The 144,179-nt window shown below is 47.5% G+C and overlaps 1 protein-coding gene across 4 annotated transcripts; it reads right to left on the reverse strand.

Annotated features, from left to right (window-relative positions):
• Positions 1-37,653: 37,653 nt before the first annotated feature.
• LOC147100423 (uncharacterized) lies at positions 37,654-116,281 on the reverse strand. Of its 4 annotated transcripts, XM_085968111.1 has the most exons (10): positions 116,029-116,274; positions 72,891-72,977; positions 64,179-64,226; positions 63,553-63,590; positions 62,970-63,014; positions 51,933-51,977; positions 49,646-49,717; positions 45,163-45,225; positions 43,408-43,437; positions 37,654-43,301 (listed from the first exon to the last, which is right to left on the reverse strand). In XM_085968111.1, the coding sequence occupies exons 2-10, from the start codon at positions 72,951-72,953 to the stop codon at positions 43,187-43,189; spliced, it is 519 nt and encodes a 172-aa protein (XP_085824237.1). In that variant the 5' UTR covers positions 72,954-72,977; positions 116,029-116,274; the 3' UTR covers positions 37,654-43,186. The 4 variants fall into 4 exon arrangements, with proteins under 4 accessions (XP_085824237.1, XP_085824241.1, XP_085824240.1 ...); XM_085968115.1 differs by lacking the exon at positions 45,163-45,225 and having other exon boundaries at positions 116,029-116,277; XM_085968114.1 differs by lacking the exon at positions 64,179-64,226 and having other exon boundaries at positions 116,029-116,275.
• Between the last annotated feature and the right edge of the window lie 27,898 nt (positions 116,282-144,179).

The raw sequence follows: 144,179 nt of genomic DNA on the forward strand, positions 1-144,179 counted from the left end.
CGATTGTTTTGTTGTTTATAGTGAACCTGGGTGAGGGATAAATATTGGCCGGGACACTGGGGAGAACTCCCCTGCACTTCTTCGAAATAGTGCCATGTGACTGTTTACAAGCACCCGAGAGAGCAGACGGAGCCTCGGATTAATGTCTCGTCCAAAAGACGGCACCTCCGACGGTGCAGCACTCCCTCAGTACTGCACTGGAGTGTCAGCCTAGATAATGGGCTCAAGTCTTTGGAGTGGGACTTGAACCCATGACCAGATTTCACAGGTGGCCTACAGTAGTCCTGCCGCTCGATGTGCTTTGCATCCAGATAACGTGGAACAAACTAACTTTTCATTTAAATCCTTTTGTTTTGTTGTCTACTTTTGCCCCTTAGGAGTTTGTGGACAGGCCAATGAAATCTGGATTGGCCCAATCAAAAACCAGACGACTGTGGGAGGGAAAAAAACCTGATTTATAAAAAAAAAATTAAGCCGATAGGTTTGCGTCCTAATCGATCTTAGAGCGGCCCTCAAGCAAGGCCTTGCCCAGGTTTCTGGTCCTCAACAAAAAACGAGTGTTTTTTTTATTCGTTCATGGGATGTGGGTGTCGCTGGCAGGGTCAGCATTTATTGCCCTGACTTAAAAATATGGGTAGTTGAAGCCCCTAAAAATAAATGAATGAACGCTGGGAGCTCCGTACTGGGGCAGTGTTGCCTGTTGGTCGGCAGTAAGTTGCCAGAAGGCCCGAATTTCCTTTCAGAAATAGAATCATTGAATTGAACAACGGGGCTAACTGATGAGGTCAAATCAAACGAGATCGTCTGCCCCCTACTCCAAAAAAAAGGCACGTGCCCCCCCGCGCGCTTAGAAGGACCAAGTCAGCCAGGCTGCCAACTCCTGAGCAGGGCCCAGTGACCCACTGCTGGAGAGTGCTCGTATATTGTCATTGGCTGAGGACAGTCGGCTGGCTGCTGGCACTCGATGGCTCTCTCCTCCCCTTCCTCTGATTCAAGCTGCACTGTGGTTTTTGCTGTCACACCCTGACCGCTGCTCGCTGACACTTTTAAAAACATAGAAACAATAGGAGCAGGAGTCGGCCATTCGGCCCTTCGAGCCTGCTCCGCCATTCAATATGAACATGGCTGATCCTCTATCTCAATACCATATTCCCGCTCGCTCCCCATACACCGCGATGCCTTTTGCGTCTAGAAATCTATCTATCGCCTTCTTCAATATATTCAGTAACTTGGCCTCCACAGTCTTCTGTGGTAGAGAATTCCACAGGTTCACCACCCTCTAAGTGAAGAAATTTCTCCTCATCTCAGTCCTAAAAGTCCTACCCCGTATCCTGAGACTCTGACCCCTCGTTCTAGACCCCCAGCCAGGGGAAACATCCTCCCTGCATCCAGTCTGTCTAGCCCTGTCAGAATTTTATACGTTTCAATGAGATCCCCTCTCATTCTTCTAAACCCTAGTGAATACAGGCCTAGTCGACCCAATCTCTCCTCATACGACAGTCCTGCCTTCCCAGGAATCAGTCTGGTGAACCTTCGCTGCACTCCCTCTATGGCAAGTATATCCTTTCTTAGGGAAGGAGACCAAAACTGCTCACAGTGCTCCAGGTGTGGTCTCACCAAGGCCCTGTATAACTGTAGTAAGACATCCTTGCTCCTGTACTTTTCACCAGGATTTTAAGACCCACGGGGGGAGATGAAAGTGGTCCACACCAGTAGCAGGAGACGGGCTCATAGCGAATAGGCCGTCTGTTTTACACCACGCCCGATTGTAAGTTGTGCCCAGATTTCTTTTCCACTGAAGTTGACGGGGCTGCGATTTGCTTTGAGTCCTTTACACGTTCCTGGCTGTGTTGCTGCTCCTTTGTAAAGTAGTCGAGGCCATGTGTTTGTTGAGTATCCACGTTTTATTGACAATGCCAGTTACAGAACAGGAGTTGCAGGAGCCAGTAACCAACAGCCTAGACACGTGTGAGACACGTGACGCTGACACAAATGTTATGCATGTTTTAAATAAAAGCGCTTCGTGTCACACTGGCGTAGACCAATTTTACCTCCCACATGTTGGAATGTTTAGGCTCTATCCCACTTGGCAGATTGTTCCAAACATGTCTCACTTTCTGAGTAAAGAATTCTCTCCTAATAGGTCTACTTTAAATTTACTTTTCAGTAATTTAAATTAGGCCCGCTTTCCTCTCTGAAAGAAAGACAGAATTTGCATTTATATAGTGTAGGAATTGACGAATTCCTAACGAATAACTGAGGTCGACTCAGGAGATCAATCAAACAGGTCTTTAATGTAAGACTAAACGAGTTCAAACAGTTTGATGAGATCGATACAGGAGAGCCACGAAAACAGGTCTTAACAAGATGGAGATTCCATGAGGACTGACTGGGCAGTCACATGGTTTGCGACGTGACGTCATCGCGTTTGCCCGTGTTTTCCCGCGCTCTTAAAGGGGCCACGCCCCGTGCATACAAACACTATATACAAAACAAAGTAATGTCTAACACAATGGTACCGGCTTAGGCTGGTGTTAGAACATCGTTAAAGGGAATTATATACAGTTGCCCAGAGTCATTCAGTGGCTCCGCCACAATAGCGCCTTTTATACTGTTTTTAAGATTCTAAGGGAACTAGATAATATCGACCATGACAAGCTGTTTCTCAGTGTCAGCTGTGGTTCAGTGGGCAGCACTCTCACCTCTGAGTCAGAAGGTTGTGGGTTCAAGTGCCCGCTCCAGGGAATTGAGCACAAAAAGCTAGGCTGACACTCCAGTGCAGTGCTGAGGGTGCTGTTTTTCGGATGAGACGTTAAACCGAGGCTCCTGTCTGCTCGCAGGTGGAGGTAAAAGACCCCATGGCACTATTTTGAAGAAGAGCAGGGGAGTTCTCCCCAGTGTCCTGGCCAATATTTATCCTTCAATCAACGTAACAACAGATTATCTGGTCATTATCACATTGCTGTTTGTGGGAGCTTGCTGTGCGCAAATTGGCTGCCGCGTTTCCCACATTACAACAGTGACAACACTTCTTTCTTCTTTCTCGTCCAGAACATTAGAACCAGAGGACACAGCCTGTGCTAGAGGGAGGGTAAATTCAAAACTAATCTTCAGATACATTGGCCTTGATATTAAACCCTGGGTGGTGGGGGGGGGGGGGGGGAGTGGCATGATGGGTAGGAGGAGGTCAGGGGGCAGGAGGTTAAACCCTAAAACAAGGGAAACGCGTCCCCAACCCGCCGTATTTGCGCTCGTTGCTGTTTCATTATCACATTTAAATCAGGTTCCCACAGTGCAATTGGGAGCCTGATTTAAATTTAACTGTTGCCGGTCAGGTTTCCCAGGGCTCAGGAAACCCGGCAGCCAAAGTGAGGCGGGAGCTGCCGGCTCCAGAAGGTAAGTGGTTTTTACAGCACTCCTCGTGGGCCAGGAGGAGCAGGAGTGCTCCCCCCCTCTCCGGCCCTTGAAGCTAAACTTCGGGCCTCCCTTCTGCCAATCGCGGCCTCTCTCTAGCTCCTGCTCCATGATCGGTGATTTCCCCCCCCCACCCACAGAACACCGATTTGAAGCCTGACCCCGTGATCGCGATTGCCGGGCACCGTCCCCAAGGGTTCCCAGCTGCGGCCTCCAGCCGCTGGTTTTCTCTCTCGCCCAGCAGCTGGCCAGCCTGGCAATCTGTCCGACTGCCAGGTGGAAAATGGTAGAAAAAAATGATAATGCGGTCCTGCCGTTAAATTCAGCAGGAATTCCGGCCTTGATGGGTTTCACCCGCACTCCCCCGCACCCTCGCTGTAGATATCGAGGTGATTATTTCAGTGAGCGTGTGGTAAATCTATAGAAGAAGCTCCCTAGGGAGACGGTGGAAGCAGAAAGTGTTGACGAATTCAAATGCAAATTAGATAGATTTAATTCAGAAAATAATACTTTGAGATTCCGTATATGAATAACATGAGACATGACGTGTGGTAGGTCGGGCAATGATTGGAAGGAAAAAGTGACCTATCATTCTCAAAGCTCTCCACCACTGGGGTTTCCCTCGCCTCCTGTTTGGGTCTGTTGTACACTAATTGATAGAGATTGATCGCCATCATTAGTCAGCAATTCCATTATTATTGTACCATGCGATTATCAGGATGGGTAGAAGGCGAACTAGATGGACCGTGTTCTTGACTCGTCGAGAAATTCTTATGGGACATCCGAAATTCCTTCACAGTCAATCAATTATTTTGAAGTGCACTCATTGTTGTTATGTCAGCAAATGCAGCAGCCAATTTGCGCACAGCAAGATCCCACCAACATCAAATGAGATAGAGAATCAACGAATCTATTTTCGGTGGTATTGGTCAAGGGACAAATGTTGGCGAGGACACTGGAAGAACTCTGCTGTACTTCTGCAAAGTGTGCCATGGGATCTTTTACATTGAGCAGGTCAAGTAGACGGGGCCTCGGTTTAACATCTCTTTTTTTTATTCGTTTGTGGGATGTAGGCGTCGCTGGCAAGGCCAGCATTTATTGCCCATCCCTAATTGCCCTTGAGAAGGTGGTGGTGAGCCACCTTCTTGAACCGCTGCAGTCCGTGTGGTGATGGTACTACCACAGTGCTGTTAGGTAGGGAGTTCCAGGATTTTGACCCAGCGACGATGAAGGATCGGTCGATATATTTCCAAGTCAGGATGGTGTGTGAGTTGGAGGGGAACTTGGAGGTTGTGGTGTTCCCATGAACCTGCTGCCCTTGTCCTTCTAGGTGGAAGAGGTCGCAGGTTTGGCAGGTGTTGCAAAAGAAGCCTTGGCGAGTTGCTGCAGTGCATCTTGTAGATGGTACACACTGCAGCCACGGTACGCCGGTGGTGGAGGGAGTGAGTGTTTAAGGTGCTAGAGGGGGTGCCAATCAAGCGGGCTGCTTTGTCCTGGATGGTGTCGAGCTTCTTGAGTATTATTGGAGCTGCACTCATCCAGGCAAGAGGAGAGTACTCCATCACACTCCTGACTTGTGCCTTGTAGATGGTGGAAAGGCTTTGGGGAGTCAGGAGGTGAGACACTTGCCACAGAATACCCAGCCTCTGACCTGCTCTTGTTGCCACAATATTTATGTGGCTGGTTCAGTTAAGTTTCTGGTCAATGGTGACCCCTAGGATATTGATGGTGGGGGATACAGCGATGGTAATGCTGTTGAATGTCAAGGGGCGGTGGTTAGACTCTCGCTTGTTGGAGATAGTCATTGCCTAGCACTTCTGTGGCGCGAATGTTACCTGACGCTTATCAGCCCAAGCCTGAACGTCATCCAGGTCTTGTTGCATGCGGGCATGGACTGCTTCATTACCTGAGGAGTTGTGAATGGCACTGAACACTGTGCAGTCATCAGCGAACATCCCCATTTCTGACCTTATGTTGCAGGGAAGGTCATTGATGAAGCAGCTGAAGATGTTTGGGCCTAGGACACTGCCCTGAGGAACTCCAACAGCGATGTCCTGGGGCTGTGATGATTGACTTTCAACCACTACAACCATCTTCCTTTGTGCTAGGTATGACTCCAGCCAGTGAAGAGTTCCCCCCCGATTCCCATTGACTTTCAGTTTTACTAGTGCTCCTTGATGCCACACTCGGTCAAATGCTGCCTTGATGTCAAGGGCTGTCACTCTCACCTCACCTCTGGATTTCAGCTCCTTAGTCCATGTTTGGACCAAGGCTGTAATGATGTCGGGAGCCGAGTGGTCTTGTCAGAACCCAAACTGGGCATCAGTGAGCAGGTTATTGGTGAGTAAGTGCCGCTTGATAGCGCTGTTGATGTGATCTTCCATCATTTTACTGATGATTGAGAGTAGACTGAAGGATGGTGCATCTGACAATATTTCAGCCCCTCAGTACTGCACTGATATGGCAGTCTAGGTTTTATGCTCAGGTAGCTGGAGTGAGGCTTTAGCCCGCAACCTTGTACCTCAGAAAGGAGCATTCTACTACTGAACCAAGCTGACACTTATTTTGAAGTAATATTCTGTGTATATAATTTAATATTTGAATTGGGCGAATGCCTAAACTCCCAACATGTGTTCCCAATTCACAAATCTCTGCTCCTGGAGTGCTAAGGGTGAAAATTTACCCTCACAGCTGACGTACTGGGTTTTGTACTTCGTTCTCAGGATGTGAGTGCAGTTATTGCCCATCCCTAGTTCTGAGAACAAGGGCGAAAAATTGAGTCGCGCCCCCTTCGTGGTGCTAACTTCGCCGGGGCGCTACTTTTAGCGCCTTGGAAAAATTTGCACCCCCACGACCGACATTGAGTGGTAGCGCCCCAAGAGGGAAGCGGGGTGCTACTGGAAGTGCCCCACCTCCCTCTCGGAGCGCTGGCACTGCGGCACGTCGCGCCACAGTATTGCAGGCCTTCCTCCCTTTCTTAAAGGGGAGGGGCCTTGCGCAGTGCGACCCGAGGCCCAGCTAGGCCCCCGGGGATTGGGAGTGCCGACAAAAGAGCGCGGCACTCAAGAGAAGTGCCGGGTTCATGGAGCACAGCCGGCACTCTGTGGGGGGCGGGTATGGGGGCCGGGGACTTGAGCGGAGGCGGGTGCTGGCAGGTGGCCAGCAACAAAAATGGTCGCCTGGCACCTCGCCTTTAAATAGCGCCGTCCCGGCCGCAGGTAGGCCCCCCTGATCCCGTCGGACATAGTGTCTGGCGGTAAGTCAATGGGCGCTACCAAAGATCGCGGCCAAGGCGCGAGTGGGGCGCTGCACATGGCGATGACGTTTAGCGCCACCGTTAACCTCCCGCTGAATTTCGCGGGAGGCGTTGGCAGCGCCGCGCCCGGGCGTGAGTTGCTTTGCGCCTCGTTAGCACCCTCTTAGGACACTAACGGGAGGCACAAAGCAGCCGAATTTTTCCCTCCACTTGCCTTATGGAACTGCTATTTATAATAGTTTATCAGAGGTTATTAACAGTCAGCCTTAGACTGCAGAGAATAATGTCTCAGACAGAATACCTGGAGAGGGGCGGGGCGGGGCGGGGGGGCGAGGTTTAAAATGTCGGGATTGAACAAATTGACCCCAACCTGACCCGTATTCCCGGCTGTTTTAATGAATAGAAACCCAAATCAGGCCATTGATGAGACTCTCGCAAAAGGCAGGCGGGGGCCTAATTAACATCCAAAAGTCACGGCCATCATCATCAGCGCCACGACTTAATCCTAACCACATGACCAGCGGAGGCCCGAGCTGTGTGCTTCCCAGCAGCAGACCCGAGGCGGGAGGAGCCGATTGCCGAAGATAAATACAAGAGTTTCTCCTTTCTAGCACTCCTTGTGGGCTGGGAGGAGCCGGACTGCTGCCCCCACCCCCACAGGCCGCACAAGGAAACCTTCGGCCTTCACCCAGCCTCGATCGCGGCCCCAATCGCTCAGCCTTCCGCCCCCACCAACCCCCCCCCCCCCACACCTCCCACCACCAGCCCTGATTGCGGCAAAGAGCTTCTGCCTCCCTACTGACTGCTAGGGACCGTCCCCATGGGTCCCCATCCGCGGCCTCTTGTCGCTACTTACCGCACCCGCCTGCCGAATAGGCAGTCGGTCTGGCCGGCAATCTGGCCGAATTTGTCCCAAAATTATTCAAATAATGTCCTGACGTTGGGCCTCCATGTCCCCAGCCTTGCCAAATTATTTGCCCGCTACCGGGCTCCCCTGCGCCCTCCCCCGCCTCCCCGCTAATATTGGGGTCTTCTTCACACAAGGGCTTGTAGAGATCTGGAATTCTCTCCCCCAAATGGCTGTGGATGCTGGGCATTGGCGCTTTCAAGACTGGGATCAACAGATTTTTGTTGGATAAGGGAATCAAGCGATATGGAGCCACGGCAGGTGAATGGAGCTGAGGTGCAGATCAGCCATGATCTCATTGAATGGCGGAGCAGGCCCGAGGGGCCTGAATGGCCTCCTCCTGCTCCCGAGCAGTATTTTGACTGTGGTTTAACAGACAACCACATCATGTGAGACTGGAGTCAGGTGTAGACTAAGCCAGGTAGGGGCGGCAGGTTTCCTTCCCTGAAGGATATTAGTGAACCAGTTGGGTTTTTAAAACAATACCACAACTTTTATGGCCAATTTTATCTCGGGTGCCAACCCGCAAATGACCAGACTTATTAAATGGATAGTTTATAATGTACATTGGTAAGATTTGAATTTAAAACCACTGGTTTGTTAGACGGATACCATAATCAGTGCAGTCCCACACACCATTCCAATTGGGTTGCCAACTCTGGTTGGATGTATTCCTGGAGATTTCATCACATAACCGCTTGCCTCCGACCTCCCCACCCCCACACTTCCACCATTGGCCGCCCAACACGTCCATCCTTGCGACGCACAGCCTTCCCGTACCAAGTGTGAAGTATACAGACTCAATGACCTAGAAATTCGAGTAGGCCGGAAACCTGCCGGTGTCGGCGCGGGCCAAGGCTCATTGCTGTCAGCAAAGAAAGCACCAGCGGCAGCGGTGTTTGGGCGCTGCCGGCTAATTTACAGGAGCGGAGCGGAGAATCTGCGGTGCAAAGTGCTCGTTCTGGCGCTCACCTCAGCAGGAGGCCGAAGTTGCGTCTGAAGGATCAGTGCGGCGTTCTTGGGCAACGTGCTGTGTTGGTGCATTTGATGACGGCACCTGGGTTTCGCTATTGAGTCCGTTGATGGTCCTTGTAGGGTTGGAGCATCGTGTGTTGTGGCATTTGTTTGTCTCCTCATACTTCCGCGGAGAAGAAGGAAGAAGCACTGAGAGTAGCAAGGCACCATTACCATCAAGCCAGGGGACCAACCCTGGTTCAATAAGGAGTGTAGAAGAGCATGCCAGGAGCAGCACCAGGTGTACCTAAAAATGAGGTGCCAACCTGGGGAAGCTGCAACACAGGACTACATGCATGTTAAACTGCGGAAGCAACAATCAACGGATCAGATCAATGCTCTGCAGTCCTGCCACATCCAGTCGTGAATGGTGGTGAACCATTAAACAACTAACGGGAGGAGGAGGCTCCATGAATATCCCCATCATCAATGATGGTGGAGCCCAGCACGTGAGTGCAAAAGACAAGGCTGAAGCATTTGTAAACATCTTCAGCCAGAAGTGCCGAGTGGATGATCCATATCAGCCTCCTCCTGAGATCCCCACCATCACAGAAGCCAGACTTCAGCCAATTCGATTCACTCCACATGATATTAAGAAACGGCTGAGCGCAGTGGATACAGCAAAGGCTATGGGCCCCGACAACATCCCGGCTATTGTGCTGAAGACTTGTGCTCCAGAACTAGCCGTGCCTCCAGCCAAACTGTTCCAGTACAGCTACAACACTGGCATCTACCCGACCCAGGACATCACTGCAGGAGTTCCTCAGGGCAGTGTCCTAGGCCCAATCATCTTCAGCTGCTTCATCAATGACCTTCCCTCCAACATAAGGTCAGACTTGGGGATGTTCGCTGATGATTGCAGTGTTCAGTTCCATTCGCAACTCCTCAGATAATGAAGCAGTCCGTGCCCGCATGCAGCAAGACCTGGACAACATTCAAGCTTGGGCCGAAGATGGCAGCCGCCACAGGACCTGCCGGAAGCAGGTGGAAGTGAGGCGGCCTCCATTTTTTCAACAAAACAGGCCTTAACGGCCAGCGCAAAAACCTTCAATTTTAAGGCCTTTGTTTCGCGATTGGATGATTCTTGACTTGTCAGTGAAACAGTCCATTTTCCCCATCTCCAATATTTTTACAACCAAAAAGTGCTCAAAGGAAATGAAAACAACACACAATTCTTTTTAACGCCCCTTGGATTTTACTCCTGGGTTGTTCGTGCCACACAAGTGCCAGGCAATGACTATCTCCTACAAGAGAGATTCTAACCACCACCCCTTGACATTCAACGACATTACCAACAAGCTTGGCAGCCCGCCCCCATCCCACCTGAGTGAAAGGTGAAAGTGGGCGGGCTGTGATCAGGGTTCACATTTTTTCTACTTTCACTTTCCTCCCACGTCTCCAACCCATCCGTTCTTACCTCAGAAAATTCTGACCATAGTCTGAGCTCTCTATAGCTAACAGTTATCCCAGCAGTTTTTTACTGTGTGGGTTCTAGCTCACTGCGGCTTTCTCCTGCCTCTCTGCGCTGTCAACGGCTGCACGCACGGGCGTTCTTTGGCGAGTGCGGTGAGAGGAGCGGCGAGCTCCAAAATGGACAAGCACGCATCAATTTGGTGTGGCACGCTGATTGACGTTACACTCCTGCTAATTAAAATACCTGCCGCGAGCGCAGGCATCAGCAGCGCTGCCGACCTGCCGAAAATGGCGGCCGCCACAGGACCTGCTGGAAGCAGGTGCAAGTGAGGCGGCCTCCATTTTTTCAACAAAACAGGCCTTAACGGCCAGCGGAAAAACCTCCAATTTCAAGGCCTTTGTTTCGCGATTGGATGATTCTTGACTTGTCAGTGAGTCCATTTTTCCCCATCTCCAATATTTTTACAACCAAAAAGTGCTCAAAGAAAATGAAAACAACACACAATTCTTTTTAATGCCCCTTGGATTTTACTCCTGGGTTGTTCGCAGCAGGGTCCTGGAGATGAATCTTTAATCCCTAGAGACCCAGGTCAATCCTAAAGGGTTGGTAACTCTGGATTCCACAGCAGAGGGATTGCCATTTAGCTTGGGATGACTCTACACATTGACGATCCTACATTCATTTTCACAATGGTTCGAATAGGGGAGTCAGATTACATATTTGCCAACATTTCTAACTGAATATTCAGTCTTTCCCCCTCTCTAGTCCAGCTGGCCTTCGACTTGCTCCAGAGTAGGGGGCGGTCTGTTCATTCTTAGGATTGAAATACAGCGGCGAGACTTGGGTAAGGCCTAACATAGAAACATAGAAGATAGGAGCAGGAGTAGGCCATTCGGCCCCTCGAGCCTGCTCCGCCATTCAATGCGATCATGGCTGATCATCCAAATTCAGTACTCGGTCCCTGCTTTCTCCCCATACCCCTCGATCCCTTTAGCCTTAAGAAATATATCCAACTCCTTCTTGAATATATTTAATGAATTGGCCTCTACTGCCTTCTGTGGTAGAGAATTCCACAGGTTCACCACTCTCTGGGTGAAGAAATTCCTCCTCATTTCTGTCCTAAATGGCTTACCCCTTATCCTTAGACTGTGACCCCTGGTTCTGAAATGCCCGAGCATCGGTAACATCCTTCCTGCATCTAGTCTGTCCAGTCCTGTCAGAATGTTATAAGTTTCAATGAGATCCCCTCTCATTCTTCTAAACTCCAGCGAGTACATACCCAATCGACCCAATCTCTCCTCATACGTCATTCCTGCCATCCCAGGTATCAGCCTGGTGAATCTTCGCTGAACTCCTTCCATGGAAAGAATATCCTTCCTCAGATAAGGCGACCAAAACTGCACACAATACTCAAGATGTGGTCTCACCAAGGCCCTGTACAACTGCAGCAACATAAGAACATAAGAACATAAGAAATAGGAGCAGGAGTAGGCCAATCAGCCCCTCAAGCCTGCTCCGCCATTCAATAAGATCACGGCTGATCTGATCCTAAATGCCAATCCACTATCACAGAACCATCTCCTGAATCTAACAGAATTAGACACACGAAATAGGAGCAGGATCAGGCTACACGGCCCCTGGGCCCGCTCCGCTACCCACAGGGCCATGACCATTCCAAACCTAGACTCATGTCCAAATTCCTGCCCGCTCCCCGTAACCCTTAATTCCCTTTACTTCTAGGAAACTGTCTATTTCTGTTTTAAATTTATGTAATGATGTAGCTTCTACAGCTTTTTGGGGCAGCATATTCCATGGAGCTACCACCCTCTGAGTGAAGTAGTTCCTCCTCATCTCAGTTTTGAAAGAGCAGCCCCTTATTCTAAGACTATGCCCCCTAGTTCTAGTTTCACCCATCATCGGGAACATCTTCCCCGCATCCACCCGATCCAACCCCTTCACAATCTTATATGTTTCAATAAGATCGCCTCTCATTCTTCTGAACTCCAATGAGTAGAGTCCCAATCTACTCAACCTCTCCTCATATGTCCATCCCCTCATCCCCGGGATTAACCGAGTGAACCTTCTTTGTACTGACTCGAGAGCAAGTATGTCCTTTCTTAAGTATGGACACCAAAACTGTACGCAGTATTCCAGGTGCGGTCTCACCAATACCTTGTACAACTGAAGCAATACCTCCCTATTTTTATATTCTATCCCCCTAGCAATGAAAGCCTTGCTGTACTCCTTGTTGCTGTACTCAAACCCTCTCGCTACGAAGGCCAACATATCATTTGCCTTCTTAACCGCCTGCTGCACCTGCATGCTTACCTTCAGCGACTGGTGCACAAGGACACCCAGGTCTCGTTGCACTTCCCCTTCTCCCAATCTATTGCCATTCAGATAATAATCTGCCTTCCTGTTTTTGACACCAAAGTGGATAACCTCACATTTATCCACATTATATTGCATCTGCCATGCTTCTGCCTAATCACCCAACCTGTCCAAATCATACTGGAGTTTCTCGGCATCCTCCTCACAGCACACACGCCCACCCAGCTTTGTGTCGTCTGCAAATTTGGAGATATTACATCTAGTTCCCTTGTCTAGATCATTAATATATATTGTGAATAGCTGGTGTCCAAGGACCGATCCCTGCGGTGCCCCACTAGTCACTGCCTGCCACTCGGAAAAATACCCGTTTATTCCAACTCTTTGCTTTCTGTCTGCCAGCCAGTTCTCTATCCAAGTCAATACCTTGCCCCCAATCCCATGTGCCTTAACTTTACACGCTAATCTCTTATGCGGGACCTTATCGAAAGCCTTCTGAAAGTCCAAATACACCACATCCACTGGTTCTCCCTTATCTATTTTACCAGTTACAGCCTCAAAAAATTCCAGTAGATTAGTCAAGCACGATTTACCTTTTGTAAATCCATGTTGACTTTGTCCGATCCTGTCACTGTTTTCCAAGTGCTCTGCTATTACACCTTTTATAATGGACTCTAGCATTTTCCCCACTACCGATGTCAGGCTTACTGGTCTGTAATTCCCCGTTTTTGCTATACCACCTTTTTTGAATAGTGGGGTTACATTAGCTACTCTCCAATCCATGGGTACTGTTCCAGATTCCATCGAATGTTGGAAGATGATCAGCAATGCATCTGCTAATTCTAGGGCCACTTCCTTAAGTACCCTAGGATGTAGATTATCAGACACTGGGGATTTATCGGCCTTCAATCCCATCAATTTCCCGAACACCATTTCCTTACAAATACTGATTTCTTTCAGTTCCTCCCTTTCATCAGACCCTATGTTCTGGGAGGTTATTTGTGTCCTCCTTTGTGAAGACAGAACCAAAATATGTATTTAATTGGTCTGCCATTTCCTTGTTCCCCATTATAAATTTCCCTGATTCTGACTGCAAGGGACCTACGCTTGACTTCACCAATCTTTTTCTCTTCACATATCTATAAAAGCTTTTACAGTCAGTTTTTATGTTCCCTGCAAGCTTACTCTCATATTTAGAAGTGGTTGCAGTTTGTTGGATTTGATCTGGTCCCCCTGTAAGTTAAGGCCCCTGAAGGTCTGCGGCTTCTGCCGGTCTCCTGCTGAGTTATGGCAGGAGAACCGTCATGGAATTTCAAGGCCTAGGTGCTGTAAGGGGTTTTCTCCGACACCGGTCCCCCGTTACACACAGTTCTTGGACGTCAGATTTATAAGAACAAAATACACACGGCCCAGGGTTTTGGCTCAACCTTTGATTCGTTCGTTTATTGAACACACACACACAATTACTTCCCCAGTATAAATCACTACGATTTATATCAGGCTAACAACCCCAAAATACAAACCCCTACACAAGGGTCATTTGCATCGACAGAATATCGACACAGTTAATCCCGTCCGCAATTTGACTGTTACATATAAACTTACTCAGACTCAATCACAAAGCCCCCTGTATGATTTGACTGAAACATACAATCACCACTCCCAATCGGCCGTCTCCTGGAGTTGATTGTAGGCCTGAATCTTTCTGCTCGCTGTTCTTGCGTTAGCTCCCCACACCGACTCTCTTCGAAGTGACTCTTCCTTTAAACCAAACCAACTTGTGATCCCGAAACACATTTCCTGCTCATGATGGCCGTATGAAAATGTGTGAATGTCTCTAGCAGAGAACTCTTGATGGTTAATTGTCCCTCGTATTGTCCATTGATTACTTGGGCACCGACTGACTTGTAATTGAGGTCCTTTCTGACAATGCAACCTTCCCAAGGTGACTGCATATTCTAATTGTTAGTTTCTGTGAGCATTCGTATTCAAATGGTTCAGGGCCCGGCCCATTGTCTAGGCCTGCACTGATACTAGTTATTCTGGGGCCATGGTCTTCTTTAACCCCTTAAGGTAATGAATATGTGAATGTTCTTGTTCAGAAGCATTCGTATTTTCGATTGTCTGTGATCATTGATATCCAGTCTCTTGATGGTTCGTAGCTTCGGCTGCAATGTTTGAATTAACCCTTTATTGCCCATCTCTTTTTGGGGGCTGTCCAGTTCTGGGTTTTTATATTTCATAGTCCAATTTTTACCGTTGGGCGGGAGGAACAGATCCTACAGTGCTTTTCAATGGGATTAGAATGTATTACATAGGATTGCATAGGATATACAGCACAGAAACAGGCCATTCAGCCCATGCCGGTGTTTATGCTCCACACAAGCCTCCTCCCACTCTACTTCATCTCACCCTATCCGCATATCCTTCTATTCCTTTCTCCCTCATGTGCTTATCTAGCTTTCCCTTAAATGCCTCTATTGCTATTCGCCTCAACTACTCCATGTGGTAACAAGTTCTACCGTCTCACCAGTCTCTGGATAAAGAAATTTCTCCTGAATTCCCTATTGGATTCATCAGTGACTATTTTATATTTATGGCCCCTAGTTTGGGTTTTCCCCACAAGTGGAAACGTCTAACCTATCAAACCCCTTCATAAAATGTTTCCGCCCTTTCAGGTCAACCCTGTCAACCTTCTCTATACTCGAGAAACGAGCCCCGGCCTGTTCAGTCTTTCCCGATCAGTGTAACCTCAGTGTTCTGGTTATACCGATCAAAATACACAGTTCAAAGCAGACACTTAGATTTTATCAACTACAGTGTTTTGTATTTCAGCCGTGATCAATATCAGCTCCTTGTGAACCATTGACAATACTAAATGAGTTTAGACAGGGACTGCCGGGGGCAAGTCTTTGCGTGGATTTGATGACATATTGAAGAAAAAGTGAATGGTTTGTATTACTTTCTGTCACTGTGTTAACTCAGTACCAGTGGCTGATTGTGTTGCTTTTTGTTGTTGTTGCCTGCAGTGCATTAGGACATCACCACCTGCTAGGCCTTCGCTGAGTAACAAAAGGCTCAAATTGCTTTCACTGTTCTAGGTTTTCAGTCCTGGTTTCAATGTTTTCCCTCCTGTTTATTGCCTCGACCGCTGCTGCTGCTTCACTTCCCAGTCTCATGTCACTGTCCCAGCCCACCCCCTCATATTTCTGAGGTTTTCAGTGTTATTGCTTGGAATACAGGACTCATCTTCTACTGTATTTTGACGTTTTGCTGTCTCTGGGTTTCAGTTCCTCAAATGCTGCCGGCCCAATTGAAACCCGTCCAAAACAGCGACAGCTCTTTCAGCTTATGTTAGATTCTCAGTCCTCAGTCCTGCCAAAGCAGTTGTGCTGAAACTTTTGGCATATTGACATATCCTGCAAATCCATTGGCAGGATAGGCACACCAACGTCAGTGTTCTCACTCAGGCCAACATCCCCAGCATCGAAGCTCTGACCATGCTCGATCAGCGCCGATGGACAGGTCACATTGTCCGCATGCCCGATACGAGACTCCCAAAACAAGCGCTCTACTCGGAGCTCCAACACGGCAAGATAGCCCCAGGTGGGCAGAGGAAACGCTTCAAGGACACCCTCAAAGCCTCCTTGAAAAAGTGCAACATCCCCACCGACACCTGGGAATCCCTGGCCCAAGACTGCACAAAGTGGAGGAGAAGCATTCGGTAAGGTGCCGAACACCTCGAGTCTCTTCGCCGGGAGCAAGCGGAAGCCAAGCGCAAACAGCGGAAGGCGCGCACGTCAACCCAAGCACCCCACCCACCCGCCCCTTCAACCACCGTCTGCCCCACCTGTGACAGAGACTGTAGGTCCCACATTGGACTCATCAGTCACCTGAGAACTCATTTTTAATGTGGAAGCAAGTCATCCTCGGTTCCGAGGGACTGCCTAAGAAGAGAAGAGATTGACATAACTGGATTGTTTTTTTCTATCTGAGGAGGAACGCCACAATGACATGTGATGCCAATAATGTACAAGGTGAAGTAACATTTCACAGAAAAATAAAACAAAGCAAATGGTGGCTGGGTGGGCCTAGCTCACTCGTTCATCCCATGGCCTCTTGAATTGTAGAGGAGAGATTGAAAAGAAAGAAGAGCTTGCATTGATACAGCACTCTCCATAACTCGCAAAGTATTCTACCGTGATTTGAAAAGTCCCAAAATGCGTGAACAGTTTAGGGCACCGAGTGGGTGGTGCGGGCGAGGACTGAAATCCTGAGCTTGCGCCGAACGCGAGTGGCTGGAAACTATGCCCATGTGCCCGTTTGCCAGGTGGAAGAGGGAAATCTAAAACAAATTGGTGAATATCGAAAAAAAAACATGTGGATAATACTTCAAAATTAACACTTTCAGGTTAGTGAGTAAATTGCCAAATTTGGAGGAAGAATTTCTCTGGTCACTGTGAAATGCACCACGTGTACAGAATTTGGGTTCGCGAGTTTATACAGAATTACTCCTTGAAACAATTCTAAAAATATATAGTTTTATTTAAGAGCCGACATTCAGTTAACAGCTGTCGAATCAGTCGCAACATTAACAATTCAAAATACAATTAGCTTACATTTCTTATTTCTCAGAGATCCTTATTCTCAAATCTTTACTTTGTTACATTTCCTATTTCTTAATTCTTACTTATTTCTAAATCCAGAACATCCACCAAAATCAATTACTTTGACTTACCGAGACTCATAGTTAAAGACTTACAGAGATGCCTCCGAAGAGTTGAGAAACGCTTTGCCCGTTCAGCGAGTTCTGACTTTCTGTTGAAAAGGTCTATGTTTTATACTCTTTTGGCAATGGTTTCTTCTTTGAAGTTCTCTGCTGATGTCAGCTAATTGTCTTTATTGATAACTCTTTCGAATGCTTTCTATTCTTACTGTCAATTCAACTATTGCATGCATAATTATGTCTCTACCTTTAGGTATTCCAAAAACTATCATAAAAACAATGACAGCAATGGTTTCTGTTTGATACCATTCTTATCGAAGATTTTTCATTCAATTCTTAATATTGGCTTTACTGGTTTTAGCAGACGTTGTGACTCCATACTGCTCCAAGTTCAATACAAACGCAATGTAATTGCTTGGTGTCATCTATTGAAGTCATATCTTCAAAGTGTTCTTGTTGGTATCATATTTACTATGTCTATAAATTAAAGACACTTTGACCAGAGTGTTTCATGCATTTCTAGCTATCTCAATTGGTTGCATATTTAATCGTGTTTCCTGTCATCCAAGTTTAACATAAAAACTATTTGACCAGCAGGTGTTTCTTTACTTGATATCATCTTTTCAAAGGCACTTGCCTCTTTTTATGTTTGTGTTTCTGTTTTACGTGTTAGTTTGTAACACCTTAAACTGGGTCTTCTCATTGTGTTGGTTGCAAACCATAGACCTTTCAGAAGCACCAATGGTTTGCTTCAATCTTTCATTGTTTTAGTATTTTTAACTAATTCCCATTTCAAAGCTTGTTTACAACTTTATCAACTGATCTTTATCTCAGAAGCCTGTATTTCTGTTTACAGCCTGTGTCTCCAAGGTTTTACAGCTCGTGTCTCTGAGGCTTTAGATTTTTAAACCCAGTATCTCATGTATTAATATCAGTATTCTGTTCATATTATGGTGTATCTTTCTGAAACATGGCGTATTCCCTCACAGTCATAGAGTCATAATGGCACAGAAGGAGGCCATTCGGCCCATCGAGTCCGTGCTGGCTCTCTGCAGAGCAACCCAGTCAGTCCCATTGCCCCGCTCTATCCCCGTAGCCCTGCAAGTTTATTTCCCACAAGTGCCTATCCAGTCGCCCCTTGAAAACATTGAGTGTGTCCGCTTCCACCACTTCCGTCAGCAGCAAGTTCCAGGTCCTCGCCACTCACTGCGTAAAAAAGTTTTTCCTCACAACCCCCCCTGAATCTCTTGGCCAAAACTTTAAATCTGTGTCCCCTAGTCCTTGTACCATCAACTAGTGGGAACAGCCTTTCCCTGTCTAGCCTATCCAAACCTGTCATAATCTTGTACACCTCTATCAAATCACCCATCAACCTTCTTTGCTCTAATGAAAACAAATCCAGCTTCTCCAACCTGTCCTTGTAGCTAAGATCCCCCATTCCCGGAACCATTCTGGTAAATCTCCTCTGCACCCTCTCAAGGGCCTTCACATCCTTCCTAAAGTGTGGTGACCAGAACAGGATGCAATACTCCAGTTGTGGCCTAACCAGCGCTTTATAAAGGTTCAGCATAACTTCTCTACTTTTGTACTCAATACCTCTATTTATGAAACCCAAGATCCCATATGCTTTGCTAAGCACTCTCTCAATATGTCCTGCCACCTTCAGGGACCTATGCACATTAACTCCCAGGTCCCTCTGTCCCTGCACACTCTTTAAAACTGTGCCATTAAGTGTATATTGACTTTCCCTGTTCCTTCTGCCAAAATGCATCACCTCACACTTCTCTGTATTAAATTCCATCTGCCACTTGTCTGCCCATTCTGCTAGCCTTTCTATGTCCTGCTGCAGTCGATTCGTATCATCCTCACTGTTTGCCACACCCCCAAGTTTGGTGTCATCGGCAAATTCAGAAATTCTACTTTGTATTCCAATATCCAGGTCACTTATATATATATCAAAAAAAGGCAGGATATATCTAATTACACATTCCAGATGAACTGCTGGGTGTGTCTTGTCCTCCAAGGGGACCAATCAGAAATCTGGTGTTGGAAATAAACGTGACAATGGATTATCAGGGGTGACATTTGATGAGTGTGGGGGTTACGTGTTGGGCAGGAGATAAGGTCTCTGCAATGTGTGTCGGGCATTGTCACGCAGGCTCCAGTTCACTGTTAGTTCACAGTAACATTACTGATTTCAGAGAACATGATACAGGCCTAACCGAGGGGGGAAGAATGTGATCCGTCTTTCCATATGGATCACGTTCTTCCCTCCTCCTCCACCCCCCAATCTCTGTCTTCTATTACCCCCCCATCCCCCTGAGCTCCTGACCTTATCCCCCCCCGCCCCCGCAAGCTCCTCTCCCAGCTGGCAAACGGAAGAAACGTGGTTTAGGCCACAGGCCAGGGTTTGGCGCATTGGCAGCCGGAAAATGGCATGCTGGATCAGCTGGCTTGGCAGGACTGTGTCCAGGCTTGGGCCAGAGGGCTCGGCTCCACCATGATAGAGATGACAGAACGACTCAAACTTCGCCGTGCAAGTAATCACCCATCCGCGGTACCGATGGGAGGAGACTCTGAGGGGAGCACCAGGGATGCCACTGCCCTGCTAGTGATGGAAAGTGTATCATCCACAGCGGCCGCCATCCATTAACCCATTTCCTCCAGGTCGCCACTGCAATCGACCAAACCAAACCAAGCACCACACACAATGCAGTGAACGGATTGGTCGTTCCCGCTTAATCAGCCTACACATGGGTCCCAGCCCCAGGATTCAAGGCACAGGACTCCCTAGCACGGCCCAGGTTAGAGGGCAGCAGCAGATCAGGGCACCACCACCACCCCCACTCTGGAAGGCGGCGCTTCCCCAAACTGATAGGTCCGTGTCTCATTGCAATTTATTTTCCAGATACCTCGCCATGGGCTGCAAGGCCATCATCGCCTTGAAGTTCAACGTGACCAAGAACAGGCTGTGTGTCACCTCGCACCAGCTCGTGCATACCAACCACGTCCTGAGTCCGGAATATTTACCCCTCTATGCCAGGAGACGACAACTCAACCCGGCTGAGCTGCAGAGGCTGAAGGGATGTAACCTGTCACCCCTGATCCTCTCTAACTTTTACCGCTGCACAATAGAGAGCATCCTGACAAACTGTATCACAGTATGGTATAGCAGCTGTAGCTACTATGACCGGAAAGCCCTGCAGCGGGTAGTCAAAACTGCCCAACGCATTACTGGCACCCGGCTACCGACCATAGAGCACATATACCAGAAACGCTGTTTATGGAGGTCACGGTCCATCATCAAAGACCCTATCCACCCCAGCCACAGTCTGTTCGCCCTCCTGCCATCTGGGAGACACTACAGATGCATTCGCACCCGTACGACCAGATTTAGGAACAGCTTCTTTCCCAGGGCTGTCATCCTACTGAACTCCACAAATAAACTCTAAAGCCTGCACATCTGCCAATGCACTTTATTATGGTTATGTTTATGTTAATGTATTACAAGCCAAATGTATGTTGAATGTTTAAATGTCTTAATACAAATGTACACTCTCGGGAGCCGCAAGCCTACATTTCGTTGTACTGCACTTGTGCACTAACAATGACAATAAAAGTTGAGTTGATTTGATTTGATTTGAAGGTGGAGGAGATGGTCAAGCTGTGACCCGGGAACAAGCAGCTGAAGGTTTACATTCAGCGGGAATTCAACAAGCTAGTAACCCTGCGCGACATTAGAAATATAAAGACACGACTCAAAGCATGTGATGGGAGCATGAATGCACTCTGCAAAACTCCTGGGGTTGTTGCCAAAGCCCCGCCATGGGCCCTCAAGAGCCGTGAGAAGCACCGTGTAGCTGCAGACATCGCACGTCGGCTGCAGCACATCTTGACCAACAGCGGAACCGAGGTTTTCCAGCGACGAGTTGACTGGCTTGAACGACTGATTCACAACTGGGAGCGAGGACTGGGAGATGAGACAGAATGCCTTGAAGAACCCGCTGGGCCAAGCACTTTGCATGAAGTGGTGGTGGATGAAGCAGGCCCCACTGTCCCAGCTGCCTTCGGTGATTCTGCACACTGCACCGAGGGTCGTGAGGACATCAGCATGTCGTCGCCATCCCTGCCTGACGACGATTCGACCCCGTGGTCTCCTGAGCACTTGGACCACACGTACGCCTGCCTGCACACCACTTTCCCTCCCCCTAGACCCCCCCAATATTATCTCTGTCTTCTATTCCCCCCAAGCCTGCTGAGCTCCTGACCTTATTCCCCCCCCCGCCGTCCCCGCAAGCTCCTCTCCTACGTACGCCTGCCTGCACACCACTCCACCGCCCTCACCCGAGCAGCCCCCTTCTCAACGGCCTGTCAGAGTGGGAGAACCAGACACCTCACGGGCCACACTGGAACGAAACAATGCCGCTTACACACAACCTCCAGCTTCCCCACGAACTCCGACACGCGAGGCAGCGGCACAGATCCTCCTGAAGCTGCATGGTTGTCGGCTGGTGTGCGCCAAACAACGAGGACGCCCGAAGGGATCAAAGGCCCGGGGAACATTTAGCAAGAACAAACAGTGAGGGAAAAGAAGAAAAATAATGACACACTCTGCATCTTCTGCCACATGAGCGACCCTCCCAGCCATCAAAGCACAGAGCCGATAATTTCATGGGTGGAGTGTCACCGAGGATGCCCATTGCTGGTTCCACCATTGTTGCCTCCCACCTGGAGTGGATCCCCCACACGTTTCCGTGTGAGTGCCACGTATCGTGACCGAGCTCCCTGCAGCTGCTGCTTCTGCATTCAGCACACGTTAGCCTGCAAACAGACCGATGTTGTGTCGAGGCATTTGGGTTTGTGTCTGGGGTGACTCGCCACCGACAGCCGTTGGTGATCATTTCGGCCACGCGTTGAGGCAGACATCGCTTCTGGAGTTGATGCCGAAGCCCAGCCACGGGCCCTCGAGAGCCGTGCGAAGCACCGTGGAGCCGCAGACATCGCACGTCGGCTGTAGCACATCTTGGAACAAGAGCGGAACCGAGGTTTCCCAGCAACGACTGGACTGGGTAGAACGACAGGTTTACAACTGGCAGCAAGGACTGGGAGGTGAGATGGGAATGGACCACGCTCCCTACAGCTGCTCCTTCTGGATACAGCATCATGAGCAATGGTGCAACTGTGCCTGGATCAATGCCTGGTGCGTCCCAACATGGAAAATGTACCTGAGCCCTTTTCATTCGCAGTCGAAACAAATGCTGAATTTAAATGCTGAAACGGACCCTTGACAGGAGGGCAGGATTGTGTGTTTCGGCGGGGTGGGGGGGCGCGGTGTAGGTCGCTTAAGTGCAGAACGGGTGGGCGGAGGACCCCGGTTGTTACCGCTGTCCAATGCCCAGGCCTGGGTCTCCTTGGGACACTGCCCGCACCAAACCAGCGCTCTGCCCGTTGGTGGTGGTTGAAAATCAGACGGTGCCAGCTGACGGTCAGAGGGGACTCGCACCTGTAGGCAAAGGGCGAGAGCTTTTAATGTTTTTAAAAAGTTGCCTTTGGATCTCTCTGCTTTTCTTGAGCAACCTCCAGTGGCCCTTTTAAAGGCCGCTGCTTAAGCCACTGAAAGAACAGCAACAACAATAACTTTTATTTATATAGCGCCTTTAACGCAGTAAAACATCCCAAGGCACGTCGTAGAAGTGTTATCAAACCAAATTTGACACCGAGCTACTAAGATTATTTTAGGGCAGACTTGGTCAAAGAGGCAGATTTTAAGGAGTGTCTTAAAGGAGGAAGGAGAGGCGGAGAGGTTTAGGGAGGGAATTCCAGAGCTTAGGGCATTGGAGGGCAATGTCCACGCACATGCTTAGGAGCGGGAACCGATAAAATGGTCCCATTATCCCTCCAGTTCTGCCACTACACGACCCAATTCGGGCCAGTATAGCTGAGGAAAATCAAGCCCATAATGTGAGCTCTGTACTGTGACTGCCTACTCTCAGCAACATTTAATGGTTTAACTGCATACAAGGAAAGGTTCAAAGCTAAGCTCTCCCCACCCACCCCCCCAGCAGCACCTAGTGTGAGACTGAGCTATGCTGACCGGGAGCGCCCCATATTCAATCCTTAGTCTCTGCTGATCTCAGTGACTTCCTGCTCCTAACTGGTATCCAGTGGGCTCTGCTGGAAGCTGGGTGTTTCTGGACGGTGTCAGTAATGCTCTTCAGGGTGAACAGCCTGCTGAGATTTGTTATCTAGTCTGTCACATGAGGAATGGCCAGTAAGGAACCAGAGGTCTGAAGCTGTGCCAGTATCCATTGATCTGTATCCAAAGTCAGCCTGTGGCTGTGGGAGAGGAGGAAAGAAAAGTGGGAAAAGTCAGGGTATTAAAAGCTAGGTTCAATTTGCATTCTACATTCAATTTACATCTTGTCCATGAGACCCACCTCCTGCTCCCTCGACCCGATTCCCACCAAACTGCTGACCACCCAACTTCCTTTTCTGGCTCCCATGTTAGCTGATATTGTTAACGGTTCGCTCTCCTCAGGTACTGCCCCCCCTCTCCCTCAAATCTACTGTCATCTCCCCTCTTCAAAAAACCAACCCTTGAACCCTCCGTCCTTGCAAACTACCGCCCCATCTCCAACCTCCCTTTCCTCTCCAAAGTCCTTGAACGTGTTGTTGCCTCCCAAATCCGTACCCATCTTTCCCGCAATTCCATGTTTGAATCCCACAAATCAGGTTTCCACCCCTGCCACAGTACCGATACGGCTCTCATCAAAGTCACAAATGACATCCTTTGTGACTGTGACAAAGGTAAACTATCCCCCCTCATCCTTCTTGACTTGTCTGCAGCCTTTGACACGGTTGACCACTCCATCCTTCTCCAACACCTCTCCACCATCGTCCAGCTGGGTGGACTGCACTCGCCTGGTTCCATTCTTATCTAATCATAACCAGAGAATCACCTGCAACAGCTTCTCTTCCCGCTCCCGCATCGTTACCTCTGGAGTCCCCCAAGGATCTATCCTTGGTTCTCTCCTATTTCTCATCTACATGTTGCCCTTTGGTGACATCATCCGAAAACACAGCGTCAGTTTCCACATGTACGCTGACGACACCCAGCTCTACCTCACTACTTCTTCTCTCGACCCCTCCACGGTGTCTAAATTGTCAGACTGCTTGTCTGACATACAGTTCTGGATCAGCAAAAATTTTCTCCAATTAAATATTGGGAAGCCGTTGTTTTCGGTCCCCGCCACAAACTCCGTTCCCGAGCCACTGACTCCATCCCTCTCCCTAACGTCTGTCTGAGGCTGAACCACACTGTTCGCAACCTTGGTGTCATATCTGACCCTGAAATGAGCTTCCAACCACATATCCGCAGCATAACAAAGACCGCCTACTTCCACCTCCGTAACATCGCCCGTCTCCGCCCTTGCCTCAGTTCATCCGCTGCTGAAACCCTCATCCATGCCTTGGTTACCTCTAGACTTGACTGTTCCAACACACTCCTGGCTGGCCTCCCCATTCCACCCTACGTAAACTTGAGGTCATCCAAAACTCGGCTGCCTGTGTCCTAACTCGCACCAAGTCCCGTTCGCCCATCACCCCTGTGCTCGCTGACCTACATTGGCTCCCGGTTAAGCAATGCCTCGATTTCAAAATTCTCATCCTTATCAAATCCCTCCATGACCTCGCCCCTCCCTATCTCTGTAATCTCCTTCACCCCCACAACCCCCCGAGATATCTGCGCTCCCCTAATTCTGCCCTCTTGAGGATCCCTGATTATAATCGCTCAACCTTTGGTGGCCGTAAGCTCTGGAATTCCCTGCCTAAACATCTCCTCCTCTCTACCTCTCTTTCCTCCTTTAAGACGCTCCTTAAAACCTACCTCTTTGACCAAGCTTTTGGTCACCTGCCCTAATTTCTCCTTATGTGGATCGGTGTCAAATTCTTATTCTTTTAATACTCCTGTGCAGCGCCTTGGGACGTTTTACTACGTTAAAGGCGCTATATAAACACAAGTTGTTGTTGTACACAATCATTTATTTGCTTTCAACACACAAATTTGATTTTCAAGAGTCTGAAGCAATATAGGGTAAAGTTGCCAAAAGGGCTCACGAAATTTACCTCGTCAATTAATCACCCCTTCTGTTACCTCAAAGTATCGTCCAAACTCATTCTTTATGCAGCACGGTGGCATAGTGGTTAGCACTGTTGCCTCACAGCGCCAGGGACCCGGGTTCGAATCCGGCCTCGGGCGACTGTCTGTGTGGAGTTTGCACATTCTCCCCGTGTTTGCGTGGGTTTCCTCCGGGTGCTCCGGTTTCCTCCCACAGTCCAAAGATGTGCGAGTTAGGTTGATTGACTATGATAAATTGACCCTTAGTGTTAGGGGGATTAAATACGTGGGGTTACGGGGATAGGGTGGGATATGTGTTGGTGTAGGGGTTACGGGGATCGGGTGGGATATGTGTCGGTGCAGGCTCGATGGGCCGAAATGGCCTCTATCTGCACTGTGGGGTTTCTGTGATTTATGATGAACTTCTTTGCTTTTCTCTTTTTTGGTGTTTGCTCATCCTTGCTCTTAACTGAACCCAGTGTGTGTGACACTCAGCAAGTGTCCTTGCCTCAGGAGACGGGGCCGGCCTGGAGTCTCCAGGAATTGAAGATTAAACACCAAGACACTGCTGTGAGCAACACCCGGGAGAAAGGTCATGACATTAAAAAAAGTGTTTTTTTTTTTTCATTTCTTTGAACAATTTTGTTTATTAGTTCTCAAAATATTGGAGATGAGAAAAAGGCTGGCGGTACTTCAGGTGAATAAGTCACCCAGTCCGGATGGGACGCATCCGAGCTTGCTGAGGGGAGTAAGGGTGGAAATTGCGGAGGTGCTGGCCACAATCTCCCAATCCTCCTGGGCTGTGCAGGGGACCGGACTCGGGGCCTGGGTTTGCGAGTGTAAATCCTTATTTAGCCACTTTTTATATTGCAAGATTAATATTTTGTGCGATTCCCTGGATTCCACTCTGCTTTAAATAAAAGAAATGGAGACTTTAATATTAGTTGATCTCCTGTGGTATTGCTTACAGAGAATAATACTGATTTGGGGTACTTTAGTGCATTTATTCTTTAATGCATTTATTCTTTAATTTTACTTGCAAGACATTCACCGACTCTCTTCATAAGGCTGTTGTTAAATAAAATATTGTTCTTTGCCAAAAAAAATCGGTTGAGGTCTTCCTCCGTGCACCTCTGAACAATGATCATTACCCAGTTACAGTGGGGGAATCAACCCAGGTTCCTGCTCCTGATCATTACCCAGTGACCCCGGGTTAGTGTGGGGGAATCAGCTCAGGTTCCTGCTCCTGATCATTACCCAGTGACCCCGGGTTAGTGTGGGGGAACCTGCCCAGGTTCCTGCTCCTGATCATTACCCAGTGACCCTGGGTTAGTGTGGGGGAATCTGCCCAGGTTCCTGCTCCTGATCATTACCCAGTGACCCTGGGTTAGTGTGGGGGAATCTGCCCAGGTTCCTGCTCCTGATCATTGCCCAGTGACCCTGGGTTAGTGTGGGGGAATCTGCCCAGGTTCCTGCTCCTGATCATTACCCAGTGACCCTGGGTTACTGTGGGGGAATCAGCGCAGGTTCCTGCTCCTGATCATTACCCAGTGACCCTGGGTTACTGTGGGGGAATCAGCCCAGGTTCCTGCTCCTGATCATTACCCAGTGACCCTGGGTTAGTGTGGGGGAATCAGCCCAGGTTCCTGCTCCTGATCATTACCCAGTGACCCTGGGTTAGTGTGGGGGAATCAGCCCAGGTTCCTGCTCCTGATCATTACCCAGTGACCCTGGGTTAGTGTGGGGGAATCAGCCCAGGTTCCTGCTCCTGATCATTACCCAGTGACCCTGGGTTAGTGTGGGGGAATCAGCCCAGGTTCCTGCTCCTGATCATTACCCAGTGACCCTGGGTTAGTGTGGGGGAATCAGCCCAGGTTCCTGCTCCTGATCATTACCCAGTGACCCTGGGTTAGTGTGGGGGAATCAGCCCAGGTTCCTGCTCCTGATCATTACCCAGTGACCCCAGGTTAGTGTGGGGGAATCAGCCCAGGTTCTTGCTCCTGATCATTACCCAGTGACCCCGGGTTAGTGTGGGGGAATCTGCCCAGGTTCCTGCTCCTGATCATTACCCAGTGACCCCGGGTTAGTGTGGGGGAATCAACCCAGGTTCCTGCTCCTGATCATTACCCAGTGACCCTGGGTTAGTGTGGGGGAATCAGCCCAGGTTCCTGCTCCTGATCATTACCCAGTGACCCTGGGTTAGTGTGGGGGAATCAGCCCAGGTTCCTGCTCCTGATCATTACCCAGTGACCCCGGGTTACTGTGGGGAATCAGCGCAGGTTCCTGCTCCTGATCATTACCCAGTGACCCTGGGTTAGTGTGGGGGAATCAGCGCAGGTTCCTGCTCCTGATCATTACCCAGTGACCCTGGGTTAGTGTGGGGGAATCAGCGCAGGTTCCTGCTCCTGATCATTACCCAGTGACCCTGGGTTAGTGTGGGGGAATCAGCCCAGGTTCCTGCTCCTGATCATTACCCAGTGACCCTGGGTTAGTGTGGGGGAATCAGCGCAGGTTCCTGCTCCTGATCATTACCCAGTGACCCTGGGTTAGTGTGGGGGAATCAGCGCAGGTTCCTGCTCCTGATCATTACCCAGTGACCCTGGGTTAGTGTGGGGGAATCAGCCCAGGTTCCTGCTCCTGATCATTACCCAGTGACCCTGGGTTAGTGTGGGGGAATCAGCCCAGGTTCCTGCTCCTGATCATTACCCAGTGACCCCGGGTTAGTGTGGGAGAATCAGCCCAGGTTCCTGCTCCTGATCATTACCCAGTGACCCTGGGTTAGTGTGGGGAATCAGCCCAGGTTCCTGCTCCTGATCATTACCCAGTGACCCTGGGTTACTGTGGGGAATCAGCCCAGGTTCCTGCTCCTGATCATTACCCAGTGACCCTGGGTTAGTGTGGGGGAATCAGCCCAGGTTCCTGCTCCTGATCATTACCCAGTGACCCTGGGTTAGTGTGGGGGAATCAGCCCAGGTTCCTGCTCCTGATCATTACCCAGTGACCCTGGGTTAGTGTGGGGGAATCAGCCCAGGTTCCTGCTCCTGATCATTACCCAGTGACCCTGGGTTAGTGTGGGGGAATCAGCCCAGGTTCCTGCTCCTGATCATTACCCAGTGACCCTGGGTTAGTGTGGGGAATCAGCCCAGGTTCCTGCTCCTGATCATTACCCAGTGACCCTGGGTTAGTGTGGGGGAATCAGCGCAGGTTCCTGCTCCTGATCATTACCCAGTGACCCCGGGTTAGTGTGGGGGAATCAGCGCAGGTTCCTGCTCCTGATCATTACCCAGTGACCCCGGGTTAGTGTGGGGGAATCAGCCCAGGTTCCTGCTCCTGATCATTACCCAGTGACCCTGGGTTAGTGTGGGGGAATCAGCGCAGGTTCCTGCTCCTGATCATTACCCAGTGACTCTGGGTTAGTGTGGGGGAATCAGCTCAGGTTCCTGCTCCTGATCATTACCCAGTGACCCTGGGTTAGTGTGGGGGAATCAGCCCAGGTTCCTGCTCCTGATCATTACCCAGTGACCCTGGGTTAGTGTGGGGGAATCAGCGCAGGTTCCTGCTCCTGATCATTACCCAGTTACCCTGGGTTAGTGTGGGGGAATCTGCCCAGGTTCCTGCTCCTGATCATTACCCAGTGACCCCGGGTTAGTGTGGGGGAATCAGCCCAGGTTCCTGCTCCTGATCATTACCCAGTGACCCTGGGTTACTGTGGGGAATCAGCCCAGGTTCCTGCTCCTGATCATACTGTGCTTGCCTTGATTGTTGTGGAATAAAAAATGTTGCTATGACACCATGCAATAAGGTAAACAGTTTGATGTACGACCGCCTACTCACTGTACATCTCCAAAGCAATCGACCAGTCAGCCTATTTAAAGTGGTCCCAAATGAACACTTGATGTGAGGTCGCTAGACATGCTAATTTTAAAACAAAACCATTCTTCCCACTGCATGTACTTGTACGTCCACTGACACAGTAAATCTATTAAACAATTTGGAGATTGCCCAACTCATTAGCTCAGTCTCTGTAACTGGAGCATTGTTTGAACCTCCATTACACATATGAACATAAGAAATAGGAGCAGGAATAGGCCACTTGGCCCCTCGAGCCTGCTCCGCCATTCAATTAGATCATGGCTGACCTTGGGCTCAAAGCCACTTCCCTGCCCGCTCCCCATAACCCTTCACTCCCTTATCTTGCAAAAATCTGTCTATCTCCACCTTCAATGTATTTAATGACCCAGCCTCCACGGCTCTCTGGGCAGAGAATTCCACAGATTTACGACCCTCAGAGAAGAAATTCCTCCTTATCTCAGTTCTAAAAGGGCGACCCTTTATTCTGAAACTGTGCCCCCGAGTTCTAGATTTCCCCACGAGGGGAAACATCCTCTCTGCATCTACCTTGTCGAGCCCCCTCAGTATCTTACATGTTTCAATAAGATCCCCTCTCATTCTTCTAAATTCCAATGAGTATTGGCCCCGCCTTCTCTTTAAAAAATGTTTTTTTCAGTTTTAATGAAGTGTTGCAGCAAAAGAGAGAATCTGTCTTTTCTCTTTACTGATGCCGACTGGCCTGCTGGGTATTTTCACATGTTTACACCAAAGACTCAACACCAAAACGTTCAAGCATCTTTTCTCGTTAAATGCTGGAAATATACAACAGATAACATTTTTAAAAATTTCAGTTTCAGGCATGTGCAACTTTTTTTTTTTAAAGAACTCAAATAAAGATGCGCTCTATTTGTGTTTGCAGCTGGTTTCACTGATCATAGTGCCACTTCTAATCCTCCTACATGTTTCATTGTGATTATTATTGGCACCATGTTTGTAAATGTGATGGTATTGTGTGTGTTGTTGCCAGGGGAGACCTGTGATCAGTGCTGGGGCTGTTTAAAAAAGTTATTTTATATAATTTATAGTTTTTAAAAATGTGATTAAAAAAATTATTTGAAGTTTGAGTTATGTTTTGGGGCTTATAGCATTTATAGGTTTGACAGCTCGACCCTGGTCAGAGGAGCCTTGGGCTGGCTCCCATCGCTTCTTCAGTTTCTTTTCTCTTCTCCCGAGCCGGGGTGGCTGGACGGTTTCTTCTCTTGGGACCTTTATTTTTTTGTCTCTTCTCCCAAGTTGGGTCGATGGCCTCTCGTTCCGGCAACGGCCCGGGGACGGTCGATGATCTCCCGATGTGTTTCCCCGGGGCGGAACGCTGGTTTTGAGACGGCCTTCTCGATGTTGGCTTTCTTCTTCCTCCTGCGATCGCCTGCTTCTTCTGGGTGTCCGGATTCAAGCTGCGTGTTTCCAGCTCTCCAACCCGGCCTGTCTGCCTGTGTGTCTCCCAGCTCAAACTCTCTCCAACTGCCGAAAAGTCTTCCAGATATACTTTCTTCCAGAAACCTCCGTCTCCTGCCCAAAATCAGGTTAGTCTTTGTTTAACTTTTGGCGGGCTGGGAGCACAGTGGGGTAGTCATTATATTTTAAAATGTCTTAAACGGCTGGTAAAAGGCCCATCTCTGCTCTGGAATTACTTTCATTGTTTTTAATGTCCTGCTGATCTCGTTATCTATTCCTGGGTGCTGTTCTCATGAATATGAAATTGTCCCCTTTTGTCTGGGCCAACATTTTGATGGCCTCTGTCTCCAGGCCGATCTTGACTAGATCTGCATCTAATCCATATGCATACGTATGGGTCTGGTTTCGTTCTCTCAGAAACAGCTTCCAGAACTTACTGTGGGTTGAATCCACAAATCTGTCTGAGGTTGCGCAGGAACCATTTTAAAGTGTCCCAATAAGCTGGTCACATGGTATGGCAGCCATTTTGTATGCCCCTTTTTCTGGGCTTTTTAAAACAGTCTTTAAAATCATGGCCTCTTCTGCCATTTGACCCTTATTAATATAAAGTCCAATTTTGCGAATGCGACAGCTCATTTTCAGGGTCAAATATGACACCAAGGTTGTGAACAGTGTGGTTCAGCCTCAAATTATGTCATTTGTGACTTTGAGAGCTGTTTCGGTACTGTGGCAGGGGCAGAAATCTGATTGGAGGGATTCAAACATGGAGTTCCGGGAAAGATGGGCACGGGTTTGAGAGGTGGAGATAATGGAGTTGTTGACTAATCATTGCAATCAATCTCCAGTAAAACCCAGTGGTGGAGAGTTCTGGGAACCATAGGCCCACAGTCACCTTCCTCCCACACACGCTGCACTCACCACATCATATCTCAAATTCCTCATACTCTATTCCAAAATGGTATTTTCTGAAATAAATCATATCTAATTTGTGTTACGAGATAACAGCCAGGAGCAGCAAGCTGACCCCAGGGACAGTGAGGCCGGTTGCCGAGGCCCGGTTGCTGTCACGCTGGTACCTCCATCACCAACCAGAGATTGAGCCAGGGGCGAAATGCATACAATGTTCGAAACACACAGCAGTCACCGACTGTGAAGCAAAAATACAAAATGAACAATTTTGATGTGCACCCTTCACCAGAACTAAAATGGGAAAGGGATAGCGATGATGAACGGGACGAGAGACCAACGTAAGTCGTGACACAGAGAGGGAACATAACTTCACACATGGCATCGCTGTAAGAGAAGTAACAAATTCCACAGCACAAACAGTACTGGGAAAACAACACAGCTTGCCGGAAATCTGAAATAAAAACAAAAACTGCTGGAAATTCATTCGGGATCTGTGAAGAGAAAACACATTAATTGTGTTGGATGTGTCCCTTTCATTGAAACTGGGACCTTCAGGTTTTTATGGAAATCACCCCACAAGTGTATGTTTCTCATTTTAAATGCTTTTCTGGGGGGGTGATGTCACTAATTAAACAGACCATGCAAGGCACATGCCCAAGATTAACCCATTGTATTAAGTGTGGGGCAATGAATGAAGAACAAGAAAGCGGCAAAGTTTAATCCCCGCCTGATTTTACTTTCCATCGAAGTCAGTCAGTGGGGTGTACAACAGGCGGCCAATCAGTTTCTCGACGGGTGGATTCGGTTAAAATGACCCCCACCAGCTCTCCCAGCCTAGCACTTTGAATGCCCCAATGTCCTTCCAAAGGTGAAGCACCTCAGGTTGTTCTCAGCTAGGCACCAAAGGGTGGAAGGTGTGGGCCCAGCCAGCTCCGGGTGAGCTAGTTGCACGGTGTTGGGGTCTTTGTTTTTGTTGCTCACGGTGAATGGAGCAAAGTGGAGGATTCGTGTCCCAAACGACAGGGAGACCAACAACCCTCCAGATTGGCTGCATCCAGAAATGTGCAGGTGGACAGCTAACCCTCCTCATCCTGAAGCAAATCACCCCATGCCTCCGGTGCGGATTACTCGGGATACTCGATGCTTTGTGCTGTGTTGTATATTCAAGTCAATGGTGCAGGTTAGTGTAGTGGTTATGCTGCTGGACAAGTAATCCGGAGAATGAGAGTTCAATCCCACCATGGCATTTTGAGAATTTGAATGGTGTTTAAAAAAAAAATCTGGTGTAAAACCCCAACTAGTTCACTCTGACATTTTAGGGAAGGAAACGTGCTGATTACCCAGGCTGGCCTTTGCGACTCCAGTCCCACACCAGTGTGGTTGACTGCTAATTACTTAGCAAGCCACTTAGTTGCAAACAACCGCCATCAGTGGTTCAAGGCGGCGGCGGCCCACCACCACCACCTTCTCAGGGCAGCTCGGGAGGGACACCGACCGTGCCAGCGACACCCACATCCAGAGAATGAATGAAACAGAAATGAGCTGAAATTTCAATCTCTCCCTGTTCGACTTCAGTCTGAGGTTCCCATCAAAGTACAGAAACATCTTATTACTTTGAGAGATCGTTGTCTCTCCCTGAAATTGAAGTTAGGGTGATTCAATTGCAGATATTTCACCAAGCAGTTTTTCAAAGCCATGTCGGACATGGACTGGGGCACGGGAGGCGCACGGCGCACCGACTGGGGCATGGGAGGCAGGTGGGTCACCGGGGGCGCGGGCGGCCCACCGGCGGGGGCACGGGAGGCGCGTGGCCCACCGACTGGGGCACGGGAGGCGCGCGGCCCACCGACTGGGGCACGGGAGGCGCGCGGCCCACCGACTGGGGCACGGGAGGCGCGCGGCCCACCGACTGGAAAGGAATGGTTGAAATAGGGATGCAGCTGCAATTCTGCTGCTCCAGGTGAGGAGAGCTCACACATTCCATGACCTGCACTGCACAAAATCAAATGTTAGTTACGTTTTTCTCTCTTTGAATTTGGGGTCCTAAAATTCTGAGGATTCATGAGGGAATCCCAGGGGTCCCGGAAGCCATCAGAAGAGACGTTGAACCAATGCCCTGTCTGTTGGATGCAGGAAAATCCCATGGCACTATTCAAAACCGAGCGGGGTGTAAGTTCAGCTGGGATGCAGGTCTGTGTGGAAGACTGGTGAAGAAAAGCGTGCTGCCAGTAGGGAAAAAACCCAGAAACAGGGCACATCACGATCTGCTTTTACGATCAAAGAATTTTAATATTTCTATTTTTCAAAAACAGAAACAAACAAATGTGGAGATCAACAGGTACAGCTTTATTTCAGCCAACAACATCAGGTTAAACACTAACAAACAATCGGCCGAACAGTTACATACAGAGATTGAGGCATGTCAAAAGGCACTGAGCTGTTAACAATGAGGTTAAAAGGACTGGATTTTTTTTGGCTGCCAAATGGCACACATTGCAAGTCTGTGACCTGTTCAGAAAGGTGAATATTTTTGTCCTTTTTGAACAGTGTGGATGCCAATCAAAATACTACTGGAAAAGCACCTGCTGCTATTTTGCATAGACTGCTTCCCTCGAGTCTCCCAACAACCCGTTAAAGGAATACTGTCCTGCTGGGACGGTGAGTAGAATACTACGAATGCACAACCGTGCATCTAACCTACTGCCATGTTTTCTGTTACATTGACAGCACGCAGATATACAAAAGAAAATGGGCTATTAAAGTGATTTGTTAAGTAAACTAGCATCTGTTAAACAGACATACTGAGTGCTGTAAAACTTGACAATCTAAAAGTGGCCAAATGTACTGACAAGCTTTGAGGGCAAGAGGCTGCTTGGCTATAACATGATGTGCTGCTCGTTTTCCTTCAAAAGATAAGATCTTAAATTCTGTGAGAACCACGAGTCAACAACCTGCAAATGTGAAAACACCGACTCTCTCCAACCCTTGAATGTCTGGCCTTGGTTAATGAAGTGTCAAAACAGATAGGAGAGAGACACACACACATTAATCTCACAGTTTGGGACACGAGTGCTGTGGCGAGTTGCCAAGTTTTGGGGTATAAGGGATGTTGTAGATTAGCATTCGGGTCTGTTGTCGAGGGTGACCTGGTCAGTTGCCAGTTAAGGTCATACGTCTAGTCATTGTGGAGTTGACCTCTCACCTGGCGTTGGTACATATGTGGTGTTGCTTAAAATCACCTGAGCTTAAAGTAAATGATTTTAGACGCTTGCTTGGAATAAGTACATGAATTGAGTACAGTTTGTATTCTGGTAATTGCTTGTAACTTCCTGTTGATTTTTTAAGTAAAAGAAGTTTCACAGATTGATTGGGTTGTGTGTTGTCTGTTCCACGGGTCTGAACTCTATAAACTGTCAGACAATCAGAGCATCTTAGTGCACATTGTAAAGATGTGCTTGTCACTGCAAATTAGTAGTAATAAAAAAAAACATTTCACATTTTTAAAATTTTGATATAAAGTTGCAGAAAGAACGGGTAGGTTTATTGCCCACTAAATCTCCCCTCAGTGCCGTTTTCTTCCTGTCCTCCAGTTTGTGTGTTTATTCTGCACACGCCAATTCCATTTTATGAGCTTTGCTCGTGAAATCCAATCGCGAAACATATTCTCCGCCTTTCACGAAAAAAATGGTATGGTTTGAATGGTAAAAGAGCCACAGGGGCTCTGTGTTACTGTATCAGCACAGTGTGGAACCTGGGTTTGAATACAGCTAAATCCGTTTTTTTATTCATCGTGGGATGTGGGCATCGCTGGCGAGGCCAGCATTTATTGCCCATCCCTAGTTGCCCCTTGAGAAGGTGGTGGTGAGCCACCTTCTTGAACCGCTGCAGTCCGTGTGGTGAAGGTGCTCCCACAGTGCTGTTAGGAAGGGAGTTCCAGGATTTTGACCCAGCAACAAATGAAGGAACGGCGATATTTTTTCAAGTCAGGATGGTGAGTGACTTGAAGGGGAACTTGGAGGTGGTGGTGTTCCCATGCGCCTGCTGCCCTTGTCCTTCTAGGTGGAAGAGGTCACGGGTTTGGGAGGTGCTGCTGAAGAAGCCTTGGCGAGTTGCTGCAGTGCATCTTTTAGATAGTACACACTGCAGCCACGGTACGCCGGGGGTGGAGGGAGTGAATGTTTAAGATGGTGGATGGGGTGCCAATCAATCAAGCAGGCTGCTTTGTCCTGGATGGTGTTGAGCTTCTTGTGTGTTGTCGGAGCTGCACTCACCCAGGCAAGTGGAGAGTATTCCATCACACTCCTGACTTGTGCCTTGTAGATGGAATGAAAGATTTCCCCCTTCCCCATAGGCTGAAAGGGACCAGCATCAAGTAAATCTGAGGCGGTCTTAACCCAGTGTCTAGTTGCGGTGAGGAACAGGATATTCTCTGTTCCTCCATGAATGAACTGTGCATCTGTTGTGTGTAAAACAGTTGCAGAATTTCCCCATTTGCTGGTGAGAACTGGTTACTGAATCATCAAAAATAGTCTCCCAAGCGAGAGAAAATTGTAAAAGAATAAGGAGCCAAAAATCCTCCTCTTTATAAAAGGGGAGGAAAAGTTAAACGTGTTACTGAGCTCTGCCCAGTGTTTTATAACCGAGAATTTTTCTACCGGTACTTAGACATTTAAAAATAATGATCCTAGTTCCTCAACAATATATATCTATTACTTAGTTATCTCTTTCCTTATGAAGAGACATAGTGGGTCGATATTGACTGCCTTTGTCTGGCATTAATAGCCTCAAAATGGAGTCGACAGCCATAGCGCCTTATCAACACGATGCGGCCAGCTCCATTTTGAAAGGGGCCTACTGTTGGGTGTCCAAAGCGCCACCTGTTTCAGGTGATAGGGCCCTTTATGTAAATCAGGGTCCTATAACTTGAGCAGTGCACACTCCGACCCGTTCTTCAGGCAACGGAACCAAAGAGGCCTGCTAAAGGCAAGTGGCAAATTAATTTTTTTTGGGTCCCAGCGGAACTAGGTTTGGAGCCCAGAAGCTCGCCTGCCAGATTTAACCGAGGCCGGGGCCTCTTCACTGCCAGAGCAGGCACTCTGCTGGTCAGCCCCCTAAAGTCAAAAGAGGCCCCCTCATAAAGAGAGTCTCTGTATCTATTACTTTAATTATTTTCTTTTATAACTTGTTCAAAGATCTTTAGGGTTTGTACACACCCAAGGTCAATACTGGGACAGAAAACTGGCTTCGCGCCAATTCTCTCACAAAATGTTGCCCCTTGGTAAATCACTCGCCCCATTTATTTATCATACATATTACATATTCTTAGTATACAAGACAATGTTCTGTTTTTAAATACACAATATCAACCATTTACATTTAAAATAATTTATCATAAACTTATCTATCCTTCTTCTACCTCCCGTGAGCAGTTTATCGTGATTACTTCACTTTATGTATGGGGCTGCTTTTTTCAGTTAACTGTTGAGATCGCACTCTGTCTCTATTCCTTCCTTTTCAACATCATGTCCCAACCTTCTGACAGCATTAACTCCATGATAATATATGCAGCTTATATAATGCAATTACACCATTTATTCAGGTATATTTTCCTCCAGTCAGTAATGGGAAAATTGGTGCACGCAAATAAGAAATTGTGCTGCTTCATACTGCCACTCACGTCGGTGAAATAAAAACTTATATTCTCAATGCAGTGGGCCATTTCTCAAGTAGTGGTGGAGGTCAGTGCTCAGTGGTCAAGAACTGGTGTGGCTCTTACCCATGTGGTACTAGCACTCAGTTTTCTATGTTAGCTTATATCACACATAGGTCCAGGTGTAGATTTGGATGGTTGCAGGGAACCCATAACGGTGGGAGTGGAAAACTGCAGGCAAGTAATTTTTTTAATTTTTTTTTATTTTTTAAAAAAGGGGTAGGAACAATTAAAGGGGAGTGATTGATAGAATAGGAGGACAAAAAAAAATCTGAAACCCTTTGCAAAGGCTGAAAATTGGGCGAGGGTTTCCATTTGACTATTCCAATGCATTCCTGGCTGGCCTCCCACATTCCACCCTACGTAAACTTGGTGATCCAAAACTCGGCTGCCCGTGTCCTCACTCGCACCAAGTCCCGTTCGCCCATCACCCCTGTGCTCGCTGATCTACAGTGGCTCCCAGGTAAGCAACACCTCGATTTTAAAATTCTCATCCTTGTTTTCAAATCCCTCCATGGCCTCGCCCCTCCCTATCTCTGTAATCTCCTCCAGCCCCACAACCCCCCCCCCCCCCGAGATATCTGCACTCCTCTAATTCTGCCCTCTTGAGCATCGCTGATTATAAAATCGCTCAACCATTGGTGGCCGTGCCTTCTGTTGCCTAGGCCCAAAGCTCTGGAATTCCCTCCCAAAGCCTCTCCACCTCTCTTTCCTCCTTTAAGACGCTCCTTAAAACCTACCCTTTTGACCAAGCTTTTGGTCACCTGCCCTAATTTCTCCTTATGTGGCTCGGTGTCAATTTTTTTTCTTTTAATACTCCTGTGAAGCGCCTTGGGACATTTTACTGCATTAAAGGTGCTATATAAATACAAGTTGTTGTTGTATTTTGAAAAATATTTAAAGTTGGAATTTGGGTAATTTATAACTTTCAAACTGCATATATAACTCAAAAATGTTGCCCAAGCTCAATTTACGCTTCTGCTTTTTTTATGGCTTTAGCTTACACTAGGTAGCCGCTTTGAGTTTTGAGCTTCGGATCAGATTGTTGACCGGCTCCAAGAAGGTGCTTCTCCATCAGGCTACCAGGGATTGAATGCATGTCGGGCCCATGGGGGTTGGGGGTAATATATTAGCATGGATCGAGCATTGGTTAATGGACAGAAACCAGAGAGTAGGAATAAACAGGTCATTTTCAGGATGGCAGAGTGTAACTCGTGGAGTGTCGCAAGGATCAGTGCTTGGGCCTCAGCTATTCACAATCTACATCAATGACTTAGATGAAGGGAACGAGTGTAATGTATCCACGTTTGCTGACGATACAAAGCTAGGTAGGAAAGTAAGCTGTGAGGAGGACACAAAAAGTCTGCAAAGGGATATAGACCAGATTGGGCAAGAAGGTGGCAGATGTATAGTGGGGAAATGTGAAATTATCCACTTTGGTCGGTAGAATGGAAAAGTTGAATTTTTTTTTTTTTTTTTTTAAAAAGGCGAGAGACTAGGAAATGTTGGGATTCAGAGGGATTTGGGTGTCCTTGTACATGAATTGCAGAACGCTAACATGCAGGTACAACAAGCAATTAGGAAGGCAAATGGTAGGTTAGCCTTTATTGCAAGGGGGTGGCAGTATCAGAGTAAGGAAGTCTTGCTGCAATAAAAAGGACTTCGAGACCACACCCGGAGCAGTGTACAGTTTGGTCTCCTTACCTAAGGATGGATATACTTGCATTAGAGGGGGTGCAACAAAGTTTTAACAGATTGATTTCTGGGATGAGGGGGTTGTCCGATGAGGAGAGATCGAGTAGATTGGGCCTATATTTTCTGGAATTTAGAAGAATGAGGTGTTGTCTCATTGAAATGTATAAAATTCTTAGAGAGCTTGACAGGGTAGATGCAGAGAGGCTGCTTCCCCTGGTTGGAGAGTCTAGAACCAGGGGTCATAATCTCAGAATAAGGGGTCGGCCATTTAGGACTGAGATGAGGAGAAATCTCTTCACTGTGAATCTGTGGAATTCTCTACCCCAGAGGGCTGTGGAGGCCCAGTCGTTGAGTATATTTAAGACAGAGATCGAGAGATTTTTGAGCACTAAGGGAATCGAGGGATGTGAGGAGAGAGCGGGAAAATGGAGTTGAAGTTTAGCCATGATTTTATTGAATGGAGCAGGCTCGAGGGGCTGTATGGCCTACTCCTACTCCTATTTCTTGCATTCTTATGTATGGACAACTACCATGCAGCCACTTCACCCTCACTGGACCACCACATCGCAGGGGAATATTCCACACGAGGCTGGACTGCTCACCAAGCCACTGGTCTTCTTGAATTTCTGCTGATGTTACAGCGGAGCTATACAAGAATATAGAATATCTAATGTCGAATACAAAAATGTTGGGGTGCCAATCAAGGCATTGCAATTCTGTGGGACAGGCTGGATGGCCCACTGGGTCTTTTCCTATCTGTCATGTTCATATGTAATAGAGGAAAGGGCATTCAGCCCATGTCCCGCTGCTCTTTACTGAATCACGATTCAATTTGCATTCCCGTTTGAATGCTTCAACTGAGCCCGAGCTCACTGCACCGGATGTCAGCCTGTCTCACGCACCAATTAACTTACATATGAAGAGGATAACCTGAAGCCATTTTATTTATCTTCATGCCCCCTGGTCTTTATTTGGTTCTGCCTCTCCATGTTAATCTGATAAATTATTACTTTAAAGCTTAAGGCCAGATCATGTGTTGATTCTTCCATAATGCAGAATCACAGTATCTCGGGCACCACCTCGCACTACGTGTAGAAATTCATCTCGCTCACTGTGAGATGGCGAGCCATGTCCAGTCACTTGCTTTACTCATACTTTCCCTTAAATCACTTTTCCCCATAGGGAATTAATTTTGCTTCCTCAGCCTATATATCACAGTTCTAATCATTCTGCAATCATATTTGTTATTTTTTACGTTGCCGACACACACTACTGTACATTTTTCATTATTAAATGCATCTGCCCAAGTGTCAGTCTTGGCTCAGTAGTCAAATGTTTTCCCGAGTCAGAAGGTTGTGGGTTCGAAGTCCCACTCCAGAAACTTGAGCACATAATCTAGACCGACAGTCCAGTGCAGTGCTGAGGGAGTGCTGCACTGTCGGAGGTTCCGTCTTTCGGATGAGACGTTAAACCGAGGCTCCGTCTGCCCCCCTTGGGTGGATGCAAAAAGATCCCACATTACTATTTGGAGACGAGAAGTTCTCCCGGTGTCCTGGCCAATATTTATCTCGTTATCCCAAGAAACCGGAGGCAAGATCTAATGTTGCCATTTCAGCTGTGATACTTGGGGGGGGGGGGGGGGGGGGGTTGGAGCCGGAAAATGAGGCGGGAGCCTGTTCCGCCAGGCCCCGTCCACTTTTGTCAAATGTTACGTTGGGCACCAGGAGCACGCGCGCACTTCCCAGCACATGTAAAATAATGAAGCGGTAACAATACTGTGATGTCTTGTCACATTTTGTCTTTGTTTGCACTGGTTGTAATTGAAGCCTGTATAAATCAGGCGTCCCCTATTGTTATAATACAATGGTACAGGAGGAAGTGAATTCAGAGGAGCAGAGCGGCAAAAACGGAGTTTCCTGGCTAATCTTTACATTGCAACGGTTGGGATTCTAGATGTGTAATACACAACGTTACTCATCAGAATTAGAATAGATATATGAGTGAGAGAAGTGGAAACCAGCCAGTCTGAATCTCGTCTCACTTGTGTGGGTCAAAAGATTACAGTGTAATACTGGCCATGGTTTGAGGGCACGAGGCTGCTTGGCTATAACATGAGGTGCTGCTCGTTTTCCTTTGAAAGATAATAGCTTGAATATTCTGTGAGAACCCCGAGTCAACCAGCTGTAAATGTGAAAACACCGACTCTCTCCAACCCTTGAATGTCTGGCCTTGGTTAACAAAGGGGTCGATTTTCCTGAAGCTGTCGGGAAGAAGGCAGGTCCACAACTTTCAGGTTTTAGACCCGCCTACTTCGACGTCTGGCCAATCCGCGCGATTTCCCCTTGATTGACCTTGTTGAGCCCGCTCAGCAGGCCAGTTAAGGGCCACCCGGCAACAGGTGACGTCACAGACTGAAATTTCATCTGTCAAGAGTTCTTGACAGATGAAATATCAGTGTTTCACAGCTGTTTGAAGCTGTGAAACACTGACATCTGAGTTCTAACCCGAGTCCTTCTGCACAGACTCAGTTAGAACTCTCAGCAGCACTCAAAGCTGAAGGCTGTCACTTTTCACAGATCGCAGCCGTTCAGCTTTAAGTGCCGGCTGAGTGATGGGCTCCAGACGGCTACAGGAAGAAAGGCTAAGGTAAGTACAGGTAAGTAAAAGTTCTTTACACACATTAGACACACCAAACACACTTACCTTTGCACTCATGCACCCATCACTCACCTGAGCACCGGCATCACGACCCCTCCAACTCCTTCAACCCGATGGCCTGCCTGCTCTAACCTGGCGTCGTTTGGAGCCGTCGGGAATCCCACACAAAACCCCTCAAAATAGGGATTAGGCTAAAAACTGCCTGTTAACTACCTGTTAACAGGCAGTTAATTGGCACTAATCCCTTCCCGCCTGGTTTCGGCAGGTCTCAGTGTGGGGCAGGTACCCACCGCCCCTGAAACTTGCGTGGGGCGGGGTTTTGGGCGGGATGGTGTCGGGACCCCCAAATTCAGGATTTTCCCCCTCCCATATGCCTGAAACCCCGCCTAACTGCTCCAAGAAAATCAACCCCGAAGTGTCAAAACAGATAGGAGAGAGAGAGACAGACACACACACACACACACATTAATCTCAGTTTGGGACTCGAGTGCTGTGGGCGAGTTGTGATATTGTAGACTGGCATTCGGGGCTGTTGTCGAGGGTGACCGGGTCAGTTGCCAGTTAAAGTCATACGTCTAGTCATCATTGACCTCTCACCTGGTGTTGCTTAAAATCACCTGAGCTTAAAGTAAATGATTTTAGATGCTTGCTTGGAATAAGTACATGAATTGAGTACAGTTTGTATGCTGATAAAAATCAACAAGAGGTTACAAGTAATTAAGTAAAAGAAGTTTCACAGATTCATTGGGTTTTGTGTTGTCTGTTCCACAGGTCTGAACTCTATAAACTGTCAGATAACCGGAACATCTTACAACAGTCCCTAAGCAGCGTCTGATGATCAGCTTTTTAAAATGCCTCAATCGAAGATTTTAACAACTTACATTTATATAGCGCCTTTAACATAGTAAAATAACCCAAGCCGCTTCACAGGAGGGTAATCAGACAAAAACGGACACCGACCCACAGAGAGAGAAATAAGGACAAGTGCCCAAACACTTGGTCAAAGAGATCGATTTTAAGCAGCGTCTTAAAGGAAGCGAGAGCGAGATGGAGAGGCAGAGCGGTTTGGGGGGAGGGAATTCCAGAGCCTTCGGCCTAGGCAGCCGCAGGCAGTCTCCAATGGTTCGGTGAAGGAAGTGGATGATGCACAAGAGGCCAGACTGGAAGGAACACAGTTCAGGGATGGTTGCAGGGCTGGAGGAGATTACAGAGATCGGGAGGGGCGAGGCCATTGATGGATTTGAACATGAGGATAAGAATTTTGAAATCGAGGCCTGGGAGCCAATGTAGACCAGCGAGCACCGGGGCAAGGACGAACGGGACTTAGTGCGAGTGAGGACACGGACAGCAGAGTTTTGGATGAACTCAAGTTTACAGAAGGTGGAAGATCGAAGCCGGCCAGGAGAGCGTTGGAATAGTCGAGTCTGGAGGTAACAGCAGCACGGCTGAGGCGGGCGATATTACGGAGATGGAAGTAGACACTCTTTGTGATGGAGCGGATATGGGTCTGTAGCTCAGCTGTGGGTCAAATAGGAGGCTGAGGTTGCGAACAGGCTGGTTTTGCTCGAGACAGTGGCAGTGGGGAGGCGTTTGGAATCGCTGGTGAGGAGCCAGAGTTTGTGGCGAGGGCCAAAGACAACGGCTTATAAAAAATGGTTTTAAAAATTACAAATTAGAAAGAAATGAATAATAATAAACAATGCAACAATGGCTGGTACATTGTGCTGAATACGGCATCACGTCAAAAAATGACTTAACTGTTGGGCTTCAGCGCCAGAGCTGCTGCTGCTGTTGGTTCTATTGTACGTCCTGTATAATCTCCCATATTCTGCGGCGTTTCTCTCTCTGTCCTATACTGTGGCTCACACCTAGGAATACAGAATACAGAAAGTGTTCACCGTCGAGAACGGTACTTTTACTCTGCATTTGTACTTTAAAAAAAAAATGTACAGTATAATATTTTTATCAACGTACCAAACTCTTCGACTACGCTCTTCTGAAATTCTAAGAAATAAAAAAAATTAGTTTCAGACAAGTTGAATTTATCAAATCTAAGAACAGAATTTGCTGGAAGCACAGCAGGTTGGTTAGTATCTGTAAAGACAAGTTAACTTATCTGGTGTATACACATCAGAGTCATTTTTAAAACCCCGAAACGTGTAAGAGGTAGAGTGAGGGAGTGGCAGTATTGAGATCTTGGGATAGACGGAGTTAGAGTAGGAGACAGTGCGACGAGGTTGGATTTCAGCACAGGGAGGGGGAAAGCCGTGTGGAATACTGTACACAGCAGAAGGGGCACAAACCGCCCCTCCCCCTCTCCGTGATACATGTAGGAAAGCTCATTTGCTCCCCGGTGATTTAGATACACACACACGATTTGTTCAAACCCCTGACTGAATAACTCCCCTAAAGTAAGTGCGATTCCTTGTCCCAAATAGTTCAAAATATAAAATGGTGGCCTTTGCTAATGAGCTCTCTACATTAAACACTGAGTTTAAGGTCTGAAAATCAACCCAAATGGAATGAAGAAAACATTAAATAAGGAAGAAACAGGGGCACAACGGTCCGTTGTGTTGAGGAAGGGGAGTTTCACGCTCCGCCACTTTTCTCCTGCAAGATTGGCAGCCTACCTGCAGGCCTCTGGGGCAGGTGCACTCAGAACATGCGTTGCAAGATGTTCCTGCTCTGCATATTTACCAATGTGCGTCTCAAAATCAACTGGGGGCATCGAGAGATTTTTTTTTAAATACCCGTTGTTGTCCTGGCAAGGCTATAGTGAGCTGCTGCCTCGACAATTGTTTTCTAAACGAGTGGCTTGCTTGGCCACGGCAGAGGGCAGTAAGAGTCAATCGTAGTGTGGGCTGAAGTCACACGTAGGCCAAACCAGGTAGAGGGGGCAGCTTCCCTTCCGTGAATGCCATTAGTGAAGCAATCTGGTTTCTATGGCGTCTTTAAATCACTGGAGTTTTAAAATAAAATCTTAGTAACTTGTCAAGTGGAATTTGAATGTATAACCTCTGGTTCACTAATCCAGTAAATGATCATATCTGCCCACTACAGTAAAGGCATATGGGATACTTACATTCTATGTCTCAGCTAATGAAGGCAAGAGCAGGGAGGTTATGGTGGAACTGTACAAAACGCTAGTTAGGCTACAGCTGGAATATTGTGTGCAGTTCTGGTCGCCACACTATAGGAGGGATGTGATTGCATTGGAGAGGGTGCAGAGGAGATTCACCAGGATGTTACCTGGGCTGGAGCGTTTCAGCTATGAAGAGAGACTGGACAGGCTGGGGTTGTTTTCCTTAGAGCAGAGAAGGCTGGCGGTGGACCTGATTGAGGTGCACAAAATTATGAGGGGCATAGATAGGGTAGATAGAAAGAAACTTTTCCCCTTAGTAGAGGGGTCAATAACCAGGAGGCATAGTTTCAGGGTAAGGGGCAGGAGGTTTAGGGGGGATTTGAGGAAAACTTTTTCACCCAGAGGGTGGTTGGAATCTGGAACTCACTGCCTGAAAGGGTGGTAGAGGCAGGAACCCTCAACATTCAAGAAGCATTTAGATGAGCACTTGAAACGCCATAGCATACAAGGCTATGGACCAAGTGCTGGAAAATGGGATTAGAATAGACAGGACTTGATGGCCGGCGCGGACACGATGGGCCGAAGGGCCTCTTTCTGTGCTGTATAACTCTATCACTCTATCTATGACTCCATGACTGTTTTTGTACCTTAACTGCTGCTGCTGGTTGATCTGCTCAACTTCCCCTCCAGGAAGGACAGTCTCAGGTGGGCTGCAAAGGATAAAAGGCACAACCTTGTCACCATGGTCAGAAGCTGCATTTTAACAACACAAGAACGGAATAGGGAAAGACCAGTCGGACCCATCAGGCCCGTTCCCAAACCCAGCCCCGGGTACAATCCACCTCGTCGGGGATCGCACACAGTCTCCCGAGGGAGACACCGACCAGCTCAGGTAACGAGGTTCAATGTAATTTCTCCAAACCACCCCCCCGACCCAATAAGATAATTGAGCAGAACTCCAGGTTATTAATCAGGTCTTGCAGCTCTGACCAATTCAATACTGTCACAGTGTTAACAGCACAAAGATTGACATGTTTCACAGACCACGTGATCATCTGGTCTTTGCTTTCAGCTGCCGAACCCTCCGTTTTCCCGACCGATTGTTGTCCACTGTTGGGCTTACCTCCTTAAATGAGACATCCTCCTGTATGCATGGGGGAGATGATAGAAATGCAGGTCGTTGCCTATATTTAGAACCTCCTATTAGAACCTGGTATTTATTCAGGAGGTGCTTAACCCAGTATAGGCTCCTCGTACTGACAGTCTGTTCCACATACCCACCATTTGTCTGTAGAAAAAGAAATTTCTCCAATCTCTTGTCTCACTTGGGTCCAGTCAGTGTGCGTGTGTATGTGCTCACTAACACCTTGCTTATTCTGCAGTGCTGTTGCTGCAGAGCAGACGAGGTGCCATTAGTGCCAGAGATGGTGCACATCGCCAGAAGAGCTGGTTTTAGCCCAAGTGCCCCCGACCACAATATAAATCCAAAGCAGCTTATTGCTGGTCATTTGAAATTTTCAAGGCTGGGATCAATAGATTTTTGTTGGGTAAGGGTATCAAAGGGATACTGAAAGTTAACATGCAGGTACAGCAAGCAATTGGTATGTTGGCCTTTATTACAAGAGGATTTGAGTAAAAGAGTAAAGACATCTTACTGCAATTATATAGGGCCCTGGTGAGGCCACACCTGGAGTATTGTGTACAGTTTTGGTCTCCTTAACCAAGGAAGGATATACTTGCCATGGAGGGAATGCAACGAAGGTTCACCAGACTGGTTCCTGGGATGGGGGGATTGTCCTATGAGGAGACAGTGAGTAGACTAGGCCTATATGCTCTAGAGTTTAGAAGAATGACAGGTGATCTCATTGAAACATACAAAATTCTTACAGGGCTTGACAGGGTAGATGCAAGGAGAATGTTTCCCCTGGCTGGGGAGTCTAGAACCAGGGGTCACAGTCTCAGAATAAGGGGTCGGCCATTTAGGACTGAGATGAGGAGAAATTTCTTCACAGAGGGTGGTGAATCTTTGGAATTCTCTACCCCAGAGGGCTGTGGAGGCTCAGTCATTGAGTATATTCAAGACAGAGAGCGATAGATTTTTGAATGGTAAAGGGAATCAAGGGATATGGGGATAGTGCAGGAAAGTGGAGATGAGGTAGAAGATCAGCCAGGATCTTATTGAATGGCGGAGCAGGCTCGAAAGGACAAATGGCCGACTCCTGCTCCTATTTCTTATGTTCTTATATGGAGCAAAGGCAGGTAAATGGAGTTGGGGTACAGATCAGCCATGTTCTGACTGAATGGTGGGAAGAGGCTCAAGGGGCTCAATGGCCTCCTCCTGTTCATATGCTCCTGAAGTACTTGCACCCACTTCTAGAGGCCAGCAAAGTGGTTTTGTTGTCACTGTATGGAACTTTCCCAGCCACGTGGAAAGGTAAACTGGACCATGAATACCGCGACAAGGCGCTGGTGAAATTCCTCCCCCCGCCCCTCCAAAATCAGGTGGGTGCCCCACTTGCACCAGAAATGGTGCAGATGCTTGCCCTCGATATTTAAATTACCCCATCCTAGGATTTCTGATGGGGGTGGGTGTGGTTTAAGTTCTGGGTGGGTGGATGTTGTAGCTCCGCCTCAGATCTGCCTTCCAATGGCCACGAGTGGCTTTAAAACACCCAAGCATGTATAGTTTATACTTGTGTCAAAGGGAACTTAGAATCTTAGGCCTAGAAATTCATTAAGGCGCTGCCAGCTTTGCGGCCAGTTACCGCCTAAAGAGGGCTTCTGCGCCAAAAATGAGTTTGCGCTGATATTCAGCGCAGCGGTATTGGCGGCGGTAGCCGTTAGCGCTGCGCCGGCACCGATGACGTCATCGGTGTGCGCAGTGCCCCGGTTCCGCCCCGAAACCGGCCCGATCCCCATATTTAGTAGCGGCCGCCTCCTCCGAAGCGGCCGCAAACAGCGACCAGAAAACGGGGCCGTGCTGTAGCCTTAGTGGGGCGCTTTAAAGGGGAAGGTGCGGCCGGCCGCTTTTTCGGCGGCCGCCTGCCCGCACCTCCTTCCCCGGCCTCCTCCACCACCACCCCCCCCGCGGCATTGCCGGCTGCTTTCCGCGAACCCGGCACTTCTCCGTGGTGCCGGGCTCATTTGCCGGCACTCTCCAGCAGCGATCTCCCCGTTGCAGGCAGCTCCCCCTTAAGAGAAGGAGGAGGCCTGCAGTACCGCAGCCTGCCGCTCCGCAGCGGCGCCAAGAGCGCTGAAATTCAGTGTCAGTGCCCCAAGCGGAGGCGGGCACACCCTGGTATAGCGCCCGGTTCCGAATTGGGGCGCAAACACTGAATATCTGACGATCACTAATGGCTCCCCGCCCAGTGCTAACTTTTGGGCGCGAGCGAGCTGGCCGCCCCAAAGTGAATTTCTAGGCCTTACAGTACAGAAGGAGGCCATTCGGCCCATCGTGCCTGTGAAAGAAGCAATGAGATCACCTCTCATCCTCCTAAACTCCAGAAAGTATAGGCCCATCCTACTCGATCTCTCCTCCTAGGACAAACCTCTCATCCCAGGAATCAATCTGGTGAACCTTCGTCGCACCCCCTCCCAGGCAAGTACAGGAAACTTTCGATTAACCGGCCCCTAAATAACCGGAAATGTCGGTTAACCGGCAAAATTCAGGAGTCGGTTCAGGTAAACTTTTATTACTTGCACAGCAACAAATGGAGGAAGGCAAGGGTTTGGCTGCAGCTGTTGCTAAGCTACAGAGATGCTTGCAACTTGTGGACGTTGTTCTGAAGCTGTTGCTAAGCAACAGGGTTTGTTGCTGTATACGGAGCTCTAAAGGTCCGTATCTTTCACTATAGCGTTCGGTTATCCGGAATTGTTGATGAACGGGCACCACGTCGGTCCCGTCCATGCCGGATACCAGAAAGTTTCCTGTATGTCCTTCCTTAGGTACGGAGACCAGAACTGCACACAGTACCCCAGGTGTGGTCTCACCAAAGCCCTGTACAATTTTAGCAAGACTTCCTTGCTCGTCTACTCCAACCCTCTTTGAAAGAGCTCTCCAATTAGTCCCATAGCCTTGTAATTATTTTTTCCCTTTTTCCAGTATTTATCCAATTCACCGTTGAAAGTTATTATTGAATCTGCTTCCACCGCCCTTTCAGATAGCACATTCTAGATCACAACAGCTCGCTGTGTGTGTAAAAAAAATTCTCCTCTTCACCCCTCTGCTTCTTGTGTTTCAGAAACTGGCCAACACTAGAACCAGAAGCAGAAACACTTCAGGAAACTCATACAATTCAGAAAAATTACTTTATGTTTCTTGCAGCAGAGCGGTATCAGATTCAGCCTGTGCAGTTGTTTAAGGCCACTCCTGCTCAAATCAGTGGCACAACAATTCATTGTAGAAAGAAAGCAGACTCTTCTAGAAACACAAACACACAGACAAGCACAGTTAGAGCACAGACACAGGAACATGAACGCATACAGACAGCGAGACAGGTGAGCAGAGTCATGCCATGAGAGGGTGCAGAGGAGATTTACTAGGATGGGGTCAGGGATGAGGGACTTCAGTTCTGTGGGGAGTCCAGAGAAACTGGGATTGTTCTTCTTAGAGCAGAGAAGGTTAAGGGAAGATTTAATTGAGGTGTTCAAAATTAAATGGGGTTTTTAATACAGTAAAGAAGGAGAAACTATTTCCACTGACTGGAAGGTCAGTAACCAGAGGACACGGAGTTAAGATAACTGGCAAAAGAGTCAAGGGGGAAATGAGATTTTTTTTTTAAACACAGCAAGTTGTTATGATGGGGAACGCACTGCCTGAAAGAGTGGTGGAAGCGATTGAGTAGTAACTTTCAAAAGGGAATTGGATAAATACTTGAAAAAGGAAAAAAAATGGCAATGGGGAAAGAACAGAAGAGTGGCACTGATTGGATAGCTGTTTCAGAGAGCCAGCACAGGCATGATGGGCCGAATGGCCTCCTTCTGTGCTGTATTATTCTGTGATTCTACAAACAGATTGACATGTACACACAGACAAGCACAGTTAGACACACACACACAGAAATGGAGAAACAGTAAGACAGCCGGAGAAAAGCAGGTCCATCTTAGGCAGCAACAGGAAAAGTCACCTACCGCCGGGATTGGTTGGAGTTTCGGCCGCTATCTTGGTCAGGTTCCACCTCGGAGTCAGTTCCATAGCAAAGACTGCCAAAAGATCCAACCAACGCTCATTATTACCCTCAACATTGCTTAAAAACAAAGGGATTCTTGAAAATAATTACCAAGGAAAATATAATAGCCACTATTTGCATAGTTTGGATTACAAGCATAAACCCAGGAGCAGACTGCCTGAATTTATGTTCTGTTTTTTTTCCCCCCCCACTGAATGGTCCTTCACAGTGGCCAATGAGGGAATGGTGCTAGAGAGGAACAACTGCCCACAGCATCAAGTGGAAGGCAAGTGACTATTTTCAACCACTTTTAAACCAGAAAGAAAGAACTTGCATTTATATAGCACCTTTCACAATCTCAGGACATCCCAAAGCGCTCCACAGCCAAAGAAGTGTAATGCAGGAAACGCGGCAGCCAATTTGTGCACAGCAAGGTTCCACAACCAGCAATGAGACAATGGTCAGATAGTCGGTTTTAGTGATGTTGGTTAATATTGGCCAGGAAACTGGTAGAATACCCGACTGTTCTTTGAATAGCGCCAAGGGACCTTTTACATCCATCCGAGAGGGCAGATGGACCTCAGTTTAATGTCTCATCCGAAAGACCTGCAACAGTGGAACACTCCCTCAGTACTGCACTGAGGTGCCAGCTTGGATTGTGTACGCAAATCAAAAAAGGAGCGGGACTTGAACCCATGACCGAGTGACTCGAGGGGAGTGCTACCACACTACCACTGGTCTCGGAGTGAGACTGCTAAGTTAAGCAGGGGTGGTTTTGTGCTGTGGGCTGGAATGGGGACTGCCCAAGTCAAATTCCCCCGATAGCCAGCAGACAGAGGAGACTCTCAACCCATCAGACTGGGTTGGATTTGAACTTTAGCCCCAAAGGTCTCTAACCCACTACCCCACGCGTCCCTTTGTGCAGACCGGTCTCAGCTCGTACTTTACCAGGTCGATCAGTATGTGTTCCTACACTCCAGGATTATTCATCAGTTCTGTCAGTATGGTGATATTGTTACAGAATTTTATACCATAACTGTCTGCAGGTAATTGCCCAGGTTCTGACCATATTGCATAGCCGTCACTACCTTGGCCCAACGGGGTTGGATATTTCCCAGTGTGTGTATTGCACGTGTCTCACTATGTGTGTAGTGTATGGGGGGAATTTTGCCAGCCCTGGGGCAGCAGGTCTGCCAGGAAAATGGCAGAAACTGGGGCGGGTACCCATCCTGCCCCCAACCCACCTCTGTGCCACCTTCCCAGGAGGAGGGTAGCCGACCCGCGCTGGGAGCCGCCTCCCCGAGGCGGGAAGGGGATTAGTGCCAATTAACTGCCTGTTAACAGGTAGTTAACTGACAGTTTTTTGGCTCATCCCTATTTTCAGCCCTGAAGTGTGGGCTTCCCGACGGCTCCGAACCTCGCCAGGATCAGCGAGGCGAGCTGTAGATCTGCGGGGGTCGGAGGGACCAAGATGCCCGGTGAGTGATGGGTGCATGTGTACAGAAGGAAGTGTGTGAGGTGTGTTTAAAATGTTTTAATAAGTTTTACTTACCTTTACTTCTTCCTGCAGGCTCCCTCCCTTCAGGTCTCCGAGTCCCTGAGCTCACCGGCACAGAAAGCAGAATGGCCGCTGAACTGTCAAACGCTGCAGCCTTCTGCTTTCTGCTCAGGAGAGCTCTCTGACTCAGCCTGAATGACAGGACTGAACTTTGAGGACAGATTGTCTGTTTGACAGCTTCACAGAGCTCTCAAACGCTGACATTTCAGGTCAAAAGCACGGGTTGGCCACAAGTCGATGGAGGCGGGACTAAAACCCGACAAGTGGGTCTCCCGCCCCCAAAAGCTCCCCATTGAGTGATATACCTATCAATTCATTCCATGAAAAGCGACGAGTTAAGAATGTAACTATAGGTTTTTATTGGCTAAATAACAGAGCCCACCCTCGTGGGTGATCGGTTCCAACAAGGAGGAATACCAGCCAGTCGATCACCTTTATACCTGGGCAAGCAGGCGGAGCCATGGGCGGAGTCAGCGGAGGTCAGCCCAGGTATAACAGCGTGGCAAGAGGTAACCTTGTGTAGTGATACAACAGTGTAAACAGTGATAACCATAGTGTAACGATATAAACCGTGATAACCATAGTGTAACGATAGTGAACGATAACAGTGGTTTACCACATTGAGAAAATCTAGCCTAGTGTGTCCATACACTCTCCCTTATACAGACAGACACGCAGTTTCTGTACTCACCGGAGGGTGAACTTCAGCGCCGTAATGAACATTTGCAGCTTGTTCCTGTAATTATTAAAAAAAGATGGCACGACATCAAGAGCCTGAACAGTGCATGAAAACCATTTCCCTTAAATTACTTTGGTTTGTTAATATTAACGTGCGAGTACGAAACACACAGCAAACTGATCCGGATTCTTTATTATCAGGAATTCCGATCCCGCAACAGCCACGAGGCTGATCCCTAGTGCCGGAGTTACCAGCAAAGGCTGGAGAAACATGGGCTTTTTCAGCTTTGAAAGGAGCCGACTTGAGAGGAAATCTCATACAGGTACATAACAGAATTTACAAAACGAATCTTCAAAGCTGCTTTGTAAACAGTCGCTGCGTTTCACCGAGCCACTCTGCATGAAGCACATGGCGATATTGCGGAGGCACTGGATGAGGTTCGAGATAAATGTAAAACACAATAGCAGGAAAAGGGGGTACAAGTTCAGACTGCAGAAGGTGAATTTAGGAAGCTTCTCTTCACATGAAGGGATCTTTATGTGGAATGGACTGAATAGGGTAGTGGAGGCAAAATGCCTGACATTTTTGAAGCAACAGTTAGATGCTATGGTGGCAGTGATGGGGGAAACTGTGGTTATGGGCTTTAGACCGAAGATAGATCAGAGTATTTTCTAAATGGCGAGAAGCTAGGAGCTGTGGAGAGATTGAGGCGTCGAACAAGTTCAGAAATCACTAAAAGCTAGTGGGCAGGTACAAAAAAATAATTTAAAATGCTAATGGAATGTTGGCTTTAATCTCAAGAGGGCTGGAATACAAAGGGGAGGAAGTTATGCAACAGTTGTACAGAGCTCTGGTCAGGCCCCATCTGGACACTGCATTCAGTTCTGGGCCCCGCACCTCGGAGGATATATTGGCCTTGGTGGGGGAGCAGCACAGATTCACCAGAATGATACCGGCGCTAAAAAGGTTAAATTATGAAGACAGGTTTCAGAGACTAGGCTTGTATTCCCGTCAGTATAGAAGGTTAAGGGGTGATCTAACTGAGGTGTTTAAGACGAGTAAAGGAGTTGATTGGGTCGATAGAGAGAAACTATTTCCTCTGGTGGGGGGGGGGGTGGGGGGGGGGGGTGGGGGGTGGGGGGGGGGGGGTGGGTGGGGGGGGGAGGTGGGGGGAGTCCAGAACAAGGGGGCAGAACCTTTAAATTAGACCCAGGCTGTCCTAGGAAGCACTTCTTTACACAAAGGGTGGTGGAAATCTGGAAACACCCCCCTCGCCCCTCAAAAAAAAGCCATTGTGGCTGGGGGGTCAATTAATAATTTTGGCCATGATCTAATTGAATGGTGGAGCAGGCTCGAGGGGCTGGATGGCCCACTCCTGTTCCTATATTCTAGAACACAAAAACATAAGAAATAGGAGGAGTCGGCCATACGGTCCTTTGAACCTGCTCCACCATTCAACAAGATCTTCGACCTCAACTCCATTTCCTGCTCTATCCCCAGATCCCATTAGTGCCTATAAATCTATCGATCTCAGTCTTCAACATCCTCAACGATTCAGCGTCCACAGCCCGCTGGGGGAGAGAATTCCAAAGATTCCCAACCCTTGACATAGAGGGAGTACAACAAAGGTTCACCAGACTGGTTCCTGGGATGGGGGGGATTGTCCTATGAGGAGAGATCGAGTAGACTAGGCCTATATTCTCCGGAGTTTAGAAGAATGAGAGGTGATCTCATTGAAACATACAGAATTCTTACAGGGCTTGACAGGGTAGATGCAGGGAGGATGTTTCCCCTGGCTGGGGAGTCTAGAACCAGGGGTCACAGTCTCAGAATAAGGGGTCGGCCATTTAGGACTGAGATAAGAAGAAATGTCTTCACTCAGAGGGCGGTGAATCTTTGGAATTCTCTACCCGAGGGCTGTGGAGGCTCAGTCGTTGAGTATATTCAAGACAGAGATCGATAGATTTTTGAATATTAACGGAATCAAGGGATATGGGGATAGTGCAGGAAAGTGGAGTGGAGGTAGAAGGTCAGCCATGATCTTATTGAATGGCGGAGCAGGCTCGAGGAACCGAATGACCTGCTCCTGCTCCTATTTCTTATGTTCTTTGAGAGACAAAATTTCTCCTCATCTCAATTCTAAATGGCCGACCCCTTATTCTGAAACTATGCCCCCTAGTTCTAGGCTCTCTAGCCATGGGAAACAACCTCTCAGCATCTACCCTGTCATATGTTTCAATGAGATCACCTCTCATTCTCCTAAACGCCAGAGAAATTAGGCCCATCCTACTCGATCGCTCCTCCTAGGACAAACCTCTCATCCCGGGAATCAATCTAGTGAACCTTCGTTGCACCCCCTCCAAGGCAAGTACGTCCTTCCTCAGGTACGGAGACCAAAACTGCACACAGTACTCCAGGTGTGGTCTCACCAAAGCCCTGTACAATTTTAACAAGACTTCCTTGCTCGTCTACTCCAACCCTCTTGTAATAAAGGCCAACATGCCATTTGCCTTTTGCTGAACCTGCATGTTAACTTTCTGTGTTTCATGTACAAGGACACCCAAATCCCTCTGAACAACATTTAGAAACACAGAAGATTGGAGCAGGAGTCGGCCATTCGGCCCCTCGAGCCTGCTCTGCCATTCAATGAGATCGTGGCTGATCATCCAAATTCAGCACCCTGTCCCTGCTTTCTCCCCATATCCCTTGATCCCCTTAGAATTAAGAAATATATCTAACTCCTTCTTGAATGTATTTAATGAATCGGCCTTAACTGTCTTCTGTGGTAGAGAATTCCACAGGTTCACCACTCTCTGGGTGAAGAAATTCCTCCTCATCTCAGTCCTAAATGGCTTACCCCTTATCCTTAGGCTGTGACCCCTGGTTCTGGACACCCCCGCCATCAGGAACAGCCTTCCTGCATCTAGTCTGTCTAGTGCTGTTAGAATTTTATAAGTTTCAAAGAGATCCCCTCTCATTCTTCTAAACTCTAGTGAATATAAGCCTAATCGTCCCAATCTCTCTTCATACGTCATTCCTGCCATCCCAGGTATCAGCCTGGTGAATCTTCACTGCACTCCCTCCATGGCAAGAACATTCTTCCTCAGACAAAGCGACCAAAAAAACTGCACACAATACTCAAGGTGTGGTCTCACCAAGGCCCTGTACAACTGCAGCAAGACATCCTTGCTCCTGTACTCGAATCCTCTCGCTATGAAGGCAGCATACCATTTGCCTTCTTAACCGCCTGCTGCACCTGCATGCTTACCTTCAGCGACTGGTGCACAAGGACACCCAAGTCTCACTGCACTTCCCCTTTTCCCAATCTATTGCCGTTCAGATAATAATCTGCCTTCCTGTTTTTGCCACCAAAGTGGATAACCTCGCATTTATCCACATTATACTGCATCTGCCATGCATCTGCCCAATCACCCAACCTGTCTAAATCGTACTGGAGTTTCTGCATCCTCCTCACAGCACACACACCCAGCCAGCTTTGTGTCGTCTGCAAACCTGGAGATATTACATCTAGTTCCCTCGTCTAGATCATTAATATATATTATGAATAACTGGGGTCCTAGCACCGATCCCTGCAGTACCCCACCAGTCACTGCCTTCCACTCGGAAAAAGACCCATTTATTCCAACTCTTTGCTTCCTGTCCACCAACCAGTTTTCTAACCAAGACAGTACCTTACCCCGCAATCCCACATGCTTGAACTTTGCACGCTAGTCACTTATGTGGGACCTTATCGAAAGCCTTCTGAAAGTCCAAATACACCACATCCACTGGTTCTCCCTTATCTATTCTACCAGTTACATCCTCAAAAAATTCCAGTAGATTAGTCAAGCATGATTTACCTTTTGTAAATCCATGTTGACTTTGTCCGATCCGGTCACTGTTTTCCAAGTGCTCTGCTATTACATCTTTTATAATGGACTCTAGCATTTTCCCCACTACCGATGTCAGGCTTACTGGTCTATAATTCCCCGTTTTTTCTCTACCACCTTTTTTAAATAGTGGGGTTACATTAGCTACCCTCCAATCCATGGGAACTGTTTCAGAGTCTATAGAATTTTGGAAGATGACCAGCAATGCATCTACTATTTCTAGGGCCACTTCCTTAAGTACCCTAGGATGTAGATTATCAGGCCCTGGGGATTTATTGGCCTTCAATCCCATCAATTTCCCCAACACCATTTCCCTACAAATACTGATTTCAAAACCTTAAGTACATTAATTGGGACGTTATTGGTGCTTTAGTCATAAATCTATAGACTTTTGTATCAGTAACTGGTACAAATAGAAGGTGTGTGTGTATAGGCAATATATAAAATTAAGCAGATTTTAAATGCAATTGTAAAGGGGTGGATTTACAATCTTATGCAAGTTCAGCGGAAGAGATGCGGAATCCCTGACAGACAGTGTAAGTGGTGCTTACAATGTGTTTCTGGGATTTCTGCAGCTCTTCCGTTGAAGTTAACAATGGACAAGTGAGAGAACCTCTGCAGAAATTCACCCTAAAGTCTCAGACTGAAAAATTTAATTAGTCATATTCAGGGACTGAAAGCAAATTGAACCAGTGGAATGAGTGATGAGAATGAAATTGTTACGGTTGATGACTTGATTTAATGTGTAACTGGACAATCTCAGTTTCCTGTGCGAAAAACCCGAACAGAAGCAACTCAAAAATGTATTTAAATGGTGTGTCATTTTTTTTATAGCGCAGATCAATTCACTGTAATTACTGTTGAGTTGGAAGGAAACAGCCGAGAATGGCCGGTGAAAAATGTATTTCCCTCACCATCCAGGGTAGGAGGGGAGCCGTCGGCACTCGCATCCCTTCAGGAATTTCTGAATTAACATTTACCAGTAGCTTTTCAAGTAGAACGGAATCTCCATCAATCTGTTAGCTGATGTAATCAAGGTGTTTTTATTTTGGTTTATTTTTCATGCGGTCAGCTGGAGCAATGGCCACGGAATTCCCGCCTCAGGTATAAAGATGTGGTTCCCGAGCTGCGTGGATCCCGAAGCAAAACCCATTTCTCCCACACCAGTCTTTGAGCCACGCATTTAACTCTCTAATTTTATTTGTCCTAGCCAAATTCGCTCGTGGCTCAGGTAATAATCCAGAGATTATTACCCTTGAGGTTCTGTTTTTTAATTTAACCCCTAGCTGCTCATACTCCTTTAACAGAACCGGCTTCCTAGTCCTATCTACGTCATTTGTACCAACATGGACCACGACAACTGGATCCACCCCCTCCCACTGCAAGTTTCTTTCCAGCCCAGAGGAGATGTCCTTAACCCTGGCACCGGGTAGGCAACACAGCCTTCGGGACTCTCGCTCTCGGCTGCAGAGAACTCTATCTATCCCCCTAATAATACTATCCCCTACCACTACAACATTTCTATTTACTCCCCCCTTTTGAATGGCCCCCCCATTCCACGGTGCTGTGGCCAGGTTGCTCATCCTCCCTGCAGTCCCTGCTCCTGTCCCCACAGGGAGTATGAACCTCAAACCTGTTGGTCAAGAGCAAGGGCTGCGGCTCCTCCAGCTCTACCTCCTGGATCCCTGTACCTGCCTCACTCGTAGTCACACCGTCCTGTCCCTGACCATGGGCTACATCTGAATTACTTAACTTCATAGGTGTGACCACCTCCTGATACACAGAGTCCAGGTACTTCTCCCCCTCCCTGATGTGTCGCAGTGTCTGAAGCTCAGACTCCAGCTCATCAACACGGAGCTGGAGATCCTGTAGCAGCAGACACTTGTCACAGACGTAATCACCGTGAGCCTCAATGGGGTTCACCGGCTCCCACATCTCGCAACAGTAACACATCACCTGCTCCATTCTATGTAATTAATTAAATTTTTTATTGTTAGTTATGGACACCCTCTGCCCGATTTTAGATGCTAGTATCCCTTATAATTAATTGGATTTAAATTAAATCAATCCCTCTAGTTACACCAGTTAAATGGTTTACCAACAGTCACTCTGCAGTATCCTTGTTGTCCCTTGCATCCTGAAACAACTTCATTCCTCCCTTCACTTGACATCTTTACCAAAATTAATGAAATCAGCACGAGCCTGCGACCTCCCACTCAGTTATAGTTCTGGATATAGTGTGTGTATAGGCAATAGATAAAATTAAGCAGATTTTAAATGCAATTGTAAAGGGGTGGATTTGCAATCTTATGCAAGTTCAGCGGAAGAGCTGCGGAATCCCTGACAGACAGTGTAAGTGGTGCTTACAATGTGTTTCTGGGATTTCTGCAGCTCTTCCGTTGAAGTTAACAATGGACAAGTGAGAGAACCTCTGCAGAAATTCACCCTAGTGTCTCAGGCTGATAAATTAAATTGGTCATATTCAGGGACTGAAAGCAAATTGAACCAGTGGAATGAGTGATGAGAATGAAATTGTTACGGTTGATGACTTGATTTAATGTGTAACTGGACAATCTCAGTTTCCTGTGCGAAAAACCCGAACAGAAGCAACTCAAAAATGTATTTAAATGGTGTGTCATTTTTTTATAGCGCAGATCAATTCACTGTAATAACTGTTGAGTTGGAAGGAAACAGCCGAGAATGGCCGGTGAAAAATGTATTTCCCTCACCATCCAGGGTAGGAGGGGAGCCGTCGGCACTCACATCCCTTCAGGAATTTCTGAATTAACATTTACCAGTAGCTTTTCAAGTAGAACGGAATCTCCATCAATCTGTTAGCTGATGTAATCAAGGTGTTTTTATTTTGGTTTATTTTTCATGCGGTCAGCTGGAGCAATGGCCACGGAATTCCCGCCTCAGGTATAAAGATGTGGTTCCCGAGCTGCGTGGATCCCATGGCCATGCTGGAAAATTTTAAAAAGTCAGTGAAAAAAGGCTCAACTACCTGATAATCATCTCAACTGGGTCCCCTGCCGCTGCAGGTCGGGTCGGCTCCACGATGACAGACGCGCTCCCACGCGCCTTTCCACGAGAAAGGCATGTGGGAGTGAGATGACAGCGGGCCGGGAACCCGCTGTGAAAAATAACAACGTTCCCACCCGGCCTGCCACCGATCGCGCCCGCTACCACCCTGGAAAATTCACCCCTTTATGTCCTCCTCACAACTTACTTTCCCACCTAGCTTTGTATCATCAGGAACCTCGGATACATTACACTTAGTCCCTTTGTCCAAGTCATTAATATAGATTGTGAATAGCGGAGGCCCAAGCACTGATCCTTGTGGCACCCCACTAGAAACAGCCTGCAAATCGGAAAATGATCCATTTATTCCTACTCTGTTTTCTGCACTTTAACCAATCCTCAATCCATGCGAGTATATTACCCCCAACCCCATGAGCCCTTCTGATATTTAAATATAGCTTTTTATGGATGGATTAGCTCGGATGTCTGGAATGACCTGAACAGGGGTCCGACTGATTGCTCAGTAGTAAAGGCACCACACGGTGTTGTATGGAGTCACAAAGACCAGGAAGCTCCACAGAGTGTGTTGTTAGCTGGGGTGGTAGTAGAAACACTACAGTTAATTTCAAACCCTGGGCCAGGGAGAGAAATGGAACATTTTCCCATGTTTTTGCATCTAGGATTGGTGTTGAGAATTCACAGGCCTGGTATAGAACCACCAGCTGGAGAGAAAAGCTCCCTCTACAGTGTTCCAGAAATCTTTCAACTTCACCATTGAAGATTTAGCAGTTTCCACACCAGCTAGCCTCGCACCAGCTAGCCTCGCACCAGCTATCCTCGCACCAGCTAGCCTCGCACCAGCTAGCCTCGCACCAGCTAGCCTCGCACCAGCTAGCCTCGAGGTCTCGAATGAGATTCCAATTTAAAGCTAATGGGGGTAATTTTGACTTTGTAAAACAGGCGATAGCAAATCAGTAGCCCGTCTTAATTCTCTCCTGATTTTTAAGATGTAAAACCGAGTGCTGATTCGTGATCGCCTGTTTCAGCTTATCGTAAAATGTCAAAACTAGCCCCAGTCCCTGCAACTGTGGCCAGTATTGCGCTGTAGATTCAAGCCCACTAGTAACTGGGTTGACACTGCCCCAGACATATTTCATGTTGGGCTTCTATCATCCAGAGAGCAGACTTTCATCAACAGTGTGGGTGCGATTCAAGAGCAGGAACAAAAGAATGCGAACGTACTGAATCAGCCAAGTGCAACTTTATAAACCCTCATCAGCTTTATCCAAGTTACATTTGTTAATGACTCAGCTCACACACATTGTTTAATGGTAGTTATACTATGAAGGTCAGCGAGACATGATTTTTTTATCCCACTCATACTATAACACATTCACAGCATCACCATTGGCAAGGCCCTTCCACTCGTGGGTTGGGTCAGAACTAAAGCGATATCACTTTGAATATTTGGCCCTGCAACCCCTTAAAAGGGCAAAATATTGGAATAGGTTGGCTTTTGTGCAGGAAGAAACGGCATTCACCTTGGCCAATGCTGGCAGTCGGAATATTGAAGGCCACCGCACCCCAAAGAGGGACGGAATTTGGCAGCCGGCTCCCAAACATGTGTTGATGGGCATTTCCCACCAGTGGAATTACCCTGGATTGTAAGGGGATAAAGAGGCAAGTGGCACGAGTTCAATAATGACTCAGTAGCCACTGACGGGTCGTAACGGGCAGTTTCTTGTTCAATACAACTCCTGTAAAATAATGAAAATGCTTTTGTTGAGGGACGAACGTCGTAATATATAGACCGAAGAATTGTGCGTCAGTCGTAGATTTGACGCAAGAGATAACTTAGATGTGCCTGGGATCTGCCGACATCAGTGTTAAGCTACGCCACAGAATCATCAGTTGACTTGCCTTCCAATTATCCTTGTTGTCCCTTGCACCCTGAAACCACTTCATTCCTCCCTTCACTTGACATCTTTACCAAAATTAGTGCAATCAGCACGAGCCTGCGACCTCCCACTCAGTTATAGTTCTCCAGGGTTGTGCTGTTCCCATTAGCATTTCCTTCAACCAGGCCCGTGTCGTACACAAGAGTGGTAAAGGAGTTCAGTGGCTGCTGTCCTCACGTTAGCACTCAGCAAGTGAAAAGCCAGAGCTGCTTTTCGCAAGCTGTCACAACTGTCTTGCACAGCGTAACCCGGGAGATCATATAAGATTTAGATGCAATCAGTCAGTCATCGAAACCAGGCTGGCCAGACACAATTAGACTTTGCCATTGCACTCTCTCCTCTGCTAGCACTTGCAGCCATCTGTCCAATGTCACTCCTCCATTCCGTCTTGTATAAATACCATCCGTCTCACTATCTCCTCTGATCTCAAATGGAACTTGTACATCTCCATTGCTTGATTGTTCTCCTTCACGCCACAATTTTTCTCAACAGCTGTGAGCTCTTTATAACTTGTCCATCCAAGATTTGAATACTGCTCCCATATTGTGAGAGGCCCTTCTACCATCTCGGTCCTGGGCAGGATACAAGAACAAGCTGTTTGACTTCTCTTCAGCCTCCATTATCTATCCAATATCTCTCTCTCCCCCCATGGTGGATGCAAATGTAACACTTATTTTTCAAAACAAAAGTGCATTAAGGAAATTCCAGGCCTTTTTCTTTAGCATTATTACACAGACGGGCATCACGGTGGCAGGACATGCTGGTGCTCCAACACTCTTATGCACGCAGTGGGGAGCATGTGAAATCAAACATCGAAGTTTCCTGCAGGAGTTTTCAAAGGTAACCTTGCCAAACCAGTTTGCCTATCGTGCAAACAGATCAACAGAGGATGCAATCACAACTGCTCTACACTCGGCACTGAATCACTTAGATGGTAAAGAGACCTACATCAGAATGCTGTTCATAGACTACAGCTCAGCATTCAACACTATCGTCCCCAACAAGCTGGCCACCAAACTCCAAACTCTTGGCCTGAACACTTCCCTCTGCAACTGGACCCTGGACTTCCTAACAAACAGACCCCAGTCTGTCAAATTAGGTAACCACACCTCCCACCACCCTGACCCTGAACACGGGGGCCCCACAAGGATGTGTGCTGAGCCCCCTCCTCTACTCCCTCTTCACCCACGACTGTGTGGCTGTTCATGGTTCCAACACCATCATCAAGTTTGCGGATGATACCACGGTAGTAGGCCAGATCACCAACAACGATGAGTCAGCCTACAGGGAGGAGGTCCAGCATCTCGTGAAGTGGTGCGCCGATAACAACCTGGCCCTGAACATCAAGAAAACCAAAGAAATCATTGTGGACTTCAGGAAGTCTAAAGGCGGAAGTCACATCCCCATTCACATCAATGGGGCTGTGGTGGAAAGGGTGGACAGCTTTAAGTTCCTCGGAGTCCACATCACGGAAGACCTCTCCTGGTCCCTCAATACCTCCTCTCTGGTGAAGGCGGCCCAGCAGCGCCTATATTTCCTAAGGAGGCTGAAGGGATGTAACCTGTCACCCCTGATCCTCTCTAACTTTTACCGCTGCACAATAGAGCATCCTGACAAACTGTATCACAGTATGGTATGGCAGCTGTAGCTACTATGACCGGAAAGCCCTGCAGCGGGTAGTCAAAACTGCCCAACGCATTACTGGCACCCGGCTACCGACCATAGAGCACATATACCAGAAACGCTGTTTATGGAGGTCACGGTCCATCATCAAAGACCCTACCCACCCCAGCCACAGTCTGTTCGCCCTCCTACAGATGCATTCGCACCCGTACGACCAGATTTAGGAACAGCTTCTTTCCCAGGGCTGTCATCCTACTGAACTCCACAAATAAACTCTAAAGCCTGCACATCTGCCAATGCACTTTATTATGGTTATGTTTATGTTAATGTATTACAAGCCAAATGTATGTTGAATGTTTAAATGTCTTAATCCAAATGTACACTCTCGGGAGCTGTAAGCCTACATTTCGTTGTACTGCACTTGTGCACTAACAATGACAATAAAAGTTGATTTGATTTGATTTGAAGTAAGCACCAAATGGAGGCAAGCCACTTATGGATCCAGAGAAAGGGGAAAAATAGAGAAAATAGTCCAAATTGCTTCTGCTTTCTCTTACCCATTCTGCTGGTGGCCCAATCCAGTGGGATATTGCATTGGCATCCTAGAGATCAAACGAAGGAGAGAAATTAATTTGCAAATAAGATATTGCCATAAATATACTGTCAATATATTGCCGCTATTATGCTGCCGACACGGTCACAGATTTGGGGCACATCTCAGGAATGGATGGAGCTGCTCCCCCATTATAAAGACAGGCTCCTGATCTTCTGGCTTCCAAGACACTAACGTGTGTTTGATGGGCTTCCCTGGCCTCCACCGGGAGTCTGGCTGAGTAGAGGGGCAGAATTCAGCAATGGCCAGGTGTTGTCTGTGGCATCCAGCTGAGCCAAGACGCAAATGAAGGGAAATACATTGGAGGATGTAGTTTGCTCACAATACACCCGTCCATACATGGGTGGGCAGAGGATATTCAGCCTGGCACTGCCCGCGGTAAATGGGGGAACATAAATATGGGACATGGCAGAGCACGTTCCCAATTTCCACCCGGCCAAACGCAGTTGTACTGGGAAAGAAATATAAAATCAGCAGAGAGAGGGTTGGAAATCCTGTTAACTGTATTCAATATCCAATTGTTATACCTTGACTGAGCCTCTTCTTCATCATCAGAGGAACTTTCCTGTGGAGTAAAATAAAAATATGACTTTGCAAGCCAGAAATTCCCAATGCAATTGACATAACAGCCTTGAGCCTCCTGCGATCTGCTCAATATATTTAACCATCCATGCTAGGGGAAGGTTAAAAGCAATCCTGTATTGAAAGCGTATCGCCACACACACCACCACCCCCCCACCCCCCCGCACCCACTGAGAAACCCAGGAAAAGGCCCATTGTGCTGGGCACCATCAAGGTTGAAAAGATTAGGAGAGAAGACACAATGGAGTAGATTTTGACTTTGTGCGATAGTATACAACAGGCGACAGCAAATTGGCAGCACATTTTACATCTCCCCCGATTTTGATTTCCATTCAGTCAAAATCTACCCCAATAGAGTCAAGAAGTAGTGATGAGGTGAGCCAGAGCTTAGGTTTAAAGGTCTGTAAACTACAGGAGGGAGGAGCTAGAGGAGGAGACTATGCAGCGAGTCATAATTTCACCCCAGCAGGGAGGGTGAAGTAGCAGGAAGTATTGGTAGCTTGGAGGAAACAGAAGAAGAAAGTTAATCTAAATTTTGATTAAAGAAAATCAGAAAAATGATCAAACTTACTGAACTGGTCACCTGGAGGTTATCCTCATCTTCCTTCAGGGGACCCCACTTTATAGAAAAGAACAGGACGAGTAATGTAGGGTCATTTATGCCAAACCCTTGCCTTAATGTTTATACTGGATAGTGTGCAGTTAGGATGCCAGCTAGGGACCTACGTGTGCTTAAGTTGGCTAGGGTTGTGATATGAAGAGTGATCATGCCACAAAGTGCACATGCAAGCTTACAAACTAGAGGAATCCATTCATAATCATCTACTATAACAGCAGATAGTTTTGACACTGACCTTTTACATGTTCAGTAATCATGTAAGCCATGTAAATGTGACGTCCCAATTTGTTGACGATTTCCCTTTAATTTAAGAAGTCCATAACTTGCTGTATCCAGTGTTACACAAGGTACGTTTTAACCAATCAAACTGCTACATTTAATCAGTTGACATACACAGAATCATGGGAAATTGCCGCTGGTTTGAGCACAGCACGCCAAGCATAATGTACACAACTGGCCACTTGACACTTAGACACCAATCAAAATATACCATGTCTCACCTGTCAAAAGTTCCACTGTGGAGAAAAAAAACACCAAGTGAAACAAATTGGGGAATTGCAACTTCAACATTTATGCTAAAAAAAAACCTTAGGAAAACTAGAAATAAAACCCCCCACATGGGACTGTCACCTTACCTGAACTATAATGGCTGCCATGCACAAGTAAGTGGAGTCAGTTAGTCGGACAATTAAATGTCGAGCCCCTCACAAGGAGCCGAGAGAGAGAGAAACTATTTCCTCTGGTGGGGGAGGCCAGAACAAGGGGGCAGAACCTTAAAATTGGAGCCAGGCCGTTCAGGGGTGATGTCAGGAAACACTTCTTCACACAAAGGGTACTGGAAATCCACAACTCTCTCTCCCAAAAATGCTGTTGAGGCTGGGGATCAATTGAAAATTTCAAAATGATGATCGAGAGATTTTTGTTAGGCAAGGTTATTAAGGGTGACGGAACCAAGGCGGGTAGATGGAGTTAAGATACAGATCAGCATGATCTCATTGAATGGCGGAACAGACGCGAAGGGCTGAATAGCCCACTCCTGTTCCCAACAGATTGGGTCTTACTGCCTGGTAGATGTAGGAAAAACAGAAACTCGGGGGGGGGGGGTTAGGGGCAGAGATGCTCTTCGATTGTCCCTCTGCCTGTAAGGAAGCATATGGCTGCTGGTTGCCTCCTCCCAGTAGCAGAGATTGAGAACTCTGGGTGGAGGAGCCTGGGCCCCAGGTCTGTATGGCAGTGCACTGAAGCTCCAACACCGCTGTGATGCCCAACTCTGAACATATTGAATTACACAGGAATCTTAGGTTAAAAGCACTTTTTAAATTGTCTCTCCTCTCCAGTTTGTGAAAGTTGGCCAGTTTAACGGTTGGGGCTGGGGCCAGGCACCTGACCAATGAGTTTGGCCAATGCAAGCATGAAAACAGGGTTAATTTAAAGAGTCTTTAGATACACAAATATTTTCCTCCTCTGACAAGTACAAAAACAAGGACATTTCATTCAATCAGCGTGATCCATTTAAGTAAGTTCTTATTCTTACCCTTTCCCAATTTTAATCATATCCTGATTAGCATTTCCAAAAATTCCACTGAAGTTTCCATTTGAGCTCCACTGAAGACTTGCCCCATGAGAAATCGGCTTCCACTTTCCAAGAACTACAGAGCATCGTTCACTGGGCCAATCATTTCCCCTTCCCATCCCTCAGAACGACCCTGACCATTTGACCTTTAGCTTCTTTCAATTAAGCACGGACTCCCATTCCTTGTTTTTCTTCTTCCAAAATGTATTACCTCACACCTATCCACCTTAAATTATCTAAAGACTCTTTAAATTAACCCAGTTTTCATACTTGCATCTGCCACCTGTCTGCCCATTCCACCAACACATCTTCCTGAAATCGTTTACAGTCCTCTTCACTGTTTGCTAACCCCCTCCCCATTTAGGTGATTAACTAATCTCAATTTGTTACTTATATGCAAGTCTGACTCATCTATATATAAAATCAAAAATAAAAGTAGGCCTACCACTGGCTCTGGGGTACACCACTTTCCAGCCCGTCTCCAGTCCAAGCAACGCCCATTCACCCCATCTCAGTTTCCCCTCTGCCAACCAGTGTTCTATCTACCCTGCTACCTCGCCTCTTGTACCATATGCCTTAATTTTTTTCTAACCAGTCTCGTGACACCTTATCAAATGCCTTCTCAAAATCCAAGTACGCTACATCTCAATGTTCCCTCTTATTTTCTCTTTGTACTGAGCGGGCCACAAACTCCTTTCAGCGCAACATTTTCGTCCGTGGGCAAATTTTACAACAACAGCTTGTACTTATATAGCACCTTTAACGTAGCAAAACGTCCCAAGGCGCTTCACAGGAGTATAAGACAAAAAATTTGACACCGAGCCACAAAGATAAATTAGGGCAGGTGACCAAAAGCTAAGTCAAAGGGGTAAGTTTTAAGGAATGTCTTAAAGGAGGAAAGAGAGGTAGAGAGGAGGAGAGGTTTAGGCAGGGAATTCCAGATCTTAGGGCCTAGGCAACAGAAGGCACAGACTCCCATTCCTTGTTTTGGTGTTCCGCAGGGGTCAGTGCTGGGACCCCAACTCTTTACAATCTATATTAACGATTTGGAGGAAGGGACCAAGTGCAACATATCCAAGTTTGCCGACGATACAAAGATGGGAGGGAAAGCAGTGAGTGAGGAGGACATAAAAAACCTGCAAAAGGACATAGACAGGCTAAGTGAGTGGGCAGAAATTTGGCAGATGGAATATAATGTTGGAAAGTGTGAGGTTATGCACTTTGGCAGAAAAAATCAAAGAGCAAGTTATTATCTAAATGGAGAGAAACTGCAAAGTGCTACAGTACAAAGGGATCTGGGGGTCCTGGTGCATGAAACACAGAAGGTTAGTCAGCAGGTGATCAGGAAGGCCAATGGAATCTTGGCTTTTATTGCAAGGGAGATGGAGTATAAAAGCAGGGAAGTCTTGCTTCAGTTGTACAGGGTACTGGTGAGGCCACACCTGGAATACTGCATAAAGTTTTGGTTTCCATATTTAAGAAAAGATATACTTGCTCTCGAGGCAGTTCAGAGAAGGTTCACTCGGTTGATTCCGGAGATGAGGGGATTGACTTATGAGGAAAGGTTGAGTAGGTTGAGCCGCTACTCATTGGAAATCAGAAGAATGAGGCGATCTTATCGAAACATATAAGATTGTGAGGGGGCTTGATCGGGTGGATGCGGTGAGGATGTTTCCACTGATGGGCAGCACGGTGGCATAGTGGTTAGCACTGTTGCCTCACAGCGCCAGGGACCCGGGTTCGAATCCGGCCTCGGGTGACTGTCTGTGTGGAGTTTGCACATTCTCCCCGTGTTTGCGTGGGTTTCCTCCGGGTGCTCCGGTTTCCTCCCACAGTCCAAAGATGTGCGGGTTAGGTTGATTGGCTATGATAAAAATTGACCCTTAGTGTTAGGGGGATTAAATACGTGGGGTTACAGGGATAGGGTGGGATATGTGTCGGTGCAGGCTCGATGGGCCGAAATGGCCTCTATCTGCACTGTGAGGTTTCTGTGATCTTTCTGTGATCTGATCTGATGGGTGAGACTAGAACTAGGGGGCATAATCTTAGAATAAGGGGCTGCCCTTTCAAAACTGAGATGAGATGAGGAGAAACTTCTTCACTCAGAGGGTAGTAAATCTGTGGAATTTGCTACCTCAGAGAGCTGTGGAAGCTGCGACATTAAATAAATTTAAAACGGAGACAGTTTCCTAGCTGATGAGGGAATTAGGGGTTACGGGGAGCGGGCAGGGAAGTGGACGTGAGTCTAGGTTCAGATCAGCCATGATCCTATTGAATGGCGGAGCAGGCCCGAGGGGCCGTATGGCCTACTCCTGCTCCTACTTCTTATGTTCTTAAGGCACGGCCACCAAAGGTTGAGCGATTATAATCAGGGATGCTCAAGAAGCCAGAATTAGAGGAGCGCAGATATCTCGGGAGGTTGTGGGGCTGGAGGAGATTACAGAGATAGGGAGGGGCGAGGCCATGGAGGGATTTAAAAACAAGGATGAGAATTTTGAAATCAAGGCGTTGCTTAACTGGGAGCCAATGTAGGTCAGCGAGCACAGGGGTGGTGGGTGAACAGGACTTGGTGCCAGTTAGGACACGGGCAGCTGAGTTTTAGATGATCTCAGCTTTACGTAGGGTGGAATGTGGGAGGCCAGCCAGGAGTGCGTTGGAATAGTCAAGTCTAGAGGTAACAAAGGCATGGATGAGGGTTTTAGCAGTGGATGAGCTGAGGCAAGGGCGGAGACGGAGGTGGAAATAGGCGGTCTTAGTTATGTCACGGATGCGTGGTCGGAAGCTCAACAACAAGAAGCACTTAAAAGCATATATACAGTAATGCCATATTGCCACCCCACCGTCTCATATCATGAGACAATCAGACAAGGTTCTATACAAGTTTAACATAACTTCTCTGCTTTTGAATTCTATTCCTCTAGAAATGAGCCCCAGTGCTTTATTTGCACTTTTGTGGCTTTTTTAACCTGCATTGCTAGTTTGAATGATTTGTGAATCGATACCCCAGATCCCTTTGCACCTCTATTCCATTTAGACTCTTATTTTCCAAGGAGTAGGTCGCCTCCTTATTCTGCCTACCAAAAGTACACCACCTCACACTTATCGATATTGAAATTCATTTGTCATTTACATGCCCATTCTGCAAGTTTGTTTAGGGTAGAATTAATCAAAACCTTTTAGTTCGCCATGTACAAATTGTATGTAAAAAAATACTTGTCAGAAATGACTGGGATATAAAAGAACTGCATAATAATGCATTAACACTTCAGAAACGTCACTCAGTTACACGGTTATGCATCGACAAACAATCCAAAAGCCCAAGGTGAGCTGAAAGAGGCATATCCAATTGTGCAATTAGTATTCATTTTAAAGTTTTCAATGTATTAGCCCATCCCTCATGTCACTATAGCAATGGCTGCACAAGCAGCTGGTGCTGTACGTCCACATAAGTAATTAGAATATTAATCACAATGCAACCAGACAACCAACAAATGGCTTTAGTTCACAGCATTAAAAAGAACTGAACAAAAACGGGTAACCGTATTTCCAACTTCAATCACTTCCATTAATAAACGTTGTCTTCTTGAACCAGCACCCCCCATGTAACATGTCAGAAATGCAGCACTTATTCACAAGTGCAGAAAAACACATACACTATTTGAGTCACCAAATTTTTTAAAAGGCAGGAAAAGCTATGATTTAACAGAAATAAACAAACATTCATCTTTCTTCCTGGACAGGAGAACCAATCAGACGGACTTGGAAATGTTTACCGATATGGTGACGCAAAGATGTTAATTTACGAATTTTGCTTCTAATGTTTTTCTCTCAAACATTCTCCACAATATTAATCCCTGCTCTTGTGAAAAATATTGAATTGTTTTAGGTACTTTGTAATTAAATAGTTAGAAACAAACTTCATTGTAAGCTCAATTTTTAATCTGCTATTTCAAACATTTATACCAAATCAAAATTGTGCATCATCGGTTTAATCAAGTATTTTCTGTCTTTAGAAGGAACCACTTGTTTATTAAGAAAGTAGCTTCCTGCAATTTTTATACATCATTACGTAACTCTCGTTTCTATTAATACTGCGCTAAACGTTTAAGAAGAAATCTATATTTACATTATTCCTGGGACTTGTTAGGACCATGAACAAGTCAAAATAAAATGGTTTGTGTTTTTCCCCTTTTTTGGTTCGCTTCCGGTTAATGATTTAAAAAAGTAATATGCAACTCCTACAAATCCTCCCCTCTCCTCAAAACCATGGTTGCATGTTTGTGTAAAGCTACTCACTTCACACGATCACATCAAATCAAATATTGAGAAATTTCAATGTTAAAATGTTTTGAGCATTTCAGAGCCTCTTCAAAAGCATTTGGACTTCAAGACCTCACAGAATCACAGAAACCCCACAGTGCAGATAGAGGCCATTTCGACCCATCGAGCCTGCAGCGACACATATCCCACCCGATCCTCGTAACCCCTACACCAACACATATCCCACCCTATCCCCGTAACCCCACGTATTTAATCCCCCTAACACTAAGGGTCAATTTATCATAGCCAATTATCCTAACCCGCACATCTTTGGACTGTGGGAGGAAACCGGAGCACCCGGAGGAAACCCACGCAAACACGGGGAGAATGTGCAAACTCCACACAGACAGTCACCCGAGGCCGGATTCGAACCCGGGTCCCTGGTGCTGTGAGGCAACAGTGCTAACCACTATGCCACCGTGCTGCCCTGGTTGAAACTTGTTTAGACGAGGGGAAAATTAATTTTAACATTCGAAATTTAGGGGAAAAAAGTGTCAACACTCATTTTGTGTGAAAGTTCATTAAAAATCTTTTAATTCTTTCAAGTCTCATTGCAGCTTTGACAGAAGAAGTTGCTCCAAATTTCTCTTTCCCTCTACAATGCTGTCAAACATACAACAAAAAAACCTCTAATTCGAAACAGAGCTCAAATAAAGTGAATAAAGTGGTTAAACTCCCCAATCCTAAGGCAATGAGGTTATCTATCCCCAGATAACAACAGAAAATGCTGGAAAAACTCAGCAGGCCAGGCAACATCCGTGGAGAGAAACTAGAGTCAACGTTTCGGGTCGAACCCTTTTTCAAAACTGGAAAGGAAATGAAATAGATCGAAGGCAGGGCTGCGATAGAACAAAAGAAGTGGAGAGACATTAAGAGGTATTCAAAACCAGACGCGATGGTGATAGGACAGTGGAGACAAAAGACTGCTCGTATTAGGTGTGAAGTGTACTCAGAGCTGATCTGAATTGGAACAGCATTTGCTAAGATACAGAGCCCTGGAACCCAGCGAGCGTTGTCTTGGGATTCTGTCAGTGCTTTTTCTGTGGCGACACGTGTGGTCCGTTCCCGGGGACTGAGCACTGGATGAGACAGCTGCCATGTGGGAGAGAGAAAAAAAAGGAAGGGGGGGGGGAGGGGGGAAAGGAGGGAAAACCCAAAACAAAGGGGTGGAAAAACGATAAGTAAAAATGTAATAGGGGCCTATTCAATATGAAAAACTATCCCCAGCCTTGGCGATGAGTTGGGAACAGTTTTGGAGAAGTTGTTTCCTCTTTATCTGTTGCCGTTCCCTCCGTTTCTCACAGACTCGGAGGTACAAACAGGAGCACAAACTCATTCCCCTCTCTCACAACATGATTTAAATAACCCTGAGAGACTCTTTCAAAAAGGGGACAACACCTGGCAAAATTTAACTGGACATTCAACATCACTTTCCTGTATTTTTTTCGGTTTTAAATAATTTTCCAAATTTAAAATTAAATTCTCATTTATGTTTCACCAGGGGCCTAAAAATGGTTTGCTTTAACCTCCTTCTAGCGGCCATTGTACATGTGCTGGGCCTCCACCTGTGTTGTTCCAAAGTGTGGCCAGTGCTCAGTCCCACCTGTAACAGGTTTAATAGGAAGAAGAGGTGCGCGCGGTTAGCCACCAATCTCTCCCACCGATTTTTAAAAGCTTTGCGGAACACCTCCGTTCAGTCCGTAAGGGTGACCCCGAGCTTCCGGTCGCCTGTCATTTCAATTCACCGCTCCATTCCCACTCGGACCTCACCGTCCTTGGCCTCTTGTACTGTTCCACGGAAGCTCAACGTAAACTCGAGGAACAGCACCTCATCTTCCGATTAGGCACTCTGCAGCCATCCGGTCTCAATATCGAGTTCAACAATTTCAGATCATAACCTCGGCCCCTATTTCATTTTCACTTATATTTTTCCACTCCTTTCCTTTCCCCCCCCCCCCTTTCCTTTTGTTTCTCTCTCACACCTGGCAGCTATCTTTTGCCCTGCCAGTACACTTTACACCTAATCACAGCCTATTACCATCTCGTCTAGCTTCTAATCTCTTTTACTTCTTTTGGTTCTTTTATTCTTTTGTCCGATCGCAGCCCTGCCTTCGATCTAGTTCCTTTTCTCTCCAGTTTTGAAGAAGGGTCAAACCCGAAACGTCAACTCAAATTTCTCTCCACGGATGTTGCCTGACTTGCTGAGTTTTTCCAGCATTTTCTGTTGTTATTCCCGATAGCGGTGGCCGGCTGCACCGAGCTGGTGAGCGCAGAGTTTGTGTAAAGACGCTGCCCTCATCACCATGGGAGCCGGCTCCTCTGCAGCTTCTGCCGGCAGCATGTGGAACACCTCAAGAGGGCGACACGACCGACACCTCACCCACTCCCTCCCTTATCATGCGGCCGCTGCCCCAACTCTCTTGATCATTTCCACTAGACTCCGCAAACGACTCTGTCTGGATTCCCGGGCCCCTCGCCCGCTCCAGCTGTCCCGCTCTCTGCACCGCCTTTGAATTGAAGTGCGCGGGAGCTCAGGGATCAATGCACGGCCGCGCCCCTTAAAGGGAACAGAGTTGCATTCCCTTTATCTATCCAATTGGTCACTTCTTGGGCGGGGGCGGGAGCTCTTATTAAATTTGTTTCCAACAAATGTGTTTGTGCCAACCTCACCCAATATAATCTTCAAGTTTCAGGGTAATTCACAATATTTGCAGGATGGGCATACTTGGCTAACAAGGTGCAGTTGGCTTAATCCGACCCGTCATTCTTACCTCGACTGTTGGAGGCCGGGTCTCCTGCTGTTCCTCGCGTAGATCCATTGACAAGGTACTCATCACTGACAAAGCACAGCTTCTTCCCTGCCAACAATATGTACAAAAAAATCAGAAGCTCAAAAAGGCATCTTGAAATAATGCTGGCCAAAATCTGACTTTACCAGAATCTTGACTACGACAAAACAAAATTGAAAATATGACAGAATGGAGAAACAAACTGGCCACAACAGGACGCTTCAAAAGGCAATTCTTTAAGCAACAGGGCAATTGAGTCATTCATGGATGTGGTGGGTTTGGCTGCCACTAAAAATGGCCAAGCAAATGTCAAAAAGACAGACACTCAGGAACAATTGCTGTGCGTTTGCACTGGAAGTTCCCGTAGAGGTGGAAATACATGTGAAACCAATAAGTTTAAGGATCCATTCAGAAACCCATCAAGAAATGACGCCATGGTGATATATACTCAAAGAAACAAAACGAGGGATGGGTTTCATTCTTGCAACATCAGAACCTCTTGCTACAAATAGCACATTCATTGTAATACAAAGCAAAATACTGCGGATGCTGGAAATCTGAAATAAAGACAGAAAATGCTGGAAACACTCAGCAGGTCAGGCAGCATCTGTGGAGAGAGAAGCAGAGTTAACGTTTCAGGTCGATGACCCTTCCTCAGAATTGGAAAAAGTTGGAGATGCAACAGCTTTTTAAGCAAGTGTAGGGGCAGGGAAAGGGGGGATTTAATGGTGGTCAACCCTTTTGGATCAATTTAAATATGCAGAGAATGGTTCTGCACCTGTTTCAGGAGCTTTCTACAAAGTGCATGAAAAACTAGCCTCCTAAACCCTCCTTCCCCCAAACCACCCCCCATCCCAGAGTCTGAATCTCCCCAACCCTCCTTCCCCCGAACCCCCCCATCCCAGAGTCTGAATCTCCCGAACCCTCCTTCCCCCGAACCCCCCCATCCCAGAGTCTGAATCTCCCCAACCCGCCTTCCCCCGAACCCCCCCATCCCATTTCTCCCTAACCTCTCCTCCCCGAAGTCCCAATCTCCCGCCACCTCCAAAGTCCCAATCTTAACCCCGAGTCCCTGTTCACCTTCCAGTCCAGTCTAGCCCAACCCCGCACCTCTCCCTTCCACAAGCTGCTCCCATTTCTGGTTACCCGAATTTTCAGTCTGGGCTCTCGAGTGGTTAAAAGCAGTGCCCGGGAGATCAGGGTCCCAGACTCAGCCACCTTTAGTGCAGGAGCCGCAGGCCATGCGAGGGATAGCCCGGCTCTGGGGACTCCATAGGCAATGTTTAAAATACCCAGAGAGAAAACAGCTCCAGCATTCCAGAGAAACATTTTTATTCGTGAAACATCTCCTCAGGAAAGTTCTGCAAAATGTCTGTAATTTCCATCGGTGATTAGAGTGGAGTTTCACTCATCGAGCTGCACTTACAGCCCCATCAATCAAGGCTGCAACTACACATTTAATAAATGACATTTTCACAGTCTCAGCAGAACAAGTTAGTGTGCAATAATCCATATACTCTTCAAAACAAAGGGCTGGATAAATATATGGTTAGGAATGGATTGATGGAGTTAATTGTCACATCAGTTTTTAAGCATATATCTTTTACATGGTAACAAAAGCCAGGGTGGAGAAGAGAATGTATTTTGACGCAGCGAGTTGTTGTTATCTGGAATACGCGGCCTGAATGGGCGGTGGAAGCAGAGTCAATAGTGACTTTCAAAAGGGAATTAGAAAAATATTTCAAAAAGGAAACATTTGCAGGACCATGGGGAAAGAGCGGGGGAGTGGGACTAACTGGACCGGCCTTTAGTCAGCACAGGCACGATGGGCCGAATGGTTTGATTCTAGGATACAATTATGACGGGGAAAAAATCTTTTTATAGGCTTGCTGGAGGCTCGTTAAGTTTACACTTAACATATGCAAATCTGTTCCTATTTGAACAGGTGTGGGTTTATAATTGGAGTGATAATTGAAGGCTGGGCCATATTGTCAGATGAGGAAATGCAATAACTCACTGGCAGATTATAGACCAGTTACACTAATGCTTCCAGTCGACAGTGTTAAGTGCGCAGAATAATTCCAGTGCAGATCCATCCTAATTGAATGATGGCGAGCGGTGTGAACCCAGGTTTGGTTTCACCCAGGCTGGAGTAGAACAAACTGCGAGAACACCACCTGTAGAAAGCTCCCACCTCGTTCAAACAACTGGGAACTTTATATTTAAAAAAAGGTGAAAAATTAGACCAGCAAAGAGGCCACAGCCCCATTGGCTCTTGTGTTAAGAGTGAAATGTAAGCCAATGTTAGGATGTGAAAAGTTGTTATAGCTGGGTGGAAAGTTTTCTAGAACTTTGCAAGAGTGATCTCGCCTCTTCAAATTCAAGTTTATTTTCACCCCTCCATTTTATGGATTTTTTAAACTGCAATCACTGTCCTGCATAACAGATCACTCCGCAGAACAAAAGTTCATGCAAACCAGATTCAAATGCTAACCTTTCCATTGATGCTCATTTGCCTCCTGCTCAAATAACACTATTTACTCAAATTTAATTTAGAAAACCAGCAGCATTGAGGAATATTTTTTCCTGTAAAGTACCACTGTTGCTCCCCTAGAGTTGGGGTGAGGGTCAGACTCCACTGCACTGGTATTTGTAGGGTCCTCCCTGATAAAGGTAGTTTTCCTCCCACCGGTTCTCTGCATGCAGCCCAGGGTTTTTTAACCACTGTCACCAGGTGGCGATCCAGCCTTGTTCCTCACTGAGTTAAAATCCAGACCCATTGCACAGCCTCCTACTGCAGATCAATCGTTCCCAGGGCCTTGAAATTGTGGAGCTCTTGACCTGCCTCCCCCTCACCTTTCGCCTACAATCTTTGGGGCTTCAAAACTCGAGCTCGACATCTTCCAACGACCACCTCCTGGCTTCCTGGCCCTAACTTTTCAGAGAGTCGCTGAAACACTCGGGAGTTACAACCATCTCTCTGCAACACACATTTATCGCCCTCAGACTTTAGAACTGCGGAACCGTTAAACGACAAAAGAAACCGCAGAACAGGAAAAAAAAGTAAACTTTAGCCCATTAGTTCGCAACAAAGCAATAACCGGAAAACAAGGAATACAAAGGGACAGGAGACAACACTCAGCACCAGACCGCAGACAGTCCACCTGATTGTGGATTGTGTCCCACTCATTCCATTCCTCACAAGAGCCTCCCTGCCCAAAGCCCATCGCCGGAAACAGGAAATGTGGTTCAGATAACCAGTTTTAACCAGGTTTTATTGGACGCTACCTGTGCGCCGGCAGAATGAGACATTCAATGAACCATATATCGAATTCTCATTGGTCTCAAATGTACCTGGAGCCATCTACCACAAATCCTCGTTGTGCCAGAGGACTGGAGGGTTGCCAATATACCTCTCTTCAAACCTCTAGAGGCCATAGAATTAATATTCACTTAGTAAGACAAGAGTTAATTAAAGCTGGTTTGTAAAAAGCAAGTCATGCCAAACAAATGTAATAGAATTCTTCGAAGAAATAGCAGAGTATATATATATATATATATAGATAAAGGAGAGGAAGTGGATGTTGTGCACGTGAACTTTCAAACGACCTTTGATAAGGTGCCACGTGGCAGGCTTGTTGATACAATTAAGGCACATGGGAAGGGGAAGTGTGATAGCATGGATAGGACATTGATTACAAGACAGAAAACAGTAGTGATTAATGGCTATTTTTTGGACTAAAATCCTATTGTTTGCAATTCTGCCAGCATATCCAAACTGTTTGTGTTAGATGAGGTGCTCTTTGTTCAGGGAACAGCACGGGGCACTGCCACATCGGGTCTCACCTGCGCCTCAGTGACACAACAGTGTTTCGAGGAAGCGGAGTAGTGAATCGGATTTCGTCCACTTACCTCTTGCAACACTCCTGCCTGCTTCCGCTGCCCCCACCCTCCTCAAGCCCCCGCTAATAAAACTGTCAGTCCTTCAGTAACCACAAGTGATCCCCTGTGGTTTGCCACAGACTGCTGCAAAAACAATGACTTAACGGGTTACTGACTCCGTGTGTTAAACAAAGCAGAACGGCATAGACGGAAGCCTCTTTCTGTTCATAACTCTGCAATAATCAGATGCAGAAGGCAGGATTTTCATTGGGCCGTGGAGACGGGATTGGAGGCATGTGGGGGGTTAAAATCCGAAATTGGGGGGGCACGAACCCATCCCGCCCCATGCCAGTTTCAAAGGAGGCGGGTACCTGACCCGTGCTGGGACCCGCCTCCCTGAGGTGGGAAGGGGATTAGTGCCAATTAACTGCCTGTTAACAGGTAATTAACAGGCAGTTTTTAGCCTAATCCCTATTTTTATCCCTGAAGTGTGGGATTCCCAACAGCTCCAAACCATGCCAAGTTAGCGAGGCGGGCCGTCGGGCTTGGAGGGGTCGAGATGTCCGGTGTTCAGGTGAGTGATGGGTGCATGAGTGCAGAGGTAAGTGTGTTTGGTGTGTTTGAAGTAGTTTTACTTACCTTTACAGCCTTCCTTCCTTCAGGTCTCGGGAGTCCCTCATCTCACCGGCACAGAAAGCAGAATGGCCGCAAGCTGTCAAAAAATGTAGCATTCAGCTTTCTGTTCCAGAGAAATCTTTAAATCATCCCGAGAGGAAGGCATTAACTTGGAGTACAGATTGTCAGTGTTTGACAGCTTCAAACGTTGATATTTCATCTGTCAAAAGGTCTTGACAGATGAAATGTCAGTCTGTGACGTCACCTGTTGCTGAGTGGCCCTTAATTGGCCTGCTGAGCTCGCTGGGCGGGCTCCACAAGGTCAATCAAGTCAAAATCACGTGGGTTGGCTATAACTTGATGGAGGCGGGACTACAACCCCGAAAGTTGTAGTCCCGCCTCCTCAATGAAAATCCAGCCCAGAGTCGCCAGAAACAGACAGAGGGGCACTTTTCTTTTTGTGCATATTTTGCGGAGGGATATTAGTGCTCATTTTTGCACTGTCAGCATCAAGCACTCCCAAGTCAAATATAGCATGTTAGATATTGGGTAAAGCTCCCTTTATACTGCACCACCAAGCACTCCCTTAGCTCCACCTAGTTTGACCGTGTTAGTTACCATGTTTTAATAAAGTCATTTATCCGTTGACCTAAAGCAGCACAGGAATTTGGCTCACCCAGTGCGCCTTAAACCCAATTTCAATTGTGAACTCTACTCTACCAAGGTGCTATTTAATTTCCAATACTGTACCAGCTATCTTTATGCCCTCACAGGGTATCATTGCCAGTCTAGTGCTAATTAACACTTTTATGCTATGGAGCCATATTCACTGGGTGCTCAGTTAAAATTGCTCCAAATTATTTTTTCATACCTTGGAAAATACTTTGCCGCATGGAATTAAAATGCACATCCAATTCCACACAGCTCCATTTTCTCCTCCATTCCACATAGCAGGTCAATGTCGATTTAAGAACACACTTACACTACAGCTGAACCCTGCTCCAGAGCAAGTTTCACTCGACTTTGTTTGAGAATCAGGTTGTGAATAACACCAACTACCTAGTGTTGGTGAAGCTGCTTTCGTTGCAGTGTAAATGCAGCCCGAGTTTGCTTCACTTGGGGGTCAGAATAACTCCCCTGCCTTATCTGCAGGTTTGTGTTGCAACATGTTCAATTACTGAACAGCCTTCCCTTCTCCATGTGATTTGTTTTATTAAAGAGAAACATAACAGGATTGACATCGGCCCACACCAGTAACCACACACTGCAGCTCGTGCGTCTGACGCTGCATCTATATTTAGTGCTGCTACTGCCATTTGGCACGGGGCCTGGCTGACTGTGGAGCGGCATAGAATCAGTGACACGTAATGGAGTTTCTGATTGGGGGGGGGGGGGGGGCACAGACAATGGATTCAATCTTCAGTAGTCTGTTAACATGGAGCCAAACAGAGGTCAGGAGACCTGGCAGAGCATCATGTGAGAGCTGACCCTGGGGCAGCAGATGTAGATGAGGACGAGGAGGGAGCCAAGGGGGATCCCATGAGGTGACGGTGCAGGAGAGGGAAGAGAAGCCATTGCTGGAGAGGCACCGTGATAATCGGATAAGTAAGAATGAAAGAAGCAAGGTTATTCACATGGAGCTGGATTACAGAAGAGGAATTGGAATGGATGGCCTGGTGAAAACACTGTAGAAAGGTTGAGGAAGAATAACTCACCATGGTCTGAGTCACAGTGACTTTGGCTAGGGGTGTTTTGGGACACTCAGCAAGGTAGGCTCTAGACTGGAGGGATTCAAACAGTGAGAATTGGGATAGGAGTTGATGACATGTTCAAGTAACTCGAGGAAATGCAGGTCAGAGATGGGGCGATAGTTGGAGATTTTTTTTAAGTGAGGGAGATGATGACTGGTTTGGAAGGGCCGAAGGACAGTACCCGAAGAAAGGAAAGCATTGGCTATATCTGTTGGCATGGGGGGGGGGGGGGTGGGGGGGGGGTGGCCATGCCTTGTAATTGAGCTGTGAGAGTTTGAGTGGGGAGGGGATCGAAGGAGTAGGAGGTAGGTCTTATAGCCAAGATGAGCTTTGAGAGGGCAGGGAAATAGGCGAGAACTGCAAAAAGTTGTGGTCTTGGGTTAGAGTAGGAGAGAGACAGGGGAAGGGAAGTAAGGGACAATGGACAGGAGGAAGGGGTAGAGCAACCACACTGATGGGCTCACTGTTGGAGAAGAAGTCCATAAGCTCCTTGAATTTGTTATTTGTGGTGAGGGTCGAGGGGATAGAGAGGCAGTTGGTCATGGGAAAAGAAAAAAGGACCTTACCTTCTGGAGAAATAGGTGGTTTTGCCCGAGGATAGCAAAGCTCAGTAGTGCTTGATGCAGTCAAGCCAGATCTGACAATCGACGACTAGGCCAGTTTGTACATCAAATACATTTGAGCTTGCACCCTCTGTTTTAAGAAAAGCAAAAGACAGGGGCTCTTCCAGGGAGAATAGCGTGGGCAAGACAGAGATTGACTGGCTGGCTTGAGATTGAGAGGGTGAATAAATCATGTGAGATTGAAGCATACTTGCTTTTTATAATCGATTTCCTGGATGTGGTTTTAAAAGTCATAAATTCTCCTATTACAAGTACTTATTTTGCAGATATAATGATTTATATTTTTCTTAGTTTTAGATTATAAAGTTTTATTGAAGAGTAGAGTGCTTTTGCATCTTGGACAGTTCACATCAGCATCAAACACTCCCAGAGCAGGTACAGCACAGGTTATTTACAGAGTAAAGCTCCCTCTACACTGTCCCATCAAACACTCCCAGGGCAGGTACAGCACGGGTTAGATACAGAGTACAGAAGAGAAGAGTTTTGAGGAGGTTTTTGAAAGCAGGGAGGGAGGCGATAAGGCAGCAGGAACTAGGTAGTGACTTCCAGAGTATGATGGTTGAACAAATGGCCACCAATGATGGAACGAGGGGGGGGGTGGGGGGTGACGCAGGCTGGAGGAACTCACTCGTGTAGGGTGGGGTGATACCATGCAGGGATTTGAAAGGGAGGATAAGAACTTTGACATAGTCTGCTGGCGACATTCACTGTCCAGGCTCACAAAGAATGATCACTCAGGTGATGTATTCGGAGGCTGACAGCACCTACGAAACTGGACCCCTGCTTTCACAGAGGAGAAAAATCAAAAACAAAATAAATTACAGACAACACATCAGTGAGATTGTAACATCAGAGATTCAGTGCCTGGCCTGTACGGATATCAAACTGAGTTCAAAGCATCAATTTATGCCCCCAGTCCCTGCCCAACCTAACACTGTGGTTTGTCATACAAGTTCTTTAGTTCTAGTGATATACTGTGTTATGATATCAGGTGAGTCACTGAGGTAACCTGAGCCCACATGAATAGAGGAAAAGTGGCAACAAATGTTACTGTTTAACCAACATCACTCCCTGGGTGACTAACCCAAAACAGAGAGAGATGGGAATTCTGTTCAGTTGCAGAGAGGAGCTGATTGAAAGCTCTTCCCCATCACATCTTCAAATGAAAACCTGCCTGCTTCCTGGATGGTTCAATGGGCAAGTAAGAGGACAGGATATGCTCTCACTGCAGTCAGGGAGTGGTGGAGACAGAGATGCACTTCCTCACAGCTTGTAGAAAATATCAGGGCATAAGGGACAATTTCTACCCAAAATTCACAAAAATATGCCCGGATTTCAGAAATTTGAATGACGACCAAAAACTCCCATACCTACTAGGGGAAGAGAGAAATTGTATAACACTAGCGGCACACTATGTTACAGCTTGCCATAAACAGAGGGACAACCACTAAATATAAGAAAAGAGTATATTTAAATTATATGAAAGTATATTTATACACTCAGGGATATATCTGTTTATACACTGTATGGATAGATCTGTATTTTTGTGAACAAACATGAATGTTTTTCGATGCTTTGGCAACATAAGATGTAACTTGTCATGCCAATAAAGCGATTTGAATTGAATCAAATTGAATAGTTACATAGGGTACGAAATAACAACAGAAAATGCTGGAAAATCTCAGCAGGTCAGGCAACATCCGTGGAGAGAGAAATAGAGTTAACGTTTCGGGTCGAAACCCTTCTACAGAACTGAGAGAAAAGGCAGGAAGTGAAACAAAAGGCAGTTTGGGGGCTGGGCAGTGGGGGAGGGGCTGAAAGAAGAGACATTAAGAGATATTCAAGGTGAGACGAGATAGTAATAGGACAGGTAAAGAGACAAACAATGGCTCTGGATGAAGTGTGAAATGCGCTGACAGAGTGAGAGACAGCTGCCCTGTGGGAGAGAGAGAAACAGGAAAAGGCACAAACCGAAAGTGTGGATAAAAATATAAAAATAATAGGGGCCGAGGTTATGATCTGAAGTTGTTGAACTCGATATTGAGTCCGTACATAGGGTACGGTAGCATCGTGGTTATGTCACTGGGCTAGTAATCCAGAGGCCTGGACTAATAATCCAGAGACGAGAGTTCAAATCCCACCACGGCAGCTGGAGAATTTAACCGTGGTGACCATGAAACTATCGGATTGTCGGAAAAACCCATCTGGTTCACTAATGTCCTTTAGGGAAGGAAACCTGCCGTCCTTACCCGGTCTGGCCTCTGTGACTCCAGACCCACAGCAATGTGGTTGACTCTTAACTGCCCTCTGAAATGGCCCAGCAAGCCACTCAGTTGTAACAAACCGCTTCGACAAAGTCAGCACTGTGGGAGGACCTTCACCACACGGACTGCAACAGTTCAAGGCGGCGGCTCACCACCACCTTCTCGAGGGCAACTAGGGATGGGCAATAAATGCTGGCCTCGCCCACATCCCATGAACAAATAAAAAAAAGTTCTGAGCCAGGGAGACCAGGAATGTCGCACACTCAATTCCCTGTTTGTGCTCAGCTATTTGGACAGTACAATTAACCTCAGCTCCTCTGTGCTAGAGGAGGGAAAAGTAACCAGGCACTTTCTCCCGATTCCTGTACACTGCTGGAAGGCCAAGTGCCACCTAGAACTACAAAGTAATTAGATGACTGTTTAACAGCCTCGTTAAAATATAGCGGTCTAAAACTGTACTGTGTGTTTTCAGTTCAAACAATCTATTCGCTTGGGTAAGCTAAGCATGTTTTAGCAACAGACAAATGTAGTCATTTTAAAAGCCACGACAGGAGATAAGTCAACAATCATCTTATCAGATGATTGCGACAAATCTCAGAAACCATCATTTCAACAGCTATTGGGATATTTAGAAAAAAAGCCAAGTTGTGGTGATTGAGCAGCAAAAACACGTTACATTTTGCAAGCCTATCTTTGTGGGGCGTCAGACTGCACCCGACCTGAAGCTGAAAACTTAAACCATTCAGCTCCATTCGCGTCTATTTACCAGCCAGCTCCTACCCAGAACTTTGTGAGACTTCAGCCAGGGAGACAGACACAGAGGTCATTTTAACCGTACTCGCTGGGCGGGAAACCCGCAGGAACGCCGGTTTTATTCCCTGACTTTAAATGGAGAGTAAATCGGGCGATGTGTAAAACCAGCGTTGCCCTCGATCCCGTCTGTTTCCCCGACCAGCGGGTAGGGTTAAAACCGCCCCCCCCCCCCCACCCTCTACCCCTCTCTCTCCCCTAGTGCCGTTATCAATGCACTTTCCGTTCTCTGCACAGATAGACTGTAAATTTTGTCTGATAACGCTCCTGTGAAGGGTCTTGGGATGTTTTACTACATTTAAGGCGCTATATAAATGTGTTTTTGTATCAGCACCCAATGTTATATACCAGCTCCCTTAATTGTATTTTGCGGTTCTCTCATCTGATTGGTGGAAAATAACAGTGATGACAAAAAGAATTTCTGCCTTTTGATTTTCTGCAGTTTTAAGCAGCTAGGGTTTCAAATGAAGTGACGAGTACTTCTTCATTAAGTACAAAACAGTGGATGAAGAAAAACTCCTTGTTTGTAAATCAAGTAGATTTGCTGTCCACTAATTAGTGGATCAATGACTCTCTTCGATGGCAGGGAATCAGGTTTCTCTGGTTATGTTGGAGACCCTTTCAGACACTGAATTCCAATCATAACTCACTGCGTTAAAAAAAATTCTCTTCTCACCTCTGGCGCTGTTACAAATTACATTAAATCTGTGACCTGTGGTTACCAACCCTGCCGCCACTGGAGGCAGTTTCTCCTTATTTACTCGATCAAAACCCTTCATGATTTTGAACACCTCAATAAATCTCCCCTGAACCTTCTCTGCTCTAAGGAGAACAACCCCAGCTTCTCCAGACTCCCCACATCACTGAAGTCCCTCATCCCTGGAACCATTCCAGTAAATCTCCTCTGCACCTTCTCCAAGGTCTTGACATCCTTCCTACAGTGTGGTGCCCAGAATTGGCCACAATACTCCAGCTGGGGCCTAACAACAATTTATAAAAGGTTTAGCATTTTGTACTCTGTGCCTCTATTTATAAAGCCAACGATCCCGTATGTTTTTTTTTTAAGAACAGCCTTCTCAACTTATCCTACCACCTTCAAAGATTTGTGTACATAAACTCCCAGGTCGCCCGGTTCTTGCACCCCCTTTAAAATTGTACCATATACACTTTATATTACCTCTCCTCATTCTTCCTTCCAAAATACATCACTTCACAATTCTCTGCATTAAATTTCATGTCATTTCCCTCACCAGGAAACCGGTTCCTGGTTTGATGACAGACACCAGGGGGCGCCGGGTGTCTGCTCGGGCATTTTCTGCTCATCGAATACTGGATATCGGACAAATCAGAGGCAGTGGAAGGGGGCGAGAGAGGTGGTGGCGAGAGAGGTGGAACCAGGGAACCGGGAGAGAGCCCGGTGCACGATAGCGGCCAGGAGGCAGAGCACAGCCAGCGTGAGCTTTCTGCACAACCGGAGAGAGAGAGTGTAAAACAAGTACAACCTACTGACTGAAAAAGGAGTGTGTTACAACTCGGGGGGGGTTTCAAACTGCCCTCCCAAGGGGGAATCCCGGAGGTGATTATATTTCTGCCATGTGATTTCTGGGTTTTGACACACTATCCCTGTTGCTGTGTTAATACAGGAGGTTTTTTTGTGATGACGTTGCTGGTTTCCTTTGGCTGGTGGCTATCGTCTTTCAGAAGTTAGGAGAGGGAATCCCCAGGATTGTGGAGATATTGACAAAGTCCTCGGGAGTGCCCAATATCGCCAGGGATACACTTTCCCCCCCCCGCCCCACACACACACCCGGAACCACAATCCAAGTGGAAAGTGAAGGAAGTAACATTCTAAAATAAACTACTAAAGGAATCATTTGTAAAAAGGAGCAGTGTTTACTTCCTCCACTTTAATTTTTTTTTTTAAACTTATAGCCTCAAGTTATTTTCTTTTTTTTTAAAATGTTAAGCAACAGGATTCTTAAATCTATGAAGAAACTTGTGGGTTCAAGTCCCTGTCAGCTATTCTGGCAAGCTCATCAATGTAATGTCATAACCTTATCTCCTATTTTAACATTCGCTGCGGTTCTCAATGTAAAGGTGCCGGTTGAATGCCACATCAATCGGTTCCTGACAGACTGGGGGCGGGGGAATCTTACAGTGTCAACCCCAAGTAATGTCACAGGCCTGGCCAACGCCGGCCAACGGAAAGACCTGCTTTTACTGACGGGAAGCGGTGGGCTTGCCGCAGTAGCCCTCTATAATCAGGGGTCACTCACTTTATAATGCAGGGCAAGTGCAGCCCGGGCAGTGGAATAGAACAGAGCCCCGGACTCGGTCTGCGGGCCGCACTATAGAAACTGCACCGCTCCAATTTCACTGCATTGTTTTATTTTGCGGTGTTTATTGTGACTTTGCTTTTATGCTGTTTATTTGGATTTTGATGTTAAATGCCTTAAACGTGATGTTACCTTGGTTTATATGTGACCTGTGTCACACAATTAAAGCTGCTTTTAAAAGAAAAGACTTGCATTTATACAGCGCCTTTCACGACCTCAGGATGTCCCAAAGCGCTTTACAGCCAATTAAATACAGTTTGACGTGTGGTCACTGTTATAATGTAGGAAACGCGGCAGCCAATTTGCGCACAGCAAGGTCCCACAAACAGCAATGTGATAATGGCCAGATAATCTGTTTCAGTGATGTTGGTTAATGGATAAATATCGGCCAGGACCTCAGGGAGAAATCCCCTGCTCTTCTTCGAAATAGTGCCATGGGATCTTTTACATCCACCGGAGGGGGAAAGATGGGGCCTCGGTTTAACGTCTTATCCGAAAGCTGGCACCTCAGACAGTGCAGCACTCCCTTGGAGTGTCAGCCTACACATTGTGCTCAAGTACCTGGAGTGGGACTTGAACCCACGGCCTTCTGACTCAGAGCCGAGAAAGCTGTGACTGAGTTACGGCTGACAGTTTCTATGTGACCTGCAGGTCACCATCCCACATCATCAAAGCTGCTTTTATGCTGCCCGAGATCCGGGACAGTGACAATGGTTCCTGATGCAAGGGTGTCGAGCAACCAGTGGAAAAGCCAAAGGAAACTGGCTGGATTTGGGAAGCTCAGCCACCGGCAAGACTCGGTACAATACCGGGTGTTCTCAGCCACTTGCTGTGAGACCCAGTGTGGCACTTAACCCAATATCAAAGCACCATGGGTGGCAGACAAAGATTGGCGATCCCAGCTCCTCGTTACCCCATCAAGCACTCCCAGGTCAGGTCCAGCAATGGTTAGATGGCTGCAAATAAACATCAACATCTCAGAAGGAGTCCAGAAAGCCGATTCCCTGGTTTATGTTGTCAGTTATCAACTGCTTAAGTGCTGTATATGGAAGAGTGAAAGCCTCAAGACACAGGTGTTAATTGGGTAGTAACAGAAAATGCTGGAAACACTCGGCAGGTCAGGCAGCATCTGCGTAGAGAGAAACACAGTTAATGTTTCAGGTCGACAGGCTTTCAGAGATCATCGATCTGAAACATTGGTGGGAATTTTCCCAGCCCTGGGGAGGCGGGTATGGAGACGGGACTGCTGGGAAAATGGCAGAAACTGGGAGCAGGTACCGACCTCACTCCCAACCCCGCTCCCAACCTGCCTCCGCGCCATCTTCCCGGGAGGCGGGTCCCCGAGTCGCGCAGGGACCCGTCTCCTCGAGGCGGGAAGGGGATTAGAGCCAATTAACTGCCTGTTAACAGGTAGTGGTACAACTCGGAGTATCCGAGATGGAGCTTCCCTCAAAACCATGGTTATTCATTCCCAGCGCCCAGGCCAACACCACAAATCTCTCCTTGGAGTGCAACTATTTCAGACTATAACCTCTGCCCCTAGTTTTTCAGATGGCAGCTGTTGATGATTCTGCCATCCCCATTTGCAACATTTAACCGCTCCGGCCTTCCACCCTATCACAGACCGTCCCTTTTGTTCTTTCCTCCCCTCCCCTCCCACATTTCCCTGCCTCTGCACCCGCTTAAAAACCTGTTTACATCTCTAACTTTTTTCCAGTTCTGACGAAGGGTCCCAGACCTGAGACGTTAACTCGGTTTCTCTCTCCACAGATGCTGCCTGGCCTGCTGAGTGTTTACAGCATTTTCTGTTCTTTCTCTCCTTTTGTTCCTTACTGTGATTTATATAACTGGAGAGTGAACAGATATTTTAAAAGCCAGACCTGGACGTATGCAGCATCTAATAAATGAGACTGGAACGGCAGTCACACGCCTTTCACACTCCCACCGTGGACGTGTGACTATGAAATGTGCCCTTCCCCCACCGCTTCAGCTTTTATCTGATCCAGTTAGGGAAGCTGAGTCACTGTTGATGCAACACCTCCACCCAGTTCGTAGATGGAGTCATTTCTAATCTCAATAGAGTGAAAAATAGTATTATACAAGCATATAAAAAACACCCACAGGCTACCTTTGTGCAGAAAGCCTGCTGGATTAGGTTGAGGCATTAGAAGCCTCAGTATAAATCCTACCCTTTTTTTTAATGAAGTGTTGGATTACCACGAGATAAAGGCACTTTTACTTTAGCAATGCAGCAGGCAGTCTATTCACCGCTTGATTATTACAACACACGTTTGAGAATTAGGCATGTCTTTAATGGTTTATAACTAATGAGATTAAAAGCCGACAAATCCCCCGGACCTGACGGCCTACATCCTAGGGTTCTAAAAGAGGTGGCTGAAGAGATGGTGGATGCATTGGTTTTGATCTTCCAAAATTCCCTAGATTCTAGAATGGTCCCAGCGGATTGGAAGGTCGCAAATGTAACACCTCTATTCAAGAAAGGAGGGAGAGAAAAAATAGGGAACTACAGGCCAGTTAGCCTGATATCAGTCATTGGGAAAATGCTGGAATCCATTGTTAAGGAAGCACTTAGAAAATCATAACATGATTAGGCCGAGTCAACATGGTTTTATGAAAGGGAAATTGTGTTTGACAAAATTATTAGAGTTTTTTGAGGATGTAACTAGCAGGGTAGATAAAGGGGAACCAGTGGATGTACATTTGGATTTCCAAAAGGCATTCGATAAGGTGCCACATAAAAGATTATTACACAAGATTAGGGCTCATGGGGTTGGGGGTAATATAGTAGCATGGATAGAGGATTGGTTAACAGACAGAATACAGAGAGTAGGGATAAACGGATCTTTTTCAGGCTGGCAGGCTGCAACTAGTGGGGTGCCGCAAGGATCAGTGTTGGGGCCTCAGCTATTTACAATCTATATTAATGACCTAGATGAAGGACCGAGTGTAATGTATCCAAGTTTGCTGATGATACAAAGCTAGGTGGAACAGTAAACTATGAGGAGAACACAAAGAGGCTGCAAAGGGATATAGATAGACTAAGTGAGTGGGCAGTAAGGTGGCAGATGGAGTATAATGTAGGGAAATGTGAGGTTATTCACTTTGGTAGGAAGAATAGAAAAACAGAATTTTTAAAACGGTGAAAAACTTTCACATGTTGGTGTTCAGGGAGATTTGGGTGTCTTCGTTCAAGAAACACAAAGCTAGCATGCAGGTACAGCAAGCAATAAGGAAGGATGAGAAGGAAATGGAAGTTAGAGTGGGTGAATTCAATGTCAAATCAGGTACAGAAAGAAAAAAAGAGAGGGAGAGAAAGGTAGGATTGAGAGAGGGGGATAAAAAAGAGACAAAGAAAATTTAAAAAATGCTAATTTAATTTTTTTTTTTTTTAATCTCCATCTCCAACAACAATTAAAAACTGAAGGAATGAAATGCTAAACTTGATTTTCAGTGCCAGAGGGGTTAACTGGCAGTAATTAACACTTATGTCATTAAAAGGGTACTTAGACGGAAATAGTCAAGCCCTAACTTTCTATGGCAAGTTTAGTTCTACTGAGCAAATACAGCAGCTCCACGGCATTTAATGCATTGGAATGGTGAGGCAGCCAGCGGGATTCTGCTTTTGTAAAGCCAACGACGGAGCGGCGCGTCTCGGACAGCAATTCTGTATTTCCCCATTTAACCGCCCTCGCCTGAGGTTACTGTGCGAGTTGTGCATAAATAACAGCGAGCGCTGTTAGCCTCACTGATAGTTAGACAGTAAATTCTGGGCCATGATGTCTGGCTCGTTGAAGACGAATAAGTGATGGAGTGCATGTTTGCACGTGGGTGGGCCTGCACTGATTACTGGGAGAGGGGTACAGTTACAGTGTGCACTGGTTACTGGGAGAGGGGTACAGTTACAGTGTGCACTGGTTACTAGGAGAGGAGACAGTTACAGTGTGTACTGGTTACTGGGAGAGGGGTGCAGTTACAGTGTGCACTGGTTACTGGGAGAGGGGTACAGTTACAATGTGCACTGGTTACTGGGAGAGGGGACAGTTACAGTGTGCACTGGTTACTGGGAGAGGGGTACAGTTACTGTGTGCACTGGTTACTGGGAGAGGGGTACAGTTACTGCGTGCACTGGTTACTGGGAGAGGGGTACAGTTACAGTGTGCACTGGTTACTGGGAGAGGGGTACAGTTACAGTGTGCACTGGTTACTGGGAGAGGGGTACAGTTACTGTGTGCACTGGTTACTGGGAGAGGGGTACAGTTACAGTGTGCACTGGTTACTGGGGAGAGGAGACAGTTACAGTGTGCACTGGTTACTGGGGAGAGGGTTACAGTTAGTGTGCACTGGTTACTGGGAGAGGGGTACAGTTACAGTATGGGCCTGCACTGGAGGGGCTACAGTGATGGAGGTACATACTTCCTTGTTGTTCAAACTTGGCCTTGCTAGAAAGCATCTTTAATTCTATTTTACAATCAACATTAACTAAGCATATTATACTTTCCATGTGGGTGTGACAGCGACCAACTGCGGTGCATGACACACCCGGTGTACAAGTATTTCCATCTACAGTAATCAAATACTACCATTGTGCCCGTAGAAATGCAGACACTTTCGAGCATGCCAGATACAGAAACACCTTGTACTAGATCACACTGTCACAGTCCAAGCAGTGCACAGATCGAAGAACAGGAGCACATGCTCTTTCTCACTTCCTGCACAGTTACTTTTGCAGCTTTTATTATTTATGGGGGATATTCAGCTTATGAACCACGTACACACCGATACCCAGTGTGTTCACAGCGCTTACCAAGGATACAGAGTGCGGCAGAGTATCACCCTCGAAGTAACACTTTCTCCTTAAACTGGATATCACTAGAGTCTGAGTGGAAACATTTATAAAGCACCTAGAAAACTTCCCACTGCACTTCCCAAAGGCTTAAGTTAAAAAATGGACCAAAGAAGATATTAGGAAGGGGTGACCTAAAGCTTGGTCAAAGGGTTTGGTATTTAGGAGGATTGAAGTTGGAGAAACAGGTGTAGAGAAGGAGGCGTTTAACAGAAGGAATTCAAAAGCGTAGGGCCTGGATAGCTGAAGGCACGGCCGCCAATAGTGAGGCAAAGGAGGTGGGGGGGGGGGCGGTGGTGAAAGAGAACACACAACAAGCCAGTCAAAGGTATAGAGATTGCATGGGGTGCTTGGGCTGGAAGAGGTTACTGGGAAACAGAGGAGTGAGGCCATGGAGGGATTTAAATGCGAGGTGTTCTTGCAGAGCTGGCATGCGCTCGATGGGCCGAATGGGCTTCTTCCGTGCTGTAACCATTCTATGATTCTATGACCGGGAGACTAGGGGCCAATGTAATTCAGCACGGACAGGGGTGATGAGCAAGTGTGAGATAGGATATGGGCAGCAGAGTTCTGGATGAGTGGAGATCGTCTATCATCATGTACAAAATGCTACACTGATCACTACATTGAAATCTAGCCACATATTGAACATTACTTCAGCCTGAATTTAAAGGGCAACATAGTCATAGAAATTATTTTGAGGAAAGAAAATTACTTTTCCATTGTTTGGAAGTACAGTGTGATAGAGTAAACTAGAGCAAGGCTTTAATCAACATGTGTTGTATATAATGTTGTAGAATCATACAGCACAGGAGGAGGTCATTCAGCCCATTGTGTCAGTGTCAGCTCTTTGAACGAGCGATCCAATTAGTCCCGCTCCCCCGCCCTTTCTCCACAGCCCTGACAATTTTTACTGTTCAATTATTTATCGAATTCCCTTTTTGAAAGTTATTATTTAATCAGTTTCCATCGCCCTTTCAGGCAGTAAATCACAACTTGCTACATAAAAAATTCTCCTCATCTCGCTTCTGGTTCTTTTTCCAATGGCCTTAAATCTGTGTCCTCTGGTGACCAACCCTCCTGTCACAGGAAACAGTGTCTCCTCATTTATCAAAGTCCTTCATGATTTTCATGAACACATCTATTAATCCCTTAATCTCTGCTCCAAGGAGAACAATCTCAGCTTCTCCAGTCTCTCCATATAACTGAAGTCCCTCATCCCTGGTACCATTCTAGTATTACAAAGTATTGACAGCACAGAAACAGGTCATTCGACCCAACTAGTCTGTGCCGGTGTTTATTCTCCACACGAGCCTCCTCCCACCCCTCTTCATCTCACCCAGCAACACATCCTTCTATTCCTTGCTCCCTCATGTGCTTATCGAGCATTCCTTTGAATACATCGATACTATTCACCGCAACTACTCCTTGTGGTTCCACATTCTCACCACTCTCTGGGTAGAGAAGTTTCTCCTGAATTCCCTATTGGATTATTAGTGACTATCTTATATTTATGGCCCCTCGTTCTGGTCTCACCCACAAGTGGAAACATCTTCTCTACGTCTACCCAATCAAACCCTTTCATAATGTTGAAGACCTCCATCAGGTCACCCCTCAGTCTTTTCTAGAGAAAAGAGCCCCAACCTATTCAATCTTTCCTGATGGGTACAACCTCTCAGTTCTGGTATCATTCTAGTTAATATTTTTTGTACCTTCTCCAGTCCCTCTATATCATTTTTATAACATGGAGTACTGTGAACAGTGCCCCAAGTGTGGTCTAAGCAAGGTTCTATACAAGTTTAACATAAATTCGCTGTTTTTTTAATTCTATCCCTCTAAAAATGAACCCCAGTGCGTTGTATGCTCTTTTTATGACCTTCTTAACCTACGTTGCTACTTTTAGTGACCTGTGTATCTGTACCCCCAGATCCCTCTCTTCCTCTACCCATTTAGACACTTATTTTCCAAGGATTATTATCTGAAGAGCAATAGATTGGGAAAAGGAGAAGTGCAACGAGTGGTGTCCTGGGTGTCCTTGTGCACCAGTCGCTGAAGGTAAGCATGCAAGTGCAGCAGGCAGTTAAGGCGGCAAATGGTATGTTGGCCTTCATAGCGAGAGGATTCGAGTACAGGAGCAAGGATGGCTTGCTGCAGTTGTACAGGGCCTTGGTGAGACCACACCTTGAGTACTGTGTGCAGTTTTGGTCGCCTTATCTGAGGACAGATGTTCTTGCCATGGAGGGAGTGCAGCGAAGATTCACCAGACTGATACCTGGGATGGCAGGAATGACGTATGAGGAGAGATTGGGTCGATTGGGCTTATACTCGCTGGAGTTTAGATGAATGAGAGGGGATCTCATTGAAACTTACAAAATTCTAACAGGACTAGACAGACTAGATGCAGGAAGGATGTTCCCGATGGCGGGGAGTCCAGAACCCGGGGTCACAATCTAAGGATAAGGGGTAAGCCATTTAGGACTGAGATGAGGAGGAATTTCTTCACCCAGAGAGTGGTGAACCTGTGGAATTCTCTACCACAGAAGGCAGTTGAGGGCAATTTATTAAATATATTCAAGAAGGAGTTAGATATATTTCTTAAGGCTAAAGGGATCGAGGGATATGGGGAGAAAGCAGGGACAGGGTACTGAATTTGGATGATCAGCCATGATCTCATTAAATGGCGGAGCAGGCTCGAGGGGCCAAATGGCCTACTTCTGCTCCTATCTTCTATGTTTCTATGTAGCCTCCTTATTCTTACTATCTAAATCTATTACCTCACATTTATCTATATTGAAGTTCATTTGCCAGTCACAGTAAATCTCCACTGTACCCTCTCGAAGGCCTTGACATCCTTCCTAAAGTGTGGTGCCCAGAATTGGACACAACTCCAGCTGGGGCCTAACCAGTGATTATTAAAGGTTTAGCACAACTTCCTTGCTTTTGTATGTATAAAGCCAAGGATCCCGTACACGATTTGAACAGCCTTCTCAACTTGTCCTGCCACTTTTACAGATTGGTGTACGTACATCCCCAGGTCTCTGTTCATGTGCCCCTTTAAAATTGTACCATTTAGTTTATCTTGCCTCTCCTCATTTTTCTTACCACTTCTCTGCATTAAATTGCATCTGCCACGTGTCTGCCCATTTCACCAGTCTGTCGAAGTCCTCCTGAAGTCTGTTACTATCCTCCTCACTGTTTACTACATTTCTGAGTTTCGTGTCATCTGCAAACATTGAAATGATGCCCTGTATGTCCAGGTCATTAATGGGCCAGAGTTTGCTGGAGCAGGGCATCTAGTGGCATGCCCCGTTAATTAAACTTAGAATTGCACGCTTCGGTTTTTAAAATTTTTTTGCACACACAGTTGCTGGAAGTGCGAGCTGATAACATCGGGGACCTTGGTGAACAACAGGACAAACAGTGCATCTCCTTAACCAAGGAGATTAAAAGATTGAGGAATAAACAGGAAGGAAGCTGGATTAGAATGGGTGAATTCAATGTCAAATCAGGTACAGAAAGTGAAATAAAAGAGGGAAAGAAAGATTGGATTAAGAGAGAGAGAGAGAGAGAGAAAAAAGACAAAGGAAAATTATTAAAAATTTGACACTTTTATAATCTGAAATTTCACAACCTGAAGGAACTCCATACTTTTAATTGTTCACTTTCTGAAGAGAGGTGATTGGCAGTCATTACAGAGGATTACATGGGATATACAGCACAGAAACAGGCCATTCGGCCCAACCAGTCCATGCCGGTGTTTACGCTCCACTCGAGCCTCCTCCCGTCTTTCTTCATCTAAATCTATCAGCGTAACCCTCGATTCCCTTCTCCCTCATATGCTTGTCCAGCCTCCCCTTAAATGCATCGATACTATTCGCTTCAACCACTCCCTGTGGTCGCGAGTTCCACATTCTCCCACTCTTTGGGTAAAGAAGTTTCTTCTGAATTCCCCATTTGATTTCTTGGTGACTATCTTATATTGATGGCCTCTAGTTATGCTCTTCCCCACAAGTGGAAACATTCTCTCTGTATCCATTCTATCAAAACATTTGATAATTTAGGTCACCCCTCAACCTTTTTTCAAGAGAAAAGAGACCCAGCCTGTTCATCCTTGCCTGATATGTATACCCTTGTGGCAAAACCACCAATGATCGTCTGTACAAATGAATAACTGTCTTTACCCCAATGCTGCAGCATCTGTGTTTGTTGGCTCGTAAATAAGCTTTCTGCAAAAGTCCTGAAACAACGTGATGACGTCATCACATTGGTCACGTGATGCCCTGAACGGCGGGAAACGTGATGATGTCATGACGTCAGAGAGTGGGAGGTTCTAAGCCCAGACCTCGTGTGACAAGCTGCTGAAAAGACCGGTTTGCTGTTGCTCCTGCATGTTTTTGTTTTGTTCACTTGTTTGATTAAATTCAGTTGAATTATTGAACTGACTCGACTTCAGTGCTTCAGTTAGGGATAGATCGATTCCTACATTGGTGACCCCGAAGCTTCGCGGACGATTTTCGCGGAGGAAAATTCGAGAACAAGATGGATGTGAACGCAGCGAGTTTGAAGCTCCCTCAATTTTGGGAACGACAGGCAGCCTCCTGGTTCATGCTAGCAGAGGCGCAGTTCCAACTTCGGAACATCGTGCTGGATCAGACCCGTTACTTTTATGTGGTCTCCGCACTGGACAGCTCGACGGCTTCCCGAATCATCAGCTTGCTGGAGAACCCGCCCGTGGATGACAAGTATGAAACGCTTAAGGCGCGCCTTATGCAAATATTCGTCTCACGAAAGCGGAGCGCGCACGACGTTTGCTCGCACTCCCCGGGTTAGGCGACGCTAAGCCTTCCGAGTTGATGAGCCAAATGCTCACTCCTCGGGTCTGAGCCACAGTGTTTTCTGTTTCGGGAACTGTTCCCGAGCCAGCTCCCCGAGCAGGTACAAGCAGCCCTCGCCAGGTTGGAGGCTACGGACGGCGTAGCGCTCGCCGCCGAAGCCGACACCATTCACGCAGTGATGCAACAGTACTGTGCCACTTCGAAGCGTCCCGCCTCGGCACCTCCACAGACCGGCCTCTGTTACTACCACGCCCAGTTCGGACCGAAAGCCAGATACTGCCGACCCCAATGTAGTTTCGTGCCACCGGCACCGAGAAAGCAGCAAAACCGTGCGCGAGAACGGAAGAACGACACCGAGGTCGGGTTCGCGTCCACAATGACGGTTGGTGATTCCGGGAAATTGTTGTATATCACCGACTCCATTTCGGGCCGGCGGTTCTTGTGCGACACGGGCGCCCAGTGCAGCATCCTCCCCGCTTCACCCCTCGACGTCGGGTCCGGGAGGCGTGGTACTCCACTACAGGTCGCCAATGGCAGCGCTATCCGTGCGTTTGGGATGCGGCGAATCCGGTTGTGTCTCGGCGGGCAACTCTTCCACTGGGAGTTTATAACCGCCAAAATACCACTAGCAATCCTCGGCGCTGACTTTTTCTGTGCTAATAACCTACTGGTCGACGTACGTAATCGCCGCCTGATTCACGCCGCCTCATGGGCCCCCATCCCCTGTTTTCGGGGCTCAGGCGCAGCCCCCGCGCTTGCCTGCGCCGAGTCAACACCCGACGACTTCACCCGCCTGCTCAAGGAATTTCCGGAGCTCACTCGACCCACCTTCTCGGCGACGACCGCCAAACGTGGTGTTGAGCACCACATCGCGACGACCGGCACCCCAGTTTATGCCCGCGCTCGACGTTTGGAGGCCTGTAAACTCGAGGCCACGAAGGCGAAATTCGCTACCATGGAGTGGTTGGGCATCGTACGCCGGTCCGATAGTCCCTGGTTGTCTCCGCTGCATGTCGTGCCAAAGCCAGGCGGTGGGTGGCGGCTCTGCGGCGATTATCGGCGCCTCAATGAGGTCACGACTCCGGACCGGTACCAGATACCGTACATCCAGGATTTTTCCGCTCATTTAGCAGGCAACTCATTTTTTTCCAAGATCGACCTCGTCTGGGGGCACTACCAGGTGCCCGTCCACCCCCAGGACGTCCAGAAGACGGCGGTCATTACCCCGTTTGGACTTTTCAAATTCTTACGAATGCCTTTCGGTCTCAAAAATGTGGCGTAAACGTTCCAACGCCTCATGGATTCGGTGCTACGGGACCTCAAATTCCTTTGTGTACCTTGATGACATCCTCGTCGCCAGCGCTTCAAAGGAGGCGCATCTACGACACCTGCGCATCCTTTTCCGCCGCCTCCAGGAGCATGGCCTTATAATTAATCCACACAAGTGTCAATTCGGACTGAGGCAGATCGATTTTCTGGGCCACCGCATCACGGCAGAAGGGGCACTGCCACTCCGGGTGAAAGTGGCAGCCATCGCTGTGTTTCCACGGCCACAATCCGTCAAAGCGCTCCAAGAATTCCTCGGCATGGTAGATTTTTACCATCGATTTGTCCCCCGGGCCGCACAGCTCACGCGGCCGCTCTACGAGGCACTCCGAGGGAAGCCGGGGAAAGAACCTGTGTCTTGGACGCCGGAGATGGACTGCGCTTTTGGGGACACGAAGGAGGCCCTCGCCAACACAACCATGTTGGCGCACCCGCTGCCTGGTGCCACCATCGCGCTCACGACGGATGCGTCGGACTACGCCGTCGGCGCCGTGCAAAAGCAATGGGTCGATGGGACATGGCAACCACTGGCGTTTTTTAGTCACCAGCTGCGTAGTAACGAACATAGCTACAGCACGTTCGACCGGGAGCTGTTGGCGTTGTTCCTGGCCATCCGCCACTTTTGCTTTTTATTGGAAGGATGCCAATTCACCGCGTTTGTCGATCACAAGGCCCTGACGTTTGCCATGGCCAAGACGACTGAGCCATGGTCAGCCCGGCAGCAACGACAACTCACCTTCATTTCTGAGTTTACCACCGACATCCGGCACGTGGCTGGGAAGGACAACGTGGTTGCCGACTGCCTCTCACATGCGACCGTCCAGCTGGGGCTCGATTATTCGCTCATGGCAGCTGACCAAGCGACTGACCTGAAAACGCAAGCTTTCCGCTCTGATTCGTCCTGCCTGCAGCCAGATGTGCCTTTCCATTTGGCCGGCACCTCCTTGCTCTGCGACGTCTCCCTGGGAGACCCACGCCCGATCGTTCCATTGTCCTGGCGCAGGAAAGTATTCGATGTCGTTCACGGACTTGCACACCCGGGCGTGCGGGCTTCACAGAAATTGTTAACATCCAAATTCGTCTGGAGGGGAATGAGAAAAGATGTGCGCGACTGGGCCAAGACCTGCGTTGTGTGCCAGAGGGCGAAGGTACAGCGCCACGTCAAAGCTCCTGTCGCCGTTTTCGACGTACCAGAGCGGCGATTCGATTACGTTCATGTCGACCTCGTGGGCCCACTACCGCCGTCACAAGGGTTTACGCATCTTCTGACAATTGTCGACCGTACCACCAGGTGGCCGGAGGCCATTCCTTTAATGTCCACCACCTCCGCGGATGTTGCCCGAGCTTTTCTTTCGTCCTGGGTTGCTCGTTTCGGCGTTCCATCAGACATTTCGTCGGACGCCGCAGTTTTCCTCTGCTTTGTGGAATGCCGTGGCTTCAGGTTTGGGCACCAAGCTCCATCGGACCACGGCTTACCATCCGCAGGCCAACGGGTTATGCGAACGCTTTCACCGCTCTTTGAAGGCGTCGCTGCGGGCCACCCTCCAAGGGACCGCATGGGTGGATAAGCTGCCATGGGTGATGCTCGGGTTGCGCACAGCGCCTAAAGAGGACCTGCAGGCATCGGCCGCTGAACTAGTTTATGGCCAGCCGCTCAGGGTGCCCGGCGACTTTCTTCCGTCACCGACGCGTCCGTGGTCAGCAGCTGAACAACTGGAGGCTCACCGGGCCGCAGCGCACTCTTTCCGGCCCATTCCGACTTCACAGCACGGACTACCCGCGTCACATGTTCCGCTGGAGCTTATGAGGGCTAAATTTGTTTTCGTCCGACAGGATGCCCACCGTAGTCCTCTCATGCCTCCATACGCAGGCCCTTTCCGAGTACTGCAGGCGGGCACCAAGAGTTTCCTAGTGGATGTCGGAGGTAAACCCGACCACATTTCCGTGGACCGCCTCAAGGCTGCACACCTGGATCTCGAGCAGCCAGTCGAGGCAGCGCAGCCGCCACGTCGTGGCCGACCGTCCGCGAGCGCCGCGCCTGGCCCCGCAACCCAGCTCATCTCCTGCACCATCCACTCCTCTCCGGGAATATCGGATTCGCTCCGACAGGATTGTCCGACCTCCTCTGCGATTGACCTTTGCGATTAAAGACACTTCTGGGGGGGCGCATGTGGCAAAACCACCAATGATCTTCTGTACAAATGCATAACTGTCTTTAACCCAATGCTACAGCATCTGTGTTTGTTGGCTGAGTGTAAATAAGCTTTCTGCAAAAGTCCTGAAACAACGTGATGACGTCATCACGTTGGTCACGTGATGCCCCAAACGGCAGGAAACGTGATGATGTCATGACGTCAGAGAGTGGGAGGTTCTAAGCCCAGACCTCATGTAACAAGCTGCTGAAAAGACCTGTTTGCTGTTGCTCCTGCATGTTTTTGTTTTGTTCATTTGTTTGATTAAATTCAGTTGAATTATTGAACTGACTCGACTTCAGTGCTTCAGTTAGGGATACATCGATTCCTACACCCTCGCATTTCTGGTATCATCCTTGTAAATATTCTCTGCACCCTCTCCAGTACTTCTATATCCTTTTAATAATATGGCGACCAGAACTGCATGCAGTACTCTGTGGTCTAACCAAGGTTTGATACAGGTTTAGCATAACTTCCCTACTTTTCAATTCTATCCCTCTAGAAATAAACCCCAGAGCTTGGTTTGCTTTTTTTATGGCCTTGCTAACCTGCGGTGTAACTTTGTGATTTGTGTATTTGTACGCCGATATCCCTTTGTTCCTCTACCCCACCTAGACTCGCACCCTCCAAGTGATAAGTGACCTCCCTTTTATTACTACCAAAATGTAATACCTCACATTTACCTGTGTTGAACTTAATTTGTCAATTATTTGCTCATTCTGCAAGTTTATTAATGTCCTCCTGTAATTTGTTGCAGTCCTCCTCAGTATTGACTAATTTGGCATCATCCGCAAATTTAGGAATTGTGTTTTTGATTCCAAAGTCTAAATCATTAATGTAAGTTGTGAACAGCAGTGGTCCCAGCACGGATCCTTGTGGAACACCACTACCCACCTTCTGCCACTGTGACTAGCTACCCTTTACTCCCACTCTCTGCTTTCCGCCTTGAAGCCAGCGAGCAATCCATTCTGCTACTTATTCCCCAACTCCGCATTCACTGACCTTGTTTTACATTCCTTGATAATTTAATTTCATAGTTCCTCTTTGCCTTCCTAATTGTTCTTTTTGACTTCTCTCCTAATCCCTTCATATTCTCTCTTATCATGCACTCCTCTGCTGTCTATGTACTTAATGTATGTCTCTTTCCTTACTCTCAATTGTTCCCTTATGTCTTTATTCATCCATGGAGGGTCATTAGTGTTATTTTTTTCTTTTAGCGGAATATATTTTTCCTGCACTCTGTTGAACACCGTTTTAAATGTTTCCCATTGTCGTTCTACATTGTTGTTTGACAATATTATTGCCCATTTTATCTTCCCAAGTTCTATTCTCAGCCCCTCAAAATCAGCTTTTTTTCCCAATCTATTAACCTGGTTTTTGTCATACTTATGTCCTTCTCTATTATCGTCTTAAAGTGTATTATATTATGGTCACTATTGCCTATATATACACACCCCTACTTTTACTTCTCTTATCTGCTCTGGCTCACTCCCCCATATCTAGATCCAATAGCGAATCTTCCCTTGTTGGGCTTTTTACATATTGGGTTAGAAAGGAGTCTTGTATACATTGTAGGAACTCCATTCCCTTATCCCCTTTACCTACCTCCTGTGTCCAATTAATATCAGGGTAGTTGAAATCACCCATGATTATTATTCTATGTTTTTTTACTCATTTCTCTAATTTGTCTGCTTATTTCTTCCTCCACCTCCCTTCCACTATTAGGTGGTCTGTAGACTACACCTATTAGTATGATTGATCCTTTATTATCTTTTATCACTATCCATATGGATTTTATTTTTGTCTTGCTGATAGCTGTGTCCCTTTTTTCTACTGCCATTGTTATCCCTAATAAGTACAGCTACTCCACCTCCCCTTCTTCCCCTCTCTATCTTTCCTAAATGTTATACCCTACAATATTTAATTCCCAGTCCTGATTTTTCTGCGGCCATGTCTCAGTAATCCCTACTACGTCTGGTTCCTCCCAACGCATGATTGCCTCCAGCTTCCCTGTTTTATTACGGACGCTGTGTGCATTGCTGTACAGACAGTTTAATTCATTTTTAATAGGAGTGCCTCTCACACTATGTTTAACCATCTTTTTAGTCTCCTGTTCTATAACTCTATTTGCGCCCTTGCTGTCAATGTCCTCGCTTACATTATTCTTTCCTATGCTCACTTTTCCTGTCTTGTTTATATTTGGGCTGCTTATGTTTCTTGTCGATCCCTCCCTCCATCTTACTAGTTTAAAGCCTTTGCCACCTCCCTATTTACCGTTTCCACTAGAACACGGGTCCCATCCCGGTTCAGGTGGAGCCCATCTCATCGGTACAGCTCCTTCCTGTCCCAGAACTGGTGCCAGTGCACCGGCCCTTCAGCCACATGTTAATTCTCCTGATCTGTCTGCTTCTATGCCAATTTGCACGTGACTCGGGCAATAATCCAGAGATTATTATTCTCGAGGTCCTGCTTTTTAAATTTAGAGCCTAACTCCGGATACTCTTTCAGCAGGACCTCCTCCCTTTTCCTACCTATGTCAGTTGTTCCAACATGGACCGGGACAACTGGATTTACCCCCTCCTTTTCCAATTTCCTCTCCAGCCGCCGTGAGATATCCCTTACCTGGTAGGCAACACACCCTTTGGGATTCTCGTTCTTGGCTGCAGAGGACGCTATCTACATCACTAATTATATAGGCCTAGAAATTGGGTTTTGGCTTAGCCAGGGCTTTAGCGCCGGAAATTAGTGCCGGCGCTAAGTCCCCTGCGCGCGTCAAAAATTCAGTGGCGCCGCGCCCAAACGGCTGCCGGCGCTACTGAAGGGTCTTAGCGCCTGGAAAAGGGCGCTAACTGCCGTTTCGCGCCGCAATTCTGGCGCTGCGGCACCCGATGCGGTGCGGCAGGCTGGGGAAGTGCAGGCCTCCTCCTTCCGTTAAGGAGGAGCTGCCTGCACCCGGCCGCGGCCCGCGCAAATCTGCTTAAAAATGAGCCCGGCACCTCGGACAAGTGCCGGGCTTGCATCTGTTCCGGGGGGGCGGGGAAGAGAAGTCCGGGGAGGGAGCTGCGGGCAGGCGGCCGGCGGGAAAGCGGCCGGCCGCCGCGGGGCCTTTAATGCGCCGGCGCTAACTGCAGTAAGGCACCTCTGACAAAACGCTGGTTGCGGCTGCCACGGGCGAGGCGGCCGCAACTCAATTTCGGAGTTCGGGCGGGTTACCACGGCAACCGGGACGCTGCGCACACCGATGACGTCATCGGTGCCGGCGCAGCGCTACCGGAGCAACGCCGATTTAGGGCCCCAGGGAATTTCACTACTGGCAATAAGTCCGGCGCAAGGCCCTCCAGCGCCTCAAATGAGGCGCTAAGGCTACTGAATTTTCAGCCGATAGAGTTCCCTATTACTACCACATTTCTATTCTGCTCTCTTCCCCTCCCCCCTGGACAGCCTTTTGAGCCACGGTGCCCTGGTCTGCATTGTGGCTGTCCTTCCTGCAGTCTTTCTCCTTGTCCTCACAGGTAGCGAGTACATTGTACCTGTTGGACAGGACCAGTGTCTGTGGGACCGCCTTCTCAACCTCTCCTAAATCCCCACTACCTGTGTCCCTAACAGTCACACCCTCCTTTTCCTGAACCTGTGCTTTCCTCTGGGGTGTGACTGTACTCTGGATAAAACTGTCCAGAAATTCCTCCCCCCTCCGTTATGTGTCGGAGTGTCTCCAACTCACACTCCAGCTCAATGACTCTGAACCAGGGAGATTCGAGATGGAGACATCTCCTGCAGACATGTTCGCTCGGGACAGTCTCACCGTCCACAAACTCCCACATGCTGCAGTCCAGAACACAACCTGCCCTGCCATATCTTAGTCTAGCCTTATTTTATTTATTTAATTAGTTAGTCTTTATTCAACGATTATTTATAGTTATTATAATAAATAGTTTAACTAGTTAAGCTATAAATTTAATACAGTACGTTATAGTTTCCTGGTCAGAGTTTATACCACTGTCCTAGGTTAGAGAGAAAAATAAACCTTAATACTCACCAACCAATCACCCACCTGCTGTCCTGTGATGTCACGCTTTGGTTTTTTTTTGGAAATACACCATGGAAGGTTCTGCCACCGCTGGTGTCTCCTAGCAGGTCGGCGCTGTTTCACGTTCCACCGCTGCTGGTGTCTCCAATTAACAATTATGACGTTGGTAAAAGGATACTTACACTGTTAATTACTGGGCAGCTTTTTATGGCCAGTTTAATGGGCAATTAATGCGCAAATGCAGCAACTTCATGAAAATCACGTGAAGGCTACGGGCGAGAAGCCGTTTTCGCGAAGCTAATGGCGGAGTGGTTCAAATTGGCCAGCAACTTGTGGCAATTTGTAATTCACAGGGTACCTCTTCCTCGCTGCCAGTTTCTGGATATTTGCGCATTAATAACAGCGTGCGTTGTCCAGACCCTGTTATTTTTTTCAGCAAAGATCTGGCCCAATATATATTCAAAAAAGAGCAGTGGTCCTACTACCAACCCCTGGGGACATCACTGCACACTTCCCTTCAGTCTGAAAAACAACCGTTCATCACTACTTTCTGCCCTTTAGCCAATTTTGGATCCATGCTGCCACTATCCTTTTAACCCCATGGGTTTCAATTTTGCTAATCAGTCTAATATGTGGTACTTACCCGGGTATTCACCCATCCACTTTTTTTTTTTTTTTTTTAAAAAGCTTGTCAAATATTTTTTATATAATCATATTGTTTCCTTTAACACTGGACAATGCAGAAACTCAGAACTTTGAAAAATCCTCACGATTATCAGTCAACGTTTCTAAGGGCCCGTATCTGCATCAAACCTGTGCAAACCCCACGAGATAATGTCCGCCCATCAGATGCAACCAGAAAACACAGCCAGCAGGGAGATTGTCGATTCGAGGAGCAAACAGAGAACAGAAAATAACTCAGAACCGTCTTCAAAACAGAAGTGAAAACGGCTCAAAAATCACAAGTAAAATAAATCTTAGAAAGAAAGTTTCTTGCAGATTGGATTACTTACAGCTGCGGGTGACACGTGGGGCACTTTTATACTTCCTCTCCAGAGTGCAGGTTTATGGCCTCTCCCCTCTGACATATTCTTGGCCCACTGATATCAAGAGTGGTTTCCAATTATTTCTTGACACAAATATGTCAGAATAAGACAATTCCGACATTACAGGGGTGATTTAGTCAATGGGGAGCTTTTGGAGGCGGGGCTCCCACTTGCTGGGTTTTAGTCCCGCCTCCATCGACTTCTGGCCAACCCACGCTATTTTCCCTTGATTGACCTCGTTAAGCCCGCCCAGCAGGTTTAGCAGGCCAATTAAGGGGGCTCTTTTTGTTTGGACCCAAAAAAAAAAACAATTGGACTGTAAATAAACAAAAGTTCAACTAAAACTTAACAAATCAAATTAAAATTTGGTTTGGCAATTAAGGGGAGGCCAGTTACAGACAACATCAGCGTATGACGTTTCATTTTGACAGATGAATTGTCATCGTTTGATAGCTCTGTGAAGCAGTCAGTGACATTCTCTGAAGTTTGATGAGTTCTTGAATTCAAGACCTCGTCAAACCTCTTTCTTTTGCAGAAATGAGATGGTTGTTGCATTGGAGAATGCAGCGGTCAGCTCTGCCGCGGAGTTGTGAGACTCTCCGCATACCCACCGACTGAAGCCTGCAGGAAGAAACAAAGGTAAGTACACTTTTTCTAAGACTTTCCACTCACCTCAGATACTCACCTCTCCACTCTTGCACCCATCACTTACCTTCACAGCGCACCTTTGCAACCCTCCGACCCCCGCCTCGCCTCGGTGACCCTGGCGGGTTCGGAGCCTTCGGGAAGCCCGCACTGGAGGGCAAAATGGTGATAAACCTATTTTCTGCCTGTTCGCTACCTGTTAACAGGCAGTTAAGTGGCTGTAATCCCTTCCCGCCTCCAAGGAGACGGGACCCGGTGCGGGACGGCTACCCGCCTCCTGGCCTTAACCCCCCCACATCCCCACACTCCCCCCATCAGGACCATTGTTTTAGAAGGCATGCGTGGTAGATGGATGAGAAACAAAAGCGGAACGTGATTGAAAGAGGCAGAGACTCCAAGCAGGATATATTCTTCACTCCCTTGCCTTCTGTGGCTAATGCAGATACACCTCACTCCTCTTTACACACTTCCAGTGCTTCTACCCGCAACTGCCAGCACGCTAGACGGGACTTCCATTGTAACTAATCTGTATGTTATACCTGCGGTCAAGTGGGTTTCAGTTTTCACAGAAACAAGGAATCGGAAATGTGGAATATAATCCGAAAACACACAAAAAAAATCCTGAAATGCAGTGTAATAAAAAGGACAAGTCACCTCGAAGCTGTACAGTTTTTCCAAGTTTTGTAGGTTGGTATGGATGATAAAAAAAAAAAAAAATCAGGCTCAGTGTAAAGTAGTCATGGCGATTTACTGAGAGCAGTGGGTGGTTGCAGTACTCGACACAGTTCAGTGATTTATGTTGAGTGGAAGTCAGGGCGGAGTAGGTAATTAAAAAAAAATATATTTGTTGTTGGGATCTGGGCATCGCTGGCAAGGCCACATTTATTGCCCATCCCTAGTTACCCTGAGAAGGGGGCCGTGGGCCTTCTCCTTTAAACTTTTAAGCGTCTTGGGACATTTCACTACGTTAAGACACTATAATAACTGCAAGTTCTTGACTGTGGGGAATTCCCAGAATTCTGACCCAGTAAAGGAACAGATATTTGTCCAGGCCAGGACGGTGTGTGACTTGGAGGCGATGGTGTTCCCAGGATCGGGCTGCTTTTGCCGTACCACGGAGGTAGAAGACCAGAAGGAGGTAAGAGGTGGTACGGTCAGTGACCTTGGAGAGTAACCGAGTCACAGAAAGACACCAGTGAGAAGATGAGCCGCCTGACTTCCATTCATTAAGTTTCTTATTCATTCCTCTGCCTTCCTCTGCGGGTGGCAGACACTTTTCAGTGCCCTGCCCAAGCGACCATCTTTTGTGCCAATCTAACCCATGGTTCCACCATAATCATTTCTAGATTAACACTGGCATTTTGTACAGAAATATCAGCCTGGGCGGATCGGATATTGTAAGGGTTCACGCACCGTGACACTGAAACAAACATTAGGTATTACAGTAATGGAATCTCCCCACACATCAGGGAGTGCTTAATCAACACGGGAGGAGATAAATCGCGGGGGTGGGGGGGGGGGATCAGTTTTGGTTAAAAATGAGAAATAAAAACTTGGCACCAAAATTTGCAACACAGTGTTGACGAGGAGTGTGCGAGGTGGGGCAGGGGGCTGAACTCCCCAGTGTGGAGGAAGGTGTTGATGGTCAGATTTACGATGTGCGTCGCCGTTACAGGATAATCTGGGCCATTTCTGTCTGCCGGACTTTTATCACACAAAAGGGAAACTAAGAGGGGCTGAACCTCACCGAGCAGAAGTACAGGTCGGAGAATCAGGCTGCAAAACTGTTTTAACTTCATTTCAATCTCTCCAATTAGCTCTCCAATTAGTCCCACGCCACCGCTCTTTCCCTGTAGATCAACGTCACCGCAGGGAGTGACTGCAGGGAGAGTTTGCGCTGTGCCTTCTCTGAACGCAGCATTGTAAAGGGGTTCAACGCAGCACCAAAACAAAAACCTAAAATACTGTGGCTGCTTGAAATTGGCAATAAAAACCTTTCACCCCACCAACCTCCACATTCAACGGATCATCCTCCGCCATTTCCCCTACCTCCAGCGTGATCCCACCACCAAACGCATCTTCCCCTCCCCTTTCAGCATTCCGAAGGGACCGCTCCCTCCGCGACACCCTGGTCCACTCTTCTATCACCCGCTCCTTTTCCTACAACCCCTTCCCGTGCAAGCGCAGGCGATGCAACACATGCCCTTTTACCTCCTCCATTCCCACCATCCAGGGCCCCAAACACCCCTTCCAGGTGAAACAGCAATTTAATTGTACTTCTTGCAATTTAGTATATTGTATTCGCTGCTCATGATGCGGTCTCCTCTACATTGGGAAGACCAAACGCAGATTGGGTGATTGCTTTGCCAGTCACATGCCCTTTTAATTCTCCGTCCCACTCTCACTCTGATCTCGGCCTCCTACACTGTTCTAATGAGGCTCAACAGTAGCTCGAGGAACAGCACCTCATCTTTCGATTAGGCACTTTACAGCCTTCAGGACTCAATTTGCAGTTGAACAATTTACAATCATAACCACTGCTCCCATTTTTTCCAGACAGCAGGTGCTGGTACTAGTTCTGCTGTTGCCATTTACACCTTCTCTAAACCCATCTTTTGTTTCTTTACTTGTCCCATTACCACCCCCTTTTGCCTCGCACCATCATCCCTTTTGTCATTTAATCTCTCCTGCCTTCCACCCTGTCACAGACCTTCCCTTTTGTTCTTTCCTTCCCTCCCCCTTTCCCATCTCTGCACTCTCTTAAAATCTGTTACATCTCTAACTTCTGCCAATTCTGACAAAAGATCATTGACCTGAAACGTTAACTCTGTTTCTCTCTTCACAGATGTTGCCTGACCTGCTGAGTATTTCCAGCATTTTCTGTTTTAATTGCTGAGTGAGTGGTGTCCAATTACACCTCACACATCTCTGCGTCATCAGAGCAGTTTTTCTGTCTTTCCGATTGTTGTATGAATGCATTCAAGCATAGAACCAGGCAGACAGGCTCATAACTGTGATCTTTACTTTATTCCTAAAATGGCTGACTGCAGCTTTCCTGGGTAATTCCCATAATGCAATGCACATTACATTACCGTATTGACTGGTGTTAAACTCGCAATCAATACATGACACTGATGAGGCCCCGTCTGCCCTCTCGGGTGGATGTAGAAGATCCCACGGCACTATTTCGAAGGAGAGCAGGGGAGTTATCCCCGGTGTCCCGGCCAATATTTATCCCTCAACCAACATCATTAAAACAGATTTTCTGGTCAATATTTCATTGCTGTTTTTGGGAGCTTGCTGTGCGCAAATTGGCTGCCACATTTCCCTACATTACAACAGTGACTACACTTCAAAAGTACTTCATTGGCTGTAAAGCGCTTTGGAGACATCCCGAGGTTGAGAAAGGCGCTATAGAAATGCAAGTCTTCCCCTTCTTTCTAAAAAGGATGGCCAGAAATCAGAGGCCATCACCCAGTGAAGGGTGAGCAGGGAAACACGCCACACCACACCACTCCACTCATATAAGGCAGCAACGGGCTGGAGACCCAACACTGTCAGGGAACAGAATCGTTAGCAAGCTGCCCTTCTTGCTGTTGCAGACGGAGAAGTGTGTGTGACACAGCTCGTTATGTTTAAAATGAAACACAAACATAAATTAAGCAATTGCTTCCAAGAATGATCTTTAAAAAAAAATCAAACCTCAGGACTGTTTGTAAATGATACAACAAAGCAGTTAAGCGAACAAGAGGATTATAAAACACTGCTCAACAGAATGGAAACCGTATTCTATATTGGAACTAGCACAGAAACTCCTCCACTATTCATCAAGATATTGATTACATCAGATTGTCAGAAAGATAAACTTGTTCCTACAAATGCCAAAAAAAACCCATTTCAACACAGTTTATCTGCAGTTGCTTGTTCTACTTAATATTCCTTACACAAAGATCTCAAACTGGAGTGGGAATAGGAAGAGACCAAAATTACTCATGCAGCAACATGCTGGAGGTCTGAATCAGCTGATTTTCAGTTACAAAGCGCACAACATGCGGGAAGTGGAAAAATCCGCAGGCCGACGTGCTCTATGGCTCTCAACACTGTCGCCTCTTCAAACTGAAACCCTGGCAGCTTTCTTTGCTGCAAAGAGCAGGCGCATGGGAACACCACCACCTCCAAGTTCCCCTCCAACTCACACACCATCCTGGCTTGGAAATATATCGCCGTTCCTTCATTGTCACCGGGTCAAAATCCTGGAACTCCCTCCCTAACAGCACTGTGGGAGCACCTTCACCCCACGGACTGCAGCGGTTCAAGTAGGCGGCCCACCACCACATTCTCAAGGGCAACTAGAGATGGGCAATAAATGCCAGCCTTGCCAGCGACGCCTACATCCCATGAACGAATAAAAATAAAACAGAGAGGCTGTTGTGTTGAATTTCTAAATGGTTCTCTCAATCTCCCCAACTTCAGCAGTGGGAACCTTGCATAAAATGGTGGAAGCAGCCATTTTGACCCATTTATGCCATTTCTCTGGTGGCTTTGCTGATCTCCCAGTGAATTTCCAGGCACAGATCACTTCTTCCCCCAGTGAGTTTAATGCATTGGTTATAGTGTCCACAAATTTAACTTCAAAATCCAAGGAAGACAACTTGGAATATTTTCTATGTGGCGAGAGATCAGGAGTTGTGGAGGAGGAAAGAGATTTAGGTAATAAAAACAGAACATGCTGGAAATACTCAGGTCAGGCAGCATCTGTAGAGAGAGAAACAGAGTTAACGTTTCAGGTCGATGACCCTTCGTCAGAACTGGAAAAAGCTGGAGATGGAACAGGTTTTTAAGCAAGTGCCGGGGGGGGGGGGGGGGGGGGGCGCGGGAGGAAAGGACAAAAGGGAAGGTCTGTGATAGGGTGGAAGGCAGGAGAGATTAAAAGGCAAAAGGAGATGGTAATGGGACAAGTTAAGAAACACAAGATGGCTCTAGATGAAGTGTAAATGGCACTGACAGAATGAAAGACAGCTGCCATGTGAGAGAGAGAAAAAATAAATGTTAAAAAAGATAGGGGCCGAGGTTATGGTCTGAAATTGTTGCACTCGATGTTGAGTCCAGAAGGCTGTAAAGTGCCTAATCAAAAGAGGAGGGAACAGCGCCTGAACAGGTTTCATCTCAGGCCACGCACCGGCTTTCAATTGGGGAAAAAAAAACCCTGCACATGCGAAAGACATTAAACGGGCCCTGCATCCTGTTAAAGGGGCTGCGCACAAACAAAATAATTAAAAGGGAACATAGCTCCTGCGCCCGTTTCAGGATCCTTCTGCAAAATGTGAGAAAATCTAGGTGGAGCCTTGCAAGTTCCAACTAATTATTCCAGCGCTACAGCAGCCGAAACAGCGGTCCTCAACAGGGACCGCTGCCAAAGTGGCGGAGAATGTTTTTCTTATTGCTCCTTCAGGGAGTGTTCTCCTCCCCGCACCTCGCACCCCCCCCATCTCCCTCCCCCAGCTGTACTGTGGGCCACTCCTGGCCTACGCCTTGGCCCTCCTGCATTTTCCATCACACCACCTCACCGGACTTACCGGTGATGTAGCAGGCCCCAATTCGATCCCCGGGGCCTCTATTAATAAAATAAGGCCTGAGGCCCAATTACTGATGTGCGCTTGAATTTCCACCCCCACCCCCGCCCCCCCCACTACTTCTGCAGCTTTTAGCATGCGGGTCTGCAAATATTCTCCCTCAGAAGGTTTCGATAACACATCTAGTTCATGGGAAATCACACAGCATCGGAACAGCAGCATCACTTCTATGGCGAGCATCAGCAAACATTGATTGCTGCTTTTTATACGATAGTGTCAATACGGAAAATTTATAATGATTACTGCTTTTTATACGATAGTGCCAATACGGAAAATTTATAATGATTACTGCTTTTTATATGATAGTGCCAATACGGAAAATTTATCTTTGATGCAAGTTTCCTATTTCTCACCGTGGTTTGCTTCATAGTGTCTCTGAACGTTATATTCGTTCACCACAGCTACCTGTTGCTCACAAATCAAGCACGTGGGCTCTCCATTCATGTCCACAAAGAAATACAAAATCAATTTCATAATTCATGTGAATCTTCTGGTAATTTAGCTCATTAGTACCGAATCCATGCTGAGATGCAAACTGCACAGTGTGTGAGGGGAGGAGTATGAAAGTTACAGTAATTGTTTTTTCCCCGTGCGCGGGCCCTTTAACTGGCCGCGCGGCCCGTTCAAATCTTCGCGCGTGCACGGTTATTCGCATTGAAAAGCCGGTGAGCGGCCTGCGCGGGACCTCCAGGCCTCTGCGTGGCCACGCAGCTTAACGGGAACGCTGGTGAAGAGTATTAAACAATTATTTTTGCTTTTGAAAAAAATTCGAGATTTTCTTTTGTAACAAAAGGCTGGTTGGTGGTAACGGTTTTGCTCCAGTGGATTGGTAGCACGGGTTTGACTGAGGCACAAAAAAAACCAACTACTTTATTTTGAAATTACATCACTGAATTGTTAGATTAATCATTACTGTTAGCAAAGTAAATGATGGGAATAAAAGCAGATCACTGGGTATAGGCATGGACAGATCGACATCTCCATCGTTAGTATCCCAGCCACCAGGACAGTCTTTCCCTCCAATCCCATCTTTCAGCCGGTCCCCATTAGCAGAACCTATACCACTGTCCTGAAGTCATAATAACTGGGTAGTTGTAACAAAAATCATCAATAAATCTGCATTTTTCTTTCAAACGACAGCATTCTGTATATTCATTATTTATTAAGGTTTCTGCTTTCCTCTCTCTCTCTGGATTCTGTTTCAAAAACTGGGCTTATTGGGTTCAGGGGTACCAACACTGCTTGGACATATTCCAGGAGGGGTCATCACATGACCTCCAGCCTCCAATTGCCCCGCCCCCAAAGCCCCGCCATTGGTCGCCCGACATGCCCATCTTCACGGAGCCCTGCCATCTGGAAAGCCAACAGACGCTTTGTTGTCCGATTGGATGATGTCAGGTCAAACATCCTTTATCTGCCCCCACCCACCGTGTCCAATAATTTTATAACTAAACAAAAAAAAGTGTTCAAAGAACATTTAAAAACAATTATTGCCCCTATGATTTATCTCCCGGGTTGCTCGCAGCAGGAGATTAATCTTTAATCCTCGCGACTCCAGGACAATCCTAATTGGGTTGGCGACCCTAATTGGGCTACAAGGCCCAAGCTACTTTAGCTCAGCCTGTTATGGATGGTACAGTTTATCGACTCACCGTTTGCTTATCTTACTCCAAATCGAACAAAGAAAGGACATGCCTGGGCATGTAGTGTGCTGCTGCTCAGCCACAGCTTGCTATGTTACTGTACTGTGGGCTCCAGATCGCATCACCTCCTCCAAAATTAATACTTTAAATGTCAGGACACTTTTTTAAAAATACACTCTAACCCTCCACGGAAAGACTTTAATCCAAATAAAGAGCTTCTATTTCATCTTTGTACTGGATCCAGGCTAATTTGGCCTTCTAAATAGGCTATGCAGGATTGACATACAAAATCTAATCCATTCACATTATATTTTTGGAAAATGTATTGGCCCATATTTTCCGATGCCTACGGGTGTGAACGGGCTGTCTAAACACCCGTAGGGACATCGGAAATGCCGGTTTCACCATGCGAAGCTCATGCGCTGAAAACCGGCATTTCTGATCTGTCAAGAATGCTCTCGACAGATCGGACGCCTGCCCTGGAGAAAGACCTCTGCGGGGGAAAGAGTTCCGCTTTCTGCAGAACCTCCACTCGCTGAAAACACTTCAAAATCTTACGCTTGGTGTCAGCGGGTGTAAGGCCTACTTTTACCAGCATAAGCATTAAAAAAAAGTTTGAAAAAAATTTCCCCCACTCATTTATAATTTAAAAATACATTTAAGAAAAGGTAAGTTTATTTTTAGCCCTGTAAAAAACTTTATTTTTCTCAAAAAATAAAATAAAATATTTTAAACAAAAATTTAATGTAATTTTAACTCATTTTAAAAACGTGATGGTTTTTTAAAAATGTATTTAATGTTTTGATGTGTTTTTGGGGTGATCTCCATTCATATTATTGACGGGTCTATCTGTCAAGAGTATGAAGGGAGATTCCCTTCTCCGATTGACTGGCCCACGAGATCCCAGGGAAGCTTGCGAACCGCCTGCGCCCCTGGGATACGTGGGCCCTGCACATTTTGACTGTGGAGACACCCAGGAGCGGAAGTGTCCGGACCTCGGGAGCCCTCAGGTAAGAGCGTAGATTTCTTTCTGATAGGAGGCCTCCGCATGCAGGAAGCCTATCGGAAATTACGGGCCATTAATTCCATCTCACTATTGTTCCAAACATTTAAAATAAAATACACGGAAGTGTGACAGGCTCTTCAAAACAATATTATAAATATATTACTCAAAATTAATTTAGAAAAATAATCTTCGCTACAACTCTGGTTGAACGTATTCTCTGGAGGTTTCATCTCATGACCTCCGGCCTCCAACCACCCTGCCACAGAGAGCCTTTCCCACCCCCATCTCCAGTGTTTCTTATAACTAAACAAACAAGAGCGTTCAAAGAAAATGAAAAAAAGATTCTGTTTTTAATGCCCATGACTTTTCTCCCAGAGTTGCTCGAACCAGGAGATTAATCTTTAAATCCAACCTTCCCCCTACCCTGATCTCCTAACTCCCCCTGGCCCCCAAGTCCCAACTTCCCCTTTATCCTCTCTTCCCAAGAACTCATTACAAAAAGAAATATCAAGAAGCAACACAAAATATCAGGAAGTGTGAAGCGATGCACTTTGGGAGGAATAATATAACAAGACAGTATACAATAAATGGCACGTTTTTGCAAAGTGCAGGTGAGCAGAGAGACCTTGGTGTCCACATACACAAATCCTTAAAAGGTGGCCGGGCAAGCTGATAAGGTGGCCAAAAAAGCAGATGGGTTATTGGTTTTATAAATAGAGAAATAGAATATAAAAGCAAAGAGATCATGCTAGCACTTCATCAATCACTGGTTAGGCCTCAGCTGGGGTATCGGGGACAATTCTGGGCGCCACAGTTCAGGAAAGATGGAAAGGGCTTAGAAAGGGTGCGGAGGAGGTTTACCAGGATGTTACCAGGGATGAGGGACTTCAATTATGAGGAGAGTTTGGAAAAGTTCGGACTGTTCTCCTTGGAACAGGGAAGGTTCAGAGGTGACCTAATAGAGGTTTTCAATGTGATGAGAGGTTTTGATAAGAGTACATGGGGGTAAAAAAAAATCCCTCTGGTGAGTGGGTCAATAACCAAAGGTCACAGATTCAAAATCATTGGGAAAAGATCTAGAGGGGAGACGAGGAGAGTTTTTTTCTCTCAGAGTTGGCGGTATCGGGAACGCTCTGTCTGAAAAGGTGGTGGAAGCTGATCCCGTAAATAATTTTAAAGCAGAGTTGGACAGGTGCTCGAGGATGAGGAACTGACAGGGTTACAGACAAAAAGCAGGGGTGTGGGACTAAACGTGACTGCTCTTTCATAGAGCCAGCACTGGCACGACAGGCCGAATGGCCTCCTTTTGTGCTGTAAGTTTTCTATGATTCTTTGGGAGATGTGGGGAATTTCTGGTGTGGTGCTCTGAAATCAAGCAGCAGGAAGGGATTGAAAGATGCCCAGATAATTGGGGCCACTCGCCGATTAAACAGGGACAGTCAAAATGTGCTGTGAATGGATAAAACAGAAACAGTACAAAAAAGGTCGAGTTAAAATAAATGTAATTATTTGTGGGGGCGGGAGTGTATCTTTTTGCCCCTCTATATACTTCTCAAGCGCCCCGTTTTAAATCGGGCCGTCCCGAAATAGTACCTTTGAATGAAGCCATTGCCTTCGGCCCCAGCCACCGATTCCGTCCCCCTCCCCAGTCACTGTCTCAGGCTAGTCGCAGCCTTGGCACTCGACTTGACCCTGAGTTGAGCTTACGACCCCATACCCTCTTTTTACATTTATGTAACCCTGCAGATGCTATCCTGTACATTATAGCTCTCTATATTAAATATCTGCAAAATGAAAACAGGCACACACAAATTACACCGCTAAAGTTTACAGACTTAGATTTAAATCAACCTTTGCCACATCGCCGGTCTCCATCCCTGCCTCATCTCTCATCTGCTGCTGAAACCCTCATCCATGCCTTTAACACCACCAGACTTGACTATTCCAACACTCTCCTGACCTCCATGTGGTTTAAAATGAGTTTTCTGATGCAATCATAGAAGCTTCCTGCTTTCTACCCTCTGTTAACTGGAGCGAATCCAAAACGTGTCAACTCTGCTGCTTCTCTCTAAACTGCAGCAAGTGGAGTTCACTCACTGGCGGCCGTGCCTTCAGCTGCCTAAACTCCAAACTCTGGAATTCCCCCCTAAACTTCCCTCTCTCTTTCTTGAAGACACTCCTTAAAAATCAACCTCTTTGGCCAAGCATTTGGTCGCCTGTCCTAATATCCCCTGAAGTGGCAAGGTGTCACTTTCAGCCTTGGCATGGGCATTGCAGGGAGAATTTCCAAATGGAAATGAAGGAAGACACCCTGCAGAGAAATCTGGCGCACTTTTTAATAAAACTCCCATATACAGTCAATTCAACACGATTTTCTTATTTAGCGAGTGAATAAAGGGCACTGCGGCTGAATAATTTCTAATAAGCATCGTTAAAACATTCAAAGAACGAACGAATTGCCGAGCCGGATCAGAAAGCAATTAAAAAAAAAATTTTTTTTTATTTTTTATAATTGTTCCTGGGATATGGGCATCGCTGGCGAGGCCAGCATTTATTGCCCATCCCTAGTTGTCCTTGGGAAGGTGGTGGTGAGCCGCCTTCTTGAACCGCTGCAGTCCGTGTGGTGAAGGTGCTCCCACAGCGCAGTTAGGGAGGGAGTTCCAGGATTTTGACCCAGCGACGATGAAGGAACAGCCGATGTATTTCCAAGTCAGGATGGTGTGTGACTTGCTCAGCCTCTGACCTGCTCTTGTTGCCACAGTATTTATGTGGCTGGTCCAGTTAAGTTTCTGGTCAACGGTGACCCCCAGGATGTTGATGGTGGGGGATTCGGCGATGGTAATGCCGTTGAATGTCAAGGGGCGGTGGTTGGACTCTCTCTTGTTCAAGATAGTCATTGCCTGGCACTTCTGTGGCACGAATGTTACCTGCCACAGATCAGCCCAAACCTGAATGTTGTCCAGGTCTTGTTGGATGCGGGTATGGACTGTTTCATTATCTGAGGAGTTGTGAATGGGACTGAACACTGTGCAATCATCAGCGAACATCCCCACGTCTGACCATATGATGGAGGGAAGGTCATTGACAGCAGCTGAAGATGGTTTGCAGACTGGCTTTGCAGGGAGAATTTCTGAATGGAAATTAAGGAAGTCTCCCTACCAGAGAAATCTGGTACACGTAAAAAAACTCCCATTTACAGTCAATTCAACACGATTTCCTTATTTAGCGTGTGAATAAAGGGCACTGGGGCGGAATCATTTATAATAAAAAGATTGTTAAAACATTGAAAGAAAACATAACGAAATGCCGAGTCACAGCAGAAAGCTAATTTTCAACAACACGGTACAAACACTCTGCACAAAACTACAAACAGCAAGCATATCAGAAAATACCAAATTAAACAGCAGCCCAAAGATTTATTCTTCCCTCCACACCGCCCCCCGGAAAAAAATTCAATAAATGATTTAATTAAACCTTCCATCTGTATCAATTAGACGGTCTACTAATTGCATTGAAACTCACAGCCCAAATAACACATCGCAACTCTTCAACATCAACTCCATTAAATACACAAGAAAACCACAATCCTCCTTAAAATGTGTCAGAGAACCCGGTCCCTTACCTCTCCTGCTCACTAACGCTGGCGATTAACTCGTGTCCGTTTCGAGATTCTCAACTATACTTCCGGTTTTTGATGTATATCGCGCGTCCAACCTCTCAAATTCTTAAAGCGGCAGCATGTGTGTTTTAAAATAAGAAGCGACCAAACTACCCTCCGCAGAAAAAACACGCGAGGTCCACAGGGCAACAGATGAGATTTTAGCAACCAAAATCTTCAGATCATCTTCATTTGTTTCCATCAAGCACAATCCATGCCTCTTTCAGGTATGTTTCACTTTTTTAAAAGATGTGCCCTTGTCTGACTTCTTCCCCTTCACTGGTGAAGGCACCTGGGTTGGTCCTCAAGTGAGCTGGGACACTTAGCGCTGGCAGGCTATTTAGCTGTGTGGGGCTGCACCACAGCCAGGCTCATTCCTGCCCTCACTTGGTACCCACAAACTGGCACTTTCACTGGGTGGCGAACACCAACCTCTTTACCCACAGATGTCACCCTGTTTATAACATGCACTCAGTATCATACAGCACAGTAGGAGGCCATTCGGCCCCTCGTGCCTGTGCCGGCTCTTTGAAAGAGCTATCCAATTAGTCGAGCTCCCTAATAGCCCCGCAAATTTTTACTTTCCAATTATTTATCCAATTTCTTTTTGAAAGTTACTATTGAATCTGTTTCCACCGCTCTGCCTGAACTACGCCCCTCACCCCCCTACAGAGTCTCACTCACTGCCCACCCAGACGGGAAAGGCTTGTCAGGGTAGATGCAGGGAGGATGTTTCCCCTGGCTGGGGAGTCTAGAACCAGGGGTCACAGTCTCAGAATAAGGGGTCGGCCATTTAGGACTGAGATGAGGAGAAATTTCTTCACTCAGAGGGTGGTGAATCTTTGGAATTCTCTACCCCAGAGGGCTGTGGAGGCTCAGTCGTTGAGTATAATCAAGACAGAGATCGATAGATTTTTGGATATTAAGGGAATCGAGGGATATGGGGATAGTGCAGGAACGTGGAGATGAGGCGGAAGATCAGCCATGATCTTATTGAATGGCGGGGCAGGCTCGAGGGGCCAAGTGACTTAACTGAGATAAACCAACTCGGCGCCAGCCTGGGAGACAACCCTGTATGGCTTAGTCTTGTACTGGCCAGTACCTCTAGCCACAAGGCCATTAAGAGCTGCCCTTATAGGTTATTAATACTATTGCTATCGGTGATCATTTGAAGTTTCACTCATTAGGAATGGGAGTCATTGTCTTGCTTGAATCTGTTTTCATTATGTCACTTACAAAAATATTTGAATGGTGAAAAGCTAGGAACAGTGGAGTTCCAAAGAGATTTAGGGGTCCATGTACACAGATCATTAAAATGTAGTGGTCAGGTACAAAAAATAATCATCAAGGCTAATGGGATGTTAGCCTTTATATCTCGAGGGCTAGAATATAAAAAAGGAGGAAGTTTTGCTACAACTATACAAAGCGCTGGTTAGACCACATCTGGAGCACTGTGTACAGTTCTGGGCACCGCGCCTTAGAAATGATATATTGGCCTTGGAAGGAGGGCAGCGCAGATTCACCAGAATGTTACCAGGGCTCCAAGGGTTAGATTATGAGGAGAGATTACATAAACTAGGCTTGTATTCCCTGGAATGTAGAAGGTTAAGGGGTGATTTGATTGAGGTCTTTAGGATTTTGAGAGGAATTGATCGGGTAGATGGAGAGGAACTTTTTCCACTGGTGAGGAGTCTAGGACAACGGGACATAACCTGGAAATCAGAGCCAGGCCGTACAGGAGAGAAGTTCAGAAACACTTTTTCACACAAAGGGTGGTAGAAGTTTGGAACCCTCTCCCACAAAAAGCAGTAGCTGCTCGCTCAATTAATGGCCCAGTAATTCCTGTCGGGGGCTTGCCGCGCGTGCAAGCCCCCGATGTGCACTTACCCGGCGCGCCGACATCTGAAACCTGGCCCGCAGTGGATTTCCTGTCAGTGGCCCGGTTTCTGATCTCGGCGCGCTGTGCTAACCTGACCCAGCGGCGTAGTTAGTGCGATGTGCTGGCTGGGATCAGGTGAGCACTGTTCAGCCAATCAGGGGAGGGGAAACTTCATTCATAAGTTTGATAGTAAAGACTGTCAGACTCATGAAAAGTACGGCACCCCAAAACACTACTTAAACTTTAAATAAAATTTTAAAAAGCATCCCAATAATTAAATTAACTATGAATAACTTTAAAAAACTATTTTAAACAATTAATCAAATTTTTGAAAAAAATAAATTAAAAAAAAATTGGGTCTAAAACTAAACTTACTTTACTGTAGAATCTTTAAAAATAATAAACCTGTGGGAAAAAAAATTCTAAATTGTACTAAAAGACCACTTACCTGTAAAACTAAGTACTTACGTGTGGTTTTTCAATGCGTAAAAACCGGAGCCCTTTACACACGCGCAAATCTGTAAAAATACAGGAAATCCAAGTCGCACGCGCTGCCCAATACCGCGCATGCGTTCAGCCTCTTAACCCCTTGGGTCAGAGGACAGGAAATGCCGGTTTTCAGCGCATGCGCTGTGCATGCTGAAAACCGGCAATTCCTCCTGGCACACGCGTGAGTACCCCGTCCGTACTCACGCGTTGTGACAGGAATTACTGGGCCATTAATTTTAAATCTGATCGATAGATTTTTGCTAGCCACGGGGACAAAAGGATATGGAACCAAGGCGGGTGGATGGAGTTAAGATACAGATCAGCCATGATCTCAATGAATGTCAGAAACGGCTCGAGGAGCCGAATGGTTTCCTCCTGTCCTATGTTCCTATTTCATGAATGTTTCTTCTTCAACTTCCCCTGCTCTGGTTGTGATTGAGTACATGGAGGGTGTTTGATCAGATGCAAAGTGTATGTCGATACATTGGGTATCTCTAGTACATCACTGACTCCCACACAGACACCTCTGAAGACACCAAAGTCCTTGTCCCCCTCCTATTTCTCATCCACATGCTCGGCGACATCATCCGAAAACACAATCTCAGCTTCCACATGTACGCTGACGACACCCAGCTCTAGCTCACCACCACCTCTCTCAACCCCTCCACTCCCAATGATTTGTCACGCTGTTTGTCCGATATCCAGTCCTGGTTAAGCAGAAATTTCCTCCAACTAACAACAGCAACAACCTGTATTTATATAGCGCCTTTAACGTAGTAAAACATCCCAAGGCGCTTCACAGGAGCGTTTTCAGACAACATTTGGCACCGAGCCACTTCCCTCCTAAAAGTAATTGTGGCCCCTGCTCCCACCACTGTTTCTGGTAGGACATTCCATGTCCCAACAACCCTCTGTGTAAAACACATTCTCCGAACCTCTCCTTTAGTCCTTCTGATGCTGGACCTTAAATTCATGCCCTCTAGTTACTTCACTCCTCAACCAGGGGAAAAGATTTCTTTTCCTTCTTGAGCTTATTAAAAGCCTCAGAATTTTGAAGAGCTACACAAGGGCAGTAGGGAAAGAGGAGGCAGGTTCAGGGTTGTAAAGGTAAGTTCAAGACGTCAGGCAGCATTTCTTTGCACAGCGACTGATCAACAGTTGGCACAGCTCACCAGGGTCGATGGTCCGCGGGGCAGGGCCTGTTTAAGAAACGGCTGGATGCTGCGTTGGGTTGAGATTCTGGAAGGATATGATCCAGTGGACTGAGGGATCTTCCCCAGCCAGACTTATCCTGTGAGCACAGGCACGTTCACAGCGGGTTAAGCATTGAGACACAACTTTCAGCTCTTGGCCCCTCTCTGGCCGGTACGGTTTGTCTGGTCACTCAATCCTCTTGTGACCAGAGAAAATGGCAGCGAGGTGGAGGTGGGATGGGGACTCTTGTGGTGGCATTGTGTGTTGCTGGAGGCAGAAACAATGCCTGATTTATCACATAGTGTAGCCGCCATGTCAAGAAAAACAGGTGCTGTTTAACACCGGGATCTCCTCTCTTCATTAATCACACCCCTTTTGTAATTTAAGAAGACCTGTTGCCCTGATATTTACACTTTTCTTTTAGTCATAAACATCACTTAGTGCCAAAAAGCTGCAGGTTAGTCTTCCCCATCAAGGAAATGGCTGCTGTCAGGAAGTGAAAAACTTAAACCTGTGGCAGTCATAATAAGGCCTGGGGCCTGCTAATGGCCTATCCTTATTTGAAAGTAAGGAGAGACTTGCATTTATATAGTGCCTTTCACGACCTCAGGACATCCCAAAGTGTTTCATATCCAATTAAGTAAATTTTTTTTGAAGTGTAGTCACTGTTGTAATGTGGGAAACGTGGCAGCCAATCTGTGCACAGCAGGCTCCCACAAACAGCAATGAGATAATGACCAGATAATCTGTTTTTAGTGATATAACGACAGAGAGTGCTGGAAACACTCAGCAGGTCAGGCAGCATCGAGGAGAGAGAAACAGAGTCAATGTTTTGGGTCGAACCCTGCCCGAAACGTTGACTCTGTGGGGGAGAAATTGGGATGCTTTGTGCCTCCCGTTAGTGCCCTAAGAGGGCGCTAATTGGGCGCAAAGCAACTAGCGCCCGGGCGCAGTGCCGCCAGCACCTCTCGCGAAATTCAGCACGAGGTTAGCGGCAGCAATAACCGTTAGTGCCCCATGGCGCTGTGCCACTGGCGATGAAGTCATCGCCGTGCGCAGCGCCCTGCTCGCGCCCAGGCCGCGATTTTCAGGAGCGCCCCCTGACTTACCATTGGACACTATGTCCGACGGGGTCAGGGGGGCCTACCTGCGGCCGGGGCAGCGCTATTTAAAGGCGAGTCACCTGCCAGCACCTGCCTCCGCTCCCATCCCCGGCCTCCTTACCCGCCACCCACCGCCCCCCCCCCTGCGCGGAGTGCCGGCTGTGCTCCAGGAGCCCGGTACTTCTCTTGCGTGCCGGGCTCTTTTGCTGGCACTCCCGATCCCCGCTGCGCAACGCCCCTCCCCTTTAAGAAGGGGAGGCAGGCCTGCAATACCGTGTGGCACTGCGGCACGTAGCGCCACGATATTCCCTCAGAGCGCCCCAAGAGCGAGGCGGGGCACTTCCAGTAACGCCCCCCTTCCCTCTTGGGGCTCAACCACTCAATTTCGGTCACGGGGGCGCTAACTTTTCCGGGGCACTAAAACTAATGCCCCGGTGAAGTTAGCGCCCCAAAGGGGGCGCGACTCAATTTTTAGTCCTGTTTCTCTCTCCTCGATGCTGCCTGACCTGCTGAGTGGTTCCAGCACTTTCAGTTGTTATTTCAGATTTCCAGAAACCCCAGTATTTTGCTATTGTTTTGTTGTTTATAGTGAACCTGGGTGAGGGATAAATATTGGCCGGGACACCGGGGAGAACTCCCCTGCACTTCTTCGAAATAGTGCCATGTGACTGTTTACAAGCACCCGAGAGAGCAGACGGAGCCTCGGATTAATGTCTCGTCCAAAAGACGGCACCTCCGACGGTGCAGCACTCCCTCAGTACTGCACTGGAGTGTCAGCCTAGATAATGGGCTCAAGTCTTTGGAGTGGGGACTTGAACCCATGACCAGATTTCACAGGTGGCCTACAGTAGTCCTGCCGCTCGATGTGCTTTGCATCCAGATAACGTGGAACAAACTAACTTTTCATTTAAATCCTTTTGTTTTGTTGTCTACTTTTGCCCCTTAGGAGTTTGTGGACAGGCCAATGAAATCTGGATTGGCCCAGTCAAAAACCAGACGACTGTGGGAGGGAAAAAAACCTGATTTATAAAAAAAAAATTAAGCCGATAGGTTTGCGTCCTAATCGACCTTAGAGCGGCCCTCAAGCAAGGCCTTGCCCAGGTTTCTGGTCCTCAACAAAAAACGAGTGTTTTTTTTATTCGTTCATGGGATGTGGGTGTCGCTGGCAGGGTCAGCATTTATTGCCCTGACTTAAAAATATGGGTAGCTGAAGCCCCTAAAAATAAATGAATGAACGCTGGGAGCTCCGTACTGGGGCAGTGTTGCCTGTTGGTCGGCAGTAAGTTGCCAGAAGGCCCGAATTTCCTTTCAGAAATAGAATCATTGAATTGAACAACGGGGCCAACTGATGAGGTCAAATGAAACGAGATCGTCTGCCCCCTACTCCAAAAAAAAGGCACGTGCCCCCCCGCGCGCTTAGAAGGACCAAGTCAGCCAGGCTGCCAACTCCTGAGCAGGGCCCAGTGACCCACTGCTGGAGAGTGCTCGTATATTGTCATTGGCTGAGGACAGTCGGCTGGCTGCTGGCACTCGATGGCTCTCTCCTCCCCTTCCTCTGATTCAAGCTGCACTGTGGTTTTTGCTGTCACACCCTGACCGCTGCTCGCTGACACTTTTAAAAACATAGAAACAATAGGAGCAGGAGTCGGCCATTCGGCCCTTCGAGCCTGCTCCGCCATTCAATATGAACATGGCTGATCCTCTATCTCAATACCATATTCCCGCTCGCTCCCCATACACCGCGATGCCTTTTGCGTCTAGAAATCTATCTATCGCCTTCTTCAATATATTCAGTAACTTGGCCTCCACAGTCTTCTGTGGTAGAGAATTCCACAGGTTCACCACCCTCTAAGTGAAGACATTTCTCCTCATCTCAGTCCTAAAAGTCCTACCCCGTATCCTGAGACTCTGACCCCTCGCTCTAGACCCCCCAGCCAGGGGAAACATCCTCCCTGCATCCAGTCTGTGTAGCCCTGTCAGAATTTTATACGTTTCAATGAGATCCCCTCTCATTCTTCTAAACCCTAGTGAATACAGGCCTAGTCGACCCAATCTCTCCTCATACGACAGTCCTGCCATCCCAGGAATCAGTCTGGTGAACCTTCGCTGCACTCCCTCTATGGCAAGTATATCCTTTCTTAGGTAAGGTGACCAAAACTGCTCACAGTACTCCAGGTGTGGTCTCACCAAGGCCCTGTATAACTGTAGTAAGACATCCTTGCTCCTGTACTTTTCACCAGGATTTTAAGACCCACGGGGGGAGATGAAAGTGGTCCACACCAGTAGCAGGAGACGGGCTCATAGCGAATAGGCCGCCTGTTTTACACCACGCCCGATTGTAAGTTGTGCCCAGATTTCTTTTCCACTGAAGTTGACGGGGCTGCGATTTGCTGAGTCCATTACACGTTCCTGGCTGTGTTGCTGCTCCTTTGTAAAGTAGTCGAGGCCATGTGTTTGTTGAGTATCCACGTTTTATTGACAATGCCAGTTACAGAACAGGAGCTGCAGGAGCCAGTAACCAACAGCCTAGACACGTGTGAGACACGTGACGCTGACACAAATGTTATGCATGTTTTAAATAAAAGCGCTTCGTGTCACACTGGCGTAGACCAATTTTACCTCCCACATGTTGGAATGTTTAGGCTCTATCCCACTTGGCAGATTGTTCCAAACATGTCTCACTTTCTGAGTAAAGAATTCTCTCCTAATAGGTCTACTTTAAATTTACTTTTCAGTAATTTAAATTAGGCCCGCTTTCCTCTCTGAAAGAAAGACAGAATTTGCATTTATATAGTGTAGGAATTGACGAATTCCTAACGAATAACTGAGGTCGACTCAGGAGATCAATCAAACAGGTCTTTAATGTAAGACTAAACGAGTTCAAACAGTTTGATGAGATCGATACAGGAGAGCCACGAAAACAGGTCTTAACAAGATGGAGATTCCATGAGGACTGACTGGGCAGTCACATGGTTTGCGACGTGACGTCATCGCGTTTGCCCGTGTTTTCCCGCGCTCTTAAAGGGGCCACGCCCCGTGCATACAAACACTATATACAAAACAAAGTAATGTCTAACACAATGGTACAGGCTTAGGCTGGTGTTAGAACATCGTTAAAGGGAATTATATACAGTTGCCCAGAGTCATTCAGTGGCTCCGCCACAATAGCGCCTTTTATACTGTTTTTAAGATTCTAAGGGAACTAGATAATATCGACCATGACAAGCTGTTTCTCAGTGTCAGCTGTGGTTCAGTGGGCAGCACTCTCACCTCTGAGTCAGAAGGTTGTGGGTTCAAGTGCCCGCTCCAGGGAATTGAGCACAAAAAGCTAGGCTGACACTCCAGTGCAGTGCTGAGGGTGCTGTTTTTCGGATGAGACGTTAAACCGAGGCTCCTGTCTGCTCTCAGTTGGAGGTAAAAGACCCATGGCACTATTTTGAAGAAGAGCAGGGGAGTTCTCCCCAGTGTCCTGGCCAATATTTATCCCTCAATCAACATCACTAAAACAGATTATCTGTTATTGTCACGTTGCTGTTTGTGGGAGCTTGCTGTGCGCAAATTGGCTGCCGCGTTTCCCACATTACAACAGTGACTACACTCCAAAAGTACTTCATTGGCTGTAAAGCGCTTTGAGACGTCCGGTGGTTGTGAAAGGCGCTATATAAATGCAAGTCTTTCTTTCTTCTTTCTCATCCAGAACATTAGAACCAGAGGACACAGCCTGTGCTAGAGGGAGGGCAAATTCAAAACTAATCTTCAGATACATTGGCCTTGATATTAAACCCTGGGGGGGTGGCATGATGGGCAGGAGGAGGTCAGGGGGCAGGGGGTGGGGTTTAAACCCTAAAACAAGGGAAACACGTCTCCAACCTGCCGTATATGTGCCCGTTGCTGTTTCAATATCACATTTAAATCAGGTTCCCACAGTGCAATTGGGAGCCTGATTTAAATTTAACTGTTGCCGGTCAGGTTTCCCAGGGCTCGGGAAACCCAGCAGCCAAAGTGAGGCGGGAGCTGCCGGCTCCAGAAGGTAAGTGGTTTTTACAGCACTCCTCGTGGGCCAGGAGGAGCAGGAGTGCTCCCCCCCCCCCCCCGCCCTTGAAGCTAAACTTCGGGCCTCCCTTCTGCCAATCGCGGCCTCTCTCTAGCTCCTGCCCCATGATCGGTGATTCCACCCCCCACAGAACACCGATTTGAAGCCTGACCCCGTGATCGCGATTGCCAGGCACCGTCACCAAGGGTTCCCAGCTGCGGCCTCCAGCCGCTGGTTTTCTCTCTTGCCCAGCAGCTGGCCAGCCTGGCAATCTGTCCGGCTGCCAGGTGGGAAATGGTAGAAAAAAATGATAATGCGGTCCTGCCGTTAAATTCAGCAGGAATTCCGGCCTTGACGCGTTTCACCCGCACTCCCCCGTACCCTTGCTGTAGATATCGAGGTGATTATTTCAGTGAGCGTGTGGTAAATCTATAGAAGAAGCTCCCTAGGGAGATGGTGGAAGCAGAAAGTGTTGACGAATTCAAATGCAAATTAGATAGATTTAATTCAGAAAATAATACTTTGAGATTCTGTATATGAATAACATGAGACATGACGTGTGGTAGGTCTGGCAGTGATTGGAAGGAAAAAGTGACCTATCATTCTCAAAGCTCTCCACCACTGGGGTTTCCCTCGCCTCCTGTTTGGGTCTGTTGTACACTAATTGATAGAGATTGATCGCCATCATTAGTCAGCAATTCCATTATTATTGTACCATGCGACTATCAGGATGGGTAGAAGGCGAACTAGATGGACCGTGTTCTCGACTCGTCGAGAAATTCTTCTGGGACATCCGAAATTCCTTCACAGTCAGTCAATTATTTTGAAGTGCACTCATTGTTGTTATGTCAGCAAATGCAGCAGCCAATTTGCGCACAGCAAGATCCCACCAACATCAAATGAGATAGATAAGGAACGAATCTATTTTTGGTGGTATTGGTCAAGGGACAAATGTTGGCGAGGACACTGGAAGAACTCTGCTGTACTTCTGCAAAGTGTGCCATGGGATCTTTTACATTGAGCAGGTCAAGTAGACGGGGCCTCGGTTTAACATCTCTTTTTTTTAACGTTTATGGGATGTGGACGTCGCTGGCAAGGCCAGCATTTATTGCCCATCCCTAATTGCCCTTGAGAAGGTGGTGGTGAGCCACCTTCTTGAACCGCTGCAGTCCGTGTGGTGATGGTGCTACCACAGTGCTGTTAGGTAGGGAGTTCCAGGATTTTGACCCAGCGACGATGAAGGATCGGTCGACATATTTCCAAGTCAGGATGGTGTGTGAGTTGGAGGGGAACTTGGAGGTTGTGGTGTTCCCATGCGCCGCTGCCCTTGTCCTTCTAGGTGGAAGAGGTCGCGGATTTGGGAAGTGCTGTGGAAGAAGCCTTGGCGAGTTGCTGCAGTGCATCTTGTAGATTGTACACACTGCAGCCACGGTATGCCGGTGGTGGAGGGAGTGAATGTTTAAGGTGGTGGATGGGGTGCCAATCAGGCGGGCTGCTTTGTCCTGGATGGTGCCGAGCTTCTTGAGTGTTGTTGGAGCTGCACTCATCCAGGCAGGTGGCTGGTCCAGTTAAGTTTCTGGTCAATGGTGACCCCTAGGATATTGATGGTGGGGGATTCAGTGATGGTAATGCTGTTGACTGTCAAAGGGCGGTGGTTAGACTCTCGTTTGTTGGAGATAGTCATTGCCTGGCACTTCTGTGGCGCGAATGTTACCTGCCACTTATCAGCCCAAGCCTGAACGTCATCCAGGTCTTGTTGCATGCAGGCATGGACTGCTTCATTATCTGAGGAGTTGTGAATTGCACTGAACACTGTGCAGTCATCAGCGAACATCCCCATTTCTGACCTTATGTTGTAGGGAAGGTCATTGAAGAAGCAGCTGAAGATGGTTGGGCTTAGGATACTGCCCTGAGGAACTCCTGCAGCGACATCCTGGGGCTGTGATGATTGACTTTCAACCACTACAACCATCTTCCTTTGTGCTAGGTATGACTCCAGCCAGTGGAGAGTTCCCCCCCCCCCCGATTCCCATTGACTTTCAGTTTTACTAGGGCACCTTGATGCCACACTCGGTCAAATGCTGCCTTGATGTCAAGGGCTGTCACTCTCACCTCACCTCTGGATTTCAGCTCCTTAGTCCATGTTTGGACCAAGGCTGTAATGAGGTCGGGAGCCGAGTGGTCTTGCCGAAACACAAACTGGGCATCAGTGAGCCGGTTATTGGTGAGTAAGGGCCGCTTGATAGCACTGTCGATGACACCTTCCATCAGTTTACTGATGATTGAGAGTAGACTGAAAGATGGTGCATCTGACAATATTTCATCCCCTCAGTACTGCACTGATATGGCAGTCTAGGTTTTATGCTCAGGTAGCTGGAGTGAAGCTTTAGCCCGCAACCTTGTACCTCAGAAAGGAGCATTCTACCACTGAACCAAGCTGACACTTATTTTGAAGTAATATTCTGTGTATATAATTTAATATTTGAATTGGGCGAATGCCTAAACTCCCAACATGTGTTCCCAATTCACGAATCTCTGCTCCTGGAGTGCTAAAGGTGAAAATTTACCCTCACAGCTGACGTACTGGGTTTTGTACTTCGTTCTCAGGATGTGAGTGCAGTTATTGCCCATCCCTAGTTCTGAGAACAAGGGCGAAAAATTGAGTCGCGCCCCCTTCGGGGCGCTAACTTCACGGTGGCGCTACTTTTAGCGCCCTGGAAAAATTAGCACCCCCACAACCAAAATTGAGTGGTAGCGCCCCAAGAGGGAAGCGGGGTGCTACTGGAAGCCGCCTGCCTCCCCCTCGGGGCGCTGGCACTGCGGCACGTCGCGCCGCAGTATTGCAGGCCTTCCTCCCTTTCTTAAAGGGGAGGGGCCTTGTGCAGCGCGACCCGAGGCCCAGCTGGGCCCCCGGGCATTGGGAGTGCCGGCAAAAGAGCGCGGCACTCAAGAGAAGTGCCGGGTTCATGGAGCACAGCCGGCACTCTGCGGGGGGGCGGGTATGGGGGCCGGGGACGTGAGCAGAGGGAGCTGCTGGCAGATGGGCAGCAACAAAAATGGTCGCCTGGCACATCGCCTTTAAATAGCGCCGCCCCGGCGCAGGTAGGCCCCCCTGATCCCGTCGGACATAGCGTCTGGCGGTAAGTCAAGGGGCGCTACCAAAGATCGCGGCCAAGGCGCGAGTGGGGCGCTGCACATGGCGATGACGTCATCGCCAGCAGCGCAGCGCCGCAGAATGCTAATGTTTAGCGCCACCGTTAACCTCCCGCTGAATTTCGCGGGAGGCGTTGGCAGCGCCGCGCCCGGGCGTGAGTTGCTTTGCGCCTCGTTAGCACCCTCTTAGGACACTAACGGGAGGCACAAAGCAGCCGAATTTTTCCCCTCCACTTGTCTTATGGAACTGCTATTTATAATTGTTTATCAGAGGTTATTAACAGTCAGCCTTACACTGCAGAGAATAATGTCTCAGACAGAATACCTGGAGAGGGGCGGGGCGGGGCGGGGCGGGGGGGCGAGGTTTAAAATGTCGGGATTGAACAAATTGACCCCAACCTGACCCGTATTCCCGGCTGTTTTAATGAATAGAAACCCAAATCAGGCCATTGATGAGACTCTCGCAAAAGGCAGGCGGGGGCCTAATTAACATCCAAAAGTCACGGCCATCATCATCAGCGCCACGACTTAATCCTAACCACATGACCAGCGGAGGCCCGAGCTGTGTGCTTCCCAGCAGCAGACCCGAGGCGGGAGGAGCCGATTGCCGAAGATAAATACAAGAGTTTCTCCTTTTAGCACTCCTTGTGGGCCGGGAGGAGCCGGACTGCTGCCCCCACCCCCACAGGCCGCACAAGGAAACCTTCGGCCTTCACCCAGCCTCGATCGCGGCCCCGATCGCTCAGCCTTCCGCCCCCACCAACCCCCCCCCCCCCCACACCTCCCACCACCAGCCCTGATTGCGGCAAAGAGCTTCTGCCTCCCTACTGACTGCTGGGGACCATCCCCATGGGTCCCCATCCACGGCCTCTTGTCGCTACTTACCGCACCCGCCTGCCGAACAGGCAGTCGGTCTGGCCGGCAATCTGGCCGAATTTGTCCCAAAATTATTCAAATAAGGTCCTGACGTTGGGCCTCCATGTCCCCAGCCTTGCCAGATTATTTGCCCGCTACCGGGCTCCCCTGCGCCCTCCCCCGCCTCCCCGCTAATATCGGGGTCTTCTTCACACAAGGGCTCGGAGAGATCTGGAATTCTCTCCCCCAAATGGCTGTGGATGCTGGGCATTGGCGCTCTCAAGACTGAGATCAACAGATTTTTGTTGGATAAGGGAATCAAGCGATATGGAGCCACGGCGGGTAAATGGAGCTGAGGTGCAGATCAGCCATGATCTCACTGAATGGCGGAGCAGGCTCGAGGGGCCTGAATGGCCTCCTCCTGCTCCCGAGCAGTATTTTGACTGTGGTTTAACAGACAACCACATCATGTGAGACTGGAGTCAGGTGTAGACTAAGCCAGGTAGGGGTGGCAGGTTTCCTTCCCTGAAGGATATTAGTGAACCAGTTGGGTTTTTAAAACAATACCACAACTTTTATGGCCAATTTTATCTCGGGTGCCAACCCGCAAATGACCAGATTTATTAAATGGATAGTTCTAGTTTATAATGTACATTGGTGAGATTTGAATTTACAACCACTGGGTTGCTAGACGTATACCATAATCAGTGCAGTCCCACACACCGTTCCAATTGGGTTGGCAACTCTGGTTGGATGTATTCCTGGAGATTTCATCACATAACCGCTTGCCTCCGACCTCCCCACCCCCACACTTCCACCATTGGCCGCCCAACACGTCCATCCTTGCGACGCACAGCCTTCCCGTACCAAGTGTGAAGTATACAGACTCAATGACCTAGAAATTCGAGTAGGCCGGAAACCTGCCGGTGTCGGCGCGGGCCAAGGCTCATTGCTGTCAGCAAAAAAAGCGCCGGCAGCAGCGGTGTTTGGGCGCAGGAGCGGAGCGGAGAATCTGCGGTGCAAACTGCTCGTTCTGGCGCTCACCTCAGCAGGAGGCCGAAGTTGCGTCTGAAGGATCAGTGCGGCGTTCTCAGGCAATGTGCTGTGTTGGTGCATTTGATGACGGCTCCTGGGTTTTGCTATTGAGTCCGTTGATGGTCCTTGTCGGGTTGGAGCATCGTGCGTTGTGGCATTTGTTTGTCTCCTCATACTTCCGGGGAGAAGAAGGAAGAAGCACTGAGAGTAGCAAGGCACAGAATGTACTCTGGGTGGGGAACTTGAATGTCCATCACCAAGAGTGGCTCGGTAGCACCACTACTGACTGAGCTGGCCGAGTCTTGAAGGACATAGCTGCCAGTCTGGTCCTGCAGCAGGTGGTGTGAGAACCAACACAAGCGAAAAACCTACTTGACCTCGTCCTCACCAATCTACCTGTCGCAGATGCATCTGTCCATGATAGCATTGGTAGCAGTGACCACTGCACAGTCCTTGTGGAGACGAAGTCCCGTCTTCACACTGAGGACACCCTCCACTGTGTTAAATGGGATAGATTCAGAACAGATCTACTAGCTCAAAGCTGGGCATCCATGAGGCACTGCAGGCCATCAGCAGAGCAGAACTGTATTCCACCACAATCTGTAACCTCATGGCCTGGCATATCCCTCACTCTACCATTACCATCAAGCCAGGGGACCAAACCTGGTTCAATAAGGAGTGTAGAAGAGCATGCCAGGAGCAGCACCAGGTGTACCTAAAAATGAGGTGCCAACCTGGGGAAGCTGCAACACAGGACTACATGCATGCTAAACTGCGGAAGCAGCAATCAATGGATCAGATCAATGCTCTGCAGTCCAGCCACATCCAGTTGTGAATGGTGGTGGACCATTAAACAACTAACGGGAGGAGGAGGCTCCATGAATATCCCCATCATCAATGATAGTGGAGCCCAGTACGTGAGTGCAAATAACAAGGCTGAAGCGTTTGTAACCATCTTCAGCCAGAAGTGCCGAGTGGATGATCCATATCAGCCTCCTCCTGAGGTCCCCACCACCACAGGAGCCAGACTTCAGCCAATTCGATTCACTCCACATGATATTAAGAAATGGCTGAGCGCAGTGGATACAGCAAAGGCTGTGGGCCCCGACAACATCCCGGCTATTGTGCTGAAGACTTGTGCTCCAGAACTAGCCGCGCCTCTAGCCAAACTGTTCCAGTACAGCTACAACACTGGCATCTACCCAACAATGTGGAAAACTGCCCAGGTATGTCCTGTCCACAAAAAGCAGGACAAATCCAATCCGGTCAATTACCGCCCCATCAGTCTACTCTCAATCATCAGCAAAGTGATGGAAGGTATCATTGACACTGCTATCAAGCGGCACTTACTCACCAATAACCTGCTCACCGATGCTCAGTTTGGGTTCCGCCAGGACCACTTGGCTCCAGACCTCATTACTGCCTTGGTCCAAACGTGAACAAAAGAGCTGAATGCCAGAGGTGTGGTGAGAGTGAATGCCCTTGACGTCAAGGCAGCATTTGACCGAGTCTGGCATCAAGGAGCCCTAGTAAAATTGAAGTCAATGGGAATCAGGGGGAAAACTCTCCAGTGGCTGGAGTCATACCTGGCACAAAGGAAGATGGTTGTGGTGATTGAAGGTCAATCATTACAGCCCCTGGACATCACTGCAGGAGTTCCTCAGGGCAGTGTCCTAGGCCCAACCATCTTCAGCTGCTTCATCAATGACCTTCCCTCCATCATAAGGTCAGACGTGGGGATGTTCGCTGATGATTTGTTCAGCGCCATTCGCAACTCCTCAGATAATGAAGCAGTCCGTGCCTGAATGCAGCAAGACCTGGACAACATTCAAGCTTGGGCCAAAGATGACGGCCGCAACAGGACCTGCCGGAAGCAGGTGGAAGTGAGGCGGCCTCCATTTTTTCAACAAAACAGGCCTTAACGGCCAGCGCAAAAACCTCCAATTTTAAGGCCTTCGTTTCGCGATTGGATGATTCTTCACTTATCAGTGAAACAGTCCATTTTCCCCATCTCCAATATTTTTACAACCAAAAAGTGCTCAAAGAAAATGAAAACAACACACAATTCTTTTTAATGCCCCTTGGATTTTACTCCTGGGTTGTTCGTGCCACACAAGTGCCAGGCAATGACTATCTCCTACAAGAGAGATTCTAACCACCGCCCCTTGACATTCAATGACATTACCAACAAGCTTGGCAGCCCGCCCCCATCCCACCTGAGTGAAAGGTGAAAGTGGGCGGGTTGTGATCAGGGTTCACATGTTTTCAACTTTCACTTTCCCCCCACGTCTCCAACCCATCCGTTCTTACCTCAGAATATTCTCACCATAGTCTGAGCTCTCTATAGTTAACAGTTATCCCAGCAGCTTTTTACTGTATGTGTTCTAGCTCACCGTGGCTTTCTCCTGACTCTCTGCGCTGACAACGGCTGCACGCATGGGTGTTCTTTGGCGAGGACGGTGAGAGGAGCAGTGAGCTCCAAAATGGACGAGCGTGCATCAATTTGGCGTGGCACGCCGATTGACGTCACTCCTGCTAATTAAAATACCTGCCGTGAGCGCAGGCAACAGCAGCGCTGCCGACCTGCCGAAAATGGCGGCCGCCACAGGACCTGCCGGAAGCAGGTGGAAATGAGGCGGCCTCCATTTTTTAAACAAAACAGGCCTTAACGGCCAGCGCAAAAACCTCCAATTTCAAGGCCTTTGTTTCGCGATTGGGTGATTCTTGACTTGTCAGTGAGACACTCAATTTTTCCCCATCTCCAATATTTTTACAACCAAAAATTGCTCAAAGAAAATGAAACCAACACACAATTGTTTTTAACACCCCTTGGATTTTACTCCTGGGTTGTTTGCGGCAGGGTCCTGGAGATGAATCTTTAATCCCTAGAGACCACAGGTCAATCCTGGAGGGTTGGTAACTCTAGATTCCACAGCAGAGGGATTACCATTTAGCTTGGGATGACTCTGCACATTGACGACCCTACATTCATTTTCACAATGGTTCGAAAAGGGGAGTCAGATTACATATTTGCCAACATTTCTAACTGAATATTCAGTCCTTCCCCCTCTCTAGTCCAGCTGGCCTTCGACTTGCTCCAGAGTAGGGGGAGGTCTGTTCATTCTTAGGATTAAAGTACAGCGGCGAGACTTGGGTAAGGCCTAGTATTGAAGTGGTTGCAGTTTGTTGGGTTTGATCTTGTCCCTCTGTAAGTTAAGGCCCCTGAAGGTCTGCGGCTTCTGCCGGTCTCCTGCTGAGTTATGGCAGGAGAACCGTCATGGAATTTCAAGGCCTAGGTGCTGTAAGGGGTTTTCTCCGATACCGGTCCCCCGTTACACACAGTTCTTGGACATCAGGATTTATAAGAACAAAATACACACGGCCCAGGGTTTTGGCTCAATCTTTGATTCGTTCGTTTATTGAACACACACACACAATTACCTCCCCATTATAAATCACTACGATTTATATCAGGCTAACAACCCCAAAATACAAAGCCCTACACAAGGGTCATTTGCATCGACAGAATATGACACAGTTAAACCCGTCCGCAATTTGACTGTTACATATAAACTTACTCAGACTCAATCACAAAGCCCCCTCTATGATTTGACTGAAACATACAATCACCACTCCCGATCGGCCGTCTCCTGGAGTTGATTGTAGGCCCGAATCTTTCTGCTCGCTGTTCTTGCGTTAGCTCCCCACACCGACTCTCTTCGAAGTGACTCTTCCTTTAAAACCAAAACCAACTTGCAATACCTTGTAAAACATATCCTGGCCCCTCCTGTGCACACGATGGCCGTATCAAAATGTGTGAATGTCTCTAGCAGAGAACTCTTGATGGCTAATTGTCCCTCTTATTGTCCATTGATTACTTGGGCACCGACTGTCTGTAATTGAGGTCTGTAATTTGCAGACGACACAAAGCTGGGTGGGCGTGTGTGCTGTGAGGAGGATGCCGAGAAACTACAGGATGATTTGGACAGGTTGGGTGATTGGGCAGAAGCATGGCAGATGCAATATAACATAGATAAATGTGAGGTTATCCACTTTGGTGGCAAAAACAGGAAGGCAGATTATTATCTGAATGGCAATAGATTGGGAGAAGGGGAAGTGCAATGAGACCTGGGTGTCCTTGCGCACCAGTCGCTGAAGGTAAGCATGCAGGTGCAGCAGGTGATTAAGAAGGCAAATGGTATGTTGGCCTTTGTAGGAAGAGGGTTTGAGTACAGGAACAAGGATGTCTTGCTGCAGTTGTACAGTGTAGCGTATGTACTTTGCAGAAGGAACTATATTCTGCAGCCCCTGTATACTGCAGTACCAGTAGTGACCACCCCTGTATATAAGCCTGTGTAGTAACTTTGCATAGTAGTTCCAGTTTTGTCTCCACTCAGTAAACACCTGTTGTAACCAACTCCTGCAGTCCGTGTCTCAATTACACACGGACATAATACTGGCGACGAGCAGATCCGAACTTACCTACAGTTCTGCACCACCTCATGGGGATCCATCCCTGAAGCGAAGTTGTTAGAGGTCGAGGCCAGAAGGAAGAAAGAACAAACAGAAGAAACGGGCGTCGACCGTGGGCAACCACCTCTGATTCATCGGAGTTAAAGATTTGCAGGAGAGGCTGTCGAGAGCGGGGCTTGGTTATCCTGTCTATGGTGTTCCAGCTAATCGGGCTGGTGGCAGGTAGTAAACTGATCCTTCCTGGGCTGCGGCGGGCTAGAGCTCGATCGGGTGGCTTTTCAACGGGGCCGAGCAGTGTTGTCGGGAAGAGGAGAGAGAGAGAGAGAGAGGGTGGAGCACACAGGGCGCGGCCGGTGCTACGAAGCCAGGCAGCGTACAGAACCGAGAAGAGGGAGGAAAGTGTCCCGTAGGGTTTGCTCTGACGACGGGAAAATAAAAGAAATTAGAAGCGCAGAAAGTCGCGAGGAGCTGCAGTTTGCCAAGGGGACCGCGGAGAGCGGCGTTAGCAGCAGCGCGGTGGGGGAAGTGCGCGAAGACCATAGGGCGTCGCCATCAAGGCATAAAAACGCCAGCAACAGCGCTAGCAGCAGCGGAGAAGACAGAAAGCGCGGGAGGCGCCATCTTAATCCAGCGGGGAAGGCGGCAAAGCGCGGGAGGCGCCATCTTAGATTTCCAAGATGCCGAAGACTGGCAATATCACTGCCTTCGATAATGCAATAGAAGACTGGACCACGTATGTGGAAAGAGTCGAAGTATATTGCAAGGCAAACGAAGTAGCCGATGAGAAAAAGGCATCGGTACTACTAAACTTAATGGGCGCAAGAACGTACGGCCTATTGCGGAACCTGATCACTCCAGCCAAACCGATGGCGAAGAGTTTTAACAAAATTGTTGATATCCTACAGGAACACCTAAATCCTACACCACTGCTGATAGCAGAAAGATTTAAATTCCACAAGAGAAATCAGCATAAAGATGAGAGCAATGCTGATTACCTTACGGAACTACGCAAGCTATCAAAGCACTGCCAGTTCGGAGCAGGACTGGCAGATACCCTACGGGACAAATTTGTCTGTGGACTCCTGAGTGAAGGAACCCAGAAGAGGTTACTCTCAGAGAAAGAGCTGACGCTAGATAAGGCTTTCAGCGTGGCAGTATCGTACGAAGCAGCAGCAAGGGGAGCTGCGGAAATACAGCAAAAGCCACAGGAATACGGCACCCATGAAATGACACGGGGATTTGAAAAATGTTATCGCTGTGGCAGAACAACCCATGACCAGAAGGACTGCTGGTCCAAGGACAAAATATGCAGGCAATGCGGAAAGATGGGACACATTGCATGAGTTTGCAGGTCTGGGAAGAAGACTAACAACAACAAGAAGGCTATCAAGGCAATGTGTAATGAAGACATGCCCCTACAACACAAGGTGGATAACTTCTTGTTTGCCTACCGGAATGCGACACATGCGGTTACCAACCAAACTCCAGCCATGATGTTCTTCAATCGAAGACTACGATGCCGCTTGGATTTGGTTAAGCCAAACATCAGAAGAGATGTGGAGAACAGGCAGTTTCAGAATATGAATGAAAGGCCGACCAGGAGTTTTAAGATAGGTCAACCAGTTTTGGCCTGGGACTACTGCACAGAGAAATGGCAGCCAGGAACGATCTGCACACGGTAAGGACCTCTAATGTATACCGTGGACGTTGGAGAGAACATTGTAAGGCGCCATGCTGACCAGATTCTAGAGTCACTGGAAAACGTCAATTCCACACCACGATCCGATACACCTGGTGATGAAACCGAAGTACCAATTGCATCTACCTCAGAATCGGTGATATTGGAAGCAGACGAACCAAACAACGACGTTGATTCCGAATCAACTTTGCCAGAAGAACCTGATACCCCAAAGAGGCGTTATCCAGACAGAATCAGGAAGCCTCCTCAAAGACTGAACTTATAATTGCTTAACTTCAGCTAATGTATATAGCAACTGTAATTGTAAATATGTTATTTCATTATTAATCGAACGTTATGTACTGTTTAGCTAAAAGGGGAGGAATTGTAGTGTATGTACTTTGCAGAAGGAACTATATTCTGCAGCCCCTGTATACTGCAGCACCAGTCGTGACCACCCCTGTATGTAAGCCTGTGTAGTAACTTTGCATAGTAGTTCCAGTTTTGTCTCCACTCAGTAAACACCTGTTGTAACCAACTCCTGCAGTCCGTGTCTCAATTACACACGGACATAATATACAGGGCCTTGGTGAGACCACATCTTGAGTATTGTGTGCAGTTTTGATCGCCTTATGTGAGGAAGGATATTCTTGCCATGGAAGGATTTCAGCGAAGATTCACCAGGCTGATACCTGGGATGGCAGGAATGACATATGAGGAGAGATTGGGACGATTGGGCTTGTACTCGCTGGAGTTTAGAAGAATGAGAGGGGATCTCATTGAAACTTATAAAATTCTGGCAGGACTGGACAGACTAGATGCAGGGAGGATGTTCCCGATGGTCGGGGAGTCCAGAACCAGGGGTCACAGTCTAAGGATAAGGGGTAGGCCTTTTAGGACAGAAATGAGGAGGAATTTCTTCACCCAGAGAGTGGTGAACCTGTGGAATTCTCTACCACAGAAGGCAGTAGAGGCCAATACATTAAATATATTCAAGAAGGATTTGGATATATTTCTTAAGGCTAAAGGGATCAAGGGGTATGGGGAGAAAGCAGGGATCGGTTACTGAACTTGGATGATCAGCCATGATCGCATTGAATGGCGGAGCAGACTCGAGGGGCCGAATGGCCTACTCCTGCTCCTATCTTCTATGTTTCTATGTCCTTTCTGACAATGCAACCTTCCCAAGGTGACTGCATATGCTGGTTGTTGGTTTCTGTTAGCATTTCTAATCAAATGGTTCAAGGCCCGGCCCATTGTCTAGGCTTGCACTGATACTAGTTAGTCTGGGGCCATGGTCTTCTTTAAGCCTTTAAGGTAAATTAATATGCAAATGTTCTTGTTCAGAAGCGTTCGTATTTTCGATTGTCTGATCATTGATATCCAGTCTCTTGATGGTTCGTAGCTTCGGCTGCAATGTTTGAATTAACCCTTTATTGCCCATCTCTTTTTGCGGGCTGTGTAGTTCTGGGTTTCTATATTTCATAGTCCAATTTTTACCGTTGGGGGGGGAACAGATCCTACATCTCACCCCTTTAATATCTCTTACATTAGAGATATTACTCCCGTCCATTCTTCTGCTGTGGAGGGTGCATTGTTGGTCCCAGCCAAATCTCACATTCCTTTTCTTTTACACAGTCTATACATTTGATTCCATAATCCCAAATCCCCTTTATACAGTCTTTCCTGTTTTTCCCTTTTTATCCTTCGTTTCTTTTTACATGATAACCTGAACAGATACAACACCATCATTAATTGCACAATTATCAGAACATGTGAGGCAGTTCGGATCCAGGGAGGAATTTCAATATTAAACCCAATGTCCCACCAAGGTGGGGTGGTCATTTCCCTGATCTCTTCTCGCGTTTCTCTGTTTTCCTGCTGGAGAATGTAGGAATGTTTTGGGGAAAGCTCCACATCCTTTACCCGTTTTGTCAAATGCTCAGGTCGTAATTCCTGTCCCTCAATCTCATTCCCCTCCCCCAGTATCCTCTTTAGCTGCTCCCGGAAGGTATTGACCTGCGTTTGCAGCTGGGCATCATCTATATTATTGACCAGTGACGTCCCCGTATTAAACACCGTGGCCGCGTCATTGATCAATCCCCTCTTCCGTCTCCCCAAACCGGTGTGACTGTTGTCAGCTCGTTTATACAAATCCTTCCGGCTTTCATCCCCAAAGTTCAACTCGTAGAATTGCCAGAACATTTCTTTTAATAGTTTCTAGTACAATTTTTCCATTTCACCACCGGAGTAGCCGTACCTTTGTCAAATTAAGGATGACAGACACTACCTCGTAACGCACGTCATGGTACAACACCCTCCTTGTTGGAATCAGTACTAACCCATTCCCAGGTCCGGGTGTCGTTATGGGGCACTTAATCTCTTTATCCCATGTTTTTGGGGCTGATGGTAGGGGCTTCTTATCGTGTGCTACTTGTTCGGTAACATTGACTGCGTTTGGAGGATCTGGGACCACACACGAATCGAAACTCTGAGTCCAGCCTATTCCAGACCCGGAATCTTGTCATTGCCGTTTAAAAGCGATGGACACCCCCATCTGGCATTTACGTTCCGATCCTCCCATACACACATAAACCCCTTGTTCCTCCTTCCACCACTTGTCCCAACATAATTTCACCCCCCCCTTTGTCCCCACAATCGATCTGTATGAGTCATTCCCCAATCTTTCCCAATCCGTGGATTCATTACCCTTTGCCTTGTCTGTTTTCCGTAGCCACCACCGCCATCCCACGGAGATACTTCCCCAGCATTCTAGGCACTCTTGCCTTCCCTCATTCACCTTTTTGGTGGTGATATTTAATTTGGGGCAGGGCACTGATGCTTCACCCAATTTGTAACCAGTGTAATTGGAATATTTAGTGGAATTTGACCCCAACCAACCTGGCCATTCTCCCTCATGGAGGTATGTAGCTATCCCGTCAGTGCCCCGTGCTCTACCTCCCTGTGTTACAGTGGGCCCGGCTCCTCCCATACACCCATAAGTAAACAACATCTCGATGTCGCCTCGCTCCATCTGTCCTGATCTGATCAGGATTACCAACAGGCCCAGCCACAGAGTGCATTCCATCCTGCGCTCTCCATTCGACTCGCCTCTGCAAATAAAAGAAAAGGAAATAGCAACGCTCTGTGAGAGGACTTCCCTCCACAGGTCAGACTTAGGTTATATACATATTATACATGCTGTGATTGCTGCAATCACCGCGTCCCTTTTTCCTGACTGTCCGGTTGGGACCTCTTGCGGCTCGGGGTCGGTGTGCGAGGAGGTGTCCAAGGCACCCTAGGTCGGGGTGTTCGACTACTCCTTCTCACCGCTCCGCTCTCTGGGTTTTCATCATCATCATCCCACAACATAGGAGGAAAACTTACATTGGTCAAACTCATGATCGTTCTCTGGGCTCTGGTTCGCTTTATCCCCCTCTAACCGGGATCATATAGATTACATTGATGTCCATTTTGGCAGCTGCACTGCGTAAACCATAGGGCTTGCCTTGTCCACTTTACTGTACGGCCACATGTACAGTGGCTCGAAAACTCCTACCCGGGCATAATTTCTCACCATGACCTGGTCCCCTACCTTCCACTCCAGTACTTTCTAACAGCATTCTGTTCTTCTGGTGCTGGCTTCCCATGTTATTTGCAGCTTCCCTTGTACTGTCCTCAAGGTCTCATACAGGTCTTTTACGAACCTGTCCCGGTTGACCTCCCTCATTTGAGCTTCGGTCAGGACCGGTACCAACGCGTGAGTCGGGGTCCTCATCGCCCTACCAGTCATCAGCTCATACGGAGAGTGTCCTGTGCTTTTGGAGAGGCTGGCCCGGATATTCATGAGAACTAGAGGCAGGGCCTCGTCCTATTTCTTTGGGTACCCCCCTATCTCCTTCCTAAGCCTTTCCTTTAAGCCCGAGTATTTATACTCCTTGGACAGCGCCACCAGCTGGCCGTCCAGCATTATTTTACGAGTAGTTTCTTGATGAATGATGGGATTTATAACATTCTTCTTGCCTAAAAGATTTGGAAGTCCGATGACTTCCTCTTAGCGGATCAGGCGGACCACGAATAGCCGCAGTCTCTTAGATTTTTGTTTATGGCTAGAAGGCACGTCTCCCCGGACTGTGTCTTGGTCCCTGGGCCGCTTGATCCGTACTGGTGGATCGACAGGGCCCGTGTTGCTCTGATCGACCCAAAGGAGGCTGGGGAGATCGTGACTCCGGGTGCGGGTCCCCACAGGCGCAGAACTGGCTTCATCCTGTTGGATAGCCGGGGATTGACCAGCGTCCTGGCCTCGGGTGGCCATCCCATGGGGAGCGCTTGGCTCCCCGAGTGGATCCGGTGGGGCAGCTGGCAGATCTCTCGATGCCCCAGGTAGGGTGTCATCTTCGGGGGAATGCAGAGTGTTGGCATCATCCCCGTGAGTCCCTCTATTGGTTGGGTCCGTGGAACCGGCCGGACAGGGAGCCAGGTCCCGGAGCGAAACGGTGGACTCCCGGCCATCTGGGTACCGCACGTGCGCATACGTGGGGTTGACATCCGTGAGTTCTACCTCGTCGACGAGAGGATCAGTTTTAGATGGTCGGACGAATCTTCGGAGCATCACGGGGCTGGGAGCTGCCAACCATGATGGTAGAGACGTCCCATGGGTGGAGCGACGCTGGAAGCTGAAGAATCGCTCGTGAGGTGTGACATTGGTAGACATAGAAAGGAGAGACCTGATGGAATGCAACACGTCAGGGAGCATAGTTTCCCACTGCTGGTCTGGTAGATTGCGTGACCTCAGCGCAAGACGAACAGCGTTCCAAATGATAGCGTTGTATCTCTCAACCTGTCCGTTACCGATGGGATGGTACGGTGTCGTTTTACTTGTGGCGATTCCCCGTTGGGAGAGATAACTTTTGAGTTCACTTGACATGAAGGAGGGACCCCGATCAGAGTGGATGAAATTGGACATACCGCAAAGGGAAAAGACTTGATCAAGGCACTTGATCACTGTGGAAGTAAGCATATTGGGACAGGGGAAAGCAAAGGGAAAGCGTGAATATTCGTCCACCATAGTCAGTAAGTAGGTGTTTCGCGTTGATGAGGGCAATGGCCCTTTAAAGTCAATGCTGAGTCGCTGCATAGGCTGCATAGGCTGCATAGCGAGCCATCCGATGTACGGAAGAATTGCGGTTTTAATTCCGCACAAATTCTGCAGGAGGAGCACGTTCTTTTCACATCTTCTGTAGAAAATGGGAGATTTTTAGATCGCACAAAGTGCAACATACGGGCAACACCAGGATGGCATAAGTCAGTATGAAGATCCGCCAGAGCCGAAGTTGACATAGAAGAGCAGAATGCCCGCGTGAGGGTATCTGGGGCCACATTCTCTTTGCCGGGTCGATAATGTATGGTGTATCCAAAGGTGGCCAATTCCATCCTCCAGAGTTGTATTTTGTTATTCTTGATCTTAGTGCGTTTCCGGTTATCCAGCATAAAGGCCACGGAGCGCTGATCGGTTATAAGTGTGAAATGGCGAGAAAATGACTCCATTTACGTACAGCTTCAATGATGGCCGTAGCCTCCTTCTCGACAGGAGGATAATGGAGCTCGCTACCCTGCAAAGTTCTGGACAGAAATGCAACGGGTCGACCACCTTGATTCAAGGTAGCAGAGATCGCCACATCCGATGTATCGCACTCAACCACAAAAGGAAGATTTTCATCAATGGAACGAAGCGTGGCTTTTTCCAGTTGTCGCTTGAGGAGGTTGAAAGCTGAAATAGCCGTTGCATAGAAACATAGAAGATAGGAGCAGGAGTAGGCCATTCGGCCCTTCGAGCCTGCTCCGCCATTCAACGAGATCATGGCTGATCATCCAAACCCTAGCACCCGGTCCCTACACCGACAACCATCCCACCCAAGCCCTATCCCCGTAACCCCACGTATTTAATCCCCCCTAACACTAAGGGCCAATTTTTATCATGGCCAATCAACCTAACCCGCACATCTTTGGACTGTGGGAGGAAACCGGAGCACGGTGGCATAGTGGTTAGCACTGTTGCCTCACAGCGCCAGGGACCCGGGTTCGAATCCGGCCTCGGGTGACTGTCTGTGTGGAGTTTGCACATTCTCCCCGTGTTTGCGTGGGTTTCCTCCGGGTGCTCCGGTTTCCTCCCACAGTCCAAAGATGTGCGGGTTAGGATGATTGGCTATGATAAATTGACCCTTAGTGTTAGGGGGATTAAATACGTGGGGTTACGGGGATAGGGTGGGATATGTGTTGGTGTAGGGGTTACGGGGATCGGGTGGGATATGTGTCGGTGCAGGCTCGATGGGCCGAAATGGCCTCTATCTGCACTGTGGGGTTTCTGTGATTTCTGTGATTTCACCCGGAGGAAAGCCACACAAACACGGGGAGAATGTGCAAACTCCACACAGACAGTCACCCGAGGCCGGATTTGAACCCGGGTCCCTGGCGCTGTGAGGCAACAGTGCTAACCACTATGCCACCGTTGCCTCTAATGGAAATGACTTTGCGTGAAGCAGGGGCTGGATCTTGTCGGAGAAGTGGGGTATCCATTTCGCATAATAGGCGAACGTGCCGAGTGCCCGACGAAGAGAGCCGAGATTCGTAGGGGGAGGGAGCTCCTGAAGCGGACGAAGTCACTCCGGATCCGGTTTGATGACACCGTTGCCCACCCAATAGCCAAGGATGTTGACTGATGGTACTGATTTCACAGATTTGGACTCATTTAAGGTTAAGTTGCGACGACGGAGAGCGTCAAAAAAATTCTGGAGGTTGGCATCATGCTCCTTCTGGTCATGACCAGCAATGGTGATATTATCCAGATATGGAAAAGTGTCCGTTAAGTTCTCCTGTTTGACTAGGCTATCTATTGCCCATTGAAAGACGACCACCCCATTGGTGACCCCAAATGGAAGGCGACAAAACTGGTAAAGCCAACCATTGGCCTCAAAGGCCGTATAATTCTTGTCAGAGTCCTTTAACGGTACTTGATGATATGCGCTCTTTAAATCAGAAGTTGAAAATACCTTGTAGTTGGCAAGGTTATTGACCATGTCATCGATGTGTGGAAGTGGGTAGGCATCCAGATCGGTATACTGGTTAATAGTTTGTGAGTAATCGATGCAAAGACGTTTCTTGTGTTGCTTCAGAGTATTTTTAACAACGACGACTTGAGCCCGCCAGGAAGATAAACATGGCTCAATGATACCGTCAGCTAGAAGGTGAAAGATTTCTGTCTCGATAAAGGATCGATCATCTTGGCTGAAACGTCGTGATTTAGTGACTATGGGCTTACATCAGGGGGAAAGATTGGTAAACAAGGAGGGCTCATCGAGCGAAGCCGCCGAAAGCGCACAAAACGGTACTTTGGAAATAGTAAGCTCCGGCTTTGACCCTCCAAACTTGAAAGTGAGCCTTTTGTGTTGTTTCTGGAAATCCTGTCCCAGCAGCACATCACTGCATAGGTTCTTGAGCACCCCGAGCCGGGTGGAGAAATAAGTGCGGCCATTGAGAATAAGGTCGACAAGACAAAAGCCAGAAGAATTGGTGGTCAGTGTCGTCAGAGCCATTGCAATTTCCCTGTCCGAGGGGTAAATACGCAGTTTTAACTTACTGACAGCCCGCTCACTAATGAAGCTGTCAGAGCTGCATGAGTCGATTAGTGCACTCAAAATGTGTCCATTTACCGAAACCTTCATGGCTGCATGGGACAGACTTTGGGGAAAACAGCTGTGATGGGAGAAGGGGCAGTTTTACCCTTGACAGCTGTAACCGTAGTAGTGGTTCTTGGGGGAGGAGCAGTTTTATAGATTGCAGCTGTAACCTTAGTAGTGGCTCTTGGGGGAGGAGCAATTTTATAGATAGTAGCTGCAAAACTAACAGGAGCTCTCGACTGGTATACCTTAGAAAAGTGGCCTTTCTTACTAACAGCGGCTCTTGACTGGCATACCTTAGAAAAGTGACCTTTCTTGCTGCAAAGATTGCAAGTCGCGTTACGAGCAGGACAAAATTTCCTATAATGGAACGCACTTCCACAGAAGAAACACTTCCTTCCAGATTGCCAAGATGCCGCTAGGGCGGGGTCATCATCAGTGTAGGTTTCTAGGGTAGGGTTGTCATCAGCCAGGTTGGAGTTGTCATCCGTGAGGGCTTCCGCCCGAGGCCTATCGAAAGAGTCACTAAAAGTGATAGCAGCAGCCC

This window comes from Somniosus microcephalus, chromosome 26 (genome assembly GCF_052327205.1).
Source record: "Somniosus microcephalus isolate GS21.2 chromosome 26, FLI_Smic_1.0, whole genome shotgun sequence".
Taxonomy (NCBI): domain Eukaryota; kingdom Metazoa; phylum Chordata; class Chondrichthyes; order Squaliformes; family Somniosidae; genus Somniosus; species Somniosus microcephalus.

Excerpts from the sequence above, each read along its gene's own strand:
- LOC147100423 (XM_085968111.1), bottom strand. The coding sequence starts at position 72,953 with ATGAGTACCTTGTCAATGGATCTACGCGAGGAACAGCAGGAGACCCGG. Across the intron at positions 64,227-72,890 it reads CCCGGCCTCCAACAGTCGAG|TGGGGTCCCCTGAAGGAAGA; the intron begins GTAAGAATGACG and ends TTTTCTATAAAG. Across the intron at positions 43,302-43,407 it reads GAGCGTAGTCGAAGAGTTTG|GTGTGAGCCACAGTATAGGA; the intron begins GTACGTTGATAA and ends CTGTATTCCTAG.